At 37.6% G+C, this 144,179-nt stretch overlaps 2 pseudogenes; both read left to right on the top strand.

Moving 5' to 3' along the window:
* Positions 1-3,566: 3,566 nt before the first annotated feature.
* On the top strand, positions 3,567-4,303 carry Srsf10-ps3 (serine and arginine rich splicing factor 10, pseudogene 3; annotated as a pseudogene).
* A 31,543-nt stretch (positions 4,304-35,846) lies between these two features.
* LOC134484187 (large ribosomal subunit protein uL16-like) lies at positions 35,847-100,840 on the top strand (annotated as a pseudogene).
* The last annotated feature ends 43,339 nt before the right edge of the window (positions 100,841-144,179 follow it).

Below are 144,179 nucleotides of genomic sequence, written 5' to 3' on the forward strand. Positions count from 1 at the left end.
GAGACCTGCCTGGACTACAATTAAAAAAAGTAAAAATTATATTAATAATTTAGTATAGTCAAAAAATTTCAGCTTCAGGTAGATAGCTTCCTCAATTTATAGTCTGGAGACTCATTAGACTATAATGAATTAATTGGCTCCCCCAAAGCTAGAAGCTCATTAGTAAATCCTATGATTGTCTGAAAACCAAATCTGAATGGTTGGATATAAGGAAGTAATGGCAGCAGTCTACCAATCATCTTGTATTACTCACCCAGAGAAATATATTTCATGGCTCATTGAGAGCCATGAAAAGGATATGAGTAAGCTACCCTGGATTCTCTTAATTTGCTCCATCAACTTTCCCCAGTCTTCTATCATTGGACACGACTCTCTGTGCTTCCACTTTTATCAGTGCATTTGATTATAATCCTTACCTAGGGAAATCAATTTGGCTTCTTAAGTCTTGCAAATATATTACTTCAGTTATCAAGGATGTAAATGTTTTATCTCCCCAGTTATTACTGATTTTGTCAGATGTGTAGTAGTGCTAAGGGACTACTTGGAACAGTTAATAGTTTCTACTCTTTTGTTATAACTAATACAAGTCTGAAATTATTCATATCTTGTCTTGAAAGGGTCAGTTTCCTTTCAAATATTCCCATCTGTGTCACACTATTCTTTTATTCATATACCTTGACTTTGACCTTGTTTCTGACTAAATAGTATCTTGGCTTATATTAAGAGATTTTCCCCTTTCCTTGACCTAGCAATGTTATAACTTTTCATGTATTAACTATTAATGAAGGGCAACATGCACAGATTGCTTTACTCTGACCTAAATCCAATCAATTTCAGTATGGCAGAAAAACTCAGTTCACCCTGTAACACCACATTGTTAGCATGTTCTACAATTTATTTCTGGTACTTATTTCAAGGTATTGAGTTGAAGTAGAAAATGGCAAAAGATAACAATGTATAATTGTTTATGTTTTAAATGTAATAACACTCATGTGATGAATCTAAAAGTAAATGCTCAGAGTCATTTGTAAGTTTAATAGAAATTATTTAGCCATCAATACCACATAATCCATACTCTAGTAGATAGCTAGTAGCAATGGTGAATTTTCCTTAATATTATTTGAGGGAAGATGAAAATAATCATTATTTACACTATTCTATATACAATAATAGAGTAACCACAGCCTTGTTTATATTAGATATTAAAATTTTCAAGTATATAGTAGTCAATATGTTAGATCATGGTCTAAATTAATTTTAATTTTAAAAATTTTAACTGAAATATAATTACATCATTTTCCCTTTCCCATTCCTCCCTCAATTTCAATCTCTTCCCACATGCTCTCTTTCCAACCCCTCACATGTTCGTTCTCTAGTGCCCTCCCTAATTCATGTTTTTTCCTTTTATTATTATTGTAATATATACAGGGACACATAAATATATAAATAAAATCTGCTGAGTCCATTTAGTTTTCCTTGTGTTTATGTTTTCAGAGCTGACCATTAGATATTGACGAGCAATTAGGGTTCTCTAAGCATTCATTAGTTATATTTTGTTCATTTTCTAAGGATGGGACCCTGTAAGTGTTTACTTGTCCATGTTAGCAAGTATGAGTTCAGTTTAAATAAATTATGAAAGAACTACATATGAAGGCTGGAACTACTGAGTATAGTGACAGGCTAAAGAAATTTGTGACCCAACTGATTTGTTTAAATCTCAGAAAGAATTACTTGGAATGCTCATGTGTATAGTATATGAAAAATAGAGGATGAGTTACTTCAAGCTGATAAAGCTAAAGACATGAATGATATTTTACAAAATATAAATGTGTAAAATTGACAAGGAAAAGCCATTCTCTTATAAGAAGGGAATTGCCATCTTATTTGCTATGTGAGATACATCACGTGTAATAAGGTGTGGAGTACCTAAGATGACTACTCAGTTGTCTTGATATAACACTAAATCAAGTCCTGAATATCTATATTTATAATATCCAAATTTACATGCAAAGGCTAATCACAGCTTTAAAGAGGGAAGACTCTCCATGTAATGAATGGAGATAAAGGTAAAGACCTAAGACTGCATAAAAAACTGAGAATGGAGGATCACTGAGATCATGAGACCATGCAGAGACATTTACACCACTGGGTTAAGGTTCAACAACGATTATGGAAGAGAGGACAGAAAACACATAAGAGTCACGGGTCTCCAAAGTACTGTCTTCTAAGCAGACCACAGGCTAGGGATGTATGAACTAACAATAGCTGTGCATACTGGTACTAAGTCCACAGAAATTATTCACTAATATCGGTCAGCTATGAAGACAGAAAAGATCCATCAGACTCTACCACATACTGCTCATCTCTTGAAAACTAGCAGATCCTAGGGAAAAAATAGTCATGGTATCTATTTATGTAGCCACTAGTAAACCCACCAGGCTATGATGGATATTTCCAAACTTATGATCACACAGGTAACCCTGATCAAACTCTTTGGGACACACACACACACACACACACACACACACACACACACACACACACACCATATGGGGGAGAGAGAGAGAGAGAGAGAGAGAGAGAGAGAGAGAGAGAGAGAGAGAGAGAGAGAGAGGAATTCAAACCAATAAACAGGGATGGGGGGTGGTTGGTCAGGGCCCTATGAAATGGGCTAGAGTGGGAGTCAAGGAACTTAAGTACAAAATACATGTGTATAAACATGTGAAAGAAAAAAATTACTAATAAAAAGTCTATTACAGGAGACAAAATGAAAATTATATCTCAACAACAAACAAAACAAACAAACAAACAAAGAAAAAAAACAAATCCTGGATTGATCACTGACCAGATTATAAGCAGGCTAGACAAGAATCAAAAGCCTTGTTTTAAAATGAGGAGTTTTTGCTTAGCTTCAGAATGGCTAAGATCCTGGAAAATGACTTTTTCAAAACATAATGCAGAGAAAGAAAGATAATTTTTATTCTAATGTCACAAATGCAATTCAAGGATCATCCCTAAATAAAAAAATCACTTGTTTTCTTTTTGATAAGAATTAATAGTATATCTGCCTTTCTTACTCATAGTACACTAATCAATATTCTTGATTGTAGAGCTGCAACAACTTCTATTCCCATGACAATGAAATTTAATATGGAGATCTTTGAAAAGTTCATATGTTTATTATTTCATATGTCTTATAAAAATCTCAAATTTATCATTTGTAAATTAAGACTATTATTTGAAATTAAAATCACAAAATTAATCTTATAGAAACTACAATATAATTTTTTATTAACACAAGGCATTTTTTCCTTTTAGTTTTCTATTACCTTTACTATTTTTATTTTTTCCAGAATAAATTTTGAATGCCATTATCAAAATTTTGGTATCCCAATTAAAATTTCATAAGGTAATAAAATTTTTATGAGGTCTGTGGACACGATCTTACATAAACAAGTTATATTTAAAGTAATTTAAGGCAACTGTGTGAGTAGACATGAGTCACCATCAGAATTGTGAATGCTTTGCCTAGTCAGTTCATGCTCCTGGCCCAGACTCTTGCCATCATGTTCTGATACTTGTGTCCCTCCCAACTTGTCTCTATCAGAAACATGGCAGATGACACCGAGTCTGAATTTGTTTGTAATGGTCCAATAGTAGATGCTTATGTTCCAATTGATTTCTACACTTGACATCTAATCAATTTGAGGATGTTCATGATGCTGAAGATGCTTTACATAATTTGGACAGAAATTTGTGGACATGAAATGGAAATACAGTTTGCAAGGGGGATCAGAAAACCCCCCAAATCAAATGAAAGCCAAATAAGGGAGGAATGTATATAGCTTTATATGATATGATGATTATGACCGATATAGACATAGTCGAGCCAAAGTTATGAAAGGTAAAAAAGAAGTCACTCATTTGATTATAACTATAGGAAACCTTACAGTCCTGGAAATAGTAGACTGACTGGAAGAACACAGCTTAGCCAAAACGATTCTGACACTAATAGAGTCTAACATCTAAATCAACTTTTTTCAAGACCTAAATAAAATTCAAAACCACTGTCCAAGTCCCAGCCCAAGAAAGAATTGAAGTCTAGACCATGCTCTAGGTCTGCATCTCACACCAGAGCCTCTAAAATAGATTCCAAAACACATTATAAATCTAGTTTAAGATATTAAAAGGAATCAAGGAAAAAGGAACCACCTATATCCAAATATCATCAAGATCACAGTATAGATCAAGGTCAAAATCTAGATCAAGGTCTTGGACGAGTCCTAAATCTAGTGGCCACTGATATTATAAATCATGATACTTTTAGGCATGTGTCATCTATTTATTTATAGTTTAGTATATGTCAATTATCAGGAATAAAATATTTCACTGACTCCTTTAAAAACAAACTTAACTTATTAGTTTTTCCTGTACTGGATGATGGTTATAATTAAAATGATATGCTGTTAAGAAGGCACTCTTAAGAGTCCATTTTGTTTAATGTTATGGGCAGTTACCAATTTGAGGTATTTCTGAATATTTTTGTAAAGATTCTCTTTTTTTATGCTTGAAGTAATTGGTGAAAAGATACTGGCTGACAATAATTTGCAATATGGTCTTATTGAAAATTGTCATATCCATATTTGGTAGAACTGTTAACCTAGAAATGTAGCTTGCTAATAAGCAAGGGTCCAGATTAATTGCCTTTGTTGGTCTTCAATATTTTTGTTCATTCATAATATTAATTCCTCCTTATACAGAGTTCTCAAAAATTCTGTACTAAAACTATAAAACTCCTTCTTTCAGGAAGCTAGAGAAGCTCCTTTTTTGTCCATTTCTCTTTTATTCCTAATGCCATAGAAAGAACTTACCTTTCCTTCCTTCTGGCACATCTACAATGCTGCTGTTAGGCCAAAAGTTACAACAGAACTTGGTGTGTAGGGCACAGGAAGCCTATGCAGAAGAACATAGTAACATCACAGGACACTAAATACATTGCACACTTGAGAGCTGAGGGTGTTTGCAAAATGTAACTGAAAAGGGCCGCTAAAGATTTCCCTGCCAACATATTGATCTATAAAGCTGTTGAAAGCTTTAATCTTCAGATATCTAGACAAATTAATACAAAGTATTTACTTAATATAATGCAGTGCATTTACTTTCTTTTCGCACATATTTTAATGTTGACTGGAATCAACAATTGTGTCAACAAAACAAAACAAAAACCCAGCCATGTGCTTGGTTCATGCCTATGTTCGAAGAACACAGGATTCTGAGGTAGAGAACTGAGAAGTTTTAAGGCCACCTTGAAATGCATAGCAATATCCTGTCCAAAAACATACAAGGTTAAAAAAAAGTCATAAATTGAGTGAATACACTCTGCCTTCACTTATGTTTTGGGTACATCCTGTATTCTGATGGAGACAATAAATATTTCAAAAGAAGCATATTTTTATCCCGTGTCACTTCATTTCACAAATTTCTGAAATAATAGGCATGTTTGAAGCACAAAACAAAGACCAGATTTTGTCATCTGTCTACCTTTATCTACCAATTTTCTAACTACCTATCTGACCACCTATCTATTTAATACCTATTATTTAATATCAATCTCATTATTATCTGTAATATATCTGTCTTTTATATATGTATCTATCATTTACCTATACACAAATAATAACTAATGAAAATGGGCCTTAATTAGAAGAGAACAAAGAGTGCTATACAGGAGATTTCAGAGTAAGGAATCAGAATATAGATATGCAATTATATTTTATCTCAAAAATGAAAGAGATCAAATCTGGGATTGCAAATCAAAGATAATGACAAATTCCCACATATACAGTCAATACAGTTCCAATGTCTCTCAGTCAGAGTACATTAAATAACACCCAGAATTGCATGCTCTAGGTTATAGTGGTAGCTTTCGATTTCTAGTTGTTCATTGCTTTTGCTTTTTGTTTTTCTTTTTTTATTGGAATTTTATTTACATTTCAAATGTTATCCCCTTTCCAGGTTTCCTGGCCATAAACCCCCTATTCTATCACCCCTCCCCAAACTTCTATAATGGTGTTCCCCCACCCACCCAACCACCACTCCCCATACTCCCATCCTGACATTCCCCTACACTGAGGGGTCCAGCCTCAGTAGGACCAAGGGTTTCTCATCCCATTGGTTCCCATCAACGCCATCCTCTGCTACTTATGAAGCTGAAGCCATGGGTCTGTCCATGTTTATTCTTTGAATGTCACCAGTGGTTTTGATCTTAAGCATTTTGACTTGTATAAGGTGGAATCTCAGAGTTGTTTTGATTGGCATTTCTCTCATCACTAAGGACTTTGAACAGTTCTTTATGTGTTTCTCAGCCATTTGAGATGCCGCTGCTGTAAATTCTCATTTAGTTCTATACCCCTTTTATTATTGGGTGATTTTGGGTTTTGGTGGTTAGCTTCCTGAGTATATATATATATATATATATATATATATATATATATATATACATACATATATGTATATATATATATATGGATATTACCCTCTATCAGATCAGATATGGGGTTAGAGAAGATTTTTTACCAATCTGTACTTTGCCAGTTTGTCTTATTGACTACTAAGTCCTTTGCCTTACAGAAACTTTCCAGTTTCATGAGGTCCCTTTATCAATTCTTGTTCTTATGTGTGGGCCTATTAATATTTTTGTCCCTCTTTCTAAGAAGGACTGAAGTACTTTGGTCATCATTCTTCTTGAGCTTCATGTGGTCTGTGGATTGTATCATTGGGTATTCCAAACTTTTGGGCTCATATTTGTTTATCAGTGAGTGCATACCATGTGTTATGTTTCTTGTTTGTTTGTATTTTCTTTTTCAGATTGGGTTACCTCACTCAGGATGAAACTTTTTGGTTCCATCCATTTGCCTGTGAATTTCATGAAGTCATTGTTTTAATAGCAGAGTAGCACTCCATTGTGAAGATGTACCACATTTTCTGTATCCATTCCTCTGTTGAAGGGCATCTGGGTTCTTTCCAGCTTCTGGTTATTATAAAAAAGGCAGCTATGAACATAGTGGAGCATGTGTCTTTAATATATGTTGGAGCATCTTTTGGGCATATACATAGGAGTGGTATAACTGGGTCCTCAGGTAGTACTATGTCCAATTTTGTAAGGAACATCCAGACTGATTTTCAGAGTAGTTGTACCAGCTTACAATCCCAACAACAATGGAGGACTGTTCCTTTTTCTCCACATCATCAACAGCATTTTTTGTCACTTCAGTTTTTTTTTTTATCTTAGCCTTCATGACTGGTGTGAGGTGGAATCTCAGGGTTGTTTTGATTTGCATTTCCTGAATGACTGAGGATGAGAACATGTCTCTAGGTACTTCACTGCCATTCCATATTCCTCAGCTGAGAATTCTTTGTGTAACTTTGTAACCCATTTTAGTGACCCATGGGTCCAGCTGCATATGTAGCAGAGGATGGCCTTGTTCAGGAACAACAGAAGAAGTAGCCCTTGGGGTCCTGCCAAGGCTGTAACCCCCCAGTGTAGGGAAATGTCGATGGGGCAGAAAGGGGGTTAGTTGGGGAGGGGAACACCCTTATAGAAGAAGGGGAGGGAGATGGGATAGGTGGCTTATGTCCAGGAAGCAGGGGAAAGAGAATAACATTTGAAATGTAAATAAAAAAATAACCCAATAAAAAAAAGAATGAAAGAGGAGAAAGAAAGAAAGAAAGGAAGGAAGGAAGAAAGAAAGAAAGAAAGAAAGAGAGAAATGTTTATTTGGCTCTCTTTGAGTTCTTTGTATATATTGGGTATTAGCCTTCTATTAGAGGTAGTGTTGGTAAAGATATTTTCCAAATTTTTTGGTTGCTATTTATGTCACAGGCAGAAACAGAAGGGTCCTGTCCCAGACTGCTCCTGGGTTCTTGTGTCCTGAGGGCTCCAGGCAAATCCCTCAGAGCAGAAGTTGTGGACTTAGATCTGATCTCAGTTGTGTCAACACTCCTTGCAAATGGCTTTCAGCTCTGGGCACAAGCTAAGACCAGAAGAATCCTTTCCTCGACTTCCCCTCAGTTCCTGTGTCCAGAGGGATATATGCAGGTTCCTCTTGGGCCAGCAATATCAGCAGAAGTAGTGGTCTCCACTAAGATCTCAGGTTGTCCACACTTCTAAGAATACAGCTCTCTCCCCCATGGGATTTGAGTACAGATAGCTGTTGGAGGATGTCAGCTCCAGGTGCAGGCAGAAATCGGAAGCCTGTTCTGTACTTCTTTAAGGGAGTTATTTATTTCCTTCTTAAAGTCCTCTATCATCTGATGTGATTTTAAATCCATTCTTGCTTTTCTGATGTGTTGGGATATCCAGTATTTGCTTTGGTGGGAGAATTGGGTTCTGATGTGGCTAAGTAGTCTTGGTTTCTGTTGCTTAGGTTCCTGTTCTTGCCGCTCGACATCTGATTATTTCCAGTTTTAGCTAGTCTTGCTGTCCCTGACAGTGACTTTACCCTCCTGTAATCCTGTGTGTCATCACTTCGGGAGGCTGCCTTTCTCCCAGCAGGATCTGGACATAAAGAACTGTGTCACAGGGTCCGTTCAGGGCCCAGGTGGAAACAAGACAGATACTGTCCTGGCTTCTTGTGTCCAGAGGGCTCCAAGCAGATTCCTGTTGGGCCAGGAATATGAGCAGAAGTTGTAGTCTCACCTGTGCTCTCAGGATTGTCTGACTACTCCTAGGCTCCTGTCTCCAGAAGGCTCTAGTCAGGTTCCTCTTGGGTAGGATTGAGAGTAGAAGTGGTGGTCATTCCTGTGTTGTCTGGATTGTCTAAAATTCTGAGAATCCAACTCTCTTCCTATGGGATCTGGGTACAGAGATCCGTGGGACAAGGCCAACTCTGGGCAAAGGTGGCAACAAGTATTCTTTAATTTTTTTTAGACTTTTCCTGGATGTATAGTTTAAACAACACATGTCTATTGAAAACTGTATTATTAGTTTGCAGTTCTAGCAAAAAGGAAATTTGTGAGTTAAAGTTTGCATTTTGATTGTTATAGCAGCTTCTAAAAAGGCACTTTTATATGTTCATTTTATCAGTTATTGTGTACAACCTTTAAAATATCAATGTTTGGATCAAAAAGAAAAAAAGACCCAGCTTCTTCTCTGCTTGGTACAAATTAAGCCAAGATGCTATAATAAAAACAAAATGAAGGAAAACTAAAATAATTTAAGACTTTATAAAGTATACTGGTTTTATAAAACCATTTTTAGTAAAATTCAAGAAATCAAAACTACATAAATAAAAGATTCTTCATCTATTTCTTTTTTAAAAGATTTGTCTATTTACTTATTTTATGTATGTGATTATACTATCTTCACACATGCACCAGAAGTGGACATCAAATCCTATTACAGATTGGTGTGAGCCACCATATGGCTGCTAGGAAATGAGCTCAGGATCTCTGGAAAAGAAGTCAGTGCTCTCTTAACCACTGAGTCATCTTTCTAGCTGTATATCAGATATTTAAACATATAGTTGAATCTAAACTGTATTAATGTAAAATATTTTTTAAGTCCTGGTATGTCTCATAGATCTTTTAACAATTTTTTTCAGTTACAGTTTATAGGATTAACATTTGAAAGGAGATTTAAAGCATCCAGTTATCAAGGAATCTAAAAATTAACTTTCCACATTGGGCCTTTTATGAACGTCTTATATAGTCAATTTTTTTAGTACCCAATTTAACAGCTACCTGTAAAATTCACATATCTTAACTAATCATTTTACTAAGAAAGAGAAAGGAAAAAAAAAGGAAAGAGAATAATAGACTAAATCGAAAGTTCCTATAAAGACAAAAATAAAAATTCTCTAAAAACAATCCCTACAAACTCACAAAAAAACAGTTTACACTAAGTTAAAGATGCAGGAAATTGTAATTTTAGCAGAAAATAAAAAGTATAAAATTTGAACCATCCTAGAGGGTGGAGTAGAAAAAGCCGAAGGGACAGATTTAATATTATCACATGTTTTAGACATACAATAATTCATAAATATTATATAAAATTATGATGAATAATATGACACACACCTGCATTGACTGCACTGACAATAATAATACTTCAAATAAAACAAAGTAAATTTATATTGTCATGTCTTAGAGATGAAATAAATACCTAATACTTATAAAAGAACACAAATGGATGCTTAGGATGTAGTCTTAAAGTAGTATGGTTTCCAATTTTATGAGTTAAATGACAGGGGAAGAGCAAATCTAGGGCCTGACTCCATGCTGCCATGCTCCCTGCCATGGTGATAATAGAATGAATCTCTGAAATTGTAAACAAGTCCCCAATTACATGCTTTCTCTTAAAGGAGTTGGCTTATTCATGGTGTCTCTTCAAAGCAATATAAACTAGAAAACAGGGAATGGCTATTGGAGAGTTGAAGGGAGGCCAAAGCTAGCCTAGAAAAGATAATTAGCCTCTGGACCTGCAACATTCCAAACTCTCAACTTCACTGCAGTTTTAATTATTCCATCAGTCTATTATTCTTTGCAGACACAGCTTACAGAAATTTTTTGTTCATATTTGAATGAATGTCTCTGGCTCGTTCTTTAGATTAGCATCCATATTTAAAGTGAAAAATAAGCATACACACAGAGAGAGAGAGAGAGAGAGAGAGAGAGAGAGGGAGAGAGAGAGGGAGAGAGAGAGAGAGAGAGGGAGAGAGAGAGAGAGAGAGGGAGAGAGAGAGAGAGAGAGAGAGAGAGAGAGAGAGAGAGAGAGAGAGAGATCATGATCATGTTTAAGGTAATGTCTTACTGTTTAGAATGATCAATATATATGCTCAGTGGTGAAATTGTCTGCAGTAAACAAACCAAAACAAACCAGAAGAGCATGATAAGGGTAAGAACATAAAAAATCAGAAGTTAACAAAGTATAATGGCAAAAGAGAGTAACAGGGATCCGCAAAGCAAAATGAAGTAGGAGTATTGAGAAGGACTCCACACTCTGATTTACCCTGAACTTATATACTCTTCTTCCCAAAGCCTAGGCCTACAGGTCAGAAATGGCATTTAGCTCATGTTTTCATCTTTCCAGCCTGTGTACCACAGTTAATTTTCTGATTGCAGGCTTCACTTAGTGTTTCGGTTCCTGTCATGAATGCAGACAATTCAATTTTCACAGATGGTGCTCATTTGCCTGGGATTCAAGAACCATCATCTCTGGGACATAATCTTGGGTGGGAGAAGGGCACCAGTATAAGGCACCATGACTAACATTGCTGTGTAATAGTGACTAAATGGAGGCAGTGCTCCTATTTTAGAACTTTCATTGGTTCCATGATGGTCGAATTTAGAAGATTACTCTGTTACCTAGTACTCAAACGTTTATGTATTTAGATAATTTAGTCATACTACTGCAACCACCATCACCACCACCACCACTACTACTACTACTGCTATTACAACAATTACTAGTAATTGGTAGGTGCTTTCTTTATAATGGTCTATATTTAATATAATAAAATACATACATATACATTCATAAGTATACGTATACATAGTTATGTATTCTTATGTTGCTCTCTTCTATTTTCTTAAATTTCTTAATAAAATTATTGATATATGTATAAAATATTAATATTTCTTTTGGGGGGCATGTTTTAAGACAGTTTCTCTGTGTAACATCTCTGGTTGTTCTGGAACCTAAAACTTGCTTTGTAGCTCAGTATGGCCTCTAACCCACAGATATCCACCTGTCTCTGCCTCTGTAGTGTGGGCATTTTTAAAAATAACAATTTTGAGAAATGAACCCCTCCTGGAGATATATATATATATATATATATATAATATATCTATATATTATATATATATTATAATGTTGATACTTTCAGCATGTTTTGTTTTTCCTCTCTCTCTCTTCTCTTTCTTTCTCTCTCTTCCTTCCTTCCTTTCTTTCTTTCTTCCTTTCTTTCTTCTTCTTTCTTCTTCTTTCTTTCTACCCCAAAGCTGCCCACCTTCACTTCTCTGCTTACAGAGACTCTCTCTCATTTCCTATTGCGTTCTTCTCTAAGAGGTTGGGCCCCCTTCGTATTCCTGCAACTTGATACATCAAGACTCTGCAGGTGTTCATATACCGTTTCCCACCAAGGTCAGACAAGGAAGTCCTGTTGGGTAAGGGATTCCATAGTCAGCCTAGATCTTTAGGGGCAGATCCTGCTCAACTTTTATGGAGACCCACAGGGAGATAGAGATGCACATCTGCTTCATACATGCCAGTAAATTCAGTTTCATTAGGTTTTTATTTTGTTTTGGTTTGGTTTTCAGAATTATTTTATGTATGGAATTTATATCTAGTTTTTTTTCAATTTATATAAAGAATTGTGTTGAAATTTTAATGTCAGATATATGGAATCGATAGATTGCCTTTGGCTTTATAGTTATTTCCACAATATTAGTTGTACTAATCCATGAGCATGTGGGATTTTTCTATCATCTGGTAGGTTATTCAGTTTCTTTCTTCAGTGACTTAGAGAGAGAAAGTAAGTTTTCTTTTCTTTTTTTTTCCTTTTTTTTTATTAACTTGAGTATTTCTTAAATACATTTCAAGTGTTATTCCCTTTCCCGGTTTCTGGGCAAACATCCCCCTAATCCCTCCCCCTCCCATTCTTTATGGCTGTTCGCCTCCCCATCCTCCCCCCATTGCCGCCCTCCCCCCAACAATCTAGTTCACTAGGGGTTCAGTCTTAGCCGGACCAAGGGCTTCCCCTTCCACTGGTGATCTTACTAGAATATTCATTGCTACCTATGACGTCAGAGTCCAGGGTCAGTCCATGTATAGTCCTTAGGTAGTGGCTTAGTCCCTGGAAGCTCTGGTTGCTTGGCATTGTTGTACATATGGGGTCTTGAACCCCTTCAAGCTCTTCCAGTTCTTTCTCTGATTCCTTCAACAGGAGTCCTATTCTCAGTTCAGTGGTTTGCTGCTGGCATTCGCCTCTGTATTTGCTGTATTCTGGCTGTGACTCTCAGGAGAGATCTACATCTGGTTCCTGTCAGCCTGCACTTATTTGCTTCATCCGTCTTGTCTAATTGGATGGCTGTATATGTATGGGCCACATGTGGGGCAGGCTCTGAATGGGTGTTCCTTCTGTGTCTGTTTTAATCTTTGCCTCTCTATTCCCTGCCACGGGTATTCTTATTCCCCTTTTAAAGAAGGAGGGAAGCATTCACATTTTGATCATCCGTTTTGAGTTTCATTTGTTCTAGGCATCTAGGGTAATTCAAGCGTTTGGGATAATAGCCACTTATCAATGAGTGCATACCATGTGTGTTTTTCTGTGATTGGGTTACCTGACTTAGGATGATATTTTCCAGTTCCAACCATTTGCCTACGAATTTCATAAAATCATTGTTTTTGATAGCTGAGTAATATTCCATTGTGAAGATCTACCACATTTTCTGTATCCATTCCTCTATCGAAGGGCATCTGGGTTCTTTCTAGCTTCTGGCTATTATACATAAGGCTGCGATGAACATGGTGGAGCACGTGTCTTTTTTATATGTTGGGGCATCTTGTCGGTATATGCCCAAGAGAGGTATAGCTGGATCCTCAGGCAGTTCAATATCCAATTTTCTGAGGATCCTCCAGACTGATTTCCAGAATGGTTGTACCAGTCTGCAATCCCACCAACAATGGAGGAGTGTTACTCTTTCTCTGCATCCTCGCCAGCATCTGCTGTCACATGAGTTTTTGATCTTAGCCATTCTCACTGGTGTGAGGTGAAAACTCAGGGATGTTTTGATTTGCATTTCCCTTATGACTAAAGATGTTGAACATTTCTTTAGGTGTTTCTCAGCCATTCGGCATGCCTCAGCTGTGAATTCTTTGTTTAGCTCTGAACCCCATTTATTAATAGGGTTATTTGTCTCCCTGCGGTCTAACTTCTTGAGTTCTTTGTATATTTTGGATATAAGGCCTCTATCTGTTGTAGGATTGGTAAAGATCTTTTCCAATCTGTTGGTTGCCGTTTTGTCCTAACCTCAGTGTCCTTTGCCTTACAGAAGCTTTGCAGTTTTATGAGATCCCATTTGTCGATTCTTGATCTTAGAGCATAAGCCATTGGTGTTTTGTTCAGGAAATTTTTTCCAGTGCCCATGTGTTCCAGATGCTTCCCTAGTTTTTCTTCCATTAGTTTGAGTGTATCTGGTTTGATGTGGAGGTCCTTGATCCACTTGGATCTAAGCTTTGTACAGGGTGATAAGCTTGGATCGATCTGCATTCTTCTACATGTTGACCTCCAGTTGAACCAGCACCATTTGCTGAAAATGATGTCTTTTTTCAATTTGATGGTTTTGGCTCCTTTGTCAAAAATCAAGTGCATATAGGTGTGTGGGTTCATTTCTGGGTCTTCAATTATGTTCCATTGGTCTATCTGTCTGTCTCTGTACGAACACCATTCAGTTTTTATCACTATTGCTCTTTAATACTGCTTGAGTTGAGGGATAGTGATTCCCCCTGAAGTCCTTTTATTTTTGAGGATAGTTTTAGCTATCCTGGGTTTTTTGTTATTACAGATGAATTTGCAAATTGTTCTGTGTAGCTCTTTGAAGAATTGGATTGGTATTTTGATGGGGATTGCATTGAATCTGTAGATTGCTTTTGATAAAATGGCCATTTTTACTATATTAATCCTGCCAATCCATGAGCATGGGAGATCTTTCCATCTTCTGAGGTCTTCTTCAATTTCTTTCTTCAGAGTCTTGAAGTTCTTATTGTACAAATCTTTTACTTGCTTGGTTAAAGTCACTCTGAGGTATTTTATATTATTTGGGTCTATTATGAAGGGTGTCATTTCCCTAATTTCTTTCTCCTCTTGTTTCTCTTTTGTGTAGAGGAAGGCTACTGATTTATTTGAGTTAATTTAATACCCAGCCACTTTGCTGAAATTGTTTATCAGCTTTAGTAGTTCTCTGGTGGAACTTTTGGGATCACTTAAATAAACTATCATATCATCTGCAAATAGTGATATTTTGACTGCTTTTCTGATCTATATCCCCTTGACCTCCTTTTGTTGTCTGATTGCTCTGGCTAGAACTTCAAGAACTATATTGAGTAGGTAGGGAGAGAGTGGGCAGCCTTGTCTAGTCCCTGATTTTAGTGGGATTGATTCAAGTTTCTCTCCATTTAGTTTAATGTTAGCAACTGGTTTGCTGTATATGGCTTTTACTATGTTTGGGTATGGGCCTTAAATTCCTATTCTCTCCAGGTCTTTTATCATGAAGGGGTGTTGAATTTAGTCAAATGCTTTCTCAGCATCTAATGAAATGATCATGTGGTTTTGTTCTTTCAGTTTGTTTATATAGTGGATCACGTTGATGGTTTTCCTTATATTAAACCATCCCTGCATGCCTGGGATGAAGCCTACTTGATCATGGTGGATGATTGTTTTGATGTGCTCTTGGATTCGGTTTGCCAGAATTTTATTGAGTATTTTTGCATCGATATTCATAAGGGAAATTGGTCTGAAGTTCTCTTTCTTTGTTGGGTCTTTTTGTGGTTTAGGTATAAGAGTAATTGTGGCTTCATAGAAGGAATTCAGTAGTGCTCCATCTGTTTAAATTTTGTGGAATATTTTGGATAATATTGGTATTAGGTCTTCTGTGAAGGTCTGATAGAATTCTGCACTAAACCCGTCTGGACCTGGGCTCTTTTTGGTTGGGAGATCTTTAATGACTGCTTCTATTTCCTTAGGAGTTATGGGGTTGTTTACCTGGTTTATCTGTTCCTGATTTAACTTCGGTACCTGGTATCTGTATAGGAAATTGTCCATTTCCTGCAGATTTTCAAGTTTTGTTGAATATAGGCTTTTATAGTAAGATCTGATGATTTTTTGAATTTCCTCTGAATCTGTAGTTATGTCTCCCTTTTCATTTCTGATTTTGTTAATTTGGACACACTCTCTGTGTCCTCTCGTTAGTCTGGCTAAGGGTTTATCTATCTTGTTGATTTTCTCAAAGAACCAACTTTTGATTCTGTTGATTCTTTCTATGGTCTTTTTGTTTCTACTTGGTTGACTTCAGCTCTGTGTTTGATTATTTCCTGCCTTCTACTCCTCCTGGGTGTATTTGCTTCTTTTTGTTCTAGAGCTTTTAGGTGTCCTGTCAAGCTGCTGACATATGCTCTTTCCTGTTTCTTTCTGCAGGCACTCAGCGCTATGAGTTTTCCTCTTAGCACAGCTTTCATTGTGTCCCATAAGTTTGGGTATGTTGTACCTTCATTTTCATTAAATTCTAAAAAGTCTTTAATTTTTTTCTTTATTTCTTCCTTGACCAGGTTACCATTGAGTAGAACATTGTTCAATTTCCACGTATATGTGGGCATTCTTCCCTTATTATTATTAAAGACCAGTTTTAGGCTGTGGTGGTCTGATAGCACGCATGGGATTATTTCTATCTTTCTGTACCTGTTGAGGCCCGTTTTTTGACCAATTATATGGTCAATTTTGGAGAAAGTTCCATGAGTAGCTGAGAAGAATGTATATCCTTTTGCTTTAGGATAGAATGTTCTATAAATATCTGTTAAGTCTATTTGGCTCATGATTTATCTTAGTCTGCCTACGTCTTTGTTTAATTTCTGTTTCCATGATCTGTCCATTGATGAGAGTGGGGTGTTGAAATCTCCTACTATTTTTGTGTGAGGTGCAATGTGTGTTTTGAGCTTTAGTAAGGTTTCTTTTATGTATGTAGTTGCCCTGTATTTGGGGCATAGATATTTAGGATTGAGAGTTCATCTTGGTGGATTTTTCGTTTGATGAATATGAAGTGTCCTTCCTTATCTTTTTTGATGACTGTTAGTTGAAAATTGATTTTATTTGATATTAGAATGGCTACTCCAGCTTGCTTCTTCTGACCATTTGCTTGGAAAATTGTTTTGTCATGGAATATCTTGGTTTCTCCATCTATGTTAATTGAGAGTTTTGCAGGATACAGTAACCTGGGCTGGCATTTGTGTTCTCTTAGGGTCTGTATGACATCTGTCCAGGATCTTCTGGCCTTCATAGTTTCTGGCGAAAAGTCTGGTGTGATTCTGATAGGTCTGCCTTTATATGTTACTTGACCTTTTTCCCTTACTGCTTTTAATATTCTTTCTTTATTTTGTGCGTTTGGTGTTTTGACTATTATGTGATGGAAGGTGTTTCTTTTCTGGTCCAATCTATTTGGAGTTCTGTAGGCTTCTTGTATGCCTATGGGTATCTCTTTTTTTAGGTAAGGGAAGTTTTCTTCTATGCTTTTGTTGAAGATATTTACTGGTCCTTTGAGCTGGGAGTCTTCACTCTCTTCTATACCTATTATCCTTAGGTTTGATCTTCTCATTGAGTCCTGGATTTCCTGTATGTTTTGGACCAGTAGCTTTTTCCACTTTACATTATCTTTGACAGTTGAGTCAATGATTTCTATGTAATCTTCTGTTCCTGAGATTCTCTCTTCCATCTCTTGTATTCTATTGGTGAAGCTCATATCTACAGCTTCTTGTCTCTTCTTTTAGTTTTCTATATCCAGAGTTGTTTCCATTTGTTCCTTCTTGATTGCTTCTATTTCCATTTTTAATTCCTTCAACTCTTTGATTGTGTTTTCCTGGAATTCTTTCAGGCATTTTTGTGACTCCTCTCTATGTGCTTCTACTTGTTTATTTATGTTTTCCTGGGATTCTTTCAGGGATTTTTGCGATTCCTCTCTGTAGGCTTCTACTTGTTCTCTAAGGGAGTTCTTCACGTCTTTCTTGAAGTCCTCCAGCATCATGATCAAATATGATTTTGAAACTAGATCTTGCTTTTCTGGTGTGTTTGGATATTCCGTGTTTGTTTTGGTGGGAGAATTGGGCTCCGGTGATACCATGTAGTCTTGGTTTCTGTTGCTTTGGTTCCTGTGCTTGCCTCTCGCCATCATATTATCTCTAGTGTTACTTTGTTCTGCTATTTCTGACAGTGGCTAGACTGTCCTATAAGCCTGTGTGTCAGGAGTGCTGTAGACCTGTTTTCCTGTTTTCTTTCAGCCAGTTATGGGGACAGAGTGTTCTGCTTTCAGGCGTGTAGTTTTTCCTATCTACAGGTCTTCAGCTGTTCCTGTGGGCCTGTGTCTTGAGTTCACCAGGCAGGTCGTTTGCAGCAGAAAAGTTGGTCTTACCTGTGGTTTCGAGCCTCAAGTTTGCTCATTGAGTGCTGCCTAAGAGTTCTCTGAGGAGGCAGCAACCTGGAAGATCTGTGCCGCCCTTTCCTGGAGCTTCAGTGCACTAGGGTTCCAGATGGCATTTGGTGTTTTCCTCTGGAGTCAGAGATGTGTGCAGAGTGCAGTCTCTTCTGGTTTCCTAGGCGTGTCTGCCTCTCTGAAGGTTTAGCTCTACCTCCCACGGGATTTGGGTGCAGAGGGTAAGTTATCTTTTCTTTATTTCTTTTTTATTTTTTAAATGAAAGGAAAAATCAATAGCCATGATTTCAATTTAAAAATTTTTCTTTAAAAATATTTGCATTCATTCTTTGCAAATTTCATATTATATATTTGACCATACTTACTTACTTCCCCCACTTCCTCATAGATACTTCCCTACCTCTCCCTACCAACCCAAAATCCTATTTATTCATTGGTTTTTTAAGTCTCTTATATGCAATTTTGTTACCCAAATAGTCTGGGGTATAGATACTGCCCTAGAGTGTGATCAGCTTAACAGATAATATACTGATTTGATTTAATAAAAACTGACTATTGCTCTTTAAACAGATATTAAATGCCAATACCTCCTCAATTACATGTGGTACTTTGTTCAGCTCCCCTCCACAACTTTATGCTGGGATGTTCTCTGGATAAGGTCTTATATGCAAATTCTACATGGTGTCTTAAAAATAGAATTTCAATATAATCAATAGCACCATTGATTTTTAGAGTCTTTCTGATTCCTCCTCTACACATATCCATGAGCCTTCAGAGGAATGCTATGACATGAGTGATTTTAGGGAGGAACATACTACAGTCTCCTATTCTCCTCATATTTCCTGGTTGAGTGTGTCTGTTCTAATTGCCATCTACAACAAAAACCACCCTCGTAGATTAGGGCTGAACAATGTACTAATTGATGGATATAGAAATAGTTTTCAGGAATCATTTTAATACTATATCCATACTGCATAATAATGTTCTCCCCAAAAGCCTATTACTTATCTAACCATAGGATCTTGGTCCTGATATTGATTACAGATTTAGATTCCATTTTATGGGGCAGATATCAAGTTTACTCAGAAAATGGTTTGCTGTTCTCATATATTCATATCACCATTTCACAAGCAGGCACATCTTGCCAAAATAGACATTGTTGTAGCTGATACTTATAGGCTTCACACCAATGCCAACTTTCACTGACGTATCTTTTCCAATAAGACCATACACCCTCAAACTTCCTAAATAGTTTCAACAATTAGGAACCAAGTAATTAAACATATGAACTCATAGAGGTCAATATCATTCAACCTACCAAATTCTTCTACCTGAATCTTATAGGCTTCTGGCTATATTATAATGCAAAGTGCATTTAGTTCAACTTTGAAAATCACTCTAGTCTTTATAGTCTCAAAAAATCACTCTAGTCTTTATAGTCTCAAAAATTTTTAAAGTTAAAAAAAACTTTTTCTGCAACTCAAGGCAATCTCTTAATTATAATCTGCTGTGAGTTAAAAAGGAATATATGTCTATGACTATGTGCATAAATATATATACACACACACACACACACACACACACACACACACACACACACATATATATATATATATATATATATATATATATATATATATTACCCCACCCTTCCAGTTTTTCTGATGTAAACATACTTCTCTCTTTTGGGCTAGTTCTACTTTTGGTAAACTGCTTCTTTGGGTAGATACTCCATGGCTCTGGTCCCTAAAACATCGTGCAATCTAAATGCAAACCAAGCTTTATTTTCTCAATGTCACATTAGCACATTAGGTGTCTCTCTGGATCTCCATGCCATGTTTCCTATATAACTTGTGTATCTCCAGAGGGTCTCCTTATCTGAAGGGGAAGATTCCCCAGCCCCTGTATTTATTCATCCTCTATTAGCTCTAAAGTTGAAACAATCTGGATGACACTGTTATGTTTGTCAACCAATTTGGAGTGAACACTAGGACTTCTGAATCATCCTTGAAGAAGATTTGTTTTTTCTTTTCGGGGCAGAAGAAGGCACTTTCTTTTAACACGTTGGAAGCCTAGTTGGATGGTCAGTCACCTTGAGATTACCTTTTCCTTTTTTCTATTTTTTTATCTTTATTAACTTGGGTATTTCTTATTTACATTTCGATTGTTAGTCCCTTTCCCAGTTTCCCGGCCAACATCCCCCTCCCCCCTCCCCCCTCCCCCCTCCCCCCTCCCCTTCTCTATGGGTGTTCCCCTTCCCATCCTCCCCCCATTACTGCCCTCTCCCCAACAATCACGTTCACTGGGGGTTCAGTCTTGGAAGGACTAATTTCTTCCCCTTTCACTGGTGCTCTTACTAGGCTATTCATTGCTACCTATGAGGTTGGAGCCCAGGGTCAGTCCATGTATAGTCTTTGGGTAGTGGCTTAGTCCCTGGAAGCTCTGGTTGCTTGGCATTGTTGTTCATCTGGGGTCTCAAGCACCTTCAAGCTCTTTCAGTCCTTTCTAAGATTCCTTCAATGGAGGTCCCATTCTCAGTTCAGTGGTTTGTTGATGGCATTTGCCTATGCATTTTCTGTATTCTGGCTGTGATTCTCAGGAGAGATCTACATCTGGTTCCTGTCAGCCTGCACTTCTTTGCTTCATCCATCTTTGATCAATCTTCTATTTAATAATCTCATCTCTTTCATCAGAAGTGTTAGCTGTCTGTGTTCTTTTTCTCTTTAACTACATTTTCTATTCCTTTTCTCTTTAAAAATTACATTTTCTAATTTATTTTGTACCATTGGTTGTATTTCTTTGTAGACTTACATAATACTGAATAGTAATAACCATAAGACATAATCAATATCAGGCTCTCTTAAAATGCCCTCCACCAAGAATATGAGTCCATTAATTTATGATTTGGCTTCAGATATAGTCTTGAGACAAACAAAGCAACATTCTTTATCATAATATCATAAAACTAGTTTCTAGCCCAGTTGCTAATATGTCTCCCTCTGGGCTTTCCTGTTACACATTGCTTTCAGAGATAGTGTCCTCCAAGCCCCTAATCAGACATTCCATTAATCTTCCCTTATATGGTTGAACTGCTTTCCCAGTTCAATGTCCCCAAATCTTCAATTTTTTTTTCCCTAAAAATAGCATGATCAGACTGGTCAAAATAAAACACTACTTCTCATACCAACTTCTGTAGTAGGTACTTTTCTATTTGCTGTAATAAAACACCATTGCCAAGGCAAGTTATCAAAGAACATGTTTAACTTGGCTTATCGAAGTGGAAACCTAAGGATTATTTGAAAAATCAATTGTGTTGGAAGGTGTTTTGCTGGGGCAAACACATGAATGGGTGTTTTCCTGAAGTGGACACATGTGAAAGGTTAAGGCAGACTTGTGAAGAACCATTTCACTTAAGCAGACACAAGTGAAAAATGTTATGCTAAAGCAAACATGTAAAAGGGCACATGGGGAATTCTTCGTTAAGGACATGCATGCAATATTGTGCCTTAAATTGTGTAGTTGAACTGCATTTATCAGGTATCCATACACAGAAACGTCACAAAAACTTTTTGGTGCTGTACCACAGTTTCTTGCTGCCTCCAAAGACTCAATCAATTTGGCAGATTACTGTCATCTGGGACAGATACATATTTTGAGGCAATACCCATGGAGGACACATGATGTTTCAAGGGAATGTAAAAGGGACGTGAAGAACAGTGAAGAGGGCTGAGCTTGGATTGTTTATAGAGCTAGGTGTGCAATGCTTATTGGTCACATGCCTTCGCTGATCTTCATTTCACTGAGAGAGGCACATCTGAGAAGGTCTCCTGACATTCCTGCTGGTCTCTCCTGCTCGCTTGTGCCAAGGCTGAGATATACCTCTCTCTGCTAGGAGTGCTGGCACTCCTGATATATGTTTACTATCTTGATTCTATTGAACTAGACTGTAGGTGTATTCATGGAGTGCTTGCAAGTGGATCAAGTTGCCACTGCTGACCTATGAGCTGATGATTTCTAGACAACACAGATGGGAATTGCTCCAAAGAACCATTGCTAAACAGGTCCACTTATTCCATACCCTCATTCCTGCTACCTTTGGTGGATGATGGGATAGAAGAGAGTTTAAAGCACTTAAGACTTCTCATAAAAATAGGTTTTGAAAAAAATAAAATCACAGCTTATTCTTTTAGTGAGTTAGGGTTCATGATGGCCTCATGAGGGAAGCTGAGACATCATAAATTGAACCATAACCGTCAGATAGAAAAAGAAAACTGAAAAACTGCATGATTTTTTGAATGCTCAAAACTGACCCTAAACAATATTTTTTTTATCTTTCACCAGGGCCACATCTTTTTATCCTATAGTTTGACCAATAGGGAACAAGTATTCCAATATATGTGTTTCTTGGAGGAATGCTTATTTAAACTATCACAGTAAGAAGAGTTGTGTTTTTTCTAAGAAGAGTAGAGGGATATGGCAAATCCCTGAAAGCTGAAAATTAATAAAATATGTAAAATAAAATATTTTATTTGTAAGCCATTTCCAGATTCTAGAAAGTGACAAATAGCACAAAGACATTAATGAAAATTATAAATAATAAACTAGACACTACTAATAGATTGCAGTAACTTAATATAACAGGTTTCTCTCATTCATATTAAACTAGATCCATATGATGTTAATTAGACTTAGGCCTACTGATTCCTTAGGATTTGCTCAGCATCATTTCAGCACAAATATATCTCGGCAGATTTTTCTGGTACCAATGTAAGCTAATCCCCAGGCTAAAGAAGGATGTCTCTTTACAGTGTACTTCTTCTAGTGGTCTCATTTCCAAGGCATAGAGTCTTATTTTCTTCCTCACTTTCTTATTGTTTGATGTTGCTTTTTCCTTAATATCTCTCTTACCTTTCAAAGCTAAGGAAAAATAACAATTTATATACTTGAACCTTCTTTTCTTGCCACTTTTACATTTGAAAAGTGTTATCATCATATAGCACAACAGTCAACCATGCCTGTATTTTCATTCATCACAGGAACATTACTTGTTAATTGATTGGGAAGTTTGAAGAAGCATTGAAGAGCTAGATGGTGCTTAAATAGAAAATTTCCCTTCCAGACACTTCATAAATGAAAATCTCACCTATAGTGAAAGAAAGTACTGCCATAGAAATATTGGATTTCATTACTTTACAATAAAGTTAGAGAAGGCTGAATTTTGGTATGGAGGGGATAAAAAAAGCTAGATATTGTTAAATATTCTAAGGATACCTGGTAGAGTATTGAACACTCTGGACAAGAGTCCTCATTATTTCTACTAACAATAAAACATGTATAAAAAGATTTATAAGAGAGTAAAAGGGGAAAATGTATTAGTAGTATGCTGATTCAAAACCTTGAAAGGGCATTTGGTCAGATAATTGATTTTCATTTGTCATGAAAAGCTTTCTGATAAAATAAAAAGATATCCCCCCATGTTCTAATAGTTAATATGGCCAATTCTTATTTTCTGCAAAATTCATTATTTACATACTCCATTGAGGGTCGCTAAATTTACATGTAGGCAGCAAATCACACATGCATTTATAATAAGTTATTTTGAATTCAATGTGCTTCTTTTATCTACTATTAGACAACAATGATGGTCTACACCTTGTAGATTTATGAAGAACTATGATATTACTATACAGCAGCACTTCAGTATCACAAAGCAGTGGTGAATTGCCTTTTACATGGATGTCATTATTTGAGCAATACAAAAAGTTAATACAGAGCTTAATGAAAAACAATCACTGCATTCTATTTGAATCCTGGGAACCCCTAGCTTCCCTTGCATCTGAGACATTTCACTGGCTACCCCTAGTTCCCCACCCTCTACTGTTACATATTTCTATTCTATTTCCTGACTGCCTGTACTTAACTCCTGTCCTTTCCAATACCTAATCCACTACTTCATATGGTTTGTTGATTGGATCGTGGGTATTCTGATCTTTGGGGCTAATATCCACTCATCAGTGAATATATATACTATGCATCTTCTTTTCTGTCTGGGTAACCTCACTCAGGATGATATTTTTTAGTTCCATCTATTTGAATGAGAATTTCAAGAAGTTATTGTTTTTAATAGCTGGGTAGTGCTCCATTGTGTAAATGTACCACATTTTCTGTTTCCATTATAAATAGGGATATTGGTTTTTTTGTTGAGGGACATCTGGGTTGTTTCCAGCTTCTGGCTATTATAAATAAGGCTGATTTAAACATAGTGGAGCATGTGTCCTTGTAATATGTTGGAACATCTTTTGGGTTATAACTGAGTCTTCAGGTAGAATTATTTCTAACTTTCTGAGGAAATGCCAGAATGATTTCTAAAGTGGTTTTACCAGCTTACAGTTTCAGCAGCAGTGGGATAATGTTTCTCTTTCTCCACATCCTCTACAGTATCTGCTGTCACATGAGTTTTTGATCTTAGCCTTTTCTGACTGTTGTAAGGTGGAATCACAGGTTTATTTTGATTTACATTTTCCTGATGACAAAGGATGTTGATCATTCCTTTATGTGCTTCTCGGCTATTTGAGACTCCTTAACTGAGACTTCTTTGTTTAGCTCTGTACCCCATTTTTAAATAGGATTATTTGGTTCTCTGGAGTCTATCTTCTTGAGTTCCTTATATATTTTGGATATTAGTCCTCTATCAGATGAAGGGTTGGTAAAGACCTTTTTTCCAAATGGTGGGTTTCTGTTTTGTCCTATTGAAAATGTTGTTTACCTTACAAAAGCTTTTCAATTTTATAAGGTCCCATTGTTCGATTTTTGTTCTTAGAGCATGAGCCATTGGTGTTTTGTTCAATAAAATTTCTCTTTTATCCATGGGTTTGAAGCTCCTCCCCACTTTCTTTTCTATTATATCCAGTATATCTGGTTTTATGTGGAGGTCCTTGATCTACTTCTTCTTGAGCTTTGTACAGAAGATAAGAATAGTTTGATGTGCATATTTCTACATGCTTGGTCACCAGTTGAACCAACATCATTTGTTGAAAATGCTCTTTTCCACTGGATGGCTTTGACTTCATTGTCAAAGATCAAATGACTATAATTGTGTTGGTTTATTTCTGGATCTTCAATTCTATTCCATTGATTTACCTGCTTGTCTCTGTACCAACATCATGTACCAACTGCTCTGTAGTATAGCTTGATGTCAGGGTTGGTGAATTCAGCAGAATTTCTTTTATTGCTTAGAATACTTTTGATATCCTGGGTTATTTGTTATATGAGGTTAATTTGAGAATTGCTCTTTCTCCATGAATAATTGTGTTAGAATTTTGATGGGAATAACATTGATCTGTAGATTGATTTTGGGAAGATGGCCATTTTTACCATGTTAATCCTGCTACTCCATGAACGTAGGAGATTTCTTCCCATCTTCAGATGTCTCCCCCTAATTATTTCTTTAGGGATTTGAAATACTTGCCAAGTTACACATCTTTCATTTGTTTGGTTAGAGTCACAGTAAGATATTTTATATTATTTGTTAGTATTTTGAAAGGTTTGTTTCGTTAATTTCTTTCTTGGCCAAATTATCTTTTGAGTAGAAGATGGTTCCTGATATGTTAGAGTTAATTTTATATCCAGCCATTTTGCTGAAGTTGCTGTAGGAGTTCTATGGTAGAATTTTTTGGGTCACTTATGTATAGTATTGTGTTCTCTGCAAATAGTGATATCTTGACTTCCTATTTTCCAATTTGTATCCTTTTGATCTCCTTTTATTGTTTAATTGCTTGCACTAGAATATGGAATGATATATTAAATAGATATGGGGGAAGTGGCATCCTTGTCCCTGATTTTAGTGGAGTGCTTCAAATTCCTCTCCATTTAGTTTGATGTTGGAAATTGGTTTGCTATATGTCTTAGTTAGGGTTTTATTGCTGTGAGTAGACACCATGATTAATGAAAGTTTTATAAAGGACAAGTTTAATTGGGGCTGGTTTACAGTCTCAGAGGTTCAGTCTATTATCATCAAGGTGGGAGGATGGCAGCATCCAGGCAGGCATGGTGTAGGAAGATCTTTGTTCTATATGTTCACCTGAAGGAAGCCAGGAACAGACTGAGCACCCTCAGGCAGCTAGGAAGAGGGTCTCCAAGGCCACCCACACAGTGACATACTTCCTCCAACTAGGCCACACCTTCTAATAGTGCCACTCCTTGGCCAAGCATATGCAAATGATCACATTTTATTTTGATTTATTATGTTTTTGTATGAACCATAAATTCCTGACCTCTGCAAGACTTTTAACATGAAAGGGTATTTTTTTTCCAAAGGATTTTTCAGAATCTAATGAGATGATCGTGTGTTTTTTTCTTTGTTTGGTTGTGTTTGTGTGTGTGTGTGTGTGTGTGTGTGTGTGTGTGTGTGTATGTGTGTGTATTTTTTTATATAGTAGATTATGTTTATGGGTCTTCATATATTGAATCATCCCTGCATCCCTGGGATGAAGCCTACATGATCATAGAAAATTATTACTTTTAAAGACTTGAAATCCTTCTCAATAACCAATTAGAGTTTTCAGGCTATTTTTCCCAAAGGTATGCAACTATCATACCAAGCTCATTCAAAGGAGACATACAGATTTACCCTCACAGAAAAACTCTGCTTTTTCTCCAGATGAAGTGCAGAGGAAAGATATATGTTGACATTCTTTCAGCCACTTCACCTCAAGGTCCATTATTATTAGCAAAGGGCAGTTCTTGGAAGAGCAGGCCAGCACTAAGCAAGAAGTGAGAATGTAAGCAAAGTGCAGGCCAGCCGATATTCACACTGGTCAAAAATACAATGTGTTTCTTCATTTTATTTTGTGTCAGACTGATTTTCTCCATTAAATATAGGTGAGAAACACTATTTGAGATGACTGATGATTTTAGAGTATATTCTCACATTTTAGGTTTCAGTATAGGTGGTGGTTTGTATATGCTTGTCCAAGAGAGTGGCATTGTTAGCAGGTGTGAGCTTGTTGGTATAGATGTGGCCTTGTTGGAGGAAGTGTGTCATTGTGATCCTAGGCATTGAATCCCTCTTCCTAGCTGCCTGGAAGACATTAGTATTCCTGTTGTATATGGAACAAGATGAAGAATTCTCAAGTTTTTCACTTACATTCTTGCTTGACACTGCCCTGCTTTCTGCCATGATGGAAATGAATTGAATTTCTGAACCTGTAAGCCAGTCCCATTTAATGTTGTCCATTATAAGAATAGCCTTGGTCACTGTGTGTCTTCACAGGAATCAAACCCTAACAAAGAGTATATTAGCTCTAAAAACAAATGCATCTCTGAATTAAAAGTATAATGATAAAAGTAACAGATATGTGGCAGCCGCTTTAGTGCCTAGCTGGATTAACTTTGAAGCAATCTGTTCTAGGTATAGTTAGGTAAATTTACTAAAAGCTGGAAAAGTTTTCTTGAATGGTAAAAATTGCTGCACTGTAATTCACGTAGAAATGAGAGGAATGTCTGGAGGTTTTGATTTTTAAATTTAAAAGTTTCTTTCTTTTCCTTCCTTCTTTTCTTTCTTTCCTTTTTTCCTTTCTTTCTTTTTCTTTTTCTTTCTTTCTTTCTTTCTTTCTTCCTTCCTTCCTTCCTTCCTTCCTTTCTTTTACTTTCCTTCTTTCCTGTCTCCCTCCTTCCTTTCCTTTCTTACTTTCTTCTTTTTTCTTGTAAATATAAGGTTTTCAAATTACCAATCTAGAAGATATATGTATTTTATAGAACTTTAAAAAAAATAGGATCTCATGCATCCCATGAATAAATCCTGCCAGTTTTTAATCTAGTAACTTTATAAATGCCGAAACTTTTGCACTGCTACAAAATTGGGGTCATGGTTGTGGAAGATTGTTGCTTTAAAATTTTGCTTTCTACATTTAAAAATTAGAAATAATAAGAATTTCATTTGGAACATCATGAAATTTCTGTACTATCTTATAGCCTTGTATTTTGTAGGCTTCCTTCATTAAGCACTTATTCTTTTTTATGCAGGAGTAATTCTTCCATTTCTGTATTTGATGAGATTTTGATGTATAAATTTGATACACAAATTGTTCATTTCTGTAATGATGAATTTTATAATTGTTCATTAAGTTATTTGTTTTACATTTTGTTATTTAAATGGTTACAGAAATAGCAAATAAATGAAGTTTATTTGTTAGTTACTGTTTTAAAGAATGGTAGTCACCATTCTGTAATTTTCAGAACTTGAATACATAGGAAATTTGTGAATAGTAGTAGATATAATTTTTCTAATTAGCTTATATTATTAGGTTGCTTGCAGTCTAAGAAAAGTACATTTGGTTTCATTCAGGATATTAGTCTTCCATAATAAAATTTAAATATTTTGGCTAAGTAAGTCTGTATTAATTTTAATTCTGGAAGTAAGAACTATCATACCTTGTCACAGTCACTATTGGATTCTGATAACAGTTTCTCTTATTGCTAATAGACTTCTTACTGTTTACTCATATTTCTTTTCAACTTTTGAAGAAGGATACTTTATTGCTCTTCATATTTTTTAGAATTCAAGTCTTGTTGGATTAAGATTCAATTCTTGTAATCTCTTTTAGCCTTAATTTCTCCATGTTAAAATACAGTCATATTATAGGCAAAAGTTTCAATATATGAATGGCTAGGAGAAAAACCTCAAAGCAAACAAGTTGTTGAGTGTACTCACTTAAGTCCTCATAAGTAACTACATTTTTTTGCAGTAAGGTATTTTATTTCAATTTTACATCCTGATATCAGCTTCCCCTCCCAGTCCCCTCAATTTCACACAGCTCATCCTTCACCTCCTACTCTTCCCCTCTGACATCAAGTCACTGGAGTGTTAGGATCATACTCTCCTATTGAGTCCAGACAAGGCTACCCAGTTGGGATTCAGGCCTTGCTCCATTTGTCTGTGGACCCCTATGAAGATCAATCTGCACATTTTTCACATATGTGCATGGTGTCTATGTCCATCACATGTTTGTTCTTTGGTTGGTGATTCAGTTTCTGGGAGCCCCTAAACATTTAGGTTATTTAACCTTTTTGGTCTTCTTGTGGAATACCTATTCCTTTTGGGTTCCTGCATCCTTCTTAAAATTCTTACAATAAGGCTCCCCAAGTCGTGGCTATTATTTGATTTTGGTTCTCTGCTTCTGTTTCAGTCAAATGTTAGGTGGATCCACTTAGGACACCTATGCTAGGCTCCTATCAGAAGTATGTCATAGTTTTATTAATAGTGTGAGAGATTGGTTTATGCCTATGCCTCAGGCACTAAGATCAATAATTAATAAATGGGTCCTCATGAAACTGAAAAGCTTCACTGGGGATATTTTTAGTTTCACCCATTTGCCTACAAAATCCATGCTGTGCTTGTTTCTAGTAGCTGAGTAGTATTCCATCGTGTAAATAAACCAAATTTCTTTATTCAGTTGGGGGGCATCTGGGTTGTTTTCAGTTTCTGTGTATTAGAAATAAAGCTGTTATGAAAATAATTGAGCAAGTGTGCCTGTATGTGCAAGTGTGCAGGATCTTTTGGGTATATATAGGAGAGCTGTAGGTGAGTTTTGAGACAAAACAGTTCCTAATACTCTGAGAAACTGCCAAATGGATTTCCAGAGTGGTTGTAAAAGTTTCTACTCCTACCAGCACTGGAGGAGTGTTCTGCTTCCTCAACATCCTTGCCAGCATATGTTGTCACTTGATTTTTTGTTATTAGTTATTCTGATGGGTGTAAGCTGGAATATCAGACTTTTGATTGGCATTACCCTGATGATTAAAGACATTGAACATTTCTTTAAGTGATTCATTGCCAAAAGAGATTACTTTGTTAAGAATTCTGTTTAGTTTAGAACCTGATTTTTTTAACAGTTAATTGTGCTGTTGTCTAACTTGTTGAGTCCTTTATAAATATTTGAATTTTTATAAAATTCTCTGCTAGATGCATGGTTAATGAAAATCTATTCTCAATCTCTAGTTTGCCATTTTGGATAAACAGTGTCCTTTGCCTTGCTGCAGCTTTTCAGTTTCATGAGTTCCCATTTACTAATTAATACTCTTAGTGCCTGAGCTGTTGTTTTTCTGTCCAGGAAGTTGTCTTGTCGTTGCTTTTCTGTTCAGGAAGTTGTCTTGTGTGCTGAGTTCAAGGTTATTTACTACTTTTTCTTCTATTACAGTCAGTGTATCTGATTTTATGTTGATGTCTTTGAACCACTTGTACTCTAGTTTGGTGCAGGATGATCAGTATGCTTTTATTTTCATTCTTCTGCATGCAGGCATCAATTTAGACCTGAACCATTTTCTATTTTACATTGTAAAGTTTCAGGTTCTTGTGAAAAATCAAATGTCCACAGATAATTTATTTTTGAGTCTTAGATTCCATTGCATTAATCAACCAGTCCCTAATGGAATACCATGAAGATTTTAACACTATTGGTCTGTAGACCATCTTCAGAACAGAGACTGTGATACTACCAAAAGTTATTTTATTGTTCAGGATTGTTTAGCTATCCTAGTGTCTTGTTTGATTTCCCATATGAAGTTGAGAATTGTTCTTTCATGGTCTGTAAAAAAATTGTGTTTGAATTTTTATGGGAATTTCAATGAATCTCTAGATTGCATTTTGTAAGATGGCCATTTTCACTATGTTAATTCTACTTTTCCATTGGGGGATTTTTCCATCTTTTGATATCTTCTTCAATCTCTTTCTTCAGAGACTTGATGTTCTTGTCATTCAGTCTCCCACTTGCTTGGTTAAAATCACACTGAGATATTTTATATTATTTGTGGTTATTGAAAATAATACTATCTCCTTAACTTCTTTCTTAGTGTGATTATATCATTGGTAGAAAGAAAAGCTACTGATTTCTTTGAGTTATTTCTGTATCCAGCCACTTTGCTTACTATGCTTGTCAGTTGTAAGGAGTTCTCTGGTAGAATTTTGGGGGTCACTTATGTATGTTATCTTATCATCTGTGAATAGAAATACTTTGACTTCTTCCTTTACAATTTGTATCACCTTGATCTCCTGTAGTTTCCTTAGTGCTCTAGCTAGAACTTCAAGTACTATATTGACAAGATAGGGAGATAGAGGACAGCCTTGTCTTGTTTCTGATTTTAGTGGAATTAGTTTAACTTTCTTTCCATTTAAATTGAAGCTGGCTATTTGGTTAACGTATATTGTCTTTATTGAATTTTCATATATGCCTTATAACTCTTTTACCTCCAAGTCTTTTTAATGAAGGATATTGGAATTTTTCAAAGGCTTTTTCAGAATCTAAAGAGATGAACATGTATTTTTAATTTGTTTATGCTTATGTATATGGTGAATGACATTGATGGATTTTCATATATTGGAAAATCCATGCATCCTTAGGATGAAGCCTACTTGATCATGGCGGATGTCTTTCATTTGCCCTTGGATTGGTTCTGTGAATATTTTATTGAGTATTTTTGCATCAATGTTCATAGGAGAAATTGTTCTGAAGTTCTCTTTCTTTTTTCATTCCTTGTGTTTTAGGTAGCAGAGTGACTATGGCTCATAGATTTTGGCAACTGTCCTTTTGTTTCTATTTTGTGGAATAGTTTGAGGAGCATCAGTGAGCTATTCTTTGAAAGTCTGGCAGAATTCTATAATAAAACGATCTGGCTCTGTGCTTTTTTGTGGATCAGAGCGTTTTAATGTTTACTTTCCTTACTTTAATGGTTATAGGGCCATTTAAATAGTTTATCTGATATTCATTTGAAAGACCCTCAGAGAGAATCTTCCTCTCAGGAGGGAGATCCTCAAGCCCAATGACCAGTCCGAGTCCACAGGCTGCAATCTGCAAGAGGGTTTATTTTGGGGTACACAGGTACCTGCGGGCGTCCCAGTCAGCTCGAGAGGACTGGCACACCTAGCAGAACCAGGGACGGGTTTTTATAGGGTATTGGGGAGCAGAAGCAGGCTTACAGAAGCAGATGCATGGTTGGTGGATTCAAGTGAGGCGCAGATGTATGGTTACAACCAATTGGCTATTCAAATGAGGTTGCCACACAGCAAGAGAATACGTGCAGGTTGGGGCATCCGGAATGTCAGGGGCTAGGGGCTTATCTCTTGTTAGGTGGCCCATAAAGCAATACCAATAATTTAGACTGGTTTCTGTATTTTGTTTTTATTTTATGGTCTGTTTCGTCTAAATGATGGGTCAGCTTGTCCCACAAAGCTTGGACACATCTTAACTTTCCCAGCCTTATTTTAGTTCTGAGTCTGTGTATCTAAAAACTTACTTTTTACTTCCATAGTTGAGGGCCTTGGGCTTGTACAATTCCCTTTCTGGGAGGGGGTCTTTCACATTAAACTTTGGTTAGTAGTACCTGTCTAGAAAACTGTCCCTTTTGTTATGTTATTCCTTTTTTGTGGAGAACATGTTTTTGTCTTAAGACAGAATGATTCTTTGAATTTTTTTCACTGTCTGTTGTTATGTCTCCCTTTAAATTTCTAATGTTGATTATGTGGAAACTGACTCTATCTTTTTTTTTTTGATTTAGCTATGAAATTTTCTATTTTGCTTATTTTCTTAAAAGAACAAGCTTTTGATTTCATTGATTGTATTGTCCTCTTTGTTTTACATTTGTTCAAGTCCTGGGTTTCAATATTTGCTTCAGCCTATTCTTCTTGGGTGTATTTGCTTCTACCTTTTGTTTTGTTTTCTTAGAGCTTTCAGGTGTTACTTTAAATTGCTAGTATAAGAACTCTCTAATTTCTTTATGAAGGCATATGGTGCTATGAGCTTTCCTCTTAGCATTGGTTTCATTGTGTCTCTTAACTCTGGGTATGTTACACCTACATTTTTATTTACCTTTAAATAGTTTTTAGCTCCTTTATTTATTTTTTCCCTGGTCCAGTGATCACTGAGTAGAGAGATGTTCAGTATCTCTTGAGTTTGCAGACTTTCTCTTGTTTCTGCTATTGTTTAAGTTCAGCTTTAATCCATGACGGTCTGATAGAATACAAGGGGTTATTTCAGTCGTCTTATATTTTCCTGAGTCTGAATTTGTGACAGACTATATCACCAATTTTTGAGAAGGTTTTGTGAGATGATGAGAAGAGGGTATACTTTTGTGTTTGAGTAAAATATTCTATAGCTGTCTGTTAGGTACCTTTGCTTTATAACTTCTGTTGGTTTCATTATTTCTCTGTTTAGTTTCTGGCTGGATAGTCTGTCCATTTGTGAGAGAGATGTGCTAAAGTCTTGAAAAATCAATGTGTGGATTTTGATGTGTAATTCAATTTAAGCTTTATTAATATTTATTTTACAAATGTGGATGCTTTTTCATTTGGGACATGCGTGTTCAGACTTGAGACATAATATTGGTGTACTTTTCCTTTGATGGGTATGAAGTGTCCATCTCATCTCTTTGAATTAATTTTGGATGGTAATTTTTTAATTAGTTATTAGAGTGGCTACTATAGCTTGCTTCTTGGGTCTATTTGCTTGGAATGTATTTATCCAGTCCTTAACTCTGAAGTAATATCTATCTTGGTTGCTGATATACATTCTTGTATGCAAAAGTATGATGGATCCTGTTTCTGTATCTACTCTATTAGCTAGTGCTTTTTATTGGAGAACTGAGTCAATTGATGTTGAGAGACATTAGTGACCAAAAATTGTTAATTCCTGTTTCTCTATGTTAGTGGTGGTAACGTGTGTGTGTGTGTGTGTGTGTGTGTGTGTGTGTGTGTGTGTGTGTGTGTTTCCCTTCCTTTGCTTTTCTGGTCTGGAGTTATGTGTTTCTTGTGTTTTCTTGGGTTATCCACATTGTGTTGAAGTTTGCCTTCTCGTATCCTCAGCAGGGCTGGATTAGTGGAAAGATATGGTTTAAATTTGGGTTTGTCATGCAATATCTTATTTTCTCTTACTAGAGACATTGAAAGTTTTTCTGGGTATAATAGACTGTGGCAGCACCTGTGATCAATTAAATGGCATCTTCCCAGGCACTTTTGGCTTTTAAAGTCTTTGTTGAGAAGTCTGATGTAATTCTAATAGGTCTGTGTTTGTATGTTATTTGGTCTTTATCCCCTGTGTCTTTTAATATTCTTTCTTTCTTCTGTACATTTAGTGTTTTAGTTACCATATGTCAGGAGGATTTTCTGCCTTGGTCCACTCATTCTTGGTGTTCTTCAAACTTCTTGAACATTTTACAGACATCTCTCTCTTTCTTAAGGTTAGGGAACTTCTATTATTTGGTTGAAGGTATTTTCTGGGCCTTTCAGTTGGGAGTCTCCTTATATCCCCATTATCCTTACACTTGACTTTTTTCTTAGATGTTTTGTGTTAGAAAGTCTTAGAATTAGCATTGTCATTAACTGATGTATCTCTATCTGTTGTATACCCTAGACCTGAGATTCTTTCTTCTATCTCTTGTATTCTGTTGTTGAAGCTTGGATCTGTAATTCTTGTTCTCTTTCCTAGGTTTTTCATCACAAGGATTGCCTCAGATTGTTTTTGTTGTTGTTGCTTCTATTTCCATACACAGGTCTTGAACAATATTATTAATTTCCTTCACTAGTTTGATTATATAACTGTGTTTCTTTATATTTGTCTATTTCCATTTTAAGGGCATACATTTGTTTGATTGTATTTTTCTGAACTTCAATACAGGATTTATTTGATCCTTTAAAAGATTCTCTATCATGTTCATAAAATTACATTGGGCTTTCTTTAGCTGTATGTTTGTCTCTAGTGTTGGCATGTGTGGTAGTCCATGATAGGAACAGGTTTCTGGGGCTACAGGTATAAAAGTTTTCTCTGGTTACTATAGGCTTCCTGAAATGCAGGCAGAGCTGGTAGTCCCTGATGGCTTCAAGTTGCCTCCTTTCCCATGTTACAGCAGACTTTCTTGGATGCAGAAATAGCTGGTGGTCCCTAGAGGTTTCAGGTTTCTGGAAAAATAGGTAGTAATGTGAAGTGGAAGGTGGAGCTTAGTGAGGACAGGGAAGATTCCAAGGCTCTTGAACTTGCTGTGAGACACAGCAGACAGTGGCATGGTGTTTGGTAACTTTAGCTGGCTTCTCTGGATTATAGCAGAGTTTGGGGGATACATGATGTGCTGTGGCCCAGGAAATGCATAATTAGGCATGTAGAAGAATGCAAATCGATTCTTTGTTATCACTATGTACAAAGTTTAAGGCCAAGTAGATCAAGGACATCCATATCATACCAAATACACTCAAATTAATAGAAGAAAAAGTGGGGAAGATTCTCAAACACATGGACACTGGGGAAAAATTTCCTGAACAAAACACCAATGGGTCATGCTCTAAGATCAAGAATTGACAAATGGGACCTCATAAAACTGCAAAGTTTCTGTAAGGCAAAAAACACTGTCATTAGGACAAAACAGCAACTAACAGATTGGGAAAAGATCTTTACCAATTCCATATCTGATAGAGGGCAAATATACAAAATATACAAAGAACTCAAGAAGTTAGACTCCAGAGAGCCAAATAACACATGAAAGAATAGAGGCTGTTTGAAGTTGAGAGTACCTATGGATGACAGCCAGAAAGAAACAGATAACAACCCTAAAATGTCAAAAGCTGAATTCAGCATAACTCCACAAGTTTAGAAAAGGATACTTATTCCAAGATGAGAATTTATCCTGACAATACCTTAATAAAGAGTAAATCTCGTGTTACTCTCAACAAGAAGTACAGCCGAGCTGTGCCTAGACATCTGATCTATAAACTTAAAGCTGGTAAGGACTTATGTAGCCATGAAAATCACTGTAAACTTTAGTATCTTGGAAATACATATATCTGATCTTTTATCAGAACACAGTTCCTTGATTTCTGTCCCATTTTATTAAATTAGAAAAATTGGTAACATGAGCCTCCAATTACATTTTTGTTTTACTTAATCGTTTTAGATACTACAATAATTTTGTATTCATAAGCAAATTCAGAACCAGTAAATGGATAAATATATGTATGTTTATATAGTTTTTGATTTCTTTCACAAGTACTTTGAAAATTTTTCTTTATATTCTCTCTCTCTTTATATATATATTTATAAATCCACATATATATATGTGGATTTATAATTAAGAATATCAGTAGTTTGGGAGATATTATATAAACTTTCTTAATTTAAAAATTAATTATTTGAACCAGCACCATTTGCTAAAAATACTATCGTTCTTCCACTGGATGGTTTTAGTTCCTTTGTCAAAGATCAACTGACCATAGATGTGTGGGTTCATTTCTGGGTCGTCAATTCTGTTCCATTGATCCATCTGCCTGTCTCTGTACCAATAGCATTCAGTTTTTATGACATGTGCTATGTAGTACTGCTTGAAGTCAGGGATGGTGATTCTCCCAGAAGTTCTGTTATTGTTGAGTATAATTTTCGCTATCCTGGGTTTTTTGTTATTTATTCCAATGACTTTGCAAATTTCTTTTTCTATCTCTATGAAGAATTAATTAACGAAAAACATACTTGGTATGCATTCATTGATAATGGATATTAGCCAAAAAGCTCTAATTACCCAAGATGCAATCCACAGACCACAGGAAGCTCAAGAAGAAAGAAGACCAAAATGTGGATGCTCCCACTCCTTAAAAGGGGAAAAAATGTCCATAGGAGGGGATATGGAAGCAAAATTTAGAGTAGGGACTCAAGGAATGGCATTTCAGAGCCTGTCCCACATATGGCATATATATCCACCAAAACTCGAAAAGATTAATGAAGCAAAATAGTGCATGCTGAAAGGGACCAGATATAGATCTCTCCTGAGAGACACCTCCAGAGCATGTCCAATACAGAGGTCAAAGTTAGCAGCAAACCACCAAACTGAGAATAAAACCCCCTTGGGGGGAATTAGAGGAAGTACTGAAAGAATTGAAGGAGCTTGCAACCCAATCAAAACAACAATGCCAACCGAGAGCTTCCAGGGACTAAACCACTACCAAAAGACTATACATGGACTGACTCAGGGTTCCATCTGCATATGTAGCAGAGAATAGCCGTGTTGGGGCACCAGTGCAAGGGTAAGGCCTTGGTCCTGACCAAGTTGGACCTCCAGTCCAGGGGAATATGGGGAGGGCAGTAAGGGGGATGTATAGGGAGAGTACCCGTATGGGGGGGAATGGGGGTTTATGGACAGGAATCTTGGAAGTGGAATAACATTTGAAATGTAAGGAAAGAAATATAACTAATAAAAAGTTTAAAAAAGAATGACAGTTAAAAAATGAATTATTTGCTGAAATATATGAAAGCCACTGACTAATCAATTTTGCCCTCATACATGTGGTCTTATTAAATTTTCTCATTGTTACAGAACTTATGTTGCCTGATTTTTTAAACCCTGTTGTAATTTATGTATGGAAAATGAGATTCAAACTATGACACTTTAGTTTCCATTGTAAACTGTGTAATTTTGCTTTCTTTGTTATATATATTCTACTAATTAGGGTTTATAAGACAATGATAAAAATGAATGATGAGTCATGTGCTCACTGTTATTTTCCTGAATTTATTTTATTCAAAATTTTCAGAATTTCATATGTAGATACAGAATTTAATCATTTTCATCATCACTTTCCACTTTCCAACACCTTCTATGTTTACCAACTCCCTCTCAAATTCATGATCTTCTCTTTTCTGATTATTTTTGTGATTGTAATAATATTATTATATAAATATGTGTTATAAACATTTATAAATTGATTAGTAATACATATTGAGTTCAGTTAATGTGCTTAGGGCTGATAATTTAAAATTGCCTAGTCTATTAAGGATCCTGTCCCTAGGAAATACTGATTCCCCCTCTGCATCTCCTGTAGCATTTGTTGTGAGTTGTTTTGTTTTTTTGGGTTTTTTTGATTTTAGCCATTTTGACTGTGGTAAAATGGAATCTTAAAGTACTTTTAACTTGTATTTCTTTAATTGTTAAGTCTGTTGAACTTTTACAGATTTCTTAGCCATTTTTATTTCTTGATTTAAGAACTCTGTAAGAGATAGTTGAAAATGTAATAGAATTTTTTTCTAATAAACTTACTTAAAAATACACATTCACCAATTATAGTAACACAACAGGAGCTAATGCTCCCTCCAAAAACCACAAACTGTCTAATAATACCTCTAAATTCCAGGCATGGGTAACCTTCTTTTCAGTTTCGGTTAGGAGATTTCAAAAGACTCCCAAATCAGTACAGGTGACAGAAATTGCATTCATTATTCTCTACTAGTTGAAAGTGTCAGATTCCCTTGTTAAATTTTATTTTTTGGTATTATGTTTACAAATTGTAACAGCATCATTTCTTGAGAAATCCATTCTTCTCCATAGAACAAAAGCATACATATTTTTATTAAGGAGTACTCATTTCTGAGTTTATTTCCAAGAGTTCATGAACTTCATCTTTCACAAATATATATTTAAGTTTTCTATAGATTATAAAATTTAAACAATTCTTCCTATCTCCATCTGTGCCCTGGAGCAAAGGCTGTTGCACAGCTGTCCATACCCAAATCCCACCAGGGGAGAGCTGGTATCTGAGGAGAGAAGTCACTACTGAATTCAGAGGTGAGACCACCACTTTTGCTCAAATAACTGTCCAAAGAGCAACCCTCCAACAGGACAAAGGACACAGGAACCACTAAAGAGCCAGGGACAAGATCCTTCTAGTTTGCATAAGGGCCCTGGAGCAAACTCTTTGACACAGCTCTCCACCCCCAAATCCTGCCCGGACAGAACTGTTCTCACAGGAGTGCTGACATACCAAAGATCAAAGACTCATAGGCCCACAGGACAGACAAGCTCTAGTCAGAAATAGCAAGACCAACTAACATTGGAGAAAAGCAGATGGCAAGAAGCAAGTGCAGGAACATAAGCATCATAAACCAAGGCTAATTCACATCACCAGAGCACAGCTTTCCCATCACAGCAAGTCCTGGATACACCAACACTCTGGAAGCAAGATTTGGGTTTAAAATCACATCTCATTAGATCTGTACAATAAGAACTTCAAGACTCTGAAGAAAGAAATTGAAGAAGACCTCAGAAGATGGAAAGATTTCCATGCTCATGGATTGGCAGGATTAATATAGTAAAAATGGCCATTTTACCAAAAGCGATCTACAGATTCAATGCAATCCCCATCAGAATACCAATCCATTTCTTCAAAGAGTTAGACAGAACAATTTGCAAATTCATCTGGAATAACAAAAAAACCAAGGATCGCTAAAACTATCCTCAACAATAAAAGGACTTCAGGGGGAATCACTATCCCTGAACTCAAGCAGTATTACAGAGCAATAGTGATAAAAACTGCCTGGTATTGGTACAGAGACAAGCAGATAGAAAAATGGAACACATTTGAAGACCCAGAAATGAACTGACGCACCTATGGGCACTTGATTTTTGACAAAGGAGCCAAAACCATCAAATGGAAAAAAGATAGCATTTTCAGCAAATGGTGGTGGTTCAACTGGAGGTCAACATTTAGAAGAATGCAGATCGATCCATGCTTATCACCCTGTACAAAGCTTAAGTCCAAGTGGATCAAGGACCTCCACATCAAACCAGATACACTCAAACTAATAGAAGAAAAACTAGGGCAGCATCTCGAACACATGGGCACTGGAAGAAATTTCCTGAACAAAACACCAATGGCTTATGCTCTAAGATCAAAATCAACAAATGGGATCTCATAAAACTGCAAAGCTTCTGTAAGGCAAAGGACACTGTGGTTAGGACAAAACGGCAACCAACAGATTGGGAAAAGATCTTTACCAATCCTACAACAAGATGCAGAGAAAGAGGAACACTCCTCCATTGTTGGTGGGATTGCAGACTGGTACAACCATTCTGGAAATCAGTCTGGAGGTTCCTCGGAAAATTGGACATTGAACTGCCTGAGGATCCAGCTATACCTCTCTTGGGCATATAACCACAAGATGCCCCAACATATAAAAAAGACATGTGCTCCACTATGTTCATAGCAGCATTATTTATAATAGCCAGAAGCTGGAAAGAACCCAGATGCCCTTCAACATAAGAATGGATACAGAAAATGTGGTACATCTACACAGTGGAATATTACTCAGCTATCAAAAACAACGGCTTTATGAAATTCGTAGGCAAATGGTTGGAACTGGAAAATATCATCCTGAGTGAGCTAACCCAATCACAGAGAAACACACATGGTATGCACTCATTGATAAGTGGCTATTAGCCCAAATGCTTGAATTACCCTAGATGCCTAGAATACATGAAACTCAAGACGGATGATCAAAATGTGAATGCTTCACTTCTTCATTAAAAGGGGAACAAGAATACCCTTGGCAGGGAATAGAGAGGCAAAGATTAAAACAGAGACAGAAGGGACACCCATTCAGAGCCTGCCCCACATGTGGCCCATACATATACAGCCACCCAATTAGACAAGATGGATGAAGTAAAGAAGTGCAGGCAGACAGGAACCACATGTAGATCTCTCCTGAGAGACACAGCAAGAATACAACAAATACAGAGGTGAATGCCACCAGCAAACCACTAATCTGAGAATACGACCCACGTTAATGGAATCAGAGAAAGAACTGGAAGAGCTTGAAGGGGCTCGAAACCCCATATGAACAACAATGCCAAGCAACCAGAGCTTCCAGTGACTAAGCCACTACCTAAAGACTATACATGGACTGACCCTGTAATCTGACCTCATAGGTAGCATTGAATATCCTAGTAAGATCATCAGTGTAAGGGGAAGCCCTGTGTCCTGCTAAGACTGAACGTGATTGTTGGGGGGAGGGCGGCAATTGGAGGAGGAAAGGGAGGGGGAGGGATTAGGGGTATGTTGGCCTGTAAACCGGGAAAGGGAATAACACTCGAAATGTAAATTAGAAATACTCAAGTTAAAAAATAAAATAAAAAAATAGCATATCTCATGATGATGATAGAATACTTTTAAAAGGACATAAGGAAGAACTACAGGAGAATACAGGTTAACAGATAGAAGCCCTTAAAGAGGAAACACAAAAATCCCTTAAAGAATTACAGGAAGACACAACCAGACAGGTGAGGCAATTGGATAAAACCATCCAGGATCTAAAAGTGGAAATAGAAACAATAAAGAAATCACAAATGGAAAAACCTTGGAGATCAAAAAGTTAGAAAAGAAATCAGGAGTCATAGATGCAAGCATCACCTACAGAATAAAAGAGATAGAAAAATTTCAGATGCAAAAGATACCATAGAAAATATTGTCAAAACAATCAAAGAAAACAAAAAATTCAAAAATCCCTTAATGAAAAACATCCAGAAAACCAGGACAAAATAAGAAGATGAAACCTAAGGATAATAGATATAGATGAGAACAAAGTTTCCCAACTTTAAGGAACACTAAATATCTTCAAAAAAATTATAGAAGAAAACTTCTCTAACATAAAGAAAAAGATGCCCATGAATATTCAGGAAGCGTACAGAACTCTAAATAGATTGGACCAGAATAGAAATCCCTCCCCTCACATAATAATCAAAATGCCAAATGCACAAAACAAAGAAAGAATATTAAAAGCAATAAGTGAAAAATGTCAGGTAACATATAAAGGTAGACCTATCAGAATTACACCAGACTTCTAACCAGAGACTATGAAAGCAAGAATATCCTGGGCAGATGTCATCCAGACTCAAAGAGAAAATAAATGCCAACTCAGGCTACTATATCCAGCAACACTTTGAATTACCTTAGATGGAGAAACTAAGATATCCCAAGACAAAACCAAAGTTATACCATATCTTTTCACAAATCCAGCCTTACAAAGGATAATAGATGGAAAACTCAAACACAAGGAGGGAAACTTTACCATAGAAAAAGCAAGAAAGTAATCTTGCAACACACCAAATTGAAGATAACCACATAAACATAATTCCACCTCTAACAACAAAAATAACAGGAAGAAACAAAGACTTTTCCTTACCTCTTAATATTAATGGACTCAATTCTTCAATAAAAATACAGAGGCTAATAGACTGGATACCCAGCTTTTTGCTTCATACTAGAAATGCATCTCAGTTACAAAGATAAACACTACCTCAGAGTTAATGTCTGGAAAAAATATTTCCATACAAATGGACCAAAGAAACAAGCTGGAGTAAGCATTCTAATATCGATTAAAATTGACTTTCAACCAAAAGCTAGCAAGAAAGATAAGGAAGGATGTTTCCTTCTCATCAAAGGAAAAAATCTTCTGAGATGTACTCCCAATTCTGAACATCTATGCTCCAAATGAAAGGGCAATTGCATTCATGAAGGAAAATTTACTAAAGCTCAAAGTACACACTGCATCTCACACGATAATAGTGGGAGACTTCAACACACAATTTTCATCAATGGACAGATTGTAGAAACATAAACTAAATAGAGACACAGTGCAGGTAAGAGAAAATATGTACTATATGTACTTAACAGTTATCTATAGAACATTTTCTCCTAAAACAAAAGAATATAACTTCTCTTTATAACTTCTTGGTACCTTCTTCAAAAATGAAAGTAAAATTGGTCATAAAACAGGCGAAAACAGAATACAAGAAGATAAAACTATTCCCATGAACTCATCAGATCCATGTTGACTAAGGCTGATCTTTAGCAACAACAACAACAGCAACAACAACAACAAAAACCAGAAAGTCCACGTACACATGGAAGCTGAACAACAATCTACTCAATAATAACTTAGTCAAGGTAGAAATAAAGAAATTAAAGACTCTTTAGAATTTAATGAAAATGAAGACACAAGATACTTAAACTTTTGGAATGCAAAGAAATCAGTGCTATTGGGAAAGCTCAGAGTGCCTCCAAAAAGAAACTGGAGAAAGCATATAATAACAGATTGACAGAAGAACTGAAAGCTCTAGAACAAAAGCAAGCAAATGCACGAAAAAGAAGTAGAAGGCAGAAAATGATCAAACTGAAATATCATAATCAGGATTGAAATCAACCAACTAGAAACAAAAAAGATTATACAAAAAAATCAACAAAACCAGAAGCTGGTTCTTTGAGAGGATCAGTAAGGTAGATAAGTCCTTAGCCAGACTAACCAGAGGGCAGACAGTATCCAGATTAAGACAATCAGAAATGAAAAGGGAGATATAAGAACAGAGTCTGAGTAAATAAAAAAAATATCAGATCTACTACAAAAGCATGTACTCAATAAAACTAGGAAATATGGATTAAATGAACAATTTTCTAGACAAATACCAGGCACCAAAGTTAAGTCAGGATCAGATACACAATCTAAACATTCCCATGACTTCAAAAGAAATTGAAGCAGTCATTAAAATATCACAAACAAAATATTCCAGAATCAGATGGGTTTAGTATAGAATACTTACAGACCATCAAAGCAGACCTAATACCAATATTCTTCAAACAATTCCACAAAAAAGAAACAGAGGGAACACTAACCAATTTGTACATTGAAGCCACAATTATGCTTATACCTAAACCACACAAAGACCCAACAAAGACAAAGAACTTCAGACCAAGTTCAATTATGAATACTGATGCAAAAATACTAAAATTCTACCAAAATCACTCACGCAGCAGGTCCCCATGGTCCAGATACTGCCTGGACCTGAAGGGACCTGGTCAACAGTTCTCTACAACCAAATCCTGTGGGAGGGAGAGCTAAACCTTCAGAGGGGTAGACACACCTGGGAAGCCAGAACAAACTACACTCTGCCCACATTTATGACTCCAGAGGAAAACACCAAACACCATCTGGGACCGCAGTGCATGGGGGCTCTGGGAAAGGGTGGTGTAGGCCCTCCTGGTTGCCACCCTCATGGAGAGCTCAAAAGCAGCCCACCATGAGCAACTTGAGCTGCAGGACCACAGGTAAGACCAACTTTTCTGCACAAGCTACCTGCCTGGTGGACTCAGGACACACAGAGGCAAAATTCCTCTGGAACCAGACACTTCTGGTTTTTAGCTGGATCCCCAACCTCGCTGATCCTGCCCCATAGCTCACTGCTCCCAAACCCCTTGGAAGAGAGAGCTCACGGTCCGGAGAGGTGGGCACTCCTGAGACTGCAGAGCAGGAGAGATCATCAATACTGCCCACCCCTGCCCACATCCATGGCCCAAGAGGAAACTGTATACGGCCTCTGGGAACCAGAAGATAGGGGCACTCGAGCAGCAGGCCCCCCACAGTCCAGACACCACCCAGACCAGAAGGGACCTGGTCAACAGTTCTCTGCACCCAAATCAAGTAGGAGGGGTAGCTAAACTTTCAGAGGGGCAGACATGCCTGGGAAGCCAGAAGAGACTACACTCTGCCCACATTTCTAACTCCAGAGGAAAACAGCTAACACCATCTGGGACCCCTGTGCATGGGACTCCAAGAAAAGGAAGTGCAGGTCCTACTGGTTGCTGACCTCACAGAGAACTCAAAAGCAGCCCCCCCCAAGAGCAACTTGAGCCATGGGACCACAGGTAAGGCCAACTTTTCTGCTCCAAGAGACCTGCCTGGTGGACTCAGGACATAGGCCCACAGGAACAGCTGAGGACCAGTAGAAAGGAAAGACTACATGCCCAAAAGCAGAACACTCTGTTCCCATAACTGGCTGAAAGAAACCAGGAAAACAGGTCTACAGCACTCCTGACACACAGGCCTATAGGACAATCTAGCCACTGTCAGAAATAGCAGAACAAGGTAACACCAGAGACAAGCAAGTCTGATGGCAAGAGGCAAGCACAGGAACCCAAGCAACAGAAACCAAGGCTACATGGCATTATCAGAGCCCAATTCTCCCACCAAAGCAAACACTGAATTTCCAAATACCAGAAAAGCATGATCTAGATTTAAAATCACATTTGATCATGATGCTGGAGGACTTCAAGAAAGACATGAAGAACTCCTTTAAAGAAACACAGGAAAACATAAACAAGTAGAAGCTTATTATAGAGAGGAATCACAAAAATCCCTGAAAGAATTCCAGGAAAACACAATCAAACAGGTGAATGAATTAAAAATTGAAATAGAAGCAATAAAGACAGGACACAAGGAAACAACCCTGGATATAGAAAATCAAAGGAAGAGACAAGGAGCCGTAGATACAAGCATCATCAACAGAATTCAAGAGATAGAAGAGAGAATCTCAGGAGCAGAAGATTCCATAGAAATCATCGATACAACTGTCAAAGATAATGTAAAAAGGAAAAAGCTACTGGTCCAAAACATAGAGGAAATCCAGGGAAACAATGAGAAGATCAAACCTAAGGATAATAGGTATAGAAGAGAGTGAAGACTCCCAGCTCAAAGGACCAGTAAATATCCTCAAGAAAATCATAGAAGAAAACTTCCCTAAACTAAAGAAAGAGATGCCCATAAACATACAAGAAGCCTACAGAACTCGAAATAGATTGGACCATAAAAGAAACTCCTCCCATCACATAATAGTCAAAAAAACAAATGCACAAAACAAAGAAAGAATATTAAAAGTTTTAAAGGGAAAAAGGTCAAGTAACCTATAAAGGCAGACATATCAGAATCACACCAGACTTCTCACTAGAGATTATGAAAGCCAGAATATCCTGGACAGATGTCATGCAGACCCAGAAAGAACACAAATGCTAACCCAGGTTGTTTTATCCAGCAAAACACTCAATTAACATAGATGGAGAAACCAAGATATTCCATGACAAAATCAAATTTACACAATATCTTTCTACAAGTCCAGCCCTACAAAGGATAATAAATGGTAAAGCCCAACACAGGAGGCAAGCTACACCGTAGAAAAAGCAAGAAAATAATCGTTTTGCAACAAAACAAAGAGAAGAGAAGCTGACAAACGTAATCTAACCTCCAACAATGAATATACCAGAAAGCAACAATCACTATTCCTCAATACCCTTCAACATCGATGGACTCGATTCCCCAATAAAAAGACACAGATTAGCAAACTGGATACACAATGAGGACCCAATATTTTCCTGCCTACAGAAAACACACTTCAGAGATAAAGACAGACACTACCTCAGAGTAAAAACCTGGAAATGGTCCCAGCAAATGGTCTGAAAAAGCAAGCTGGAATAGCCATTCTAATATCGAATAAAATCAATTTTCAACCAAAAGTCATAAAAAAAGATAAGGAAGGACATTTCATATACATCAAAAGAAAAATCCACCAAGATGAACTCTCAATCCTAAATATCTATGCTCCAAATACAAGGGTACTTTCATATATAAAACAAACCTTACTAAAGGTCAAAGCGCACATTGAACCTCACACAATAATAGTAGGAGATTTCAACACCCCACTCACCTCAATGAACAGATCATAGAAACATAAATTAAACAGAGACATAGACAGACTAACAGAAGTTATGAACCAAATAGACTTAATAGGTATTTATAGAACACTCTATCCTAAAACAAAAGGATATACCTTCTTCTCACCACCTCATGGTACTTTCTCCAAAATTGATCATATAATCAGTCAGAAAACAAGCCTCAACAGATACAGACAGACAGAAATAATCTCACGCAACTTATCAGAACACAAGGGGCTAAAGCTTGTCTTCAATAACACTATGCAATGAATGCCCACATGTATATGTAAGTTGAATAATGCTCACCTCAATGATAACCTGGTCAAGGAAGAAATAAAGAAATAAATTAAATATATCTTAGAATTTAATGAAAATGAAGGTACAACATACCCAAAATTATGGGACAGAATGAAAGCTGTGCTAAGAGGAAAACTCATAGCTCTGAGTGCCTGCAGAAAGAAACAGGAGAGAGCATATGTCAGCAGCTTGACAGCACACCTAAAAGCTCTAGAACAAAAAAGGAAATACAGCCAGGAGGAGTAGAAGGCAGGAAATAAACTCAGAGCTGAAGTCAACCAAGTAGAAACAAAAAAGGTCCATGGAAAGAATCAGCAGAACCAAAAGCTGATTCTTTGAGAAAATCGACAAGACAGGTAAACCCTTAGCCAGACTAACAAAAGGACACAGAGGGTATATCCAAAATAACAAAATCAGAAATGAAAAGGGAAACATATCAACAGAATCAGAGGAAATTCAGAAAATCATCAGATCCTACTAAAAAAGCCTGTATTCAAAACTTGAAAATCTGGAGGAAATGGACAATTTCCCAGACAGATACCAGGTACTAAAGTTCAATCAGGAAGAGATAAACCATTTAAACAACCCTATAACTCCTAAAAAAATAGAAGCAGTCATTAAAAGTCTTCTAACCAAAATGAGCCCAGGTCCAGATGGGTTCAGTGCAAAATTTTATCAGACCTTCATAGAGAACCTCATATAAATACTATCCAAAATATTCCACAAAATTGAAATGGATGGAGCGCAACGGAATTCCGTCTATGAATCCACAATTACTGTTATACCTAAACCACACAAAGACCCAACAAAGAAGGAGAACTTCAGACCAATTTCCCTTATGAATATCGACACAAAAAATAGACAATATACTTCTTACAAATCGAACCCAAGAGCATCTCCAAACTATTGTCCATCAAGATCAAATAGGCTTCAATCCAGGGATTCAGGCATGGTTTAATATATGGATAACCATCAACATAGTCCACTATATAAACAAACTTAAAGATAAAAACCAGATGATCATTTCATTAGATGCTGAGAAAGCACTTGACAAAATTCAACACCCTTTCATGACAAAGTCCTGGAAAGAACAGGAATTCAAGGCCCATACCTAAATATAGTAAAAGCCATATACAGCAAACCAGTAGCTAACATTAATCTAAATGGAGAGGAACTTGAAGCAATTCCACTAAAATCAGGTACTAGACAAGGCTGCCCACTCTCTCCCTACATATTCAATATACTTCTTGAAGTCCTAGGCAGAACAATCAGACAACAAAAGGATATCGATGGAATACAGATTGGAAAGGAAGAAGTCAAAATATCACTATTTGTAGATGATATGATAGTATACTTAAGTGATCCCAAAAGTTTCACCAGGGAACAATTAAACCTGAAAAACACCTCCAGCAAATTGGCTGGGTATAAAATTAACTCAAATAAATCAATAGCATTCCTCTACACAAAAGAGAGACTAACCCAGAAAGAAATTAGGGAAACCACACCCTTCATAATAGTCCCAAATAATATAAAATAACTCGTGACCTTAACCAAGCAAGTGAAATATGTGTATGATAAGAACTTCAAGCCTCTGATGAAAGAAATTGAAGATCTCAGAAGATAGAAAGATTGCCCATGATTATGGATTGGAAGGATTAACATATTAAAACTGGCCATTTTACCAAAACCAATATACAGGTTCAATGCAATCCCCATCAAAATTCCAATCCAATACTTCATAGAGTTAGCCAGAACGATTTGCAAATTCATCTGGAATAACAAAAAACCCAGGATAGCTAAAACTATCCTCAACAATAAAAGGACTTCCAGGGGTATCACCATCCCTGAACTCAAGCAGTATTACAGAGCAATAGTGATAAAAAAAACTCTATGGTATTGGTACAGAGACAGTCAGCTAGGTCAGTGAAATAAAATTGAAGACCCAGAAATGAACCCACACACCCGTGATCACTTGATTTTTGACAAAGGAGCCAAAACCATCCAATGGAAAAAAAGATAGCATTTTCAGCAAATGGTGCTGGTTCAACTGGAGGTCTGCATGTAGAAGAATGCAGATTGATCCATTCTTATCACCCTGTACAAAGCTTAATTCTAAGTGGATCAAGGGCCTCCACATCAAACCAGATACACTCAAACTAATAGAAGAAAAAGTGGGGAAGAATCTTGAACATATGGGCACTGGAGAAAATTTTCTGAAAAAAAATGACTTATGCTCTAAGATCAAGAATCAACAAATGGGATCTCAAAAAACTACAAAGCCTCTATAAGGCAAAGGACATTGTTGTTAGGACAAAATGGCAACCCATAGATTGGGAAAAGATCTTTACCAATCCTACCACTGATAGAGGTTGTAGGATTGTAAAAGTAGATGATATTTTATTTAATATGAACAGTGAATACCAAAACCACTTTTGAAAGCAATGAAATTATTCTCTACACTTTGGTTTCATTATAGAATATTGGATAACTGTTAAACTTATTTACTTTCTATGAAAGTTATGAACTACAATACAATATCGAATAGCCATGTATGTGTTCTCTATTTAGGTAGAATTCCTTCAGTATCATTCTTTGCATTATTATATTTTTTCAACTCTTCCTGGTGCTTAAGTAGAAACACATCAAATTAGTGTCTTCTGAACACGACAAGTCTACTGTATTCATGAACTCACAGCAGTTATTACTGAGCAACATAAGGCTTACAGAAGATCAAATAAATTAACATCACGGCATGAGTGAACAAGAAGCAGATAAAGTCATACCTCTCTATTAAAGCAACTGTCAGTTGACTGAGAGATGGAGAATCATTTTCCTTCATGGGATATGGCACCTGGTAGGTTGATTATAATCCAGTGAATAGGCCTACACATGAAAATACTGGCAACTGTAATTGGACCCAGTAGGTTTTCTTTTTCTTTTTTAATCAGAAAAGTAAGTTGAGATGGAGATTTTTGGACTGAAATGTATATGAGGCATTAGAGGAAGAGACTGGGAAAGTGTAAAATCAAAAAACATTGTATATGTCTATGATATTCTCAATGAATATATAAAGTTTTTAAGAGGAGTTTCCCTCTGTTATTCAACCCTTCTCTTAGGCTTAATTTACCCCAGTGTTCTTTGTGGTTAAAATGGATCAACATATATTCTTTCTTAAAATAATGTAGTAATTTATGTTGCTTAACATTCTAGACCTTTAGAACTTTATACGATGAAAGTAATTTGCTACTGAGCATCTGAGGCTGCTGAGAGTACATATGAGTCAGCTTCATCTCTGCATTTCATTTGTCCTGTGAAGGTAGCTATGTGGAACTATAACTGAATGTTTTTGAAAGCCTGAACTTTGATTTTTTTATGCTGTAAACCATAATCCCTGAAATTTGAGGTCAAATTCAACAACAAATTAATTTGTGCTCTTATGTGAATTATCAGGCTTCAAGTGATATTTACACTTAGCATGATCATTCTTAGTTGCATTCAACAATGTGTTTGTTGCCACTTTTAAAATTTCCCCTTGAATATTTGATTTAGCAAGAACCTTATTCTTTTTTTATTATTATTATTAACTTGAGTATTTCTTATTTACATTTCGAGTGTTATTCCCTTTCCCGGTTTCCAGGCAAACATCCCCCTAATCCCTCCCCCTCCCCTCCTTTTTGGGTGTTCCCCTCCCGATCCTCCCCCCATTGCCGCCCTCCCCCCAACAATCTAGTTCACTGGGGGTTCAGTCTTAGCAGGACCCAAGGCTTCCCCTTCTACTGGTGTTCTTACTACGATATTCATTGCTACCTATGAGATAAGAGTCCAGGGTCAGTCCATGTATAGTCTTTAGGTAGTGGCTTAGTCCCTGGAAGCTCTGGTTGCTTGGCATTGTATTACATATGGGGTCTCGAGCCCCTTCAAGCTCTTCCAGTTCTTTCTCTGATTCCTTCAACGGGGGTCCTATTCTCAGTTCAGTGGATTGTTGCTGGCATTCGCCTCTGTATTTGCTGTATTCTGGCTGTGTCTCTCAGGAGAGATCTACATCCGGCTCCTGTCAGCCTGCACTTCTTTGCTTCATCCATCTTGTCTAATTGGATGGCTGTATATGTATGGGCCACATGTGGGGCAGGCTCTGAATGGGTGTTCCTTCTGTCTCTGTTTTAATCTTTGCCTCTCTATTCCCTGCCAAGGGTATTCTTGTTCCCCTTTTAAAGAAGGAGTGAAGCATTCATATTTTGATCATCTGTCTTGAATTTCATTTGTTCTAGGCATCTAGGGTAATTCAAGCATTTGGGCTAATAGCCACTTATCAATGAGTGCATACCATGTGTGTTTCTCTGTGATTGGGTTAGCTCACTCAGGATGATATTTTCCAGTTCCAACCATTTGCCTGCGAATTTCATAAAGTAATTGTTTTTGATAGCTGAGTAATATTTCATTGTGTAGATGTACCACATTTTCTGTATCCATTCCTCTGTTGAAGGGCATCTGGGTTCTTTCCAGCTTCTGGCTATTATAAATGAGGCTGCTATGAACATAGTGCAGCATGTGTCTTTTTTATATGTTGGGGCATCTTTTGGGTATAAGCCCAAGAGTGGTATAGCTGGATCCTTAGGCAGTTCAATATCCAATTTTCTGAGGAACCTCCAGACTGATTTCCAGAATGGTTGTACCAGTCTGCAATCCCACCAACAATGGAGGAGTGTTCCTCTTTCTCCGCATCCTCGCCAGCATCTGCTGTCACCTGAGTTTTTGATCTTAGCCATTCTCAGTGGTGTGAGGTGAAATCTCAGGGTTGTTTTGATTTGCATTTCCTTTATGACTAAAGATGTTGAACATTTCTTTAGGTGTTTCTCAGCCATTCGGCAGTCCTCAGCTGTGAATTCTTTGTTTAGCTCTGAACCCCATTTTTAATAGGGTTATTTGTCTCCCTGCAGTCTAACTTCTTGAGTTCTTTGTATATTTTGGATATATGTCCTCTATCTGTTGTAGGATTGGTAAAGATCTTTTCCCAATCTGTTAGTTGCCGTTTTGTCCTAACCACAGTGTCCTTTGCCTTACAGAAGCTTTGCAGTTTTATGAGATCCCATTTGTCGATTCTTGATCTTAGAGCATAAGCCATTGGTGTTTTGAAGTACCTTATTCTTAAATATTTATAAGAAGCAATTATTTACACATTTAGTTTTCTATAAAGTTCGATAGTTTATAATTTCTTGAAACCCAATTTTCTATACCTTTGTAGAAGAATTGCAATTGATTTCTTTCTTTCCTATTTTCCAGTAATAATATTGGAATTTGGGTGATACTTGAGGGAAGATTTTAGATTTTTACATTGTGCCAATTCTAACAAACATTTAGAACAAGCAAAAATGTAATTACTAATGTATAATATAATTAAATAAAGCCCAACTTCTTCCTAGAAGACTAAGTTTTGTGGTACTCGGAAGTGCTATACAAGTTGTCATATATCAAGCAATCAATAGTCCTACCTATGATATTTATGAACCACAAAAGTAAATAGAATGATATATTCATAAAGTTTAATAGTGATACTCAGATCTTGGTGGTAACTAACATCTCTCTAATTAAACTTAAGGTATACTCAATCAAGGCTATCATTGGAAACTTAGACAACCACAAGTTTGTGGAACTTAGGGTAGAATCTACTATGTCAACTGTACTAGTTCCTTACTGCATTCTAAATACATGTTTAATGTCTAAACATAATATTAAGACATAACCCTCTACAAATAAACTTCTCATTGAAGAAGATAGGTACTATATAAGAATAGTGCAACAGATCAAAATTCAGAGAACAATTATTTATATGTTAGTTAGTGCTAATGGATAAATCTATAACATGGTTTCTTAACTTAAGGGTCAGAGAACATGGTGGAAGGGGAGATATAAAGATTGTATAACCAGATGGCCAAAATGTATGATGTGATATTATGCACCATGAAAATGTTAAGAAATCTTTGTTTATGATACCTCAACAGTATGGTGACCTTGCAAAACCTAAAGAAGTACAATAACAATAGACAAGGTATATGAAAGTAAGAATCTCATGGGACCCCAACTCTAGAGAAAGAAAAATAGGCAACTAATACATTACTTGAGAGTAGAATGAACCTGTAAAATGATGAACCTCGTAATTGATTATACAATACAAAATGATCAACTATGAAATGTAACCAAGGTAGCCATGCTTAACATCTGAAAATGTCATATGGAAAAATAATTCTTTATAAAGACCAGTCTAAGCATGTTTCTCCAAACAGGTGTAGGTTTCAGCACATACTCAGTGTAAGTAAATTAACTTATGTAGTAATTGGGCACACATAGTAGGATTCAAGAGATCACCTACGAAGTAATAGTGATATGTTTACTTCTCCCAGTCTCCCAAGATAGCATCTTGTATGTATGAGAAACCAAATAGACACTGAGAAGGATTATAGCAGACTTCCTAAGTATAGCACTCTATTAGACAAAATAATTAATTTTTCAGCTTTTCCAAAATAAGAAACACTTAATTGTGGAATTTCCCCCACATTATAGATACATAGCTCCAGGTTAACATGCTTTGTCTAATGGCACTTTTAATGATATAAATAAAATCTGAAATATCATTTTTTCCGACTCCAAGTCTTAGAATATTTTGACTACTCTGTTACTCTACTACTCTGTCAGCTTAATGTTTAATGTGATGTCCAAAGAAAATATGCATAGATTCACTTGACATATATTTAAAGGTGCACAGAAGTCACAATGAAGCCTGCTTAATACAGTTTCAAATTAGCTATACTGCTTCCAATGTTTTGTTTTTCCTCTCAGTTTTTTCCTATTTCACTGTAAAAGGGACAACTTGAAATTACATGTAGTCAGATCTTTTGTACAGTAGACATATAGGTGTTTAGCTTTCACATGATGTACCCTTTTCTAAGTCCTTGGCTTGAACTCTGAATAACTACTATTATAAAAAATGACTCAAAATGCTAAGGAGAAATTAATAAATGTGAGGGAGAGGATTTCAGAAAAATGTAGTGATTTTATAAAATAAAATAAATTCCTGTCTTTTTTCTTCCCTAAGTTTGAGAGAAAATAAGAATATAAAAGCATTTAAGAGGAAAATGGGATAAAAATTGTCTTAGTGTCTTTGTTATTGTGAAAAAACCCACCATTTTAATGGCACCTCTTCTAAAGGAAAACATTTAATTCAGGTTAACTTACATATACTTCAGAGGTATAGTTTATTGTTGTGGTGGTAGGAAGCATGGAAACAATCAGAGAGATGGCTGTGAGTTTTACATGTGGATCTTCAAGCAGCAGGAAGACAGAGAGAATATTAATTCTTGAATATGGAAATCTGTATATAAAGTGTGAGTGTGTGTCAGTAGATTAAAAAAGGCTATGTAACTAGAAAGGAGGCAATGAGAAGGAGTAGAGGAGTTGTTGAAGAAAGTCTGTAAGACATATGAGATGTAAAATCACAAAAGAGTTTACAAAAGAAGAGTGGACAGATAAAAAGGGAATGAAAAATGGAGAGGAGAATCAATAAATATAAATTTTACAATATTCTATAACAAAACCTAGTGTTATATATACTGGTTTTAAAAATATAAATATATGATATATTATTTAATTAAAGCCAGAATGAAGTACAAAGATTCTTCCTCCAAATTTAGCTTTTATTTTACTTTCTTTATCTAATTTCAAGTGATTTATGATTAGCCCCAAATGGTATGTTCATTTATGTGTTTCTTGTTTTTAATTATATCAGTCTGAATAAAGTGAATCTTTATATCATGTATAGAATTCATTCAATTATTTAATACTTTCTTCTTCATTTATGTCCATATTTGGCTTTTTATTCTTTTTTAATTATAAAGCAATTGAGTTTCAAGATAAATGAAATATAGAACTAGAAAGCATACCATTCCATCATATAATTTAATTTTTAATAGCGCATTACACACATGCAATTAAGATTGACTGTGATGTATGGTAAGATAAAGCTAAAGCAGGGCCATTTGAAGTAAACATAGCAGTTGAACTTCTAATCACAGTGCCTTTTAATATGTTCAAATTTCCATAAAACTGTAATATGAAAACTATAACTGCAAATCTCTTCTATGAAAAAAGAGTAAACTAGAACATTAAATTCATTTTTCAGATACTCAGATAAAGATGCAGAATGGCATATTTTTCACATAACTTTTGTAAAAATATATGGTGATTTTTTGTGTTATAAAGTATATGTGGTACATATTTTGACCACAGCACGTCATGTTAAAGACAGTACCATTATATTCATATTCATTTCATAATATCTACCTGTTTCATTTTTATGAAAAATATTGTTTTAGATAAGAAAGAAACTTATTACAATTTAGTTTACAAAGATTATGTGTCCATGTAGAGAAAATATACCTTAACTGAGCATCACTTGACTATCAGTACCTCAACATTTTAATGGACATATAACAAGTTGTCATGTTAGTTAATTTCTCATAGGACTATAAGTTACTGATCTTATGTCAAGATAAATAAAGACATAATTGTAATCTAAGATGCAGTTCACTGAGTTCTAGGAACAAAAAGAAAGTTAGCCAAAAATTTCATAACATTAGAACTTCTGATATTTGGACTTAGAGTTTACCCAGTGTTCATTACCTTCTTAATGGTACAATATTTTAATGAGTTTCTCATGTTATGATGACCCCAGTGAAAAATTATTTTTTGAGACTTCATAACTGTATTTTGCTTGTTATGAGTAGTAGTATAATTACTTGCTACACAAGATATCTGGTATGTAACCCCTAAAGGGAACATTACTTACAGGTTGAGAACCACTGGCTTAAAGCTTTTACTTTAGAGTACTATTCTTAGTACTGTAGGATATTTAATAATATCCCTGCTTCAAACTACTAAAAAAACCCCACATGAACCCCTCCAGTTTTGACAATGCCAAATGTATCTACATATTGGCAAATACCTTCTGGGTTTGAGGTAGAAATCAAAACCACTCTGGCCTGTGATTTACTGTCTAAGTATATATTTGATCTACTATTTACTTATCATTGAAAGAAAATAAAACCCAGGTATTGAAAGTAACTATCAGGGTTAGGGACTTAGGGACTTAGCTGAGTGGTAGAGCGCTTGCCTAGCAAGCGCAAGGCCCTGGGTTCGGTCCCCAGCTCCGGAAAAAAAAAAAAAAAAAAAAAAAAAAAAGAAGAAGAAACTATCATTGATCAAATGTTGTGAACATCATTCTAATTGAAGAATCACTTTAAATATCATATATAGCTCTAAAATTATACTTTATAAAGGTCATAAAGTAAGGAGATAGCCATAGAATTTGGGGACATTGAAAACTACAGCTGGCTAGACATTTCTCATTTATTAAGCACATATGATCCTCTTTGACAAGACCCAGGAAGCAGGTGTTTGAGGCAGCTAGGAAAGAGAGAGATGATAGCTTGTGTTCCACATTTATTCTCCTTTTTTCTTCTTCTTATTTTATTTTATCTTATTTTATTTTTATTAGATATTTTATTTACATTTCAAATGTTATTCTCTTTCGGGTTTCCCGACCATAAGTCACCTATCACATCCCCTTCCATTTCTTCTCTAAGGGTGTTCCCCTCCCCAACCACCCCTCCTTCCCACACCCTCCCCAACATTTCCCTACACTGGGGGGGTTCAACCTTGGCAGGACAAAGGGCTGCTCTCCACATTGGTGCCCAACAAGGCCATCCTTTGCTACATATGAAGCTGGAGCCATGGGGCTGTCCATGGGTACACTTTGGAGGGTGGTTTAGTCCCTGGGAGCTATAGTTGGTTGGTATTGTTGTTCTTACAGAGTTGCAAGCTCCTTTAGATCCCTTAATCCTTTCTGTAATTCCTCCATACGGGACTACATTGTCACATTGTCAGATCAATGGTTTGCTGCTAGTATTCTCTCCTGTATTTGTCACACTCCGGCTGAGTCTCCCAGGAGACAGCTATATCAGGCTCCTGTCAGCATGTACTTCTTTGCTTCATCATTTTCTAGTTTTGGTATATATATATATATATATATATATATATATATATATATATATATATATATATGCTGTATACTCAGTTAGGGCAGCATCTGAATGGCCATTCTTTTGTTCTCTGCTCCAAACTTTTTCTCCACATCCCCACTTATGATTATTTTTGTTCCCCCTTTCGAGAAGGACTAAAGCATCTACACTTTGGTCCTCTTTCTTCTTTAGATTTATGTGGTCTGAGATTTATATCATGGGTAATTCTAGTTTTGGGGGTAATAACCACTTATCAGTGAGTGCATACTATATGGGTTTTTTGTGATTGAGTCACCTCACTCAGGATGAGGTATTTTCTAGTTTCATCCATTTACCCATGAATTACATGATGTTATTGTATTTGATAGCTGAGTAATATTCCAATGTGTATCCATTTCTCTGATGAAGGGCATCTGGATTCTTTTCAGCTTCTGGATATTATAATAAGGCTACTAGGAACATATCAGAGCATGTGTCCTCATTGTATGTTGGAGCATGTGTCCTTGTTATATGTTGGAGCATGATTTGGGTATATGCCCAGGAGAGGTATAGCTGGGTCCTCATGTAGTGAAATGTCAAATTTTCTGAGGAACATCCAGACTGATTTCCAGAGTACTTGTAGCATTTTGCAATCCCACCAAAAATGGAGGAGTGTTCCTCTTTCTCCACAACCTCACCAGCATCTATTGTCACCTGAGTTTTTGATGTTAGCCATTCTGACTCATGTCAGTTGGAATCTCAGGGTTGTTTGGATTTGCACTTCCCTGATGACTAAGGATGTTGAGCATTTCCTTAGGTGCTTCCCAGCCATTCGATATCCCTCAGCTGTGAATTCATTGTTTAGCTCTCTAGCCCATTTTTAATAGGGGTATATAGCTCTCTGGAGTCTAACTTCTTGAGTTCTTTGTGTATTTTAGATATTAGTCCTCTGTCAGATGTAGGATACTCAAAGATCCTTTCCTAATCTGTTGGTTGCCATTTTTTCCTAATGACCGTGTCCTTTGCCTTACAGAAGATTTAAAGTTTTATGAGGTCCCATTTGTCAATTCTTGAGCTTAAAACATAAGCCCTTGGTGTTTTGTTCAGGAAATTTTCCCCAGTGACCATGTGATCAAGATTCTTCCCCAGTTTTTCTTCCATTAGTGTAAGTATATCTGGTTTTATGTGGAGGTCCTTGATCCACTTGAACTTAAGCTTTGTACAGGGTTATAAGAATGGGTCTATATTCATTCCTTTACATGCTGACCTTCAGTTGAACCAGCACCATTTGTTGAAAATGCGATCTTTTTTTTTCCACTGGATGGTTTTAGCTCCCTTGTCAAAGACCAAGTGACCATAGGTGTGTGGGTTAATTTCTGGGTCTTCAATTCTATTCCAATGATCTACCTCCCTGTCTCTGTACCAATACCATATAATTTTTATCACTATTGCTCTTTAATACTGCTTGGGGTCAGGGATGATGATACCCCAGAAGTTCTTTTATGGTTGAGGGCTGTTTTAGCTATCCTGGTTTTTTTTTTTGTTATTCCAAAGGAATTTGCAAATTGTTCTTTATAAGTCTATGAAGAATTGAGTTGAAATTTTTATGGGCATTGCATTGAATCTGTAGATTGTTTTTGACAAAATGCCCATTTGTACTACATAAATTCTGCCAATCCTTGAGTATGGTAGATCTTTCCATCTTCTGAGATCTTCTTCAAGTTCTTTCCTCAGAGAAATGAAGTTCTTTTCATACAGATTTTCCCTTGCTTGGTTAAAGTCACAATGAGGCATTTTATATTATTTGAGAATACTGTGAAGGGTGTCATTTCCCTAGTTTTGTTCTCAGCCTCTTTATCCTTTGAGTAGAGGAAAGCTACTGATTTGTTTGAGTGAATTTTATACCCAGCCACTTTGCTGAAGTTGTTTATCAGGCTTAGTAATTATCTGGTGGAACTTTTGGGGTCATATAAGTGTACTATCATATCATCTGCAAATTGTGATATTTTGACTTGTTTCCAATTTGAATCCCTTTGAGATCCTTTCATTTTCTGATTGATCTGACTAAGAATGTAAGTATTATATTGAACAAGTACAGGGAGAGTGGTCAGACTTCTCTAGTCCCTGATTTTAGTGGGATTGCTTCAATTTTCTCTCTATTTATTTTAATGTTAGCCACTGGATTTCTGTCTATTCCTTTAGCTATGTATAGGTATGGGCCTTGGATTCCTGATCTTTTCAGGACTTTTATCATGAAGGGGTGTTGAACTTGTAAAATGTTTTCTCAGCATCTAATGAAATGATCATGTGTTTCTTATCTTTGAGTTCAGTTATATAGTGGAATATGTTGATGGATTTCCATATATTAAAACATCCCTGCATCATTGGGATGAAACCTCCTTGACCATGATGGATGTTTGTTTTCATGTGTTCCTGGATTTGGTTTGCAAGAATTTTATTGAGTCTTTTTGCATCAATATTCATAAGGTAATTTGTTCTGAAGTTCTCTTTCTTTGTTGGGTCTTTGTGTGCCTTAGGTATAAGAGTAATTGTGGCCTCATAGAAGGAATTTTGTAGTGCTCTGTCTGTTTCTACTTTGTGGAATAATTTGGAGAGTATTGGTATGAGGTTTCCCATGAAGATCTGATAGAATACTGCACTAAACCCATCTGGTCCTGGGACCTTTTTGGTTGGGAGACTTTTAATAACTGCTTCTATTTCTTTAGGAGTTATGGGGTTGTTTAGATGATTTTTCTGTTCCTGATTTAACTTTGGTACCTGTTATTTGTCTAGAACATTGTCCATTTCCTCCAGATTTTCCAGTTTTGTTGAATATGGGCTTTTGTAGTAGGATCTCATGGGTTTTTTTTTTGTTTGTTTTGTTTTGTTTTGTTTTCTGAGATTCTGTTGTTATTTCTCCCTTTTCATTTCTGATTTTGTTGATTTAGATACACTCTCTGTGCCCTCTGGTTAGTCTGGCTAAGGGTTTACCTAACTTGTTTATTTTCCCAAATAACCTGTTCTTGGTTTTGTTGATTCTTTGTATTGATTGTTTGATTTCAGCCCTAAGTTTGATGATTTCCTGCCTTCTACTCTTATTGGGTGTATTTCCTTCTTTCTGTTCCATAAATATTATGTGTGCTGTCAAGTTGCTGATGTATGCTCTCTCCTGTTTCTTTTTGCAGGCACTCAGAGCGAGGTCTTTTCCTCTTAGCACTACTTTTATTGTGTCCCATAAGTTTGGGTATGTTGTGCCTTCATTTTCATTAAATTCTAAGATGTCTTTAATTTCTGTCTTTATTTTTTCCTTGACCAAGTTATCATTGAGTAGAGCATTGTTCAACTTCCATGCATAGGTGGGCTTTCTGTCATTTTTTGTTATTGAAGACCAGACTTAGTTTGTGGTGATCTCATAGGATGCAAGGGAATATTTCAATCTTCTTTTTATCTGTTCAGGCCTATTCTGTGATTGATTATAAGGTCAATTTTGGAGAAGGTAACATGAGATTGTGAAAAGAAGTTATATTTTTTTGTTTTAGGGTAAAATGTTCTATAAATATCTGCTAACTACATTTTGCTCATAATTTCTCTTAGTTTCTCTATGTTTCTGTTTACTTTCTGTTTCCATAATCTGTCCATTGATGAGAGTGGGGTGTTGAAATCTCCTACTATTATTTTGTGAGGTGCAATGTATGATTTGAGCTTCAGTAAAATTTCTTTTATGAATGTACGTGCCTTTGCATTTGAAGGTTAGATATTTATGATTGAGAGTCCATCTTGGTGGATTTTTATTTGATGAATATGAAGTGTCCTTATCTCTTTTGATGACTTTTGATTGAATGTCGATTTTAATATATGTTAGAATGGCTACTCAGCATGTTTCTTCGAACCATTTGCTTGGAAAGTTCTTTTCCAGGTTTTTACTCTGAGGTAGTGTGTCTATCTTTGTCTCTGAGGTGTGTTTCTTGTATGCAGCAAAATGCTTGGGTCCTTTTTACATATCCAGTCTTTTAGTCTATATCTTTTCATTGGGCAATTAAGTCCATTGATAGTTAAAGATATTAAGGCATAGTAATTGTTTTTTCCTGTTATTTTTTTTTCAGAGATGGAATTATATTTGTGTGTCTCTCTTCTTTTGGTTTCCTTGCAAGGAGATTACTTTATTGCTTTTACTAGGGTGTAGTTTCCTTCCTTGTATTGGAATTTTCCATCTGTTAACATTTGTAGGGCTGGATTTGTAGAAAGATATTGTGTAAACTTGGTTTTGTCATGCAATATCTTGGTTTCTCCATCTATGTTAATTGAGAGTTTTGTTGGATATAGTAATCTGCACTAGCATTTGTGTTCTCTTAGGGACTGTATGACATGTGCCTGGAATCTTCTGTCTTTCACAGTCTCTGGTGTGATTTTTAAATCGAAATCTTGGTTTTTGATTGTGTTGAGATAGCCATTATTTGCTTTGATGGGAGAACTGGGATCTAGTAATGCCAAGCAGTCTTGATTTTTGTTGATTAGGTTCCTGTGCTTGCTTGCCTCTCACCATCTGGTTCATTGACCCTCCTGTAATTCTATTTGTTAGCACTCTTGTAGACATGCTTTCTCTCAGTGGGATATGGATACAGAGAGCTGTGGGAACAGGTCATCTCAGGGTACAGGCAGAAATTGGAAGGGTCCTCTCCCAGACTGCTCTTGGGTTTGTGTATACTCAGGGCTCCAGGCAGGTCACTATGAGTTTTTCCTTATGCTCTCAGTTGTGTCAGTGCTCCTTGAGATTGGCTTTTAGCTCTTGGTGCAGGCAGTGACCAGAAGAATTCTTTCCCTGACTGCTCCCATGTTTCTCTGTCTAGAGGGCTCTTGGTGGGTTCCTCTTTGACCAGCAATATCAGCAGAAGTAGTGGTCTCCCTTTAGCTCTCAGAATTGTCCACACTTCTGAAAGTCAGGCTCTTTCCCCCATGGAATTTGGGTCGAGAGAACTGTTGGACTGGGTCATCTCTGGGTGTAGGCAGAAACCAGAAGTCAATGCTGTGATCTTAAAATTGGAACAATACCATGAAAATTGCTGGGATCACCATTGACTGCATACCTGAATAGAACAATTCTGCCCTCACCAATTCAATCATTAGTATTACATAGTTCATTGCTTATACACTGTGTCTTTCCCTCTACTGTGAGTTCTGATTGCCTCTGTCCATAGATAAGGATTTCCTCTTCACAATTAGCATGGTTATTTAACATAAACCATTGTAGATTCCAAAGTTGCAAAAGAAGAAAATGAATGATTCAATACCTCTGTTGTGCAGTTCACTGTTCATCTTCTTGTGAGGCTGCTGCAGAGAGGTAGCAGTCCACCATCATTGAAAGAAATCTTTAACTCATTCTCAATTGCATTTAAGGAGCAGGGTCCAGAACGAATGATCCCCAAGTACATGCAACTATTATTCTCTGCAGAAAATTCCAAGTGGCATAAAGTGAGCAAAACCTAATGACTTCTTTAGCTTCTTTTATCCTCAGCAAGTTGATTTACAGAGACCCAGAGATCATTGATTAGAGTATTATTCAATGTCCATGAAGGTGTAGGCTTTCTGTTGTTTCTGCTATTTTTGATGTCCAGCTTTAATTCATAGTGACCTAATAAGATAAAAGGTCTTATTTTTGTTTTCTTGTATCTATTGAGGCTTCCTTTATTACCAACTATATTGTCCATTTTGGGGAAGAAACCATTAGGTTCTAAGAAGATGGTCTATTTTTTTGTGTTTGGGTAAAATATTCCTAAATATCTCCTAAGTTCATTTTATTCATAATGCATATTAGTATAATTATTTGCCTATTTAGTTTTTTTCTAGATGACCTGTCAGTTGGGGAAAGTAGAGTATTGACGTCACTCACTATTGATGTGTGAGGTCGAAGCATGATGCATCATTTGAAGTTTAGCAGTGTTTCTATTAAACACACACGCACACACACACACGCACACACACACACACACACACACACACACACACACACATATATATATATATACACATACATACATATATACATATATATGATAGATATTATGGAGGGGGGAAAAGAGAGGGATAAATCAACTTACAAACTACTGGATTACCACAGATCCATAGATTTCCTTCCCTTAGTTTTGGTTAACCAACTCACTAACTTATCTCTCTAATCCTTCTATGCTCACTTAACCTTTAACCCAAATATATGTCCACTCTGTTATTTCATGTCATCTGTATTCAACTGTCATCTATAATAGCTTCCCCTGAATTAGAAAACTGCATAATTCCATATAGATTTCCATAACCCTTCATTTTGGTTAAACATCTGCCAACATTTCAAGCTATTTGACAAGATCAGTCCCTTTTCAGTAAAAACAGAATATCAGACAAGTCCTAATTCTGCCATTTTCACTAACAAATGGGTATTAAAACAATTTCCTGTGACAGACATGCAATAGTAGAATGAGAAACTCCATGAGATTTTAAAGCAAGAAGCAGTATAAAGTCAGAAAGGGCAAAGAAGACAGCCGAAAATTAGAGCTTGAAAGGACCATGGAAGACGCAATAATGTACATACTAAATTATCTTTGTGTGGTCCATGTTAGTTGTTAAAACTGGCTCAGTACTAGTGTTGGAATAAAACATGTTCATCAATGCGGAACCCTATGCTTAATCCGAAGTTACAGCATTATAATAGAAAGTAATATAAATCTTACAGAAGATGAAAGTTCACATTGGAAAAGTCAATCTAAGTCAAGTATAAAGAGTTTTTTTTTCTTCATAAGCAGTAATTGTGGTGATCCTGTGGGAAAATGGATTTAAGGTAAACATCATCTGCATTGGCAGCTGAAAGAATGAGAATGAGGAGAATTTGGCATCTAAACCTCATTATGTATGTCACATTATGAGCAGAATCTGTGAATTCCATCTTCCCCAAGACTATGGATCTTTATTAATAATTGCACACATTGACAGCCTAATTATAGATGAAAACTTGTCATGTATATAAACTGGATTGGAATCGCCATTGTTTTATATACCATGCCATTATTAAGCTAGTTGAGGCAATTAAATTCATAATGCTCAGAGTAAAGTGCTTGATATTTATAGTGTTTTCATTGCTCTCTACATTTACCTTATTCAAGAAAACAGGGAATACAAAAAATCATGAATGGAAATGGGACTTGCTGTGATCAGTTAGCTTTTTCTTAGCCTCATGCTCACAATATTGAGATATGAAAGAAGTCTTATAATGATCATGTTGGACCAAAGATTAATTCTTCTAATCTCCATGAATGACTGCATAAGAAGTGAAAAGAACATAACAGAATGTTTTGTCACAGACTGAGATTTAGGATGGAAATTGTTGCACCAATGATAATGGTTATCGTGAGCTTTCTTGTAAATCAACTCTGAGTTTATAAGCAAGACTGGCTTTGCAAAGTCTGTGAGTCATTTAAAAGCTTTTTTATTTACTTGGTTAAGAACAATTAATCATCCCTTCCTGCCACCAATAAATAACAATGTTTTTTTTTTTTATTGTAGACAGACAATAAATGTGGAAGGGAAGGTACGAAGAGTGTTATATTCAAAACACATCTTTATTTTAGATTCAGTGCAGTTTTTTTTTATTAACAATATACACTCCCAACAAGAGGGCTGAAGCATGGAGGCAACGCCAATCTATTACATGCTATCATTCTCTCCTCTGTCATGTTCCTTTTTAACTTAGAAATACATTTAGTTCATATCTCTTACAGCATTCACTTCAAATACATTTTATTTTTCCTACATTTGCAATCTATATACTCATAGGTGTTCTGGGAAATATTTACCTTTTTCCACATCTAATGCTTTACACATCTAAGTCCTTGGAATAAAATTAATGAGAGAAAACTTAATAGTGAATTGTCATATTTGCTTCAAATTATTTCTCATAGAAGTACGTGATATTTTTCTCCTAATAGTCAGAGTAAAATTTGAAGAGCATCATCTTTATTTTTTCTTGCCCAACATTGGAACTTGGTTATAGAGAATCCCGTTAGAAGGCACGAGAGAATCTGAACCACCTGGCATTTATCATAAGTTGTTGTAACCACGTTGTAATTTTTACTGAAGCTGTAATTTTTCATTGTCAATACCTTCCCATATAAGCACACATATGTACATCCATTCAGAAATAATGCATCTTACTAAATATAGCATACAATAAGAAGTATGATAATGGAAATGCTATATTTGTCTTTTTTGGTTAATACAGAAATATCTGACATCACTAATGCTTCTACACTTTTGACCATTATCATTTATTATTAATTGTTTATATTTTATGGTCCAGATATTTTATGAAAATCTATATTACAGAAGCTTTTGTGTTCGATAATGTTCTTGATGTTTGAGTTTTCCAGAAAACTTTGTTTTCATTTCTGTAGCATTTCTGCCTTGATGATGGTTTTATGACCTGTGGTCGAAAAGAGAATGGGAACAAAATTTTCAAATCCATTAATTCTCAAGTTAAATTGAAATAACCTCTAATACAGAACGCTTCATGGAAATTTTCAAACAGAAGGGTTTTGTAAACTTTTGCCTGTGAGAAGCTTATATATATTGTGGTATTTTATGAAATCAGATCTCATTATCATTTAAAATAATTTTCCTCTGGATTACTGCACACACACACACACACACACACACACACACACACATACACACACACAGACGAACATAATCAATCAATCAATCAATCAAAAGTAGCTGCTTTCAGTCATTTCAAAGATTCCTTCAATGGGGGTCCTGTTCTCAGTTTAGTGGTTTAATGATGGCATTCACCTCTGTATTTGCTGTATTCTGGCTGTGTCTCTCAGGAGAGATCTACATCCGGCTCCTGTCGGCCTGCACTTCTTTGCTTCATCCATGTTGCCTAATTGGGTGGCTGTATAAGTATGGGCCACATGTGGGGCAGGTTCTGAATGGGTGTTCCTTCTGTCTCTGTTTTAATCTTTGCCTCTCTTTTCCCTGCCAAGGATATTCTTGTTCCCCCTTTTATAGAAGGGGTGAAGCATTCACATTTTGATCATCCGTGTTGGGTTTCCTTTGTTCTAGGCATCTAGGGTAATTCAAGCATTTGGGCTAATAGCCACTTACCAATGAGTGCATACCATGTGTGTTTTTCTGTGATTGGGTTACCTCACTCAGCATGATATTTTCCAGTTCCAACCATTTGTTGTCACCTGAGTTTTTGATCTTAGCCATTCTCACTGGTGTGAGGTGAAATCTCAGGGTTGTTGTGATTTGCATTTCCCTTATGACTAAAGATGTTGAACATTTCTTTAGGTGTTTCTCAGCCATTCGGCAGTCCTCAGCTGTGAATTCTTTGTTTAGTTCTGAACCTCATTTATTAATAGGGTTATTTGTCTCCCTGCAGTCTAACATCTTGAGTATTTGTATATTTTGGATATAAGTCCTCTATCTGTTGTAGGATTGGTAAAGATCTTTTCCCAATCTCGTGGTTGCCATTTTGTCCTAACCACAGTGTCCTTTGCCTTACAGAAGCTTTGCAGTTTTATGAGATCCCATTTGTCAATTCTTGATCTTAGAGCATAAGCCATTGGTGTTTTGTTCAGGAAATTTTTTCCAGTGCCCATGTGTTCGAGATGCTGCCCTAGTTTTTCTTCTATTAGTTTGAGTGTATCCGGTTTGATGTGGAGGTCCTTCATCCACTTGGACTTAAGCTTTGTACAGGGTGATAAGCATGGATCGATATGCATTCCTCTACATGTTGACCTCCAGTTGAACCAGCACCATTTACTGAAAATGCTATCTATTTTCAATTGATTGGTTTTGGCTCCTTTGTCAAAAATCAGGTGACCATAGGTGTGTGGGTTCATTTCTGGGTCTTCAATTCTGTTCCATTGGTCTATCTGCCTGTCTCTGTACCAACACCATGCAGTTTTATCACTATTGCTCTGTAATATTGCTTGAGTTCAGGGATAGTGATTCCCCCTGAAGTCCTTTTATTGTTGAGAATAGTTTTAGTTATCCTTGCTTTTTTGTTATTCCAGATGAATTTGCAAATTGTTCTGTCTAACTCTTTGAAGAATTGGATTGGTATTTTGATGGGGATTGCATTGAATCTGTAGATCTCTTTTGGTAAAATGGCCATTTTTACTATGTTAATCCTGCCAATCCATGAGCAAGGGAGATCTTTCCATCTTCTGAGGTCTTCTTCAAATTCTTTCTTCAGAGTCTTGAAGTTCTTATTGTACAGATCTTTTACTTGCTTGGTTAAAGTTACACCGAGGTACTTTATATTGTTTGGGTCTATTATGACAGATGTCGTTTCCCTAATTTCTTTCTCGGCTTGTTTCTCTTTTTTTTAGAGGAAGGATACTGATTTATTTGAGTTAATTTTATATCCAGCCACTTTGCTGAAGTTGTTTATCAGCTTTAGTATTTCTCTAGTGGAACATTTGGGATCACTAAATTATACTATCATATCATCTGCAAATAGTGATATTTTGACTTCTTCTTTTCCGATCTGTATCCCCTTGACCTCCTTTTGTTGTTTGATTGCTCTGGCTAGAACTTCAAGAACTATATTGAATAAGTAGGGAGAGAGTGGGCAGCCTTGTCTAGTCCCTGATTTTAGTGGGATTGCTTCAAGTTTTTCTCCATTTAGTTTAATGTTAGCAACTGGTTTGCTGTATATGGCTTTTACTATGTTTAGGTATGGGCCTTGAATTCCTATTCTTTCCAGGACTTTTATCATGAAGGGGTGTTGAATTTTGTCAAATGCTTTCTCAGCATCTAATGAAATGATCATGTGGTTTTGTTCTTTACGTTTGTTTATATAATGGATCACATTGATGGTTTTCCATATATTAAACCATACCTGTATGCCGGGGATGAAGCCTACTTGATCATGGTGGATGATTGTTTTGATGTGCTCTTGGATTTGGTTTGCCAGAATTTTATTGAGTATTTTTGCGTCAATATTCATAAGGGAAATTGGTCTGAAGTTCTCTTTCTTTGTCGGGTCTTTGTGTGGTTTAGGTACAAGAGTAATTGTGGCTTCATAGAAGGAATTCGGGAGTGCTCCATCTGTTTCAATTTTGTGGAATAGTTTGGATAGTATTGGTATGAGGTCTTCTATGAAGGTCTGATAGAATTCTGCACTAAACCCGTCTGGACCTGGGCTCTTTTTTGTTGGGAGACCTTTAATGACTGCTTCTATTTTCTTAGGAGTTATGGGGTTCTTTATGTTTTATCTGTTCCTGATTTAACTTCGGTACCTGGTATCTGTCCAGGAAATTGTCCATTTCCTCCAGATTTTCAAGGTTTGTTGAATATAGGCTTTTATTATAAGATCTGATGTTTTTTGAGTTTACTCTCTATCTGTAGTTATGTCTCCCTTTTCATTTCTGATTTTCTTAATTTGGACACACTCTCTGGGTCCTCTCGTTAGTCTGGCTAAGGGTTTATCTATCTTGTTGATTTTCTCAAAGAACCATCTTTTGGTTCTGTTGATTCTTTCTATGGTCCTTTTTGTTTCTACTTGGCTGATTTCAGCTCTGAGTTTGATTATTTCCTGTCTTCTACTACTCCAGGGTTTATTTGCTTCTTTTTGTTCTAGAGCTTTTGGGTGCCGTCAAGCTGCTGACATATGCTCTCTCCTGTTTCTTTCTTCAGGCACTAAGAGCTATGAGTTTTCCTCTTGGCACAGCGTTCATTGTGTCCCATAAGTTTGGGTATATTGTACCTTCATTTTCATTAAATTCTAAGAAGTCTTTAATTTCTTTCTTTATTTCTTCCTTGACCAGATTATCGTTGAGTAGAGCTTTGTTCAACTTCCACGTATATGTGGGTGTAATTCCCTTATTGTTATTGAAGACCAGCTTTAGGCCGTCGTGGTCTGATAGCACGCATGGGATTATTTCTATCTTTCTGTACCTGTTGAGGCCTGTTTTTTGACCAATTATATGGTCAATTTTGGAAAAAGTAATATGAGTAGCTGAGAAGAATGTATATCCTTTTGCTTTAGGATAGAATGTTCTATAAATATCTGTTAAGTCCATTTGGTTCATGACTTCTCTTAGTCTGTCTACATCTCTGTTTAATTACTGTTTCCATGATCTGTCCATTGATGAGAGTGGGTGTTGAAATCTCCTACTATTATTGTGTGAGGTGCAATGTGTGTTTTGAGCTTTAGTAAGGTTTCTTTTATGTATGTAGTTCTCCTTGTATTTGGGGCATAGATATTTAGGATTGAGAGTTCATCTTGGTGGATTTTTCCTTTGATGAATATAAAGTGTCCTTCCTTATCTTTTTTGATGACTTTTAGTTGGAAATTGATTTTATTTGATATTAGAATGGCTACTCCAGCTTGCTTCTTCAGACCATTTGCTTGGAAAGTTGATTTCCAGCCTTTCACTCTGAGGTAGTGTCTGTCTTTGTCTCTGAGGTGTGTTTCCTGTAGGCAGCAGAATGCAGGGTCCTCATTGCGTATCCAGTTTGTTAATCTATGTCTTTTTATTGGGGAGTTGATGCCATTGATGTTGAGAGATATTAAGGAATATTGATCATTGCTTCCTGTTATATTCATATTTGGATGTGATGTTATGATTGTGTGCTTTTCTTCTCTTTGTTTTGTTGCCAAGACGATTAGATTCTTGCTTTTTCTAGGGTATAGCTTGCCTCCTTATGTTGGGCATTACCATTTATTATCCTTTGTAGTGCTGGATTTGTAGAAAGATGCTGTGTAAATTTGGTTTTGTCATGGAATATCTTTGTTTCTCCATCTATGTTAATTGAGAGTTTTGCAGGATACAGTAACCTGGGCTGGCATTTGTGTTCTCTTAGGGTCTGTATGACATCTGTCCAGGATCTTCTGGCTTTCATAGTCTCTGTGTCCATGATTTCTAAGGAATCTTCTGCTCCTGAGATTCTCTCTTCCATCTCTTGTATTCTGTTGGTGATGCTTGTATCTACGGCTCCTTGTCTCTTCCTTTGGTTTTCTATATCCAGGGTTGTTTCCATGTGTTCTTTCTTGATTGCTTCTATTTCCATTTTTAATTCCTTCAATGGTTTGATTGTGTTTTCCTGGAATTCTTTCAGGGATTTGTTTGATTCCTCTCTGTAGGCTTCTACTTGTTTATTTATGTTTTCCTGTGTTTCTCTAAGGGAGTTCTTCATGTCTTTCTTGAAGTCCTCTAGCATCATGATCAAATCTGATTTTGAAACTAGATCTTGCTTTTCTGGTGTGTTTGGATATTCCGTGTTTGCTTTGGTGGGAGAATTGGGCTCCGATGATGCCATGTAGTCTTGGTTTCAGTTGCTTGGGTTCCTGTGCTTGCCTACTGCCATCAGATTATCTCTAGTGTTACTTTGTTCTCCTATTTCTGACAGTGGCTAGACTGTCCTATAAGCCTGTGTGTCAGGAGTGCTGTAGACCTGTTTTCCTGTTTTCTTTCAGCCAGTTATGGGGGCAGAGTGTTTCAGGCGTGTAGTTTTTCCTCTCTACAGGTCTTCAGCTGTTCCTGTGTGCCTGTGTCTTGTGTTCACCAGGCAGGTTGCTTGCAGCAGAAAAGTTGTTCTTACCTGCGGTCCTGAGGCTCAAGTTTGCTCGTAGGGTGTTGCTTATTAGCTCTCTGCGGCGGCAGCAAACAGGAAGATCTGTGCTGCCCTTTCCGGGAGCTTCTGTGCACCCGGGTTCAAGATGGCGTTTGGTGTTTTCCTCTGGAGTCAGAGATGTGGGCCGAGTGTAGACTCTTCGGTTTCCCAGGCGTGTCTGCCTCTCTGAAGGTTTAACTCTCCCTCCCATGGTATTTGGGTGCAGAGAACTGATGATCTGGTTGGTCTCTTCAGGTTCCGGCGATGTCTCAGATGCAGCAGATTTCCTGCTCCTGTGTCCATATCCAAGGGAACTTAGAGGTATACAGTTTCCTCTTGGGCCAGGGATGTGGGCAGGGGTGGGCAGTGTTGGTGGTCTCTTCCTCTCTGCAGTCTCAGGAGTGCCCACCTGTCTCGGCGGTGAGATCTCACTCCCATGGTGTTTGGGAGCAGTGAGCTGCTATCCTGAGGCTCAAGTTTGCTCGTGGGGTGTTGCTTATGTGCTATCCTCGGCAGCAGCAATTAGGAAGCGAGATCATATATTTTTACAAGTGATATTTTCAGCCACATTGGCCATGTTAGGCCCTGAGACTACTTTGATCACACACCTGACTAGAATTTTCTTTGTGTCAGGCATGTCAAAGTTATCTTGTCTCAAGACAGTGCTGCTTCCAATTGGCCATTGTACGTCCTAAACTGTTTGGCTTCCCTCTTTACAACATCTTGTTCTTTCATTTCAGAAAAGTACAGAAACCCTGTGGTTGAGTGTGCCAATGTTTTGCAAAGTGTTCATGTGTAATGGTTTGTTCTGCCTCATTTACTCTACTTAGTGTAGAACTCATGTGCACTCGTGGAAGACTCATGTTCACTCATACAAGGGGTACTGGCAGGGAGATGGATCAGGCTGTTCATATGCTTTCATGATAATATTTTGCAAATCACAGATCGAGGAATAATTAACTTCTGTATACATGAAGAAGACACTGCTTCTATGAATACCCCTATCCATTAAGCTAACGTTAAAAGGTACTCTCTACTCCTTGGACTCCTCAATACAATTCCCTTTACCTACTATCCAGAGACGTTTTATCCTAAAAAGGAAATATTCCCTACAACAGTCCATGTCTTCTTTCACACATCTACTTGGTCAGGATACTCTGGGAATCTAAAGTGACTAGGAAGCCTCATTCAATTTGCTACCAAAGCTCTCCATGCTCTTAGCTCACCCAGATGGCCTTCCAGTCTTCAACATCAGTCACCTCCTTCTAACAGCCACTGTGCAAATCATCCCCCATTTTTAGGTGAATCAATGTGCAAATGTCCCACACTGAGCACAGCTTCCTCTCCTATATTTCCACACTTGCTCGGTATCTCAGGAAATCTCTCATTTAAAATGATTAAACACAGAGTGCCACTTGCTTTAACAGCAACTGATTACATCTCATAGCTAATAGGTTACTGGGGCTGGTAGAGGCTTAAAGGACAGAACCTACAGCTTCTGTGATCCAGGCATCATCAGTTCTATTGAGTTCTGGTATACCATCAAACATAGATATGTTCTCTACTTTAAAGAGTAGGTGGAGATATTCTTTATGACCCAATAAATGTGCTCTGGGATAATGCATTTCTGGTAGCTGATGTGGGCATCCTCTGCAGGCTGGTCAAGAATGATAGATGTCCATAGAGGGCTAATAGACAATGTATCCTAAGAAGTCAAGAAGTTAGACTCCAGAGAATCAAATAACCCTATTAAAAATGGAGTACAGAGCTAAAAAACTGAAGAATATGGGATGGCTGAGAAGCACCTAAAGAAATGTTAAACATCCTTAGTCATCAGTGAAATGCAAATCAAAACAACTCTGAAATTCCACTTCCCACCAGTCAGAATGGCTAAGATCAAAAACTAAGGAGACAGAAGATGGAGATAATGAGACAATGAAGGAGAAAAAGGAAAATTCCTCCATTGTTGGTGGGATTGCAAGCTGGTACAATGACTGTGGAAATCAGTCTGGTAGTTCCTCAGAAAACTGGACATAGTACTACCTGAGGAGGCACATATACCCAGAAGATGATCCAATATATACCAATGACTCATGCTCCATTATGCTCATAGCAACCTTATTTACAATAGTCAGAACCTGGAAAGAACTCAGATGTCTTTCAACAGAAGAATGGATACAGAAAATGTGGTACATTTACACAATTAAAAACAGCTATTAAAAACAATGACTTCATGAAATTCTTAGGGAAATGGATGGGACTAAAAAATATCATCATGAGCAAGGTAACCCAATCGCAAAAGAACACGCATGATATGCACTCACTGCTAAGTGGATATTTGCCCAAAAGCTCAGAATATCCACGATTCAACTCAGAGACCACATGAACCTCAAGAAGAAGGAAGATTAAAATATGGATGCTTCAGTCCTTCTTAGAAGGGGGAACAAAATACTCACAAAAGGAAATAGGGAGACAAAGTGTGGAGCAGATACTGAAGGAAAGGCCATCCAGAGACTGGGACACCTGGAAATCCATCCCACATACAGCCACCAAACCCAGACACTACTGGGGATGCCAAGGATTCTGACAAGAGCCTGATACAGCTGTCTCCTGAGAGTCTCTGCCAAAGCCTGACAAATGCAGAGGTGGATACTCACAACCTACCATTGGACTGAGAAATAGGTCACCAATGGAGAAGTTAGAGAAAAGACTGAAGGAGCTGAAGGAGTTTGCAAACCTATAAGAAGAACCACAATATCACTCAACCAGATTCCCAAGGACTAAACCATCATCTCAGGAGTACACAGGTATGAACCTATGGTTCTAGCCACATATGTAGCAGAAGATGGGCCTTTTTGGACATCAATGGGAGGATAGGCCCTTTGTCCTTTCAAGGCTCTAGGACCCAGTGTAGGGAAATGCCAGGGCAGTTAGTTGGGAAGGAGTGAGTGCATCATCCTAGAAGCAAGGGGAGTGGGGATGGGATGGGGGTTTCAGGGTGGGGGACTGGAAAGGGAATTACATTTGAAATGTAAATAAAGAAAATATGCAATAAAAATAATTTTAGATTTCAGATACCCAAATACACCAGCAAGGAACACAAGGAGTAAGAACTCAGGCACTAGGAGTAGTCTTCTTATTGAAGGAAGCAGTTCAATCATCTAACAGGAAATTGCAGCCCAGCTGTTGTGGAGTGGAATTCTGTTCACCCTTTTCCTGCCACCAAGCTTATTTGATAGGTTTGACTCAGCTTCATCTCTCATCAGGCCTGAGACTCTTAAAAAAGAAACAACCTTTATGATCACCCATGAGTTTGTCTACATCCTCTTATGTCAGAAGAGGTCTTGGTGTACCTATACTTTGTGATGTCATTGATCTATGTGGGAGTCAGATGTTTACCATATTAGGAAACTGCACACTTAATGAATATACCCCTCATTTCGGGTAAATCAATGTTCTACTTGAATGTTACCTCCTAATAATTTTTGTGCTCATGACAAACTTTTGTCTGTGGAATTTGGTCTCTTGGTTACCCATGAGACTAGTTTTATAATACCTGGAAAGTACTTATACAGCCCTATAAAAGCGCACATTCACCCAGATTTCATAAAACCTCCAGCAGAGGCTCATACACCCTCTATTTATGAGAAAATAAAACCAATTTTGCTTTCATTTTCATAGTTCCTAATCAGTATTCCTGTTTCTGTACTTTGACTCACCTCTGACCTGGTTATTGAATTTTCCAACTCATGCAACATCTGCCAAATATTTATTTGGCAATTATTTAAAACTATGTGTATATCTCTTTGAAGGTTTCTCTATTTCTACCCGTTGTGGAGGACACATACTCATATATTTCACTGATTCACTATGACCTCAAAAGCTCAATGACAGAATTGTACCACCAAACCTGCTTAGTATGATTCTCATAGTGCATATGAAATACACCAATAGATTTTTTAAAGTTTATTGCCTTTTAAAATTTATTAATTTATTAATTAATGAATTTAATATTATTAGAATATCATTACAATACCAATCTCTCTATACAAACATATATATGTATATATGTATGGCTTCTATATATATGTATAAAATGTAATTTGATTATTTTCTGTTTATATTTGCACAGTTATTCTTTTGCTGATTTGTAATTTGGTGCTCCTATTTTGTTTTTATTCCTTTGCATCTGATAATGTACATGGTTTTATTCTGTAATGTTTTCTGTTGAGATAAGTTTCACACAACTATACCATAGTACTATTTATGCATATTGTGGGGTGTCCATTCATAGTGTTGTGGAACTATTACTATTATTATAGTCTAAAATAATTTCATCATTCCATAAATATTCTGTATGTCTGCTCACTAAACAGCCAAAAATCCCCCACCAAACCTTGAAAAAGTTAGTATACTTTTGTTTCTGTGGATTTGGCTGTGTTGCATAATTTACATAAATGGGACCATACCAAAAATGTGGCCTTTTTTTGGCTTCTTTAATTTCTCATGTCTTCATGTTTCTTCTGTGTCATAGAATATAATAATACTTAATTTTATGACTACAAATTTCCATTTATATGAGTAGATTATATTTTATTCATTAACTGTAGTTTACATTTGATGCTTCTGTTTTTGTTTCTATGAAGTTGTGTTATGATGATCCATGTATAAATTTTTATGAGAAATTATGTTTTCAGTTCTTGTGTGTACACCAAACTGCAATTGCTTGTTCATGCTGTGAGACTATATTGTGGTCAGATCTTTGGGATATTGCTATAGATAGATGTTTTCCATCTTTGGGAGACAAAGCAGAATCTGGTTTATCAGCAGTTTTTTTAATTTATCTATTTTTTAAGATCAACACAAAGAAGAATATCATAGTCTCAGTAAGTAATCAGCTACTGAATATCTGTAATAGAGAACTTTAGCATTGTTATACATACATTTCACCATAGCTTACACTTATGAAATTAAAATAATATTATCTAGATTTCTGGGCCTTCTACAAGTTGAACAAAGTGTTCAAATACATCATATTTGTTCCATAATGTGACATATTTTCCAAATACACACACACACACACACACATACACACACACACACACACACATACATACACACACACACACACACACACAGAGAGAGAGAGAGAGAGAGAGAGAGAGAGAGAGAGAGAGAGAGAGAGAGAGAGAGAGAGAGAGGCAACAAATTCACAGATGTAAAGTTGCTTCTAGGAAATAAAAGCAAACACCAGCTGAAAAATCAATGTGTCAAGTATTTGTTTTCATCCTATATAAATGTTATGTATTAAAACAACCTTATGAGTCACTGCAGCATTGCAATTGAAAAATTGAATTATAAGCAAGTGTGTTTTCTTAGAATTTAGTTTTTCAGATGAATCCAATTTCATTTTCAGACCTACCTGAGAATTGAAAAAAAAATGGTCAGAAGACATTTAAGTGTCCTGTATTGTGCTTTGATTTCAACATTCTGACATCCATGTCTCTATTAAAACAACTTGTACCCTTAATACCATTTACCACAAATCTGACCTCTATTAATGATTCTGCTGAGATCCAAGATTTCCCAGTCCAGATATTATATTTTAAATACATATTTTAAGTATACTATGAAGACTGGATATACTGTAATTTTCATGAGATTGTTAAAAATATTTAACTGGGGTTAAATATGTGAATTACTGAACGTGTAAAATTATTTGATCTACACATTGTCAGAATCTTAGGCACCAAGGCATGATCCAGGCTGTTTATTATACATATAACATAAAATGAGCATGAAGGCAAGGGGTAAATTCTCAATTCTTTTATAGGGAAATTTTAACAACTAAGGTAATATTGTTCATAAGGCAACCCTTGATGTTGACTTACGTGTTGCAGGAAGAAAGTGAGAAATAGTTCCAATATAGGTAAAGTCAATATAATACCCAAATGCTCTCAGATTTAGCATAAGCAGATATATCATACCTTCTATCTCTAAGTAAAAAAAAAAGTCAAGTTCTAGTCTGACAAACTAGTTGTAATAATATTCAACTTCTTCCCAAGTACAAAACCACATTAGATCATATGGCCAGCAATACTGACATGTATTGTCAGTATTTATAGATTCTCCTCTACTTTTTTAAGGTGAATTCAATTATGTCCTTTGTTTTCAGGATTCCGATAGCTATGGGTCATTTAAGGCAAATTGAACCATGGAATCATTCACCACTGACTCTAGCATCTCCTTACTTGCCCCTATAAGCATTCCATATTTCTCTATATGCATGAGAGAACTGGAAAGGATATTTTTATTATTTTCTGTGAACAGACTATGTAGATAATTAATTTCAAGCAAATTTGTTTTAAGTTAATACACTTTTACCTAAGAGCACTTTTACGATTTTGAAATGACAAGTTGGAAAGCCTTTCAGACTGAAGAATTCTAAAGTAAGGTGAATTTATATGTCTCTTGTTATATTGGTATAAAAACTGTTTTATTATTATTTTATTCATTAACTTATCTATTCAATGTATGTGTGCTGTGCTGAATGTACACCTGTGTGTCAGAAGAGGGCATCAGATCCCATTATAAATGGTTGTGAGCCATTATTTAGATGCTGGGAATTGAACACAGGGCCACTGCTCTTAACAGCTGAGTCACTTCTGACGCCCAACATTTTGTGTTTTATATACGAGAATATTTTAGGGTTCTCAGCAACCACATGGTGGCTCACAGCATGAACAGATGCACCCTTCGGTCACGCAAATGTAGAGAGTGCAGATAGAGTACTCATATAGATAAAATAAATAAATGAATGAATATATGTAAATAAATATTTTAAAATCTCAAAATGTATCTATATTTTTTAAATCTAGGATTACATGAGCAGAGAATTTTCATTTTCTTTCTGAGGATAAGGTTTGAAACTAAGATCTTGGACTTTATATAACTTAGGGAGTGCTTTAAAATCAGCTACATCTTCAACTTTTAAATGCACTATATGATATCATAATAATGATCTTTCAAACAATGAAACTTAAATAATTTGAAATCTTTTTTTTTTAATTTTTCAACATTTTATTGATCCTTCTTTTTCAACATAATGGAATGAAATCTCTCTCATATATATATATATATATATATATATATATATATATATGTGTGTGTGTGTGTGTGTGTGTGTGTGTGTGTGTGTAAGGTGTAATATAAAGTATACAATTGGGAATAATGTATATAATGCATGTAATGCATTTAATATATAATGTGTAATATATATTATTGTTTTAAATTTGGCACATTAGAATTTTGTAATTATATAAAAATTTATTGATTCTTTGTGAGTTTTATATCATGCACTCCAGTCCAGCTCATTTCCCTGTCTCATCATATTTTCCCTTCACATTTCCAAGCCCTACAAATAAAAACCAAGCAAACAAACAACAGAAAATGAAACACAGTAAACATCTCATTGTGGAAGCTGTAGTATGTCACAGTATGTTCCACAGTATATCCATATATCTGTTTTTTAGAATAATACATGTGTTGATTATGAACTTATTGAAAAACATATCTATTGTTCCTCTAAATAGTCATTTATATATTATATCTACTGCAGAATGTCTTTAATATTGCCATATGACCGTGCTTTCAGCAAAAGAAGATTTTTCTTTGCTATGTTTAGAAAGCATTATGCTGATATTTAAAGTAGCTACTTTTTTCTTAAATCACCACATGACTTTTTTTTCATCTTTATGAACTTGAGTATTTCTTATTTACATTTCAATTGTTTTTCTCCATCCCAGTTTCCTGGCCAACAACCCCCTAACCCCTCCGTCCCCTTCTTTATGGGTGTTCCCCTCCCCATCCTCCCCCCATTACGGCCCTCCTCCCAACAATCACGTTCACTGGGGGTTCAGTCTTGGCAGGACCAAGGGCTTCCACTTCCACTGGTGCTCTTACTAGGCTATTCATTGCTACCTATGAGGTTAGAGCCCAGGGTCAGTCTATGAATAGCCTTTGGGTAGTTGCTTAGTCCCTGGAAGCTCTGGTTGGTTGGCATTGTTGTTCATATGGGGTGTCAAGCCCCTTCAAGGTCTTTCAGTCCGTTCTAAGATTCCTTCAATGAGGGTCCTGTTCTCCATTCAGTGGTTTAATGATGGCATTCGCCTATGTGTTTGCAGTATTCTGGTTGTGTCTCTCAGGAGAGATCTACATTTGGTTCCTGTCGGCCTGCACTTCTTTGCTTCATCCATCTTATCTAGTTTGGAGGCTCTATATGTATGTGCCACATGTGGGGCAGGCTCTGAATGGGTGTTCCTTCAGCCTCTGTTCTAAACTTTGTCTCCCTATTGTCTCCCAAGGGTATTCTTGTTCCCCTTTTAAAGAAGGAGTAAAGCATTCACATTTTGGTCATCCTTGGGTTTCATGTGTTCTGTGCATCTAGGGTAATTTCAGCATTTGGACAAATATGCACTTATCAAAGAGCGCATACCATGTGTGTTTTTCTGTGATTGGGTTACCTCACTCAGGATGATATTTTCGATTTCTATCCATTTGCCTATGAATTTCATAGAGTCATTGTTTTTGATAGCTGAGTAATATTCCATTCTGTAGATGTACCACATTTTCTGTTTCCACTCCTCTGTTGAAGGGCATCTGGGTTCTTTCCAGCTTCTGGCTATTATAAAGAAGGCTGCGATGAACATAGTGGAGCACGTGTTTGTTATACGTTGGGTTGTCTTTTGGGTGTATGCCCAAGAGAGGTATAGCTGGGTCCTCAGGTAGTTCAATGTCCAGTTTTCTGAGGAACCTCCAGACTGATTTCTAGAATGGTTGTACCAGTCTACAATCCCACCAACAATGGAGAAGAGTTCCTCTTTCTCCACATCCTCTCCAGCATTTACTGTCACATGTATTTTTGAACTTAGCCATTCTCACTGATGTGAGGTAAAATCTCAGGGTTGTTTTGATTTGCATTTCCCTTATGACTAAAGATGTTGAACATTTCTTTAGATGTTTCTCAGCCACTCAGCATTCCTTAGCTGTGAATTCTTTGTTTAGATCTGAACCCCATTTTTAATAGGGTTATTTTACTCGCTGCAGTCTAACTTCTTGAGTTCTTTGTATATTTTGGATATAAGTCCTCTATCAGTTGTAGGATTGGTAAAGAGGTCTTCCCAATCTGTTGGTTGTGATTTTGGCCTAACCACAGTGTACTTTGCCTTACAGAAGCTTTGCAGTTTTATGAGATCCCATTTGTCGATTCTTGATCTTAGAGCATAAGCCATTAGTGTTTGGTTCAGGAAATTTTCTCCAGTGCCCATGTGTTCGAGATGCTTCCCCACTTGTTCTTCTATTAGTTTGATTGTGTCTGGTTTGATGTGGAGGTCCTTGATCCACTTGGACTTAAGCTTTGTACAGGGTGATAAGCATGGATCAATATGCATTCTTGTACATGCTGACCTCCAGTTGAACCAGCACCATTTACTGAAAATGCTATCATTTTTCCATTGGATGGTTTTGTCTCCTTTGTCAAAAATCAATTGACTATAGGTGTGTGGGTTCATTTCTGGATCTTCAATTCTATTCCACTGGTCGATCTGACTGTCTCTGAACCAATATCATGCAGTTTTTATCACTATTGCTCTGTAATACTGCTTGAGTTCAGGCACAGTGATTCCCCCAGAAGTTGTTTTATTGTTGAGGATAGTTTTAGCTATTTTGGGGTTTTTTGTTATTCCAGATGAATTTGCAAATTATTCTGCCTAACTTACTTAAGAATTGGATTGGTATTTTGATGGGGATTGCACTGAATCTGTAGATCGCTTTTGGTAAAATGGCCATTTTTAGTATGTTAATCCTGCCAATCCATGAGCATGGGAGATCTTTCCATCTTCTGAGGTCTTCTTCAATTTCCTTCTTCAGAGGCTTGAAGTTCTTATCATACAAATCTTTTACTTGCTTGGTTAAAGTCACACAAAGATATTTTATATTATTTTGGACAATTATGAAGGGTGTCGGTTGCCTAATTTCTTTCTCAGCTTTTTTCTCTTTTGTGTAGAGGAAGGATACTGATTTATTTGAGTTAATTTCATACCCAGCCACATTGCTGAAGTTGTTTATCAGCTTTAGTAGTTCTCTGGTGGAACTTTTGGGATCACTTAAGTATACTATCATATCATCTGCAAATAGTGATATTTTGACTTCTTCTTTTCCGATCTGTATCCCCTTGATCTCCTTTTGTAGTCTGATTGCTCTGGCTAAAACTTCAAGAACTATACTGAATAAGTAGGGAGAGCGTGGGCAGCCTTGTCTAGACCCTGATTTTAGTGGGATTGCTTCAAGTTTCTCTCCATTTAATTTAATGTTAGCTACTGGTTTGATGTATATGGCTTGTACTATGTTTAGGTATGGGCCTTGAATTCCTATTCTTTCCAGGACTTTTATCATGAAGGGGTGTTGAATTTTGTCAAATGCTTTCTCAGCATCTAATGAAACGATCATGTGGTTCTGTTCTTTCAGTTTGTTTATATAATGGATCACGTTGATGGTTTTCCGTATATTAAACCATCCCTGCATGCCTGGGATGAAGCCTACTTGATCATGGTGGATGATTGTTTTGATGTGCTCTTCAATTCGGTTTGTCAGAATTTTATTAAGTATTTTTGTGTCAATATTCACAAGCAAAATTGGTCTGAAGTTCTCTTTCTTAGTTGGGTCTTAGTGTGGCTTAGGTATAATTGTAATTGTGGCTTCATAGAAGGAATTTGGTAGAGCTTCATCTGTTTCAATTTTGTGGAATAATTTGGATAGTATTGGTATGAGGTCTTCTATGAAGGTCTGATAGAATTCTGCCCTGAACCTGTCTGGACCTGGACACTTTTTGGTTATGAGACCTTTAATGAATGCTTCTATTTCGTTAGGAATTATGGGGTTGTTTCAATGTTTTATCTGTTCCTTATTAACTTTGGTACCTGGTATCTGTCTAGGAAATTGTCCATTTCCTGCAAATTTTCAAGTTTTTTTGGATATAGGCTTTTGTAGTAGGATCTGATGATTTTTTGAATTTCCTCTGATTCTGTAGTTGTATCTCCCTTTTCATTTCTGATTTTGTTAACTTTTACATACTCTCTGTGTCCTCTCATTTGTCTGGCTTTGGCTTTGTCTATCTTGTTGATTTTCTCAAAGAATCAACATTTGGTTTTGTTGATTCTTTGTATGGTCCTTTTTGTTTCTACATGGTTGATTTCAGCTCTGATTTTGATTATTTCCTGCCTTATACTCCTCCTGGGTGTATTTGCTTCTTTTTGTTCTAGAGCTTTTAGGTGTGCTGTCAAGCTGCTGATATATGTTCTCTCCTGTTTCTTTCTGCAGACACTCAGAGCTTTGAATTTTCCTCTTGGCACAATTTTCATTGTGTCCCATAAGATTGGGTGTTTTGTACCTTCTTTTTCATTAAATTCTAAGAAGTCTTTAATTTCTTTCTTTGTTTCTTCATTGACCAGGTTATCATTGAGTAGAGCATTGTTCAACTTGCATGTATATGTGGGCCTTATTCTCTTATTGTTTTTGAAGATCAGCTTTAGCCCATCGTGGTGTCACATGGAATTATTTCTATTTTTCTGTATCTGTTGAGGCCTATTTTATGACCAATTATATGGCCAGTTTTGGAGAAAGTACAATGAGGTGGTGAGAAGAAGGTATATCCTTTTGTTTCAGGATAGAATGTTCGATAAATATCTGTTAAGTCCTTTTGGTTCATGACTTTTCATAATCTGTCTATGTCTCTGTCAAATTTCTGTTTCCATGATCTGTTCATTAATCAGAGTGGGGTATTGAAATCTCCTACTACTATTGTGTGAGGTGCAATGTATTCTTTGATTGTGTTTTCCTGGAATTCTTTCAGGGATTTTTGTGATTCCTCTCCATAGGCTTCTACTTGTTTATTTATGTTTTCCTCCGTTTCTCTAAGGGAGTTCTTTATGTCTTTCTTGAAGTCTTCCATCATCATGATCAAATGTGATTTTAAATCTAGATCTTGCTTTTCTGGTGTGTTTGGATATTCAGTGTTTTCTTTGGTGGGAGAATTGGGCTCCGATGGTGCCATGTAGACTGTTTCTGTTGCTTGAGTTCCTGTGCTTGCCTCTCCCCATCAGGTTGTCTGTGATGTTACCTTGTTCTGATATTTCTAACAGTGGCTAGATCGTCTTATAGGCCTGTGTGTCAGGAGTGCTGTAGATGTGTTTTCCTGTTTTCTTTCAGACAGTTATGGCAACAGAGTGTTCTGCTTTCCTGTCTACTGGTCTTCAGCTGTTCCTGTGGGCCTGTGTCCTGGGTCCACCAGGCAGTTCACTTGGAGCAGAAAAGTTGGTCTTACCTGTGGCTGAAGTGGCTCCTGGGTGGTTGCTTTTGAGCATGAGGGCTGCAACCAGGAGGGCCTGCACCACCTTTTCCCGGTGCCCCCATGCACCAGGGTTCCAGATGGCGTTAGGTGTTTTCCTCTGGAGTCAGAAATGTGGGCAGAGTGTAGTCTCTTCTCCTTCTCAGGCATGTCTGCCCCTCTGAAATTTTAGCTCTCTCTACCACGGGATTTGAGTGCAGAGAGTTTTTGATCGGGTTCCTTCAGATCCATGTGGTGTCTGGACCACAGAGGACCTGCTGCTTGAGTCTGCAATATATTTTTGGTTTGTGTCTGCATGTACCCCTGTGTGTATGTGTGTGTGCATGTGCGTGTGCTTGTGCGTGTGCGTGTGTGTGTGTGTTGTGTGTGTGTGTGTGTGTGTGTGTGTGTATGATCACAGAATGAGAGCTTACATACGTCACCTGGACAACAAATATGCTTGTATTGATGTAAGTTTTTTAGCTGATACTTTAAAATCAAGAACATTGTGCCTGAGTATCTGTATTTATTTCCTTTCTTGAAAAGTCAAACTATCTAGTCACAACCATGGTAGAGTCATCTGGAAATGACAGGGTGCTGTGTCATTAGTAAAAACATCCCTGATTTGCTAGATACCTCCTCACTTAATATCAAGTACTGTTATGCCCAGTTCTCAAGACCCTCCAAAGAGACCCCCAAGGACCAAAACTCTGAAATAAGTACACATGAGAATCTTGATTCAAATTTGGACTCGGGTCACATCTCTCTCTGCATAACACGTTAGAAAGTGATGCTTGTGTCTAGGAGCTTAGGGTTTACATATCTTTAGCTTCTCTATTACGCTACTCCTCTGCAATTTTTAATAAATCCCTTAAGGAATTTTAAAGTCCTATTAAGTTCTGTAACTTTCTTTAATGTCTGTTGCCAATGGATTGATAAAATCCAAGGCCACTGTATTAGAATTCCCTGCCTCTTTAAGGTCTAGGTACTTATAATGGCAGATAGCGTCCATGATCCTTTCAAGAAATACTGTTGGGTTTTCATTAGTCTCCTTCCTAACACTATAAACTTTGGTCAAATTAGTGGGCTACCTAATGGTTACTCTGAGACCTGCTATCAGAGTCTGTCAGTAGATCCAGAAATACTCCCTACCTTCGGCCTTATTGTAGTCCAGGATATGTCTCCTGAGGGGAAATCTATCATCAATAATTGGCTGGGTTCTCTGTTGGTGTGCCATTATCTCCTGGAATTTTTTGGGCCTCCAAAATGATGCACTCTTTTTCCTCAGTAGTAAAAAGAATCTTCAAAAGCTTTTGACAATCATCCCAAGTAGGCTGATGAGTGAAAAGGAAGATGTCTAAGAAACCAATGAGCTCCTTAGGGTTGTTGGAGAATCAGGCATTTTCCTTCTTCCAATTATAAAGGTCAGCTGTAGCAAAAGGCCAGTAATGGTGAAGCTGATTCTCTTATTGTTCGACTGGCCCCACTGTCCACAGAGGTAAAACAGTGGAATCTACCTTTAGCTTTACAACTTCAGGGGACAACATATCCCTACTCCTCATTCCCTGTGAAGGCTGCCCTTCTATTCCTGAGGTCAACCCCACCAGAGCCAGAAGAGTTAGTGGTGCTGGACCTGGGGTAGGGGACTATGTTGGGACCTCCTTTAGCAGCAGAGGAATGTAGGGAACTGGAAGGCAAGTTCCTCAGGGGTTCTATCCTGTAAGATAGGTTAAAGAGCAGTTGTGGGTTTATGACTATCCCATTTCCATTCTCCCTTCACAAGCACTGGTACTGCTCCTGTTGTTGAGGAAACATCAACGGGGGAAAGAGGAAAGACTTAACCCAAGGTAGTGGGTTAGTAACCAAATCTTTCTGAACTACTATATAGGGGTCTTGATCAGTGTGCCCCTGAGCCTTTTGAAACACCTTGTCTCCTACCAATAACACAATGGGGAGATGGAAGGTTCCATCCCATGACCAGTCAACATCGAAAGTTGGCCACTCTGAATTGCAGTAAGTGGTCATTTTCTCTGTTTTCACAGCTACAGAGAGGTTACGTGCTTTGGTCCTGACTTCTTTAAAATGAGCTAAAAATGATATTGAGAGGATGAGAATTAGTTTGTTCCATAGTGTCTGTCAAAGTACTATACAAATAGAAACTAAATATCACACAGAACACAGTAGACAAACAAATATGCACAAAGTAGCTGTGCAGCAACTAAAACCAGAAGTGAATCCAAAAACTCAGACTCATGACTCTAACCTCAGAAACCAAAGGCAGTCCTGGGAGGAAAGTGACCAATAGTGAGCCTCTTCTTCCTCCACCAAAAATTCCTTCCCACTGCGAGTGAACACACTTGGAGTGATATGGCCATCTCTGGTGTTGGCAGCATCACCTGGTCCCCTATAGCAGAGACACTCCAGTGCATCCACTCTTAGCCACTCTTGAAAGCTTACACTGTAAGATCTTCCTCAAAAATGAAAGAACAAAGACCGACAATGTACAGAAATACTCAACACTCATTGGACAGAACTAGACTCTCTGGATCATGGGTCCTGGGTTCTTGAGGATCATGGAGCATCAGCCAAATGTTATGCCCAGTATAACAAGAACTCCAAGAGACCACCAGGGACCACAACTCTGATTTAAGTGCACATGCCAGTTTTTATTCGAGTTCAGGCTTGGTCACAAACTCCCTGCATAACAGGTTAGGGAAGTGATGCTCCGGTCTATGGCCTTAGTGTTTATATAGGAAAAAAATTGTAAGCTGGGGCCTTCAAGACTTGGTGTTACATGATTACATAAATGGGTAAAGGAATGTTATCCTTCAAACTTGATAGCATTTGTTCAGGCCACAAGGAGAGAACACATATCTAAAAAGGGGCATCCTGACCTGGGAATGTTTAACTCATCTTTTTATTGTGCTACAAGCTGGGCACAGCTGTTATGTCTATTTCAACTGCTCTGGATATTTGGTGGTCTCTTTCCCAGAGCCCTAGGGTGGGGGCCATATCACTCCAAGGGCAGCAGCTTTATTCAAGATCCAAAGCTTTTTCCAAGAACAGCAACTTTCTCCAAGGGCAGCAGATTAAAACAGAGTTTAGAGAGCAAGATGAAATCTGTCCTGCTGTTTGCTTCTTCAGTACCATGTTGTCTCCAATTTGTCCATTTACTTTCCATGCCAGTATATTAGAGATGACCAGTAACAAACCATTCCTGGGCCAATCTCAGTGCAGAAGTCAGTCTTATAATAACCAGAACACTAAATTTTTTGTATTCTTTTAAGGTTATGAATGTACTTAAAGATGGCAACGACTGGGGACTCCATTTGATATTGTTTGAGTGTTTCTTGACTGAATCTTTTAGTTCATTTCATTCTATGTATTTTCTAATAGCAAGGAATGATTAAGTCATAAATTTCTATTAAACCAGTTAACAGCAAGGCGTAAGGTTACAATTACATATTTGAGTTCTAAAGTGTGAGATGAAGAAAAAAAAACCTGTGAAAGTTTTTTTTTTTTTTATGAAGAGTCACAATAGCAAAGGAGAAATCTGTGCTTGTCTTTAGGCATTGTTCACTGAGGACCTATCACCCTTCATAACTATAAATACATTTAGGAGTTTAGAAAAATGGATTTCAAAGGTTTATTAGAAACATGTAATTGTCAGGCTAAACTTTTTCCTAGGAAAATCATCTGCTAAATAAGGAAAGTAGATTAAAGAAATAGGAACTTTTCATGGTATCTTCTTTATAACTGAGGGCAGCAAAGCCCAGAGATGATAAGCAGCAACTTCAGGCTATAAAGTGAGAGCAGTATAGCAGCAGTGAGGGTCTAGCCAACACACCTGATATTTAAGCTCTTTCCTTTAGTATCCCAAGAAAAGTACTATGAAGTAGAGGCCTGTATAATATTCTCCTTTCTAAACAATAAGCTCAAGACTTCCTCACAAACTCGTTATGGAATTTTTGATTTTAAGAAATCATTTCAAGACCTAATTGTTAAAGACATTTACTTCCCCTTCCTTTGGTAAAGGTTAGAGAGTCTGGGTTTCAAAAGACCAATTTCATGATCCCTTTTTTTCATTAACATCATTTTTATGAAATCTAACTCTACAATGGACTGGTAATAATGCAATTTTATCATCAGATATTTTTCTTAAGAAAAGTCCGTGTTCAAAGATTTTTGGAATATTGTTTCTTAGGGTACTGCCTTTTCACATAAACGTGTGAGACTACCACTTTTTTTGAAATTAAAGATTCTGACTATGCACTGGTTATAGAACATTCCAGTAAAGAGAATAAACTTGAAAATTATTATTATTATTATTATTATTGTTGTTGTTGTTGTTGTTGTTGTTGTTGTTGTTATATTAGCTATAGGCTATGACACACACATAATACACACACCCACACACCCACCCACACACACACACAAACAATATGTTTCCTGAACTCTGACAATGCCAACTGCATCCCTCCTACCCCTAGGAACACAGGGATAATTGTTTCAATTCTGCTCTGGTGCTCTACTGAAGCCCATAAAATATCCAATTATTTCTGACGATTTTACGTATTAGGACACAGGACACAGATATTTCAGGTAACTTTTCCCCTTTCAAACAAATAGCATTTGCCTGCTATTTGATATTATGATATAATCTATTAACTAGTTCCCAAACTAATTGCCCTACTTTGATCTACCTAACCACTAGCTTGGGAGGTCACATCAGGCATCCTCTCCGATTGGAAAAATAAGTGCCTTTGGTAGGATTCAGTATTTTATTTGCACTTGTGAAGCTTTGGACTATCACCTCCCCATAAAATATAGTTAAAAGCCTGAATATGAGTAACGGAAACATAGTGGCTTAAGCCTAATATTGTAGAGAGCTGCGACGTGCCGCGCCTCAAAGATGGCGCTGGTTTCTGCCTTCCACCCTCCCAATGGTGAGCACTCCTTGCAGTAAACAAGTCCTTATTTGGCTATGTCTGCCTGGCCCGCTAGCTTCCGCATAGTGACAGCCTATCTATATGACCCACATGACTTGCTAGGACTGGCCAGTGCTAGCTATTTAAGTATGGTGCAGGGTGTTCCCCGGGGAGAGAGAGAGTCAGAAGGTTGTATCAAGGTTCCTGAGTAAAACTGCTTGAAGATCTCCTGTGGTTGTGTCTTCCTTGCTGGTCGAGGTTGGGCACGGCAAGTGGTGGCCCGTACGGGGAACTCCTCGAATCCACCGTAAAGGGACTCAACTCTCTCCAAGATCAGAACTTCTTGCAGTCAGGGCAGTGCTGGAAAGTTCCCAAGGTAAGGTGGAACAATAAGGACCACGGGAAATAAGTGGCTATAAAGTCTCAGGGTAGTGAGCAAGTAAAGTTCGCGGTAACAGCGAACCGAAAGTAAAGTTCCTGGTAGCAGCGAACCGAAAGTAGTTTGTGGTAGCAGTGAACTGAAAGTAGCAAGATGCACGGTGAATTTAGCTATAGCAGCATAGAAAGTTTTTGTCATGGGGACCTCACAGTCTTGTCCAATTTTTCTGGCTCTTCAAGAGCTGTTTGAGCGAAAGAAACTAAAAATAAAAAGAAGCACCATAGAGAGATTTTTGAGCGAATGCGATGCCATTGCACCCTGGTTCGCAGCCTCTGGTAATCTCACAGTGGCGAGCTGGGACAAGTTAGGGAAAGACCTTAATTTTGCCCTGGTACAGGTGACTCTAAGACCTGGGGTCCGTCCAGTATGGCGCTTAGTACGTAGCTGCCTTTAGGATCAGAAATGTTGTTAGGCAGCTATAGAGAAGGAGCAAGCTGCCCTAGAAATGCTTCAAGAGGAGAGGTCAGAAAACCAGGGAAGCGCAAAGGAGACAGACTCAGAAAAGACAGATACAGAGGAGGAAACAGATGAAACAGATTCAGAAGAAGAGTTACAAGAGTTGATAGATCAAATGCGGAAACAGTCTCTAAGGAATAGACAGAAGAAGAAAAGGAAAATGCCTAAAATGGAGGAGGAACCTCCTGGGCGGTTCCCCTCAGCTCCTCTTCCCTGCAATGTTGTAGAGGGAGAAAGTAGAGTTTCAGGTAGTACATTCTGCCCAGAAGTGTGGAAGGCAGTCTGCACAGAACTACATCTGGCCTATCCTGTTTATGTGGATGCTAATCAACAACGGTATCATGAGCCTTTAGACTTTAAGGTGATCAAGTCCCTGGCAGAATCAGTCAGGACATATGGCATTACGGCCTCATTTACCGTAGCTCAGGTTGAGGCCTTACACAGATTTTGCATGACTCCTAGTGATTGGACTAACCTTGCTCGGGGCTGTCTTAGTCTGGGACAGTATTTGGACTGGAAAGCTTTTCTTATTGAGTTTGCCAATGAACAGGCTGCCACTAATTTGGCAGCGGGGGATGGCCAGGCTGCCAGGGATAGGGATATGCTGCTCGGTCAGGGACGCTTTGCCAATGCTCAGACAGGGTATCCAGGACAGGTTTACCAGCAGATTAATGAAGTTGCAACAAAGGCATGGAAATCCTTACCTAATAAGGGAGAAGTGAGTGGAAACCTCACCAAGATCATTCAAGGACCTATGGAGCCATTCTCTGACTTTGCAGCCTGATTAGTAGAAGCAGCGGGGAAAGTCTTTGGAGACCCCGATACTGCTATGCCCTTGATTAAACAGTTGGCCTATGAACAGTGCACAAGGGAATGCCGAGCCGCTATCACTCCTTACAAGAACAAGGGACTTGAAGCTTGGATGAAGGTCTGTAGAGAAATAGGGGGACCTTTGACTAATGCTGGACTTGCGGCTGCTGTTATGCAGATGACGCAGAGAAAAGGAGGAAGTTCAGGAGCGTGTTTTAAATGTGGTAAATAGGGGCACCTAAAAAGGCAAAGTCCAGAAAGGGGAAGTCTAGTTAGTACAGGAAGTGGCCAATGCCCAAGGCAACCAGGGCTGTGCCCCAAGTGCAAACAAGGGAATCATTGGGCTAATGAGTGTTGCTCGGTAAAAGACATCAATGGGCAGCCTCTCAGCTCGGGCTTTGGTGGAGCACATCCAAAAAACGGACAGCGGGGCCCCCGACCCCAGGGCCCACAAATATATGGGGCAGTCGAGAATCAGGATGTAGAACAGAGTCACGAGAGGTGGCCGTCCCTTCGCCATCCGAGGGGCCAAGGAAAGACACTAAGGGCTCCGCAGGACTGGACCTCCGCTCCACCACCAGACTCATACTAACTCCTCGGATGGGGGTCCAGTTGATAGAAACTGATTTTAAAGGACCCCTTGAGCCTGGCACAGTAGGGTTACTTATAGGGAGATCATCTACAGCTTTAAGAGGACTACATGTCCATCCAGGAGTTATTGACCCAGTTTATACCGGGGTTGTCAAGATCATGGTAGAATCACCAAAAGGAATTACTGCTATTTCCCCTGGAGATAGAATAGCTCAGTTGTTACTTTTGCCTAGCCTTCATGAAAGATTTGCCGCCCAGTCTAGAGAGAGGGGAGAGAAGGCTTTTGGTTATACAGGTTCCGACCTTACATTTTTAGCTTTGGGTTTAGACCAACGCCCAGTAATGGAGCTAAGGATAGATGGCAAAAGGATCCTAGGACTGTTGGATACAGGGGCCGATAGAAGTATAATAGCTAAGAAAGATTGGCCCTCTGGATGGCCAGTACAGGCCTCATCTCAAACATTACAAGGTCTTGGTTATGCAAGAGCTCCTGATATGAGTACAAGACAATTGAGTTGGAGAGATCAAGAAGGGCATTCAGGAGTTATGCAACCCTATGTGTTGGATTTGCCCATTTCCCTTTGGGGAAGGGATCTGTTGAAAGACATGGGTTTCAAATTGATCAATGATTATTCTGAGACTACACAAAAGATTATGAAAAATATGGGCTATTTTCCCGGTAAAGGACTAGGGAAATACCTACAGGGTAGGACTAGCCCTATAACTGCCCAATCTTTCAAATCCTTTTGTAAACAGATGGATGTGCGGTTGAGCCATGGTCTGCCTTATAATCCCCAAGGTCAAGGTATTGTTGAGCAAGCACATCGTACCTTGAAGGAATGCTTAATTAAACAAAAAGGGGGAATAGGCCATGGCAGAACTCCTAAGGAACAGAAATCCTTAGCCCTTTTTACTCTTAATTTTTTAATTTTGGATGATGATGGCCTTTCTGCCGCTGACCGACATCAGTGTTGGGCGGGCACATTGAAAGGTTATGTGAAGTGGAAAGATGTGCTCACTGGCTTATGGCATGGGCCAGACCCTGTGTTGGCGTGGGCAAGAGGGTCTGTTTGTGTTTCCTCAGGACCGGCAAAATCCGTTGTGGGTCCCTGAAAGACCGACCAGGAGGTGCAACAAAAATGAAGATTCTCCTGTTGCTGGCACTTCTCGGTGTGACCCAAATGATGGTCAAAAAGGAGCCCCAGTGGGGGATACTACCAGTGTTCCCGAGACCCATGCCAATACGTCATGACCTTTAAGCCCACTCCTCTAATTTGTCTAAACAGTTGTCAAGTTATTTTTTAGGTAATTGGACTGGATAATTTGATTTCTTAATGGATCAGCTACGTGTAGCCATTGTGACCGTTAACTCCACACGTGCGGATGCTGGACTGGCTACAGGGTTGTCATCTTGGATTGCTACTGCTATGAATCATCTGAGGCAGTGGGCGGGTATGGGAGCCCTAGCTGAACTCTTGTTGCTGGTCTCCCTAGTGAGCCTGTGGTGTCTCTGTAGAATGAGGTTTGTTAAGAGGCGGCATGTGGCTATGGTGGTACAGACATTTACAGCCATTGAAGCAGGACAGTCCCCTCAAACCTGGCTTACGGTCATTCAGAAGACCTAGTTGAACCTCGCCCCTGAGTATATGTGAGTGACCTTGCCCAGCGACTGGCAATTTCCCTTCTACCTAAGGCACGGAACCTTGTGGGCGATGAGGTGTCCTACGACGGGTTTAATGAAGGGATGATCCTAAGACAGGGGGGGTCGCCACGCTCAGTGGTGCCTTTGCCTGCTTGATTAATTAAACAAAAAGGGGGAACTGTAGAGAGCTGCAATGTGCCGCGCCTCAAAGATGGTGCTGGTTTCTGCCTTCCACCCTCCCAATGGTGAGCACTCCTTGCAGTAAACAAGTCCTTATTTGGCTATGTCTGCCTGGCCCGCTAGCTTCCGCATAGTGACAGCCTATCTACATGACCCATGTGGCTTGCTAGGACTGGCCAGTGCTAGCTATTTAAGTATGGTGCAGAGCGTTCCCTGGGGAGAGAGAGCCAGAAGAGAGAGAGAGTCAGAAGGTTGTATCAAGGTTCCTGAGTAAAACTGCTTGAAGAAGATCTCCTGTGGTCTTGTCTTCCTTGCTGGTCAAGGTTGGGCGCGGTATAATATTCCCAATCTTTACAATGTTTTAATTTCTAATAAATCTATATTTAAATTTCCCACCTAGCTAGATGTAATTGCAGATCAAATAAAGACTATTATTGACTTGATGCATTAATTCTGTTTATAAATTACTATTTTCTTATATTACCAAGGATTTTAAAGATATTCAGGCAGGGCCTGATGACTTATTTGTATTAATAGACCTATTCAGTATTTCCTGACATTATCAAATGCAAAATACCTATAATAACTGTTTGTCTCCTCCTTTGAGAACACACCATTCATACCCACTGAGTTACCTATACCATATCTCATTAGTGTTCTACAGATAGAACTTGTACTTCATGATTTATAGAATTCTAGTTTCTGTCCCCATGAACATTCTTTTACATTAAACTATAACCTTTGTTGTTTATCCACAAGATCTCATATTAGTATTACTATCAAAATATGAAAATATTCATCTTTTAAAAATTCTCACACTGTAAAAAATCAGACATTTCAAATGTTTTACCCCTGTAAAATATTCAAAGTCTATAAATATGCATATTGTCCTTAAATTATCCAAAGATTTTTCACCTATAGGTTCATACTTTCTGCCTAATATTCCACAGGGTTTCTTGACATCTGAGGGGAAGGATTTGATAAAGGCATCCCATTTACGGTTCTCTTCATTCATTCTCTCTCTCTCTCTCTCTCTCTCTCTCTCTCTCTCTCTCTCTCGATGTTGAGCTGTGGATCTCTATATTTGTCCCCATCTGCTGCAGCAGGAATCTTTTCTGATGATAGATGATCAAAACACTGATCTATACATAGAGCAGAATGTCAATAGTAGTCATTTTATTAATACTTTTAAGAGCAGTAGTATAAGGTTTTACCATAGATGCCTGGACTTTCAAGTCTTAGGGTCTTGGTCACCCTAGCAGTTCCAGAAATGAGTTCTATAACATATAATGGACCTTAAATCATATTGCTTTGTAACTCTCAAAAGTTTTGTGCCACCATTACCATAAAATATCATGTAAGCAGGATACCCTTGTAGATCAAATATTTATAGTTGGGTTGGTGTTCATGTTTCTCATCTAGTTTTCTGGAGTGTACCTTCCCATACCAAGGACACTAAAATTGGAGATGAAAGTTCTATGTAGATCCCAGTTCAACCTCTCCATGTTCAATGTGTTGTGTGAGTGTAGTATATAGCAATGGTGATTTGCTGTAAGTTTGTGGTGGGTAACCTATTGTTTTGCAAGCAGCATGTATTGTTGAGGATTCCCATGGGATTATTTTGCTAGCCAACTCAATTGTATGTAACCTAGTCACAGTACTGAAAACTTCATTTGAGTGCAGAAGATAGTAAGTTAGAACTTTGTGTCTCTAATTATTTGAAAGTTTCATTAAGATGAATTTTAGAAATTTCCACTAATCTGGATAGCCATACCACCCCTCAAATGTTAGATGCAAAAGTATAGATACACAGAACCCCCCAAATGATTTAAAATGGGGTTCAAATCTAAACAAAGAGTTCTTAATAGATGAAACTCAAATGGCTTAGAAGTGTATAAGGAAATGTCCATCATCTTTAGCCATGAGAGAAATGCAAATCATTAAATCTTTGTGATTCTATCTTATACCTAACAGAATGTCTAGGATCAATAAGACAAATGAAAGCTCATCTTGGGGAGGAGGTGAAATAAGGGGAAAACTCATCAGGAGTGCAAGTTTGTATAGCCAATATGGAAATCAATATGTCTCATTCAAAACATTGGGAATCTACCTACCACAGATAAACTACTCTTGGACATCAAAGCATGCTCTACTGCAGTACACAGACACTTGCTCAAACATGTTTATTCATGTTCTGTTCATAATAGACAGAAATTGTAAAAATTCTCAGTGTAACTCAATAAAAGATCATATGAAGATGAAGATACAGTTACAAATGAGTTAATACTCATATATTAAAAAAACGACATTATAAAATTTGCAGGCAAATGGGTGGAACTAAAAGAAAAAACTTCCTGTATAAGGTAATCCATTTCTAGAAAGAAAAATGTAATATTTACTCATGTATAAACCAATATTAGCCACTAAATAAATGACAATCAAATAACAGTCTCTAGACCCAGATAGCGAGATAAGTTATATATACATAAATCTCCCTGGAAGTGGGGGATAGAATAGACTCTGTGGGTAGCCTTGGGACAGGGGAAATAGGTAAGGAAAGTTCATGTGGGAGTGGGGGAAGAGTTGGATTTGAGAGAGGAAATTCAGGGATCGACAGCTAGAATTAAAAATGAACATGAAATCTTTAAAGAGTGTCTAACAAGGCTTTCAAACATGAATTTCAAACTCATATACTTCAGATCTAGGGTGTAGACAGTGAAGAGATGTGTAATTTGCAAACGTGATTAAAATTCTGTAAAATACTGTGTGATTGTCTTAGAGCAATGTAGTCACCCTGAACCCCCTTAGTTATGAGGTATCATGGCTACACCAAAAGGCCCAAACTCTTCCAAGGGTTTTCAATACTTTAAGGAACACACTCAACACTTACATATTACTTTGAAATATGATTGTGATATTATATGCAAGTCTATTCCTTTACATTGAGGATCTCACTCTAGAGTAATTCCTTAGAATCACAAGAGTATAATTAATAATCAATAATTAACTTTTGGAGTCCTACTTTGTTTTTCTCCATCTTTTTTAACTTGGGTATTTCTTATTTACATTTCAATTGTCATTCCCTTTCCTAGTTTCCCAGTCAACATCCCCCTAACCCTTCCCCATCCCCTTCTATAAGGGTAGTCTCCTCCACATCCTCCCCCCATTACCGCCCTCCCCCAACAATCACATTCACAAGGGGTTCAGTCTTGGCAGGACCAAGAGCTTCCCTTTACACTGGTTCTCTTACTAGGCTACTCATTGCTACCTATGAGGATGGAGCTCAGCGTCAGTCCATGTATAGTCTTTGGGTAGTGGCTTAGTCCCTGGAAGCTCTAGTTGGTTGGCATTGTTGTTCATATGGGATCTCAAGCCCCTTCAATCTCTTTCAGTCCATTCCCTGATTCTTTCAACTGGTGTCCCGTTCTCAGATCAGAGGTTTGCTACTGGCATTCGCCTATGTATATGCTGTATTCTGGCTGTGTCTCTCAGGAAATATCTACATCCAGTTCCTGTCAGCCTGCACTTCTTTGCTTCATCCATCTTATCTAGTTTGGTGGCTATATATATATGGGCCACATGTGGGACAGGCTCTGAATGGGTGATCCTTCTGCCTCTGTTCTAAACTTTGCCTCCCTATTCTCTCCCAAGGGAATTCTTGTTCCCCTTTTAAAGAAGGAGTGAAGCATTTGCATTTTGGTCATCCTTCTTGAGTTTCATGTGTTCTGTGCATCTAGGGTAATTCAAGCATTTGGGCTAATGTCTACTTATCAATGAGTGCATACCATGTGTGTTTTTCTGTGATTGGGGTACTTCACTCAGGATGATATTTTCCATTTCCATCCATTTGCCTATGAATTTTGTAAAGTCATTGTTTTTGATAGCTGAGAAATATTCCATTGTGTCGATGTACCACATTTTCTGTTTCCACTCCTCTGTTGAAGGGCATCTGGTGTCGCTCGCCCAATGTCCCGCCAGCAAGAACGACGCGCGGCAACAGGATTCTTCTGCGAGCAAGCCTTTACTGTGTTACAGCTCTTCTTAGTGTTACAGCTCTTCTCAGTGTTACAGCTCTTCTTAGTGTTACAGCTCTCTTGAACAGGGACCCCTAGCAGCAAAATCGCTCGGCTTATATAGACAACAGTATGCTAATTATCTCTCAGGGATTGGTGGGGCTTGGATCACCCCACTACTTGTCCTCCAGGGATTGGCGGAGAATGAATCACCTCATTAGCATATTAACGGTCAACTGACACCTGGTGCATAAACCGCACATGTACAGTACCGCTGTTCACCACTAGAGGGAGCCCTAGCAAGGGGACAAGCCTGCATATGCGCAGTAAGTCATTTATATCCAGACAAGGCTGGATGTCGGCGCCATCTTTGTTTTGCCGCGCCGCTCTCTACAATCTGGGTTCTTACCAGCTTCTGACTATTATAAATAAGGCTGCTATGAACATAGTAGAACACGTCTTTGTTATATGTTGGAGCATCTTTTGGCTATATGCCCAAGAGAGGTATAGATGGGTCCTCAGGTAGTTCAATGTCCAATTTTATGAGGAACCTCCAGACTGATTTCCAGGATGTTTGTACCAGTCTGCAATTCCACCAAAAATGAAGGAGTGTTCCTTTTTCTCCACATCCTCGCCAGCATCTGCTGTCCCCTGAGTTTTTAATCATGGGCATTCTGACAGGTATGAGGTGGAATCTCATGGTTGTTTTGATTTGCATGATCCTTATGAGTAAATATGTTGAACATTTCTTTAGGTGATTCTCAGCCATTTGGGATTCCTCAGCTGTGGATTCTTTGTTTAGCTCTGAACCCCATTTTTATAGCGTTATTTTTCTCCCTGGAGTCTAACTTTGTGAGTTCATTGTATATTTTGGATATAAGCCCACTATCAGTTGTAGGATAGGTAAAGATCTTTTCCTAATCTGTTGGTTGGCATGTTGTCCCAGCAACAGTGTTCTTTGCCTTACAGAAGCTTTGCAGTTTTATGAGATCCCATTTGTCGATTCTTGATCTTAGAGCATAAGCCATTTGTGTTTTGTTCAGGAAGTTTTATCCAGTACCCATGTGTTCGAGATGCTTCCCCACTTGTTCTTCTATTAGTTTGAGTGTATCTGGTTTGATGTGGAGGTTCTTGATCCACTTGGACTTAAGCTTTGTACAGGGTGATAAGAATGGATCGATCTGCATTCTTCTACATGCTGACCTCCAGTTGAACCAGCACCATTTGCTGAAAATGCTACCTTTTCTCCATTGGATGGTTTTGTCGCCCTTGTCAAAAATCAAGTGACCATAGGTGTGTGGGTTCATTTCTGGGTCTTCAATTCTATTCCACTGTTCTATCTGTCTATCTCTGTACAAATACCATGCCGTTTTTATCACTATTGCTCTGTAATACTGCTTGAGTTCAGGGATTCAGGGATAATAATTCCCATGGAAATCTTTTTATTGTTGAGGATAGTTTTAGCTATACTGTGTTTTTTTTTGTTATTCCAGATATATTTGCAAATAGTTCTGTTTAAGTGTATGAAGAATTGTATTGGAATTTTGATGGGGATTGCATTGAATCTGTAGATCAATTTTGGTAAAATGTCCATTTTTACTATATTAATCTTGCCAATCCATGAGCATGGGATATCTTTCCATCCTCTGAGTTCTTCTTCAATTTCTTTCTTCAGAGGCTTGAAGTTCTTATCATATAGATCTTTCACTTCCTTTGTAAAAGTCACACCGAGGTATTTTATATTATTTGACACTATTATGAAGGATGTCATTTCCCTAATTTCTTTCTGGGCTGGTTTCTCTTTTGTGTAGAGGAAGGCTACTGATTTATTTGATTTAATTTTATACCCAGCCGCCTTGCTGAAGGTGTTTGTCAGGTTTAGTAGCTATCTGATGGGATTTTTGGGATCACTTAAATATACTATCATATCATCTAGAAATAGTGATATTTTGACTTCCTCCTTTCCTATTTATATCCTTTTGATCTCTTTTTGTTGTCTGAATCTTCTGGCTAGGACTTCAAGAAATATATTGATTAAGAAGGGAGAGAGTGGGCAGCATTGTCTAGTCCCTGATTTTAGTGGGATTGCTTCAAGTTTCTCTCCATTTATTTTGATATTATCTACTGGTTGGTTGTATAGGGCTTTTACTATGTTTAGGTATGGGCCTTGAATTCCTATTCTTTCCAAGACTTTTATCATGAAGGGGTGTTGAATTTTGTCAAATGCTTTCTCAGCATCTAATGAAATGATCATGTGGATTTTATCTTTAAATTTGTTTATATAGTGGATTACGTTGATGATTTTCCATATGTTAAACCATCCGTCCATCCCTGGAATGAAGCCTTCTTGATCATGATGGACAATTGTTTTGATGTGCTCTTGGATTTGGTTTCCAAGAATTTTATTTTGTGTCTTTGCGTTGATATTCATAAGGGAAATTAGTTTGAAGTTCTCTTTTTTTGTTGGGTCTTTGTGTAGTTTAGGTATAAGAGTAATTGTGGATTCATAGAGGGAATTCGGTAGCACTCATCTGTTTCAATTTCGTGGAATAGTTTGGATAGTACTGGTATGAGGTCTTCTATGAAGGTCTGATAGAATTCTGCACTGAACCCATCTGGACCTGGGCTCTTTTTTCTTGGGAGATTTTAATGACTGCTTCTATTTCTTTAGGAGTTATGGCGTTGCTTAAGTGGTTTATTTGTTCCTGATTTAACTTCGGAAGCTGGTATCTATCAAGGAAATTGTCCATTTCCTCCAGATTATTAAGCTTTGTTGAATATAGGTTTTTGTAGTAGGATCTGATGATTTTTTGAATTTCCTCTGGCTCTGTTGTTATGTCTCCCTTTTCATTTCTGATTTTGTTAATTTGGACACACTTTCTCTGTCCTCTTGTTAGTCTGGCTAAGGGTATATCTATCTTTTTGATTTTCTCAAAGAACTACCTTTTGTTTCTGTTTATTCTTTGTATAGTCCCTTTTGTTTCTACTTCGTTCATTTCAGCTCTCAGCTTGATTATTTCGTGCTTTCTACTCCTTCTGGATGTGTTTGCTTCTTTTTATTCTAGAGCTTTTAGGTATGCTGTCAAGCTGCTGATATATGTTCTCTCCTGTTTCTTTCTGCAGGCACTCAGAGCTATGAGTTTTCCTCTTAGCACAGCTTTCATTGTGTTCTATAAGTTTGTGTGTATTGTACCTTCATTTTCATTCAATTCTAAGAAGTCTTCAATTTCTTTCTTTATTTCTTCCTTGACCAGGTTTTCATTGAGTAGAGCATTATTCAACTTCCATATATATATGGGCATTCTTTCCTTTTTTTTTTTTTTTTTTTTTTTGAAGACCAGCTTTAGCCCTTGGTGGTCTGATAGGATGCATGGGATTATTTCTATCTTTCTGTATCTGTTGAGGCCTGTTTTATGACCAATTATATGGTAATTTTGGAGAAAGTACCATGAGGTGGTGAGAAGAAGGTATATCCTTTTGTTTTAGGATAGAATGTTCTATAAATATCTGTTAAATCCATTTGGTTCATGTTTTCTCTTAGTCTGTTTATGTCTCTGTTTAATTTCTATTTCCATGATCTGTTCTTTCATAAAAGTGGGTTGTTGAAATCTCCTAATATTATTGTGTGAGGTGTAATGTGTGCTTTGAGCTTTAGTAAGGTTTCTTTTACGTATCTATGCCCTTGTATTTCGAGTGTAGATATTTATGATTGAGAGTTCATCTTGGTGGATTTTTCTTTTGATGAATATGAATTGTCCTTCCTTATCTTTTTTGATGTCTCTTGGTTGAAAGTCGACTTTATTCGATATTAAGATGACTATTCCAGCTTGCTTCTTTAGACCATTTGCTTGGAAAATTCTTTTCCAGCCTTTTACTCTGAGGTAGTATCTGTCTTTTTCTCTGAGGTGTGTTTCCTGTAGTCAGCAAAATGTTGTGTCTGTGTCTTTTTATTAGGGAATTGAGTCCATTGATGTTGAGAGATATTAAGGAATAGTGATTGTTGCTTCCTGTTATATTCATGTTTGGATGTGAGATTATATTTGTTCTTGTCTTTTCTTTGTTTTGTTGCAAAACAATTAGTTTCTTTCTTTGTCTAGGGTGTAGCTTGCCTCCTTTGAGTCCTACTTTTAATTCTTAAGTATGGCTATCACAAATTGTGTCTCTGGAAGACTTAAATAGGCACAGTTTAAAATGGATATCTATGGTATCTTTTTCTCATGGGCCACCTCCTTGCCTAATATTTCTGGTATTCTAATAACAATCCATACTCAAAGTCTCAGTCCCTGATGCTAAGTTCCACATCTTCGACTTGGGAAAAAAGAAATACTAAAGTGGATGAATTCCCACTTTGTGGCCATATGGTACTAGGTGAATATGAAGAACTCTCTTCTGAAGCACTGGAAGTTGGGCCAACATGGTAAAGTATTGTGGCAAGGATGGCTTTCATATTCTGGAGAGGCTCGACTCTTTACATAACATCCATAGCAACAAAATGTTGTCCTGTGCTGGGGCTGATATGATCTTGACAGGTATGCATGGTGCCTTTGGGTACAATGGCCAGTGTTCACATTAGCCAGGTCACCATATCTATCCACACCAAGCTGCAGAATAAGGAATGTGTGACTGAGGCTCTATGCAGAGCCATGTTCAAATTCCCTAGCCACCAGAAGATCCATACTTCAGAGAAGTGGGTCTCGCCAGTCTAATACAGATGAATTTGAAGACATGATTGCTGAGAAGTGGCTCATTCCTGATGACTGTGGTGTCAAATATATCACCAACCATGATCATCTAGACAGGTGGAAGTCCTGCATTCCTGAAGGCTTCCACAGTGCTCTCCTATACACTACAAAATTGTGTTCAATAATTAATCTCCTATCAAGTTTGAAAAAAATTATGCATGTGATTTTTTGAAAAAGTAAGTTTCACAAATGGTAGGCACATATACCCCACTGAGAAAATAAATCCTGTACTATTCAGAGACATTGTCACTAACTGACTCAACCTTAATTAACCTTTATATGAAGTCATATTTCCCATATGCAAGTCACTATGCATAGCTCCATAAGTTAAGTAGAAATACCACATTCGTAATTCAATTAATCCAGTTATTATGGCCTACTGAAACTCCAAAGGGATACAGGTTCTCCTATGTTCTTTCCCTTACTCAAAATGTATGAAGCCATAAAGTTTCAGCATTCCAAGAAGCAATCTAAGGATATATTTACCATCAAGTATCTGACACAGAAACGGAGATGCCATGTTGTAAATGATATTGTCACTACCATACACAGTGAGTCTTAGTGAAAAGTGGTGGCATACCACTATGCTTCTAATTCCTCACAGAATGGATGGACATTATTGTTTGGTCTGATTCAGAACATGAGGGTTTCTTCAGACTTTCAGGTTATGGAAACTCAAGATTGTTTACTACTTTCTAGGCATGGAACAACCATTCCTCTCTATGATCAGAGAAATGAGAACAAAATGATTTTTCATTCAGGAGATGTTTTGTGGGATCTTTATTAACAGTATACTTCAATTAATCTCCCCACTCATCCATATTTCAGAAATTTCTGCTTTTAGTAAGCATTAATAAAATCCATGTTAAGAGTTCAACATAGATATTAAAACAAAACACCTTATATTGATAGACATCCTGGTGTTCATGATTACCACCTGCATTTGTTCAAAGTCCAATAGAGCTATGATGCCTTGGGAACTGTGATTGTTTGCATATGTTTGCCCCAAGGAGTGAAATGTGATAGTTTGCATATGCTTAGCCCAGGGAGTGGCACTATTAGAAAGTGTGACCTTGTTGGAGGAAATATGTCACTGTGGGGTGGGCTTGGAGACTTTCCTCCTAGTTCCTCCTAAGATGCTGATGCTGTTCCTGGCTTCCTCCAGGTGAAGATATAGAACTCAGCTCCTCTTGCCCCATGCCTGCCTGGATGCTGCCATGTTTCTGCCTTGATGATAATGGACTGAACCTCTGAACCTGTAAGCCAGGCCCAATTAAATTTTGTCCTTTATAAAATTTGCGCTGATCATGATGTCTGTCCAGAGCAATAAACCCTAACTAAGACAGAAACCTTAACATCACTGGCTGCTGTATTTGAGCACAAAGAAAAGAATTTCTAAAGAAAGTTTCTAGACAACAAAGATGCCCTCATTTGCTATATCCTATGTACAGTTACAATATACACTGACCATTATTAGCATAATGCTTCGAGGTACAAAGTCATATATATATATATATATATATATATATATATATATATATATATATATATATATATATATGATGGTACCTTGAATATTTTGGGCCTATGGTACCTTACACTAGTCCCTTCATTGTGCCTTCATGTTTACTAACATGCAAGATTGCTGGAAAATTTATCTTTCAGATAAAGTAATTCTGAGCCCATTATTCAGTGCCTTAATAGATCAGTCTTTGTTACCTTTAAATCTCTTTATACTAACCCCAAAAAAAGTTGTCTAAAACAAATTTGCCAGTCTGTCTTTTTTGGCTGTTTTCTTTTCTTTGGTGTTTGTTCAATTTTATTTTCAGATTAAAAAAAGATATGAATTTGGATGGGTAGGGAAGAGGGGAGGGTACAGAAGATTATAGAATCAAATAGAATGTGATAAAATATACTGAATGATATTCTCAAAACATAAAAATTTTAAATAATTTCTGAAGCAATAGTTTTTGAGTTTAGAGTCTGCAGATGGGATAGATTCCTACATGGGGCCATCTCTGGATGACCTTTTCTTCTGTCTCTGATCCATTCTTTATCCCTGCATTTCCTTTTAACAGGAACAATTCTGCATTAATATCTTAAAGATGGGTGGGTGTCCCCATCCCTCCACCTGGGGCTGTGCCTAACCTTTCGATATGGTCTCTACGGGTTCTCTCTCCCCTTTGTTTGGCATTTTAGCTACATTATCTCCATTGGGCCCTGGGAGCTTCTTGTATCCTGTCATATGGGACTTTCTAGTGGCTAACCCCAGGTCCCTATCCCCCATAACTACATACCACCTTTCAAATTCCTGACCTTCTCTACTTCTCCTTCTCACACACCTGATCTTATCTTCCTTTTTCCCTCCCTCTCCCTTTCCCTCCCAGGTCTCTCCCTCCCTCTAACTCCAGTGATTATTTTGTTTCGCTTTCTAAGAACTGAAGCATTTACTCTTTGGTCTTCCATCATCCTGAGCTTCATATGGTCTGTGAGTTGTATGGTACGTATTCTGAGATTATTTCCTAGTATTCACTTATCAGTGAGTACATACCATGTGTGCTCTTTTGTAACAAGTTTACCTCACCGAGGGTGATATTTTCTAGTTCCATCAACTTACCTTTGAATTTCATGAAGTCATTGTTTTTAGTAGCTAAATAATACTACATTGTGTAATTATTGCACAGTTTTTAACCATTCCTCTGTTGAGGGACATGTAGGTTGTTTTCAGCTTCTTGCTATTATAAATAAGGCTGCTATGAACATAGTGGAGCATGTGTCCTTATGTTGGAACATCTTTTGGGAATATTCCAAGGAATGGTATAGTTGGGTCCTTAGGTAGTATTATGTTTAATTTTCTGAGGAACTGCCAAACTAATTTGTTTAACTCTATACCCCATTGTTTTAGATGGGTTATTTCATTCTGTGAAGTCTAACTTTTTAAATTCTTTGTATATTTTGAAAATTAGGCCTCTATCAAATGTAGGGTTGGTAACAATCTTTTTCAATCTGCAGGTTTCTATTTTGTCCTGATGACAGTATCCTTTTTGCCTTAAAGAAGCTTTCCAATTTTATAAGATCCTATTTGTCTATAATTCATCTTACAGACATTAGCATTCTGTTCAGGAAAATTTCCCCTGTGCCGATGTGTTTCAGGCTCTTTCCTACTTTCTTTTCTATTAAATTCAGTTTATCTGGTTTTATGTCGAGGCATACTTGGACTTGAGCTTTGTAAAGAAGATAATAATGGATCAATTTGCATTCTTCTACATGCCAAAAACCACTTGAGGCAGCACCATTTGTTGAATATACTGTCTTTTTTCCACTGGATGGTTTTGGCCTCTTTGTCAAAGATCAGATAATCATACATGTATGTGTTTAATTCTGGGTCTCCAATTCTATTTTATTGATCTACTTTTCTTGGTACCAATACCATGCTGTTATGATTATTTCTCTGTAGTACAGATTGAGATCAGGAATATTGATTTGCCAAGCTGTTCTCTTATTTTAGAGAACAGTTTTCGCAATTCTGGATTTTTTGTTATTCCAGATAAATTTGAGAATTGCTCTTTTTACCTCTGCAAAGAATTGAGTTGGAATTTTGATAAGGATTGCATTGAATCTGTAGATTGCTTTTGATGAGATGGTCATTTTTACTGTTAATCTTGTCGATCTGTGAGCATGGGAGATCTTTCTATCTTCTGAGGTCTTCTTCAATTGCTTTCTTCAGGGACTTGAAGTTCTTGAACAGATAATGCACTTGATTGGTTAGAGTCATACCAAGATATTCTTGAACAAATAATGCACTTGCTTCATTAGAGTCACACCAAGATATATTTTATATTACTTGTAACTACTTTGGAGGGTGTCATTTCCCTGACTTCTTTCTCAACCCATGTATCCTTTTAGTAGAGAAAGACTACTGATTTGTTTATGTTAATTTTATATACAACCATCCCATCTGCAGATGCCAAATCGAGACACTACTGCTGATACCAAGACGTGTTTGCTGACAAGATCTGGGTATAGGTGTCCCATGAGAGGTTCTACCAGTGCTTGACCAATACAGATGCAGATGCTCACAGCTATCCATCAGATTGAACATGGGGACCCGAATGGAGTAGTTAAGAGAAAAACTAATGAAGCTGAAGGGGTTTGCAACCCCATGGGAAAAACAACAATATCAACCATTTATACCCTCCCCTCCAGAGCTCCCAGAAACTAATCCACCAACCAAAGAGTACACATGGAGGGACGCATGGCTCCAGCTGCTGGTGTAGCAGAGAATGAATTTATCTGGGAAACTTGATGCCCTGCTGTAGAGGAATTTTAGTGCAGTGGGGCAGGAATGGGTGAGTAGAGATGGGATAGGGATTTTTGTTGAAGGGAAACTGGGAAGTGGGATAATATTTGAAATGTAAATAAACAAAATAACCAATAAAAATAATAATTTCTGAAATAAAAACTGAGCCAAAAATGAACAATAAATAAGTGTGAGAAAGTACCACCATAGAGAATAGACCAATGGGAAGAATCACATTCCTTAAAGAAAGTCCATGGAGTGTAAAGAACTCAAAAAATAGCACAACCACACCTCCAGTCCTCTGGCAACTGCAAAGGAGAAAGTTGTAGCTGGAACAGAAATACTCTTAGGCTATTAGTTCCTTTGTGAGGGACATAAGTGGAGTCAAACTAAATTCTGCGTCTAAGCCAGCTGAAGTAATGAGACAATTATGAACATGACTACTTTTTTTCTGTAAAGAGAAAGATATGTATCCAGCTCAGCAGATTAATGGATAGCTGATATGGATTGGGCAGATAAGAGGAATCCCATATTATTAGTGTATACTTGCAGAAAAGCAGCTCTGACAGTGTGTGTATTCAGAGGACCAAACAGGGAATATGTGTCCAGTAGTTATGTAAAACCAGCATGCACACATTCATATTCACATAAATTCACACACACACACACACACACACACACACACACACACACACACACAGGAGGAAGCAAAGCTCCAACAAGCTCTAACCATCATACATACATACATACATACATACATACATACATTAGTGAATGGAGCAAAACTCCTACACACATTACATATGTGCATGCATGCACAAACATACATTTGGTGAGTACCGCAAAGTTCCACTAACTATATATTCCTCAAAACTTACATATCCTTTCACATTCTTTCAAGCAATATTAAAATAAGATGTAATGACATTTTCTTTTTCTTCTAGTAAATGATTATGAGAAACAATTGTGTTCCTCAGTACTTTTGCATGAATAAACATTTTACATATTATCTGTGAAAAAAGAAACAAATTATTCCTCCAAACCCATAAACATCCATAACTAAGCAACTTGTTAGAGATTAATAAAGTGTGAGTAAGTAATAAAGCCTGATGTAATTTTCTCAGTCTGTTTATTTTACTAGCATACTAAAATTGGAGGTTACAAAGAAAGAATCAGTCATTTTATTATTTATCTCAAAAAGTAATCTTATAAATTTTTTTAAAAATCAGAAATCTAAACATTTATATAAAAACAATCAGTTATACATACTTTAAATCCTCAGAGTCTATATCTACTCATTATTAAATCATACTAGTAAGCTAAGAGCAAAAATGGTGCATACTTGGTACAAGAAATTAATCATCAGTTTGCAAGAGAGTTGCAATAGCTCATGCTAGTCGGGCTGCAATTGTTCTTTTTCCCTGACCTCAGGGAAGGCTCTAGTTCAACTATTTACAGGATCTTTCTGAAATAAAGATATTCCCTAAGATTTTCTATATCAAAGCCACTAGCAAACGCATTGTAGCATAACTTTACTAACCAACTACATCTCCAAATTCTTTCTAAGAATGGTGGATGTTATTAACAATTTATATCTTTAAGTTATTTCTGAGCATGTGGATGAATCATAAATCTGCTCCAGTAGCAGTGCTTGAAAACAATCAATCACTTTTATTGTAAGTTTCAATGATACTGCCCAGTGAGAGCCTGGAATCTCCCCTAGAGTTTTCATACTACTCATATATTAGGAGTGACCTGATGACTGGAAGGACAACAGAGAAATGATCCCATACCAATATGGAATCTCCAGGACATTAATTCCTCAGGGTATGTAGTCCGGGGTCTCTGCCTGTCTTGAAGTGCACCTGGTTCGGTTGTGCTAAAAGGTGGGTCATGTTCCATAAATTCTAAAGCTTTTTAGCTGTCCCTTTTTCATGTTCTCTAACACATAATAGTACCTCAAAGCACTTTGAATATAAAAACAACCCACTATTCCAGCAGGCACTTCCTGGGAACTGACAAGATACTGCAGCCAAGGATGCAGGTAAGCTATCTACAGATCTTCAGCTATCATTTTGTTTCTGCAAATTAAATCCCCAAGAATCATCCACATAGATACAATACAATGTGTACTTCACCTCTTCTTATTCCATGCTACCATTCACAGGGGACTTATGAGTTCCTGGTGGGACACCCTAAATCCCTCCCATTGGTGGATCCACTCAGATCTATCATCCAAGTCCATCCTTGTTTCTAAGTGTCAGCAACCAACGCCTAGAAATAGATTTTCTTGGAAACATCCAATGTCCACACTAATCAGGATCAAAGAAGAATTTCCAACCAAGCAAGACAGAGCCACAAAACTCTCCTAAGACCCAGAGAGGGCAAAAGAAACAAAGGAACAAAACACTCACACATCAAAGATAAGAACAGATATAAGCACCTAGATTAACTAAATTAACTAACACTGTTAGAAAAATTACTGAATTTAATAGAATTAGAAACAAAAGTAGGATATAACAAAAGACACTGATGAAGTCCATAGAACCATAAGAACACACATTAGAATCTGAACTCCATAAAACTGAAAAAATCTAAAAGAAGCAGATAAATTTCTCCCAACCTCAATTACTAGAATTAATTCAAGATCAGATAAGCAATTTAAACAATCCCACAACCCCCAGTGAAATAAAAGCAGAAATTAAAACTTACAACCCCAAAGAAGATATAAAATATTTTATTTATAAAATAAAATATTGAAGTAACCCTACCCAAGACAGTGAAAGACTTGTATGTTAAAACTTTAAGATACTGAAGTAAAAAAATGAGGAATATGTCAGAAGATGGAAAGATCTTCATGTTCATGCATCAGTAGTGTTAACATAGTAAAAAAAAAAAAGTCCATCCTACCAAAGCAATCTACAGATTCAATGCAATCACAATAAAATTCTAACTATTCTTGAAGGAAAAATTTCAGCTTTATATAGAAACACATACACATATACTCTTTCTTTCTCTCTCTGCCTCTCTGTCTCTGCCTCTGTCTCTCTGTTTCTGTCTCTTTCTCTCTGTCTCTCTGTCTCTCTGCATCTCTGTCTCTCTGTCTCTCTCTGTCTCTCTCTCTCTGTCTCTCTCTCTCTGTCTCTCTCTCTCTCTCTTTCTCTCTCTCTCTCTCTCTCTCTCTCTCACACACACACACACACACACACACACACACACACACACACACCTTAAGATACTTAAAACAACCCTGGAAAATAAAAGAACTGTTACAGCTATAAGCATCCCATTTCAAATGGTACTCCAGAGCTTTAGTAATAAAAATTGCATTGCATTGGCATAAAATCAGACATTCTGGTCAATTGAGTTGCATTAAAGACACATACATGAATTCACATACCAATCGAAACCCATTTTTTTATAAAGCAGTGTGAAATATACCCTGAATATAAATGTGGTACTTTCAACAAATCATGCTGGTCAATTGAATGGCTGCATGTTGAAGGATCCTATTAGGCCCACACATATCACCTTGCATAAAATTCACCTCCAAATGGATCTAAATCATCTTCATAAAACCAGACATACTGAGCCTGATAGAAGAGAAAATGTGGAGTAGTCTTGACCTCATTGTTACAAGAAAGTCCTTTCTAAACAGAATACCACTAGTATAGTCATTAGGAACAATTAATAAATGGGAACTTTCAGAACTGAGAATACTCTACATGTCAAAACACACTGTCATTTGGACAAATTAGGAGCCTACAGATTTGAAAAATACTTTCTACAACAGCACATCCAATAGAGGGCTAGTATCCAAAATATATAAATAATTAAAAATACTAGATATCAAGAAAACAAAACAATTATAAATCAAGTAGAGATCTAAACAGAATTTACATAGCGAAAAGTCAAGTGGCTGAGAAACACTTAGGGAAAATTTCAACATCCTTGACTATCAGGGTTTGTTATTCAATTTTAAACCTATAAGAATAGATAAGATCCATAACACAAATGACAACTAATGCTGGGGAGAATACAGAATAGTGGGAACATTCTTCCATTGCTGGCAGGAATTTAACTTGTACTGCCACCATGGAAATAAGTGTTATAGTTCCATTGTAGACTCGATAAAGAAAATTTGCTTCAATTTAAACAACTGAATATATAGGCCAGTTTAAAAAATAAAATCATAGGGAAGTCCCACACCCACGGATCCCGGCCCGCAGCAGCTCTCTGCTCCCAAACCCCGTGGGAGAGAGACCTCACCGCCTGGTCAGGTGGGCACTCCCGAGGCTGCAGAGCGGAGGAGAACACCAACACTGCCCACCTCTGCCCACATCCCTGGCCCAAGAGGAAACTGTATAAGGCCTTTGGGTTCCCGTAGGGGAGGGACAAGGAGCAGCAGGACCCCTGTGCCTGAGACACCGCCGGAACCTGAAGGAAAAAGACCAGATAAACAGTTCTCTGCACCCAAATCCCGTGGGAGGGAGAGCTAAACCTTCAGAGAGGCAGACACGCCTGGGAAACCAGAAGAGACTGCACTCTGTACACACATCTCGGACACCAGAGGAAAACACCAAAAGCCATCTGGAACCCTAGTGCACGGAAGCTCCCGGAAAGGGCAGAGCATATCTTCCTGGATGCTGCCGCCGCAGAGAGCTCTTGGGCAGCACCCCGCGAGCAAACTTGAGCCTTGGGACCACAGGTAAGACCAAATTTTCTGCTCCAAGCGACCTGCCTGGTGAACTCAAGACACAGGCCCACAGGAACAGCTGAAGACCTGTAGAGAGGAAAAACTACACGCCCGAAAGCAGAACACTCGGTCCCCATAACTGGCTGAAAGAAAGCAGGAAAACAGGTCTACAGCACTCCTGACACACAGGCTTATAGGATAGTCTAGCCACTGTCAGAAATAGCAGAACACAGTAACACTAGAGATAATCTGATGGCGAGAGGCAAGTACAGGAACCCAAGCAACAGAAACAAAGACTACATGGCATCATCGGAGCCCAATTCTCCCACCAAAATAAACATGTAATATCCAAACACACCAGAAAAGCAAGATCTAGTTTCAAAATCATATTTGATCAAGATGCTGGAGGACTTCAAGAAAGACGTGAAGAACTCCCTTAGAGAACAGCTAGAAGCCTACAGAGAGGAATCGCAAAAATGCCTGAAAGAATTCCAGGAAAACATAAATAAACAAGTAGAAACCCATAGAGAGGAGACACAAAAATCCCAGAAAGAATTCCAGGAAAACACAATCAAACAGTTGAAGAAATTAAAAATAGAAATAGAAGCAATCAAGAAAGAATACATGGAAACAACCCAGGATATAGAAAATCAAAAGAAGAGACAAGGAGCTGTAGATATAAGAATCACCAACAGAATACAAGAGATGGAAGAGAGAATCTCGGGAGCAGAAGATTCCATAGAAATCATTGATTCAACTGTCAAAGATAATGTAAAACAGAAAAAGCTACTGGTCCAAAACATACAGGAAATCCAGGACTCAATGAGAAGATCAAACCTAAGGATAATAGGTATTGAAGAGAGTGAAGACAACCAGGTCAAAGGACCAGTAAATATCTTGAACAAAATCATAGAAGAAAACTTCCCTAACCTAAAAAAAGAGATACCCATAGGCATACAAGAAGCCTACAGAACTCCAAATAGATTGGACCAGAAAAGAAACAGCTCCCATCACATAATAGTCAAAACACCAAACGCACAAAATAAAGAAAGAATATTAAAAGCAGTAAGGGAAAAAGGTCAAGTAACATATAAAGGCAGACCTATCAGAATCACACCAGACTTTTCGCCAGAAACTATGAAGGCCAGAAGATCCTGGACAGATGTCATACAGACCCTAAGAGAACACAAATGCCAGCCCAGGTTATTGTATCCTGCAAAACTCTCAATTAACATAGACGGAGAAACCAAGATATTCCATGACAAAACCAAATTTACACAATATCTTTCTACAAATCCAGCACTACAAAGGATAATAAAGGGTAAAGCCCAACATAAGGAGGCAAGCTATACCCTAGAAGAAGCAAGAAACTAATCGTCTTGGCAACAAAAAAAAAAAGAGAATGAAAGCACACAAACATAACCTCACATCCAAATATGAATATAACGGGAAGCAATAATCACTATTCCTTAATATCTCTCAACATCAATGGCCTCACCTCCCCAATAAAAAGACATAGATTAACAAACTGGATACGCAACGAGGACCCTGCATTCTGCTGCCTACAGGAAACACACCTCAGAGACAAAGACAATCACTACCTCAGAGTGAAAGGCTGGAAAAAAATTTCCCAAGCAAATGGTCGAAAGAAGCAAGCTGGAGTAGCCATTGTAATATCAAATATGATCAATTTTCGACCAAAATTCATCAAAAAAGATAAGGAAGGACACTTCATATTCATCAAAGGAAAAATCCACCAAGATGAACTCTCAATCCTAAATATCTATGCCCCAAATACAAGGGCACCTACATACGTAAAAGAAACCTTACTGAAGCTCAAAACACATTGCACCTCACACAATAATAGTGGAAGATTTCAACACCCCACTCTCATCAATGGACAAATCATGGAAACAGAAATTAAACAGAGATGTAGACAGACTAAGAGAAGTCATGAGCCAAATGGACATAACGGATATTTATAAAACATTCTATCCTAAAGCAAAAGGATATACCGTCTTCTCAGCTCCTCATGGTACTTTCTCCAATATTGACCATATAGTTGGTCAAAAAACGGGCCTCAACAGGTACAGAAAGATAGAAATAATCCCATGCGTGCTATCGGACCACCACTGCCTAAAACTGTTCTTCAATAACAATAAGGGAAGAATGCCCACATATACGTGGAAATTGAACAATGCTCTACTCAATGATAACTTAGTCAAGGAAGAAATAAAGAAAGAAATTAAAAACTTTTTAGAATTTAATGAAAATGAAGGTACAACATACCCAAACTTATGGGACACAATGAAAGCTGTACTAAGAGGAAAACTCATAGCGCTGAGTGCCTTCAGAAAGAAACAGGAAAGAGCATATGTCAGCAGCTTGACAGCACACCTGAAAGCTCTAGAGCAAAAAGAAGCAAATACACCAGGAGGAGTAGAAGGCAGGAAATAATCAAACTCAGAGCTGAAATCAACCAAGTAGAAACAAAAAGACCATAGAAAGAATCAACAGAACCAAAAGTTGGTTCTTTGAGAAAATCAACAAGATAGATAAACCCTTAGCTAGACTAACGAGAGGACGCAGAGAGTGTGTCCAAATTAACAAAATCAGAAATGAAAAGGGAGACATAACTACAGATTCAGAGGAAATTCAAAAAATCATCAGATCTTACTATAAAAGCCTATATTCAACAAAACTTGAAAGTCTACAGGAAATGGACAATTTCCTAGACAAATACCAGGTACCGAAGTTAAATCAGGAACACATAAACCAGTTAAACAACCCCATAACTCCTAAGGAAATAGAAGCAGTCATTAAAGGACTCCCAACAAAAAAGAGCCCAGGTCCAGACGGGTTTAGTGCAGCATTCTATCAAACCTTCATAGAAGACCTCATACCAATATTATCCAAACTATTCCATAAAATTGAAACTGATGGATCACTCCCGAATTCCTTCTATGAAGCCACAATCACTCTTATACCTAAACCACACAAAGACCCAACAAAGAAAGAGAACTTCAGACCAATTTCCCTTATGAATATCGACGCAAAAATACTCAATAAAATTCTGGCAAACCGTATCCAAGAGCACATCAAAACAATCATCCACCATGATCAAGTAGGCTTCATCCCAGGCATGCAGGGATGGTTTAATATACGGAAAACCATCAATGTGATCCATTATATAAACAAACTGAAAGAACAGAACCATATGATCATTTCATTAGATGCTGAGAAAGCATTTGACAAAATTCAACACCCCTTCATGATAAAAGTCCTGGAAAGAATAGGAATTCAAGGCCCATACCTAAACATAGTAAAAGCCATATACAGCAAACCAGTTGCTAACATTAAACTAAATGGAGAGAAACTTGAAGCAATCCCACTAAAATCAGGGACTAGACAAGGCTGCCCACTCTCTCCCTACTCATTCAATATAGTTCTTGAAGTTCTAGCAAGAGCAATCAGACAACAAAAGGAGGTCAAGGGGATACAGATCGGAAAAGAAGAAGTCAAAATATCACCATTTGCAGATGATATGATAGTTTATTTAAGTGATCCCAAAAGTTCCACCAGAGAACTACTAAAGCTGATAAACACCTTAAGCAAAGTGGCTGGGTATAAAATTAACTCAAATAAATCAGTAGCCTTCCTCTACACAAAAGAGAAACAAGCCGAGAAAGAAATTAGGGAAACGACACCCTTCATAATAGACCCAAATAATATAAAGTACCTCGGTGTGACTTTAACCAAGCAAGTAAAAGATCTGTACAATAAGAACTTCAAGACACTGAAGAAAGAAATTGAAGAAGACCTCAGAAGATGGAAAGATCTCCCATGCTCATGGATTGGCAGGATTAATATAGTAAAAATGGCCATGTTACCAAAAGCGATCTACAGATTCAATGCAATCCCCATCAAAATACCAATCCAATTCTTCAAAGAGTTAGACAGAACAATTTGCAAATTCATCTGGAATAACAAAAAACCCAGGATAGCTAAAACTATCCTCAACAATACAAAGACTTCAGGGGGAATCATTATCCCTGAACCCAAGCAGTATTACAGAGCAATAGTGATAAAAACTGCATGATATTGGTACAGAGACAGACAGATAGACCAATGGAACAGAATTGAAGACCCAGAAATGAGCCCATACACCTATGGTCACTTGATTTTTGACAAAGGAGCCAAAACAATGCAGTGGAAAAAAGATAGCATTTTCAGCAAATGGTGCTGGTTCAACTGGAGGTCAACATGTAGAAGAATGCAGATTGAACCATGCTTATCATCCTGTACAAACCTTAAGTCCAAGTGGATCAAGGACCTCCACATCAAACCAGATACACACAAAGTAATAGAAGAAAAACTAGTGAAGCATCTGGAACACATGGGCACTGGAAAAAATTTCCTGAACAAAACACCAATGGCTTATGCTCTAAGATCAAGAATCGTCAAATGGGATCTCATAAAACGGCAAAGCTTCTGTAAGGCAAAGGACACTGTGGTTAGGACAAATCGGCAACCAACAGATTGGGAAAAGATCTTTACCAATCCTACTACAGATAGAGGCCTTATAGCCAAAATATACAAAGAACTCAAGAAGTTAGACTGCAGGGAAACAAATAACCCTATTAAAAAATGGGGTTCAGAGCTAAACAAAGAATTTACAGCTGAGGAATGCCGAATGGCTGAGAAACACCTAAAGAAATGTTCAACATCTTTAGTCATAAGGGAAATGCAAATCAAAACAACTCTGAGATTTCACCTCACACCAGTGAGAATGGCTAAGATCAAAAACTCAGGTGACAGCAGATGGTGGTGAGGATGCGGAGAAAGAGGAAAACTCCTCCATTGTTGGTGGGATTGCAGACTGGTACAACCATTCTGGAAATCAGTCTGGAGTTTCCTCAGAAAATTCGACATTGAACTGCCTGAGGATCCAGCTATACCTCTCTTGGGCATATACCCAAAAGATGCCCCAACATATAAAAAAGACACGTGCTCCACTATGTTCATCGCAGCCTTACTTCTAATAGCCAGAAACTGGAAAGAACCCAGATGCCCTTTGACAGAGGAATGGATACAGAAAATGTGGTACATCTACACAATGGAATATTACTCAGCTATCAAAAACAACGGCTTTATGAAATTCGTAGGCAAATGGTTGGAACTGGAAAATATCATCCTGAGTGAACTAACCCAATCACAGAAAGACATACATGGTATGCACTCACTGATAAGTGGCTATTAGCCCAAATGCTTGAAACACCCTAGATGCCTAGAACAAATGAAACTCAAGACGGATGATCAAAATGTGAATGCTTCACTCCTTCTCTAAAAGGGGAACAAGAATACCCTTGGCAGGGAAGAGAGAGGCAAAGATTAAAACAGAGACTGAAGGAACACCCATTCAGAGCCTGCCCCACATGTGGCCCATACATATACAGCCACCCAATTAGACAAGATGGATGAAGCAAAGAAGTGCAGACCGACAGGAGCCGGATGTAAATTGCTCCTGAGAGACACAGCCAGAATACAGCAAATACAGAGGCGATTGCCAGCAGCAAACCACTGAACTGAGAATAGGACCCCCGTTGAAGGAATCAGAGAAAGAACTGGAAGAGCTTGAAGGGGCTCGAGACCCCATATGTACAACAATGCCAAGCAACCAGAGCTTCCAGGGACTAAGCCACTACCTAAAGACTATACATGGACTGACCCTGGACTCTGACCTCATAGGTAGCAATGAATATCCTAGTAAGAGCACCAGTGGAAGGGGAAGGCCTGGGTCCTGCTAAGACTGAACCCCCAGTGAACTAGACTGTTGGGGGAGGGCGGCAATGTGGGGAGGGTTGGGAGGGGAACACCCATAAGGAAGGGGAGGGGGGAGGGGGATGTTTGCCCGGAAACCAAAGAATTATTATTAAGTATTAAATAAATTTAAAAAAATAATATAAAATCATAAAGATTTCAGGTAAATGGATAGAACAACAACAACAACAACAACAACAATAACAAGAACAACAACAACAACAACAACAACAACAAAAAGAGCATCCTGATTCAGAAAGAGAAATATGACATTTGTTTATATGTGTCATTTGTTTATTTGTTTATATATTTTTTGTTACGTCAATGAAAACCACGCTGCAATCCTTAGAACGACAGAGGTTTAGTACAGTGTAAGGAACAAAGGGGATAGGTAGATCACTTTAAAAAAGGAAAATAGAATGGAGTTGTCGATTGATGCAGAGATGTGTGGATTGGAATTGGAACATGATGTACATAAAAAGAAGGAAGAGATGAATGGAGAAAAAACAAAAAGAGAGCTAAAATTAGGGTCTTTCGAAGGGTAGTATACAATCAAAGGTTCTTAAGACATGCGTATAGGAAGGTGACTTAAATATAATCATGAAATAATGGGATGACAGAGCTCCACCTGGACATTTCTTCTCACCAATATAATCTTCCATGCTGAAATTGGGTTCCATATAACGGAAATATTGGGTAAAGGAGTCCCATGGGATTTTCCCAAACAGTCAATGCTGTTGCCAAAATTATAGGTTGTTCTCTAAAAATTAATGATGGCAAAGCCCTTTTCCTGAAGACAACACCTAAACAACTAATTGTATATGGGGAAACGAATCTAAAGCCTACATAAAGCCAATGTACTAGGGTCTTTAATACATGAATGTACTATACATACCACCAAATGAAAAATGTAAACAGAAACATAGCTAAAAATCCTTGGATCCACAATGGTAGCATAACACTTATATGAGCAACCAATAAATATTTATTTTGACTTAAGTCCCACATTGCAAGCTGGAAATCAAACTGAACACTGATTTAGTGACCAATACCATGAGAGTAGACAGCCCATGGTCCTAGGATAAAAATAAATATTATTTTTTTAAATAATACTGTGGTGGTTTGAATAAAAACGACTCCTATAAGACCTTAGGGAGATGTGGCTATATTGGAGTACTTTCACTAGGGTTCTGGCTTTAAGTCTTCAGAAACTCAAACAAGTTTTCTTCTTCTCCATGCCAATCATAATGTAGAAAATTCAGCTCCTTCTCCAGCACCACTTCTACCTGAATGCCATGTTTCTCACAATGATGATACTATACTAGACTTGTAAAACTATCAGCCAGTGCCAATTAAATGTCTTCCTTTATAAGAGTTGTGGTGGTCATGGTATCTCTTAACAGCAATTGAAATCCTAAATAAAACAGGTACCAATAAAATGATTCCGAATGGAATTCTGATATAGTCATAAGCCATCATCAGAGAAGCTTCCTCCTACAGCAGATGCTAACAAAGACAAACACCCATATATGGCCAGACATTATGCAGAGAGTGAGAGATCATGGAATACTCCAACCTGAATGGGATATCTCCATCTAATCCCTTTTCTCTGGGCTCAAGGAATCATTCAGAAGGAAGAGACTAAAAGGCAGATTGGATGGAAGACAACAAGAAAACAAAGTCTGTTAAATCAACATGATCAATGTCAATGTACATAATACCTCATGAAGACTGAGGAACCATACACAGAGCCTTCACAGGTCTGTAACAGGTGGGACCTAAGAACAGAAAGTCAGAGTCATATGTTCCAATTCTTAAGCAAGAAGCAATCTCAAAATGACAACCACTAGAAAATAAAAAATTTCGTTTCGTGTAAGGGAGTATCATTGAGGAAACAAACTATTCTGAAGGATAGACTAGATTAGATATTCTGCAGTAGGTGGGCAACAATAAACTAGATCATTGTAAACAGTGCAGGTTCCTTATCTCACAGTTTTATCAGGGCTTTTCCTTTATGTTTTTATTTAATTTTATCTTATTATTTGTCTTAGGTTGGGGTTTCTATTGCTGTGGAAATGTGCAATGACTAATAAAACTGTTATAAAAGAATGCATTTAACTGGAGTTGGCTTAGAATTCAGAGGTTTCACTTATTCCGTTGTCATCATGCAGGGAAGCATGGTAGAATGCAGCTAGACAGGAAATTTAGAGCTCTACATCTGGATAGATAGGCAGCAGAGAGAGAAAGAGAGAGAGAGAGAGAGAGAGAGAGAGAGAGAGAGAGAGAGAGAGAGAGAGAGAGAATGAGTCACTAGCTCTGCCTTGAGCTTCTTTTTATTTTCATTATCATCATTGTTATTTTTTCATTGTATTGGTTATTTTATATATTTATATTTCAAATGTTATCCCCTTCCCAGTTTCCCCTTCACAAACCTCCTACCCCTTCTCCCTCTTTTCTACCTCTATGAGAGTGCTGCCCCACCCTCCTACCCACTCATGCCTCACTGCCCTAGCATTCCCCTACCCTGGGTCATTGAGCATCCACAGGACCAAGGGTTTCCTCTCTCAACAATGCCCTATTAGGCAATCGTTTGTTACATATCCAGCTGGAGCCATGAGTCACCCCATACATACTCTTTGGTTGGTGGTTTAGTCACTGGGAGTTTTAACGGGTCTGGTTGGTTGATATTGTTGCTCTACCTATGGGGTTACAAACAAATTCAGCTCCTTCAGTACTTGCCCTAACTTCCCCATTGGGCCCCCGCACTCAGTCTAATGTTTGGCTGTGTACATCTACATCTGTATTGGTCCAGCTCTGGCAAAGCCTCCTAGGGGACAGCTATACCAGGCTCCTGTTAGCAAGCACTTTTTGGCATTAGCAATAGTGTCTTGGTCTGGTACTGCTGATGAATAGAACCTTAAGTGGAGCCATCTCGGGATGGCCTTGTCTTCAGTCTCTGCTCCATTCTTTGTCACTGCATTTTTATTTGACAGGGGAATACTGGATTAATATTTTTGAGGTGGGTGGTTTACCCAATCCCTCAACTGGGGGCTGTTCCTGTCTACTGGATATGGTCTCTACAAGTTCAATCCCCCCTTTGTTAGGTATTTCAGCTAATTTCTTCCCTATTTGGTCCTGGGAATCACTTGGGTCCCTGCCATCTGTGACGTGGTTACCTCCGTTTACTCTTCCCCACTGCTACATACCTCCTTTCAATTACCGACCCTCAGTATTTCTCCCCTGTCTCCTCCCACACTTGATCGTCCCCTGCCCCTTTACTCTCCTGTTCCTCTCTTCCTCCCAGATACCTTCCTTCCATGTTTAACCTGTACCCAGACCACACCCTGGATGAAGTCTCCCCACCCACTCCTATAATACACAGAAGAAGCTCTACTTCCAGGTACTCTGACACAACCCCAGGATCCAATAAAACAGCAACTCCTGCCCAGCCAGAGCTTTGGGTTCCCCACCCACTCCTATAACACCCAGAGGAAGCTAAACTCCCATGTGCTTTGACATATCCAGGTTTACAGAGGAAGCTCAAGTCCCAGGAGATCAGATACACCAAGGATCGATGGAGCTTGGACACACCCAAGGTCACAATTCAGGCCAAAAGACCTGCCCCAACACCCAACTTAACTGGGATATCCCACCAGAACCAGAGAATCAGGAATTCCTGCCAGGCCAGAGGGATAAATTCCTTCTAGCTTGCACCTGTACCTGGAGCAGACCCAGAGCACTAGCTCCCCACCAACTCCTGCAACAGCCAGAGAAAGCTTGACTACAAGGAGCTCTGACACAACAGGATCCTAGAACCCCAGAGGCAGCTTGACTCCCAGGAGCTCTGCAACACTCAGGATCTCAGGACCACAGTATCCCAAAATCACAGGATCACAGAGAGAGCTGGACTCCCAGGAGTTCAGACACAATGAGGGTCACAGGAACAATAGGCCCCAGTCAGAGAAAGCAAGAGCAGTTGGTACTAGAGCTAACGAGTTGGTGAGGAGCAAGCACAAGACCATAAGCAGCAGAAAAAAAATGCTACATGGCAACATCAATACCCAGTTCTACCAACACACCAAGTACTAGAAACCCAAATCTACCTGTAAAGCATAATTCAGTTATGCTAAAATCCCATCTCTTGAATACGATTGGTGACTTTAAGAAGGAAATAAATAACTCCTTTAGATAAATACAGGAGAACACACATTAATAAGAAGAACAGCTTAAAGCGGAAACACATAAATCTCTTAAAGAAATACAGGAAAACACAATAAAATAGGTGAAGGAATTGAATAAAAATATCCAGGATCTAAAAATGGAAATAGAAACATTAAAGAAAACCAAAGGGATACAACTCGGGAGATTGAAAACCTAAGAAAGAGATCAAGAGTCACAAAGGCAAGCAACACCAACTGAATGCAAGAGACAGAAGGGAGAATCTCAGGTTTGGAAAATATCCTAGAAGACACTGACACAACAATCAAAGAAAATACAAAAAGCAAAAAGCTCTTAACTCAAAACATTCAAGAAATCCAGGAAACAATGAAAAGACGGAACCTAAAAATAATAGGTAGAGAAGAGAGTGAAGAGTCCCAACCCAAAAGGCCAGCTAACATCTTCAACAAAATTATAGAAGAAAACTTCCCTAGCCTAAAGAAAGCAATGCCCATAAATATACAAGGAGCCTACAGAACACCAAAGAGATGGGGCCAGAAAAGAAATTCTTCATGTCACATAATAATTAAAACAGTAAATGCATAGAACAAAGAAAGAATATTGGAAGCTGTAAGGGATCAAGTAACATATAAAGGCAGATCTATCAGAATTACACCAGACTTCCCAACAGAGGCTCTAAAAGCTAGAAGATCCTGGGCAGATGTCATACAGACACTAAGAGAACAAAAATACCAGCCCTGGCTACTATATGCAGCAAAACTTACAGATACCATAGAGAACAAAACCAAGATATAAAAAATAAATTTAAACAATATATTTCCACAAATCCAGCCCTACAGGGATACTAGAAGAAAAACTCCAACAGAAGGCAGGAAATTACATCAAAGAAAAAGCAAGAAACTGATCCTCTTGCAACAAACCCAAAAGAAAAGAGATGCACTGCAATGCCCACCTTGTCCAGCAAGAAAGACACAGCACCGTTGGATTCTTCTCAACAGCCTTTATTGCAGGAACACCTCATTGTTGATACGGGGACTCTGAGCAACAAAGGCACCAGCCTTATATACAAAACAGGCTATGGCTATATACTTGTCCTCTAGGGATTGGTGGAGCATGAAATACCTCATTAGCATGAATATCACTCCAACCTGATAACTGCCAGAGAAATGCCAGGACATGCGCTTTGTGGGTGTTAACCACAAACGACCACCAGATGTCAGCGCCATCTTTTATCTATATGTGCCACTCCCTACAATGCACAAACATAATTCCACCTCTAACAACAAAAATGACAGTAAACAACAATCGCTATTCCTTAATATCTCTCAACATCAATGGACTCAATTCCCCAATAAAAAGACGTAGACTAACAGACTGGATAGGAAAATAGGACCCAGTATTTTGCTGCATATAGGAAACACATTTCAGTGACAAAAACAGACACTACCTCAAAGTAAAGTGCTGAAAATAATTTTCTAAGCAAATGGTTCTAAAAAAACACGCTGGAGTAGCAATTCTAGTACCCAGTAAAATAGACTTTCAACCAAAATTATCAAAAAAGATGGGGAAGAACACTAAATATCCATGAAAGGAAAAAGTCATCAAGAGGAACTCTCAATTTGAATATCTCTGCCCCAATGCAAGAGAACACTCATTTGTAAAAGAAACATTACTGAAGTTCAGAGCTTCAAGCTTCTTAAACCTCAAAACCTACCACTTTCTCCCACAAGGCCATGCCTACTCTAAAAGATCATATTTCATAATATTGCCATTACCTATGAGTCTTTAAGGGGCCATTTTCATTTCATGTACCACACTTTTATTTTTATTTATTTTATTTTATTTTTTCTCTATATCCTGTATATGTATACATATATATGCATATATATATATATATATGTTACCTTTTCTTGTGTTTTTTTTTCTTTTTTTCATTTTTGTCCAATTACTTTTTTTATCCTATATATTTTATCTTATTTTGATTTGAAACCTATTTTCTAATGAGGGATGGAATCCAGATGGAAAAGACATGGGCATAAAATGGAAGGAGCAGAGAGAACAGATTCCATATTCAGGATTTAGAATTCAGTGAGAAAGAAATAGATTTTCTTTTTTATTTATTTTTCTTATTAATTATTTTATTTTATTTATTTACATTTCAAAGGTTGTCCCCCTTCCAGGTTCCTCCTCCATGAGCACTAGACCTCATCATTCCTCACATTTGCCTTTAAGAGGGTACTCTTCCCACCCATTTCCACCTCACCCCTCAAGGATTTCCTTTCTTTGGATCATCAAACTTCCACATGATCAAGTTCTTTCCCTCCCATTAATGTCAGACAAGGCAGTCGTCTGCTGTATATGTAGCAGAGACCACTGACCAGTTCGTGTATGCTTTTTGTTAGTCCATGGGAGCTCTGGGGAGTCTGGTTAATTGCTACCTATTTTCTTCCTATGAGGTTGCAATCCCCTTCAGCTTCTTCAATCCCTCCCCCTAAATCTTCCATAAGGGTTCCTAGGCTGACTCAAATGGTTGGCTGAATGTATCTGCATCTGTCTTATTCAGATGCTGACAGAGTCTCTCAGAGGATAGTCATGGCAGGCTTCTGTTTGCAAGCATATCTTAGCATCAACAATAGTGTCATGGATTGGTGTCTGCAAATGGGATGTATCCCAATTTAGGGGCAATCTCTATATTGCTTCTCCTTAAGTCTTCTCCTCAATTTTTTTCTTGTCCTTGCATTTCCTTTAGACAACAATTCTGGCTTGAATATTTGAGATGGATATGTGTCCCCAAACCCTCAGAGGGTCATGTCTTTCTACTGGGGTTGGTCTATTCTGGTTCGATGTACTCACTGCCATGTATTTTACCTAATGCCATCACCACTGGGTTCTGGAAGTTTCTTACATACCTGATGTATGATACTTTCTAGTGATTTCCCCTCTCTTCCACCTGATGCTGCTGCATTTTTCTATTCATTCTCCTGGTCCTCTGGGCTTCTCTCATGTCTACTCCCATACCTGATACTGCTCCTCCTTTTCTCTCCTCCTTATCTCTCTCACCGGGGTCCCTCTCTACAACTTCCTTCAAGAAATATATTTTTAATAAAAGAGAAAAACATAAAAAGATTAACCGTCCATACAGTGCAATGAAGCACCCACCTAGGGACATCTTCCAACCATAAGGATGTCACTGGTGGAGAAAAAAACTATGAAGTTCCCAACAGATCTATGTGATATGTTATTGTTAATTACCATTGAAGTGCTCTAAGTAGAAAGAAGAAAAAGGAAAAAATAGAAACCTTCTACAAACAACTAATACAGTTGTGTGAATGGACATAGTTGTAATGAAGGGGTTAAATTAAGATGTATATATGTGTATCTCTATGGCATGACTGAACAGAAGATTCAGAATTTTCTTTTTATTGGTTATTCTATTTATTTACATTTCAAATGGTATCCCCTTCCAAGTTTCCCCTCTGCAACCACCCCATATCCTACCCCACTTCCCCTGCTTCTATGAGGGTGCTCCCCCAACCACCCTTTGACTCCCACTTCACCTTACTATCATTCCTCTATACTGCAGCAAATTATTTTCAAAGGAAATGTAGTGCTCCCATTTACCCATATATGTAAAATATAAAAAGAACAGGAGCCCTTCTCCATTACTGTATTCCTATGACTGAACAACAATGAGCATCTAAAAAACAAGAGTCATTCAGTATCATAGAGTAATTCAAATCCAGACATAAATAAAGCAAATGTGAAGAGACTTGTTCCATTACTGACATCTGATATGCTCTACTTGTAAGTGGTATATGAATGGACAAAAAAGAATATTCTAACAATATTATCATGATTGTATTGGTATATAGTATAATTTGTATATGGTAGTCAGGTAGATGATGTGATCAGGATATTTCATAGGAGTTCCATCACTCTGCGGTGTGGAGAGACTGGAAAAGTCTTCTTTGCCTAGCTTAGCAATGCTATCTCTGTACTACTTGGTGAACATCAAGCAATGCCCTCCTTTTATAAAGGCAATGCACACCCTTTTCAAATATCAAAGAATTAAACTGCTTCTCTACAATGTCCTCAGAGAATTTATGTGCCTTCGGGAGAGTGTGATTTACAGTCACAGAATTGTAAACCATTTTACCTGCAAGAAACTGATCTGTTTTCCAAGGTGTGAGGTGACCTGCTAGACACTGCTGTGATACTTAAGTGAGAATCTAATTCTACCATCCTCCTCAGAATCTCCAATATATTTGTCCCATGATATATAACACTGCAAACTCTCAGAGCAGTAGCCCTAAATCTTTAGCCACTAGGACTTTCTGAAACTTAAGAGTCTAGCATAAATATGCAGTTCAAACATAAGTGGCCAATGTGAAAACTAGCTCAGTAAACCAAGTGCATTCCATATCATAGTGACTAATATTTGTCATGAATGTGAAAATTCAACACTTTCATTGGAGGTTCAGTAGTGTAAAAAGGGGAGTAGGGGGTAACAAAACAATCTTTGCCATGATAGGCACTTCTATCACAGCAGAACCGTCTTCTGTTCTGGGACTGAAGAGGTCGCTCAAATTCAAGGTTTGGATCTGTTATTAGATAAAGTACACAGGACCTAGGCATCTCTTGCAAAGTCAAAATTAAATAAGAGGAAAAGAACAAGTCACATTGGTTTGCACAAAGGTTGTCTTATGTTTTCAACCTGCGTAACTGGGCAGAGACATGATTTTCATTGAGAAAAGAGAACACACACACACACACACACACACACATGTGTGGGTGTGGCAAGGAAACCCTAAGTTGAGAGAAGACTCAACAGGGCTACTTTGGATCATTGTGTGTTTTATATAGTATTGTCATGCCCAATAACAGAGAAGAAGACTTTGAAGTCTAGCCCACATTGCCCTTTAAGACTTGGAGTCACTCATATTGCATCTGCTAAGGGTGCTTCATTCAGTGTCCTTGACTTTAAAGGACCTTCTTCATCTGGTAGAGTGTAAACTCTTCTATTTCATTCTCCTAAGAGAAGTCCATTTTCATTTAGGAGAAGCTGCCTTTTCCCAGTTCACTTTCCAGAATGGCATTTTGCATTCCTTAGGCCTTCTTCTGTTGAGAATATGTCCTTTCACAATTGCACCTGCATTTCTTCTCACATAGCAGAAAACACCTCCCTTAACTACAATAACCTTGCTATTATGTTGCCTGTGGTTTGAATTTTAGGCACTAAGAGGAATTGATAACTGATGCTGGCTAAGTTATTCAGACTATATAAGAGTAGATGACATATATTCCTTGCGATGTAAGTGTCAGAAGTGCTTCCCACATTCTCTGTCACCCCAGTCCCTTCCTTGGGAACTAGAAACTGAAAAATTGATGTTTGCCATAACTGAATACCTAATTACAATATACAACCATACTGAAAATCTCAGCTCTGTATTGGTGACACATTCAGTGATCCTACAAAAAATCAGAGGCTCTAGCCTTGAAATTCATGTAATTACAGATAATGTCATTACAACTTCCAAGTTCTAACCTCCTGTAATAGTCAGTCATATCAAGATAAAGAATTCCCTCTTATCAGTGTTTGTAAATAATTTTTCATTTCAGAGAAACATTTTGAACTCATGCAGAAACTAAAACATTGCCATTTTACATTCTCAAATGTCGACCTGTGTTTCATCTCCTCTTTATATTCTTGTCATACCATATAGTACTATGACTACTCTTGGAGGATGACATATCTGTCACAGGTACAAGGTTCTAAAGTTGAGAAAATAAAGAAAAGGCAAATATATATAGACAAAGAAAAGCTGGAATGAAGTTGACTGGGTTCATACAAAACCCCAGAAACTCATACAGTTAAACAAGAGAAGGATTATTGCATGCAGCTTATCTTATGATGCTGTGAACAGATACCATGACCAAGGCAAGTCTTATAAAGGACAACATTTAATTGGGGCTTGCTTACAGATTCAGAGGTTCAGTCCAATATCATTAAGGTGGGAACATGGAAGCACCCAGGCAGGCATGACTCAGAAGGAGCTGAGAGTTCTACATCTTAATCTGTAGGCTACTAATGGAATACTCATATCTAGTCAGTTAGGCTGAGGGGTTTAAGCTCACACACAATGACACACCTACTCTAACAAGGCCACACCCCGAATAGTACCACTCCCTGTACCAAGCACTTTCAAACCATGACATGCCACTCCCTGGACCCCATAGGGTTGATCAAGCACAAGAGTCTATGGAGGCCTTATCTAGCCATAGCATTAAAAAATGTACATTTAGTACAACATCAAAAGTCCCCATAATATATATATATATATATATATATATATATATATATATATATATATATATATCAGTATCAACAATGTTAAAAGATCAAAGTGTTGTGGTTAGACCTGAAGTTACTATATTTTGATGCTAATTCCACTGCCCCAAGAACAGTTGCCTAGTCATGTACTCAGGACTCAGGTGACTTCACCAGAACCACCTCTCCATTGAATTTGTAAAGTACTGGTGAGGGGCAGGTACAGGATAGAAGGAGGCCTGTCATTGGAGGAGAAGGAAGAGGAGAGAAATTTGAAGGAAGGGGATGAGACAGGTGGGAGAGAACACGGAGAGAGGGGAGAAGCCATGGCAGGTGATGCTCTGTGTATTTACAGGTTGTTATTAATGTTCTCAAGGGATGGATGGTACTGGGCTTTGTATGTTTAAGTGGGCAATTATATCTTACCAATTGGATCTAAGATTATTGTGTTGTGTGTTCTTTTATGTGAGGGTTTGAGTGTAAGAAAGTGTGCGGCTAGGCTGTGTTTCCGCCAAGATATCTAGCAGATATCTTGGGGCACCGCGGTACAGACCTAGCGGCATAAAAGACCAACAATACATTTTTATTTTTATATTTTTACAACAGCAGATGGTGCACCAAGGTGATGGGCAAGAATCCACTATTGATCCTGAGAGTTGAGAGAAAGTTTTTATTTTCTAAGAGGAGGCCAGCGCCATGTTAAGTCATGTGATATCTTAAGTGGGGGAATTCAAACAAGGGGAAGCCACCTGGGCTGGCAGGCTGTAGGTCTCCTGCTGTGTGATAAGTAATGGCAGCTCAGAGAGTTAGAGATTAAAAGCTGCTTTTTAAAGAAAGTTGTATAGAAAGTCTTTCAGGATTCTCATATTCTTTTTAACGTGGGCTCCATGGGAATTTTGGGTTAAAATCCTAGTTAGACAAGCTACTTCTTAATTACAGGTATTATTAAATGCTGATTGAGTTTGTTTTTAGAAAGAAGAGAGTAAAGAGATTACTTGAATCAGGTGGGGATTTTCATCCACGGTTCAGAACTTAGATAGGGAAAAATTAGTCACTAACTCCAACTAGAGAGTTGTGATAAAATGTCTGTAATACCAAGGAGAGTGAATACAGGCATATATTTTAGAAGTTATTAAGGTTAAAGAAAAATCTGTGGCTCTGGGTGGAGAGCTTAACAGATGGATATATTTTGGGTTAAATTCCTGAGTTTTAAGTTGTTTATTGGTATTAGAATTGATAGAAGGTGTTTAAGTTTGTTTTAAGGAGAGTAAAGAGATTACCCGAATCACATGGAGATTTTCATCTATGGTTCAGAACTTAGATAGGGAAAAATTGGTCACTAACTCCAAGTAGAGAGTTGTGATAAATGTCTATAGCACCGGGGAGATTGAATAAAGACATATATTATAGAAGTTATTAAGGATAAAGAAATATGTGTGGCTTTGGGTAGAGAGCTTAACAGATTGAGATATTTTGGGCTAAAGTCGTAGTTTGATGTGTTGCTTATTGATATTGGAACTGATAAAAGGTATTTGGTTTGTTTTATGAATTACCCCGCTAAAGGCCATATGGCTCATTCATGCCAGCTAGCAAGGGTTTGTGGTTACTTTTGATATTTACCACAACAGGAAGCTCAAATTCTCTTAACGTGGGCTCCACAGGAATTTTGGGTTAATTTCCTGATATAGAGTACAAAAGCCTATCAGGCTCATTGTTTAGCTTACTTCCTTTTTAAAAAATTGTTTAGTCTTCATGATGGGTGTGACTTTGAATTTTATGGTTATATTATTACTCTGGGAGAGAGTGCAAGATACAAGCTTTTCTGGTTTCAGACTAAGGAACACAGTATTTTGGGAGAAAGATTTTGTCTTTGTGTTTTTAAAAAGTGTGATTAGGCTCTGGACCTCACAGAGTCATACTGATCAGATTTGATAGAGGTAGACCACCTGAAAAATTTATTCAGGAGAATAAAACAAAAAGATATCTCGATTCTAAACTTTTGTCTTGAGAGTTGTATTTTGCAGAGTGTGCCTACTTGGGTTCCTGGTCTCAAGGACTTTCAGCTGGGTCCAGTCAGGACACATCCTGCTACAGCATTTGCTTCATTCTTCCTACCCACTACCCCCAAGGATATCTCAACGCCCATGTACATCTTGAAGAAGTTATGGAGGAGTCATCACCCCAATTCCCTGGAATTTGGGGGGCTGAAAATGGTTATTCTAAAGTTGTTTTTATGAGGAATTTAAAATTGGTTGTAATTTAACAGGGAGGAATTAGCTAGATTGAATTGTACAGTCATAATCTCATTTGGTAACTAAGCTTAAATCGTATCTTTGTTTTGGTGTAGAATTTTTTTGTCAAGGTTTAGAGCCAGTCCTTCTATTGTTGTCATTACAGACTTCTGAGTTGATTGCACCTGTGAGTTAAGATTCAAATAGCAAAGTCATAGCTCTGAGTTTGTGAGAGTACTTTCAAGATAAAATTTAGGATATGGAGACAGCAGCCCAGATTGTCTTATATAGATAGATGGTTTTCAAAAACGTCAGAAATCCACAAAATTTGAGATTTAAAGTTATTTATCTTTTGTTGAGACATATCTGCTCCTAACAGTTACCCTTTGGTGGATTTAATGAAGAATGTGAACATCTCTACCTCCAGGTGAGGCAATACTTTGTGGCTAGGCAGTCACTGGACAAAACTGCCTGTTTCATCTGCAGACTGTGCTGTCCAGAAAAGGACAAATTATGCAGAATAGTTGACTGATAAACTCTGCCAAGACAGGGTGATCAGCCCTTCAAAACCTGCATTTCAAGAGTCTGTCAGTTGATTTTGGGCCAGAAGGCTGAAGACTTGTGCTCACATGTTGCTAACAGGGTACTGTGCTAGTGGAGATTTGTCTCTACAACCTCTCAGTTCTGGAAGCTGTGTTAGGCTTCCTTTGTGTATAGATATTTGGTCATTCCCAGATTTCTGATGGGGTTGAAGACGTTAAAGAGCCTATCAGGCTGTTTAACTCTAAATATACATATTTTATTGTATAGTTATCAGGTAGTATACAAGCTAGCCAAGATATAGATTTTAAGCCTTTCTTAAGCTGGAATGGAGTGGAATGTTCTGTTTAACTGATATAGTGATGGACTGGGTGTTGAGTATATCATATGCTTTATAAATTGTAGAATGGTAATTGTACTCAATATATAAGTGAAAAGGCTTTTTAACTGGACAAAAAGGGTGAAATGTTGTGGTTAGACCTGAAGTTACTATATTTTGATGCTAATTCCACTGCCCCAAGAACAGTTGCCTAGTCATGTACTCAGGACTCAGGTGACTTCACCAGAACCACCTCTCCATTGAATTTGTAAAGTACTGGTGAGGGGCAGGTACAGGATAGAAGGAGGCCTGTCATTGGAGGAGAAGGAAGGATGGGCGGGAGAGAAATTTGAAGGAAGGGGAGAAGACAGATGGGAGAGAACACGGAGAGAGGGGAGAAGCCATGGCAGGTGATGTTAAGATTCTGCTCTGTGTATTTACAGGTTGTTATTAATGTTCTCAAGGGATGGATGGTGCTGGGCTTTGTATGTTTAAGTGGGCAACTATATCTTACCAATTGGATCTAAGATTATTGTGTTGTGTATTCTTTTATGTGAGGGTTTGAGTGTAAGAAAGTGTGCGGCTCTGCTGTGTTTCCGCCAAGATATCTAGCAGATATCTTGGGGCACCGAGGTACGGACCTAGCGGGGTAAAAGACAACAATACTTTTATTATTTTTATATTTATACAACAACATCAAAGTTCAAGTCTCTTTTGATATCTATACAATCACTTAACTGTAATACCCAAAGCAAGACAAGAAACTAGCTGAGCAAATTCCACAACTCTCCATCTCCAATAGCTATTGTCAAGGAAGTCTTCTGGGCTTCAACTCCTTTTTCATCTTTGTTGACTGTAACAAAGTTATTTTTCTTGGGTTGGTTTCACTCTCTGCTAAGAGCTTTCCTCAGCAAATATCCTTTGGCTCTGGCATCTTGAAAATTATGGTGTCTTCAAGGCAACTCCAATGTTACAGCTTCTTGGTACAATGACTGGGATCCACAGATGAACTTCTGGACTCCTTCCATGGGCTCGCAGTACTTCTCCATCTCTGCCCTCTGTAGCACTAAAAGTTCAAGTTGATCCACTCCACTGCTGCTGCTTTTCTTGGTGATCATCCCATGTTCCTGTTATCTACAGTACACTGGGGTATTCTGCTGCAACTAGGCTACACCAATAGGCTCTCATAGGCTTTCTTCAGGGTGCCAAGCTTCAAACCCTTTACATGACCCCTTCAGTCATGGGCCATTAACTGTAACTGAGGCTGTACCTTCAGCAATGACCTTTTATGGTCGCTCACAGTGCCAAGCCTCAGCTGTTATTCATGAAACCTCCATGCCTTTAAAACCAGTATCACCTGTGTGACTCTGACACATTACCAAGTCCAGCTGCTGCAGGAGGTACAATCTTGGCTATCTCTGGAACACAGCTTCATTGTGCTCTCAGAAAAAACTTCCAAGATTTCACCTCAGTGATGTTGGCCTCTTCTTAATCACCACTAATTTCTTAGCTCCAGATACACAGCATCAATTTTTCCAGTAGTCCCTTCTCTTTTTCACTCTAAAGCCAGAGCCACATGGCTGAGGCTGCTGAGTTTTGCTGCTTTTAAGAGTTAAACATGTTCCTCTTGTTCTATTACATGGTCACTTGCGTTCTGTTTCCTAAATCATTCGTTGCTTAAGTTTGACTATCCTGGATCTTGCTCTGTAGATAGGCCTTGAACCTTGAGATCTGCATGCCTGTCTCCTGGGATTAGAGGTATGTACCTGGTTCCAAATTTAGCTGGGTGGGAACTTGCATCAAAGTCACCACTCTCTTAATCTGCTATATATTAGAATACAAAATTCAGCTCCATTTCACTTCCTGATGCCTTTTGAATATTCAAACCATATATTTTATACTTTTCCTTTCTCAGTTTCTATGCTTCTTTAAAATGCTCTTCATGAAACTTAATGAGAGAAGAAAGTCTATTTCTGAGATTTCTTTGTCAACGCAATTAATCTGAGCCTCTTCACTTTAGCCTCAGGCAGACTCTTCAGACAAGGGCAAAAAGTAGCCACATTCTTCACCAAAATACCGCACAAACAGTTTCTAGGCCACATATTGAAATTCTCCACTGAAGATTCTTGGACCAGGTCCCCATAATTCAACTCACTCTTAGTAACAATGTCTTCCATATTCCTACTAGGATAGCTCGTTAAGCCCCATTTAAAACATCCCATGTCCTTCCAAATCCAAAGTCCCAAAAGCCACATTCTTTCAGACAAACACATAGTCAGGACTATTATAGCAATACCCCATTCTTGGTAACAATTTTTTTCTTAGTTAAGGTTTGACCATTATGAACGGACACCATGACCAAGACAAGTCTTATAAAGGACAATATTTAATTGGGGCTGGTTTACAGGTTAGAGGTTTAGTACAGTCTCATCAAGGTGGGAACATGGCAAACATCTAGACAGGCATGGTTCAGGAGGAGCTGTTTGTTCAACATCTTCATCTGTAGTCTGCTAGTGGAATATTCAATTTCAGGCAGCTAGGATAAGTGCATTTATCCCACACCCACAGTGACACACCTATTCTAACAGAGCCACACTTCCAAATAGTACCATTCCCTGAGCCAAGCGTATTCAGACCCTGACACAGCTGAATCAAGGAGGCATGTTTAATTAATCTTGGCATGAGTGATCTTTGAAGCATAGCTGCCTTCAGACATCAAACATCTTGGAGAAGAAAGATTTGGTTAATATTTTTCTTCATTCTCTATCAGCATCTGCACTCATACATCTTCTGTAAAAGACTTTGTCATTTCTCTGAGCCTCATTCCAGGTGAGGGTCACTGGGGAGACTTTACTATATCTGGGAAGTTATAGTAATATTAACAGCATATACTGATGACGAACTTCTCTTACACAGGGCTTCCTCTACTCTCTGCACTATGGAATCGATTCATACTAGAGTGCAATCAAAACATATTACATATGCAACCAACTCATACTGCAAAGATATTTTCATAACACTATGGAATTAAAATGTGAAAAAATGATTATTATGGGCTTATTGATAATTCCTTGAATTGTGAATGTAGTTTTTATTCAATTGTATACTATAAGCATTTTTGATAAATATTGTTACTTCTTATTCATAATTCATTTAAGAAATGTATATCATAAGTATTAAACAATAAAGAATTTGTTGCCTCCATTTTAACACATTAAGAATTTAAGGTTCATTCTGGTTTGAACCTGCACCTATAGTAGATCTGCATCACTGGACTTCCAGGTGCCTCAAAAGGCCCAGGATCACAGGTGAGGACACAACATTTGTCCCACTACACAGAGTTACTGTAATCCCAGAATCCAGGGACTCAAGAACCCGTCCCAGCCAGAGGTCCAGATTCCTTCCTGTTTGGACCTGTGCCCTCAGCAGACCTGATGGTTTGACTATTAACCCACTCTTAAAACACCAAGAGGGAGCCTGACTACCAGATACTCAGAAATGCTCAGGATCACAGGTTCTCTGATACACTCAAGATCACAATATCACAGGATCGCAGAAGAAGCTTGACTCCCAGGAGATCAGACACACATAGGATCACTGGAGCTCTGACACAGTCAAAATCACAGTTGAGGCCACAAAATATTTCCCAGCACCCAGTGTTACTGGGACCCCCACAAGAACCAGGGAAACTCGAATCCCTGTCCAGGCAGCGGCATGGGTTCTTTCTGGCTTGCACCTGTCTCTAGTGCAGACTCGAGGCTTTGGCTCCACTCCCAATTCTGCAACATCCAGAAAAAAACTTGAATCAGAAGAGCACTGACACAACAGGATCTCAGGAGTTTGGTCATACAGGATTCTAGACGTATCTTGACACCCAGGAGCTCTGACACACCCAGAATCTCAGGATCACAGTATTTCAGAATCATAGAATGACAAGGCAGCCGAACTTTCAGGAGTTCTGACACAACCAGGATCATAGGAAGGACAGTTTTCTGTCAGAGAGAGAAAGGGCAGTTAGCCATAGAAATAACCAGATGGCAAGAGGCAAGTACATGAACATAAGCAACATAAACCAATGCTACTTGCCAATATCATAAACCAGTTCTCCCACCACAACAAGTGCTGGATACCCCAACATGTCAGAAAAACTAGAGTCAGACCTAAAATCCCATCTCATGAATATGATAGAAGAATTTAAAAAGTATATAAATAACTCACTTAAAGAAATATAGGATAACACAGGTAAACAAATAGAATCACTTAAAGAGGAAACAAATGCCTTAAAGAAATACAAGAAAACACAATCAAACAGGTAAAGCAATTGAACAAAACCATTCAGGATCTAAAAATGGAAATAGAAACATTAAATAAAACACAAAGGGAGACAATCTTGAAGATCAAAACCTAGGAAAGAGATCAGGAATCACAAAAGCAAGTATCACAAACAAAATACAAGAGATACAAGAGAGTATCTCAGGCAGGAAAGATACTGTAGAAGACATTGACACAACTATCAAAGCAAATACAAAAAGCACAAAGCTCCTAACTCAAACATTAAAAAAAATACAGAACACAATGAAAAGACTGAATCTAAGAAAAATAGTTATAGAAGTAATGAAGAGTTCCCACTCAAATGACCAGCATACATCTTCAACAAAATTACAGAAGAAAATGTCTCTACCCTAAAGAAAAGAGATGCCCATAAACATACAAGAAACCTAATGAACACAGAACAGATGGGACCAGAAAAGAAATTCCTCTCATGACATAATTAAAACACTAAGTGCATAGAACAAAGAAATAATATTGAAAGCTACAATGGATGAAGCTTAAGTAATACAGTAGATTTCTCAAGAGAGACTCTAAAAGTCAGAATATCTTGGGCAGGTACCTTAAAAACCCTAAGAGCTCAAAAATAGCAGTAATGCCAGCCCAAGCTATTAGATCCAGGCAACCTCTCAATTACTACAGAGGGAGAAACAAAGATATTCAATGACAAAACCAAATTTAAACAGTATCTTTCCACAAATCCAAAACTACAGAGGATAAAAGGAGGAAAACTACAACACAAGGTGGGAAATTATACCCAGGAAAAAGCAAGAAACTAATCTTCTCACAACAAACTCAAGAGAAGAAAACCACACAAACATAATTCTACCACTAACAACAAAAATAACAGAAAGCAACAATCATTGGACTTAATATCTCTCAACACCAATGGACTCAATTCCCTAATAAAAAAACATAGACTAACAGCTAGATACATAAAGAGGACCCAGCATTTTGCTGCATACAGGAACACATCTCTGTTACAACAACAGACATTACCTCAAAACCCATTTCCAGTAAGAGAAAATACTCCATGCAAATGGTACCAAGAAACAAGAAGCAGTTACAATTCTAGTACCCAATAAAATGATGGGGAAGGACACTTCATACTTATCAAAGGAAAAATCCACCAAGACAAACTCTCAATTTTGAATATCTATGCCACAAATACAAGGGCACCCACATATTTCAAGGAAACATTACTGAAGCTAAAACCACACATTGAACCTCACACAATAATACTTGGACTTTAATACCCAACTCTTACCAATGGACAGACCATGGAAACACAAACTAAACAGAGACATAGAAAACTAAAAGAAGTTATGAACTAAATGGACTTAACAGATAACTACAGAACATTTCAACTAAAACAATAAAATATACCTTGTTCTCATTACCGCATAGTACCTTCTCCAAAATTGACCATATAATTGTACACAAAACAAGCCTCACTGTACCAGGAACTGACCTTATGCCACAGCTCTCTATACCCAGAGCCCACTGGGAGGAAGCTGGTCTCCAGGAATGCTGACACAGCTGAGAACACAGATCCTGTGGGGAGAGAGCTGGATTCTCAGAAGTGGAGACAATCCTGAAAGCTAGAGGGAAACCACCACTTCTGTTCATATTCCTGGTCCAAGAGGAACCCACCTGGAGCCCTCTGAACACAGGAACCAAGAAGTAGTCTGGGAAAGAATCTTTCTGGTTTCCACCTGGGCCTAAAGTTGTGCAACACCGCTCTGTATCCAGAGACTGCCAGAAGAAAGCTGGTCTCCAGGAATGCTGACGCACAAGCTTACAGGAGCATCAAGCCACTGTCAGAGACAGCAAGAACAGCTAACACCAGAGACAACCAAATGGCAAGAGGCAAGTACAGGAACTGAAAACGAAAGAAACCAAGACTACTTGGCATCATCAGAGCCAGTTCTCCCACCAAAGCAAATACTGGATATCTCAACACACCAGAAAAGCAATTTTTGGATTTAAAATCACATCGCATGATGATGACAGAGGACTGTAATAAGAATATAAATAACTCCCTTAAAGAAATACTGGACAACTCAGGTAAACAAGTAGAAGATCTTAAAGAGAAAACACAAAAATCCCTTAAAGAATCACAGGGAAACGCAACCAAACAGGAGAAGGAATTGAACAAGACCTTATAGGATCTAAAAACCTAAATAGAAATGATAAAGAAATCACAAAAGGAGACAATTCTGGCATTGGGAAACCTAGGAAATAGGTAAGGATCATTGACACAACGACTACCAACAGAATACAAGAGATTGAAAAGAGAATCTCAGAGGCAGAGGATACTATAAAAAACATTGACACAACCATCAAAGAAAATGCAAGAGGCAAAAAGGTCCTAAGACAAAACGTCCAGGAAACCCAGGACACAATGAAAAGATCAAACCTAAGAATAATAGATATAGAAGAGAACAATGATTCCCAACTTATAGGGCCAGTATAAGTTGGGAATCAACAAAATTATAATAGGAAACTTCCCTAACCTAAAAAAGAGATGACCATAAACATACAAGAAGCCTACAGAACTCCAAGTAGATGGGACCAGAAAAGAAATTCCTCATGTTACATAATAATCAAAACACCAAATGCACAAAACAAACAAAGAATATTGAAAGAAGTAAGGAAAAATGGTCAAGTAACATATAAAGGCAGACCTATCAGAATTATCCCAGACTTCTGTCCAGACACTATGAAAGCCATAAGATCCTAGGCAGAGGTCATACAGACTTTAAGAGAACACAGATGCCAGCCCCAGGCTACTATATCCAGAAAAACTCTCAATTAAGATAAATGGAGAAACCAAGATATTCCATGACAAAACCAAATTTACACAATAAATTTCCATAAATCCGGTCATACAAAGGACACTAGATGTAAAACTCCAACACAAAAAGCGAAATTACAGCCTATAAAAAGCAGGAAAGTTATCTAATTTCAACTAACTATGCCCCAAAAAAGATAGCCACATAAACATAATTCCACCTCTAGCAACAAAAATAGCAGGAAACAACAATCATTGGTCCCTAATATCTCTCAATATCAGTGGACTCAATTACCCAATAAAAAGAAGTAGACTAACAGATTGGCTACTTAAAGAGGACCCAGCATTTTGTTGTATACAAGAAACATTCCTCAGTGTAAGAGAAAGACAATACCTCAGAATAATAGGCTCAGAAACAATTTTCCAAACAAATGTTCACAAGAATCAGGCTGGAGTAGCATTTCTAATATTGAATAAAATTGACTTTTGACCAACAGTTATCAAAAAAGATAAGGATGGACACTTCATATTCATCAACGGAAAAATCCTACAAGATGAACTCTGAGTCCAGAATATCTATGCTTCAAGTACAAGGGCACCTATATTCATAAAAAAATTACTAAAGCTCAAAGCACACATTGCCCATTACACAATAATAGTGGGAATCTTCAATAGCCCACTCTCATCAATGAACAGGTCATAGAAACAGAAAGAAAACAGAGACACAAAGAAAGTAACAGAAGTTATGAATCAAATGGATTTAACAGATACCTATAAAACATTTCAGCACCCCATAGTACCTTCTCCAAAATTGATAATATAATTGGTCACAATATATATTTTAATAGATACAAGAAAATTGAAATAATCCTATGCATCCTATTAGATCACCATGGACGGAAACTGATCTTTGATAACAACAAAAACAATAGAAATCTCACATATACATGGAAGCTGAACAATGCTTTACTCAATGATAACTTGGTCAAGTAAGAAATAAAGAAACTAAAGACTTTTTAGAATTCATTGAATATGAAGTCACAACATACCACAACATATGGGTTATAATGAAAGCAGTACTAAGAAAAAAACATAGATCTGAGTGCCTCAAAAACAAAGCAAAACAAAACAAACAAACCAAAACAAGTGGAGAAAGCATACACCAGCAGCTTGCCAGCACACCTAAAAGCTCTAGAACAAAAAGAAGCAAATACATCCAAGAGGAGTAGACAGCAGGAAATAATCAATCTCAGGGCTGAAATTAACTGAGTAGAAAGAAAAAGAACTATAGAAATGATTTGCAAAACTAGGACCTGCTTCTTTGAAAATCAACAAGATAGATACACTCTTAGCCAGACTAACCAGAGGGCACAGAGAAAGTATCCAAATTAACAAAGTCAGAAATGAAAATGGACATATAACAAGAGAAACTGTAGAAATTTTTAAAAAATTATCAGATCCTTCTACAAAAGCCTATACTCAACAGAGTTATTAAATCTAGATGAAACAGATGGTTTTCTAAACAGATCCCAAGTACCAAAGTAAAAGCAGGATCAGATAAACAATCTAAACTGTACCATAAACCCTAAAGACATAGACATTATTTAGTGTGTTCCAACAAAAAAAGGTCCAGAGGACTAAATTGTTTTAGTGCAAAATTCTATCAGACCTTCAAGGAGACCTAATACATATACTTCTCAGATTATTTCATAAAATAGAAACAAAAGGAACATTACATAATACATTGTATGAACCCACAGTTACACTAATACCTAAGTTAAACAGACCCAACAAAAAAAGATAACTACAGACCAATTTCCCTCATTAATATTGATGCTAAAATACCCATACAATTCTTGCAAATGGAATCGAAGAACACATCAGAATGATCATTCACTGTGATCAAGTAGGCTTCATTCCAGGGATGTTTTAATATATTAAAATCTATCAATTTAATCCACTATATAAATTCAAAGGAAAAATATAGATTTTTAAAAAGCCTTGAAAAAACACAGCATTCCTTGATGCTAAAAGTATTAGAGAAAATAGGAATTGAAGGCCCATACCTCAATATAATAAAAGCAATATACAGAAAACCAACAGCAAGCATCAACCTAAATGCAGAGAAAATTGAAACAATCCCCTTAAAGTCTGTAACACTACAAGGCTGCCCACTCTCCTTCCATCTATTCAATATAGTACTTTAAGTTATAGTCAGTGTAATTAGGTAACAAAAGGAGATCAAAGGGATGCAAATTGGAAAGGAGGAAGTCAAAGCATCACTTTTTGCAGATGATATGGTAGTATACTTAAGTGACTCTCAAAATTCCACAAGAGAACTCTGACAGTTGATGAGCAATTTCAGCAAAGTGGTTGAATACACAGTTAACTCAACATATCAGTAATTTTCCTCTACCCAAATGGTAAACTGGCTGAGATAGAAATTGCAGAAAGGACACCCTTTACAATGGTCACAAATAATTTGAAATATTTTGATGTGACACTAACCAAATAAGTGAAAAATCTGCATGAAAAGAACTTAAATCTCTGAAGAAAGAATTTGAAGAACTCAGAAGATCTCTCATGCTCTTTGATCAGCAGGATTAACATAATAAAAATGTCCATCTTACCTAAAGCAATCTACAGATTCAATGCAATCCCCATCAAAATTCCAACTCAATTCTTCACAAAGATAGAAAGAGCAATTCTCAAATTTATCTGGAATAACAAAAAGCTCAGGATATCAAAAATCATTCTCAACAATACTAGTTCTGATGGAATCAACATCCCTGACCTCAAGCTATACTACAGAGCAATAGAGATAAAAAAAAAATACATGGGATTGGTCCAAAAACAGAAAGGTAGATCAAAGGAATAGAAGTGAAAACCCAGAAATGAACCCACATACCTATGGTCACTTGATCTTTGACAAACGTGTCAAAACCATCCAGTGGGAAATAAAAGATAGTACCTTCAACAAAGGTGCTGGTTCAACTGGCAGTCAGCATGTAGAAAAATGCTAATTGACACATTCTTTTTTAAAAATTTTTTATTAGATATATTTCTTTACTTACATTTCAAATGTTATTCCTCTTCCCGGTTTCCTGTCCATAATCCCCAATCCCCTTCTCTCCCCCTCCCACATACAGGTATTTCCCGCCTACATCTCCCTTACTGCCCCCTCCCATAATCCCCTGCACAGGGAGTCTAACCTTGGCAGAACCAAGGGCTTCCCCTTCCACTGGTGCCCCAACAAGGCTATTCTCTGCTACATATGCAGTTGGAGCCCTGGGTCAACCCATGTATACTCTTTCGGTAGTGGTTTAGTCCCTGGAACCTCTGGTTGGTTGGCATTGTTGTTCTTATGGGGTTGCAAGCTCCTTCAACTCTTTCCATACTTCCTCTAATTTCCCCAAAGTGGGTCCTGTTCTCAGGTCAGTGGTTTGCTGCTAGCACTGACCTCTGTATTGGACATGCTCTGGATGTGTCTTTCAGGAGAGATCTATGTCCGATCCCTTTCAGCATTAATTTTTTTTTTTGCTTCAGCAATCTTATCTAGTTTTGGTGGATATATATATATATATATATATATATATATATATATATATATATATATATATATATATATATATATATATATATATATGGGCAACATGTAGGGCAGGCTCTGAATGGCCATTCCTTCAGTCACTGTTCAAAACTTTGCTTCCGTATCCCCTCCTATGGATATTTTTCCCCCTTTAAGAAGGAGTGGGAGCATCCACATTTTGGTCTTCTTTCTTCTTGAGCTTCCTGTGGTCTGTGGATTGCATCTTGGGTAATTCAAGCTTTTGGGCTAATATCTACTTATCAGTGAGTGCATATCAAATGTGATTTTTCTGTGATTGGGTTAACTCTCTCAGGATGATATTTTCTAGTTCATTCTATTTGCCTATGTATTTCATGAAGTCATTGTTTTTGATAGCTGAGTAGTACACCATTGTGCAGATGTACCACAATTTTTAAATCCATTCCTCTGTTAAAGGACATCTGGGTTCTTTCCAGCTTCTGGCTATTATGAATAAGGCTGCTATGAACAGAGTGGAGCATGTGTCTTTGTTTTATGTTGGAGAATCTTTTGGGTATATGCCCAGGAGATGTATAGCTGGGTCCTCAGGTAGTGGAATGTTCAATTTTCTGAGGAACCTCCACACTAATTTCTGGAGTGGTAATACCAGTTTGCAATCCCACCAACAATGGAGGCATGTTCCTCTTTCTCCACATCCTTGCCAGTATCTGCTGTCCCCTGAATTTTTAATCTTAGCCATTCTGACTGTTATGATGTGGAATCTCAGGTTTGTTTTTTTTTGAATTTCCCTGATGACTACGGATGTTGAACATTGATAGATTCGTGTCTCCTTCAAAGTTCAAGTTTAATTTGATGAAGGACATCACCTAAAACCAGATAAGATGAATCTAAATAGAAAAGAAAGTGGTGAAGAACCTTGAAAACATGGGCACTGGAGAAAATTTTCTGAACAGAACACTAATGATTTATGCTCTAAAATCAACGATTGACAAATCAAACTTCATAGAATTGCAAAGCTTCTGTAAGGCAAAGGACAATCTCAATAGGACAGAATAGCAACCAACAGGTTGAGAAAATATCTTTACCAATCCTACATCTGATAGAGGGCTTATATTCAATATATACAAAGAACTCAAGAGAGTAGATTACAGAGGAACAAATAACACTATTAAAAATGGGGTACAGAGCTAAAGAGAATTCTCAATTGAGGAATCTCAAATCTTTTAGAAGCACTTAAAGCAATATTCAACTTAGTCATCAGGGAAATGCAAATCCAAACAATGCTGAGTTTCCATCTCATACCAATCAGAATGGCTAAGATCAAATACTCAAGTGACACCAGATGCTGTGGAGGATTTGGAGAAAAGGGGATACCCCTCCATTGCTAGTGTGATTGCAAGCTGGTACCACCACTCTAGAAATTAATCTGGAGTTTTATCAGAAAATTGGATATAGTACTACCTGAGGATCCAGCTATATCACTCCTGGATATATACCCAAATATACTCCAACATACAACAAAGAACATTCTCCCCTATGTTCATAACAGCCTTATTTATAATACCCAGAAGTTGGAAGAAAACCCAAATGTCCCTCAACTGTTGAATGGATACAAAATTGTGGACATTTCCACAATGGAATACTACTCAGCTATTAAAAACTATGACTTTATGAAACATTTAGGCAAATGGATCCAACTAGAGAATTTCATCTTGAGTGAGGTAACCCAGTTACAAAAGAACACACATGGTATATATTCACTGATAAGTGGGTATTACAAAAAGGAAGCTTGGAATACTCATGATACAACTCACAGACCATATGAAACCCAAGAGGAAAGATCACACTTAATTGTGGATGCTACAGAACTACTCAGTAGGAGATAGAGAATATCTGGGAGAGATAGAGGAGGGAGAGGGATAAAGGCTGGCCAATTCAGATATGAGATGAGATAGGGGAGTAGTACAGAGGATTAGAAATTTGAAAGTAGGCATAGGACAAGGGGTGAGGCAGAACTGGGTGTAGCCACTAGTAAGTATCAGATGCCAGAGATCCAAGAGGTTCCTATGACCAAACATGGAGGACTTTAACCAAAACACCCAAAAAAGGGGAGATCATATCCAGTGGATAGTCAAGATCCCCATTTGAGGAATGGGGCCACCCACCCACTTCAAAAATATCAATCCAGATTTACTCTTGTCAAAAGGAAATGCAAGGACAAAGAATAGAGCAGAACCTAAAGGACAGGCCATCCAGTGACTGACCCACCTAGGGATCCGTCCCATCTGCTGACAGCAAACCCAGACACTATCAATGATGCCAAGAAATGCTTACGGACAAGAGTCTGGTAAAGCTGTCCCCTGAGAGGCTCTGCTAGAGCCAGACCTATACAGATATGATGTACACTAGACCTAGTATGGGGACCCCAATGGGGAAGTTAGGGCAAAGAGCATAAGAGCTGAAGGAGATTGCAACCTCATGGGAAGAATAACAATATCAACAAACCAGACCCTCCAAAGTTCCCAGAAACAAGTCATGAATCAAAGAGTACACAGGGTGTATCTATGCTCCAGTTGGATATGTAGCAGAGAATTGCCTTATCTAGCATCACTGGGAGGGGAACCCCTTTGTCCTGTGGAGGCTTGATTACCCAAAAGAGAGGAATGAAGGGCAGCTGAGGCAGGAGCACAGTAGGGGTGCTGACAGAGCACTCTCATAGTTCAAGGGGAGGTAGAAGGGGATAGGGAACTTGTTTGTGTGGGTGAACTGGGAAGGGGGACAACATTTCTAATGTAAATAAATAAAATAACCAATAACATATAAAGAATTTAAAGAAATAAAATTTAAAATGCAGCTGCCCCTTCATATTCTATTTGAAACAGTCATGTAGCTTTTTAAATAAGGAATGTCCTTATTTTTACTCCTAAGAGAACGAATATTCTTAGGAGTACATATTTAATAACGGTCCCCAGTTGATGACACTATTTGTGTAGGTTATAGATACTTTAGGAGGTAGAGCCTTATTGTAGGAAGTGTGTAGTGGTTTGAATAAGAATGGTCCTCCATAGACCCATATTTAAAGTCTTAGGGCAGCTGTTCTCAACCTGTAAGTTGCAATCACTTTAAAAATTGTCCAACCATTTCACAGGTGTAGCTTTCAGCTATCAGAAAACACAGATGTTTATATTACAGTTCATAACTGTACCAGACTTACAAATATAAAGTATCAATGAAAAAATTATTTTTCAAAGACACCACAACAATGAGGAACTTTATTAGACATTTACAGTATTAGGAAGATTAGGAAACATTGTCTTAGGAAGTTTGAAAGTTCTAAAATGTGTGCCTTATTGGAATAGGTCTGGCCTTTCTGGGTTAGGTATAGTTGTAGCCTTCCTAGAAGAAGTGTGTCACTGGGGTGTGTTCTGAGTTTTCAAAAGCCCATGCCAGACCCAGTGTCTCTCTCCTTCTGCTGCCTGCCAATTTGGATATAGAACTCACAGCTACTTCTCCAGCATTATGTATTTCTACATTTTGTTATGTTTCTCATTATTCTGATAATTGACTAAGCATCTCAAATGATAAGCAAGCCCTATCCAATTAAATACTTTCTGTGGTCATGGAGTCTCTTCACAGCTATAGACACGAAATCAATACAAAGTACATCATTCCAGTAGGCATTGAGATTTTATTGCCTTACCCCATTTCTTATTCTTTCTCTGTTTGCTTTCAGAAAGAACTAGAAAGAATAAACTTATTCAGCAGTAAGCCTCTGAGACAATTATATCTGTCAAATAAAAGTCACATTTACAATTCTATGCTTACCTACTATATTACAGGCCCTATATTTGATTCTTAACAATGATAAAAGAATAGTTTCTTTTTTCTTATTCTTTCTAGCATCCTATGAAATATACACTGTTGTCTATGGCTTTATAATTGTGAAATGATACCTGGCTGCCATTAGCTATAATACAGTAGATGAAATGTTAATTTCCAAAATGAAACAATTCATGTGTTTTGAATTTTGTGCTGTATGTTACTCTCTTGTGTCCAAGGACATGATTCATTCAGTTGTCAGCAGGATCCACACAGTGTATGCTACTTATCCATTTCTTACCTTGTAGACATCTCTTATTTTGCGCATTGCCAGGTTAGGATAGTTCATGTTTTCAAAAAACCGTCCCTTAGTCTACTTAAAAATAGTCTCAAATCATAAGACCAGTGATAATAACAATTTGTATGTGGTAAACAAAATTTGAAAAGTTCTATAATAAAATTGGTGGGAATTCTTCACTAAGTGAAAAAAAGAACAAAATTATATGTTGAAATTGATAAATTTCACTGTACAATAGATACTTAAAATGAGACAGAAAGACTATATTCACCTAATTTCTATTTTACTAA

Source organism: Rattus norvegicus, chromosome X (genome assembly GCF_036323735.1).
Source record: "Rattus norvegicus strain BN/NHsdMcwi chromosome X, GRCr8, whole genome shotgun sequence".
NCBI lineage: Eukaryota > Metazoa > Chordata > Mammalia > Rodentia > Muridae > Rattus > Rattus norvegicus.